Source organism: Peromyscus eremicus, unplaced genomic scaffold, assembly GCF_949786415.1.
Source record: "Peromyscus eremicus unplaced genomic scaffold, PerEre_H2_v1 PerEre#2#unplaced_178, whole genome shotgun sequence".
Classification (NCBI taxonomy): domain Eukaryota; kingdom Metazoa; phylum Chordata; class Mammalia; order Rodentia; family Cricetidae; genus Peromyscus; species Peromyscus eremicus.
Window position 1 is genome coordinate 9527 of NW_026734415.1, and position 144179 is coordinate 153705.

Here is a 144179-nt window from a genome sequence, read left to right on the forward strand (position 1 = left end):
GTGCCTCCCACCTTGCCTGTGGAGAGTCCCGGACTAGGAGGGAAGCGTGGGTCTAGGCCCGAACTCGGGAACATCTTCCCTTTCCAATGGACGAGACAGCTTGGGCAGGGCCCTCTGGCCAGAAAGTCTGTCTTCACCGGATGGAGCACCCGGTGCTTGAGCAAGGAGGGCCGGTCGGCCGCAGAGTCCAGCAGGCGGACGCACAGCCAAGCCAGAGCCTACAAGACCAGAGGCCCAAACATGCAGACACTCGTGCGCTCATCGGCACCCAGACACAAACCCCAAGCCTAGCCACACAAACATAAAGAGGCAAGGATGTCCATTGCAAGTTGGAACATGGGTCTCTTGGGCGCTCAGCTCCGTGGACGGTGGGGGTAGTGGCAGGTCACCGGGGCAGAATTCTCTTAGTGCCACCTGGCCACCGGGCCACCCGGCCACGCACCCACCCAACGCTGCCTCCATCAAGGAAGAGCCAAGGGTCTTCTCGCGGCTGGACCGGACCGGCCATTGTGCTGTGGGACGGATGGCCTCTCAAACCACAGCACGGACCCCTCTGCTCTGGGGGACCGGCTTCCGCCATAGAGAATTCCGCCCCCGCCGCCGCCGCCGCCGGCTTAGTGGGACAGCAGCGCCTGACCCCTGACTTCCTCTTGCCCTGGGACCACGAGGTTCCAGGTCGGGCCCATCTTGGACCTGGGTGCTCTGCTCGGCCACCACCCTACTGACTCCTACTGGCCCGCGCCCAGGCCTTGGCCTCTGGGTCGGGCTCGGGAGGCAACCAACTGTGGCTCTCTGGCATCCCATCCCACAGGCGACAGGTGCAGCCACACCCACCAACCAGCATGTTCCAGCCCTCAAGGGCACCACTTCTTTTGGATTCACACTCATGCACGCACTAGCGCAGCACCCAAACAGTCGCGCCTCCACATACATGGTCGCCCACAGGGAAACACACCCAGGTAAGAGTTCTCTCCCACAAAGACAGACCGTCAGGCGTGCTTTTACGAGCCAGTTTTGGGTTCGCACAAACACGCGGTAGTGGGACCCCAGACACTCCCATACAATCACAGTAGAGCCCTCCCCCAAAGAAAGAAACATGCAGTGATACAGGAATGACTGTACACAGGCACACATGCTCACAGTTCGGCCCGCACGAACACTTGCACACTCATGGGAACCTACTCACCTATGCACACACCTAAAGATAACTCACTCAGGGAGGCAGGCAGGCAGACTGGCAGGTTGGCCCGTCAGCACACACCGCCCTTCCATTGACTCGCTTCGCCACAACCACCAGCATGTCCCAGCCCTGGAGTCCACCACTGCATGTGGATTCCCTCTCATCTAAGTTCACACACTAGGCCAAGACTCATGAGGAGTGGTTTCTGGAGCCAGAATGAAGATGCACCAGATTGGGGGTTGTTGATTGTCTGACACTTGCATCATCTTTGATTTCTTAGTATGGAAGGTGATCCTCAGGAAATACAGGCAGTGAGTCTTCGGGGCATCTGTGACTCATATTTGGAGTTGTGTTAGTATTATTTTAAAATGTGTGAAATTTTATAGGTCACATCTAGATTATTGACTCATGAGGATACGTAGTGCTTGATTCTGAGTACTCCTGAGCGTAGTTCTGAATGCTGATTACTTTAAGGGGAGTTCTGGATTCCCGTAAAGGAGAGAAATGATCCTGTGTCTCAATAGTCCAGGTTATGTCACTGAATTCTGAGTACTCTTTAGGGGCCTGTGGATTTTATTAAACTGCTGCTACGGATGTGTTCCTAGTGCTTGATGCTGAGTACTCCAGAGGTCGGTGCTACATGTTGAGTACTCCAGTATGTGGTGCTGAGTTTGGAATACTCCTAAGGGGCCTTACTGTTGCCCTTTTACGTCCTGGAGGGTCATGTGATCACTTCTTTGTTGTCTCCTCAATCCTGCTCTCAGTTTGGTCTGCTCCCTACTTGGAATGGGCCAGAGGCTTTGTGATGCCCCTGAGTGATGTCACTCCAGCCTTGAACCTGCCATGTGCAGGAGGACTGGAACTCTGGTCTCCTCACAGTCCCAAATATTGATTGGTGGGGTGGGAACTAGGTGGGTGGGCCAATAGGAGGGTTGTTGGAGTGTCTTAAGGGATAATTGACAAGAGGGCTGTGGGATTGTCCTGAAGATGATTGACAGGCGGGCTGTGGGCATGTCCTGAGGGATGATTGACAGGCGGGCTGTGGGCATGTCCTGAGGGATGATTGACAGGAGTGCTGTGGACATGTCCTGAGGGATGATTGACAGGAGGGCTGTGGGCATGTCATGAGGGATGAATGACAGGAGGGCTGTGGGCATGTCCTGAGGGATGATTGACAGGAGGGCTGTGGGCATGTCCTGAGGGATGATTGACAGGAGGGCTGTGGGCATGTCCTGAGGGATGATTGACAGGAGGGCTGTGGGCATGTCCTGTGGGATGATTGACAGGAGGGCTGTGGGCATGTCCTGAGGGATGATTGACAGGGGGTGTGGGCGGGAAATAATGGATGACTGACACCATGGACACTCACCTTGGCTGTGACACTATCACAGTGCCCAAGGTCACGCCAGGGTCACAAGGTCATATAGGCATCGCTGTCCATCATGAAAGTGACCCCGCCCACAGACACCAGGTCTCCGCCCCTCAAGCCCTCCCGTGGAAGGCCAGGAAACCCAGCATCCTTGTCCCATTCAGGCTCTTCTCCCTTCCTGTGATGCTCCAGGACCAGTGCCTCCTCTGTGGGGTCACAGACTTCTGGCTTTGCCATCAGGGTCACATGCTGTGTGTCACTGATCCACTCCTTGGAATGCAAAAGATCGTGGCATTAGGGGCGGGGCCACAATGACACCTGTTTGCCCAGGAAGGAGAAGTAGGGAGAGAGTGAAGGAAGTTGGGAAATGGGATGGAAGATCATAGGAGTAACCGGAAGCGGGGTTGGTAAGGAGTGAAGGATCATGGGAGGCTGGGTTGGCGATCACCTGGAAGTCCCCACCGTGCTTCTCAAACAGCCCGGGGAAGCTGCCCTTGGGGTCGGGCACACATGGCATCACCATATTCCTGAACCTGAAAGGGCAGGGGCAGGAGTTGGGGGGGGGGGGCAGGGTTGACGTCACACAGGGTGGCCTTGAAGTTCTCTCACTGGCAGACACTGTATGGCGCGTAACCCAGACAGGTCAGGGAGGGGAAACTGAGGCCGAGTGATGACCATGGGTCACACCCAGGGGGGATTGTGGGTCTGCATGTGGCCCCGCCCTCCACCACGTGACCATGCGCCCTTCCCCGGCCCTGCGCCCTGACCTCCGCAGCCTCCACAGAGACAGCAGCAGCAGCAGCGAAGTCAGCAGGGTCAGGAGGCTGCATGCAACCAGCAGCTTCGGGAAAGCCGGGGCAGGAGGCTCCTGGCAAGACTCTGGGGTTGGGGGAGAGGGGTCACATGACCCACGAGGAGAGTCATGTTTCCGGGTCATGGCAGCGGCCAGATGTCAATCATCTACTGCCTGTCAGTCACCTGCTCCTGGGACTCTGACCCTCCCGCGAAGTCACCTGTGCGCCTTGCAGCTTGCCAGTGTGTCACGGGGGTCCAGTCGCTTGGGTGTGTCTCATGGCCGTACGTGGATTCCTCTGTGGTGACCCGGGCCCGGAAGTCGTAGCAGCGCTGGTGGTCGACTCCGGCCACTGTGACATTACATGTGTTCTCGGAAGAGGTCTGTGGACGGGTCATGTGATGGTGCTGTGACTCAGTCTCCCTCACAGACTGTCCCCAGGACAGATGGCTCAGGAGAGCACCTGTCCCGGAAACAGGACCCGACCTGGAAGTAGGGGTGGAGGGGTCAGGACCTCGGGGTCAGGACCTCGGGGTCAGGACCTCGGGGTCAGGACCTCGGGGTGGGTCACATGAATGAGCATGGAGGCGGGACTATGAGAATGGGATGTGACTAAGAGAGTGATTGATGGTGACTGACAGATGGGCGGGTGAATGACAGAGGGGTACTGATCGATGGACGGATGATTGACAGGACGCAGCATGAGCAATAGATATGCGGGTGATTGACGGATTGACAGGTGACTGACTAATGATTGACAGAGGACTCCCGAGCATGCTGGGATCCCGGTGATGTCACGCACCTCCCAGGTGGGGTCCCTGGCTCCTCGGTGCTGGACCTCGTAGACTAGGTCGCTGTAGGGAAGGTCTGGACACGTGACCTGGACGGAGTCCTCCAGCCAATGGAAGGTCATGTTCCCTGGGGGACGGGGCTTCACTGGGGAGGGGGATGGCTGTCAGTCACTGATGGATGGAGGCGTCGGAGCGGATGCTGGGAGACCCGCTGGGTCATGACCATTGTTTGACCCTGCATGACCCTAGGCACCTAGAGACCCCTGTGTGACCCCTATGCACCTCTGTGACCCTGTGTGACTCGGAGGGACCTGCATGACCCTTGCATGACCCCTATGCCCACGTGACCCCTATATAACCTCCAACTCAACCATGGGACCCTGTGACCCCCGTACTAACCCATGTGACCCAAGCATGACCCCAAGTTGCCAGGCGACCCCTGTGTGACCCCTATCCACCTCCACACTCCACGCCCCCTGCCACATCTGGGTCCTGATGTCACTTCCATGGAGGCCCTGTCCACACATCTGGTACTCACGGTAGGCTGTGGCCAGTCGCTTCCGGTTGTAGACCAACACCTCACCCTTCCGGATGTGGATCTCCAATCGTGCTCGGCGGGCGGGGAAGATGCACCCGGAAGTGATTCCCGCTGACAGGACATATCGGGGGCAGCTCCGCAGGGGATCAAGGTTGTAGCTGTGGGAGTAGGGCATCATGGGAAGAGAGTGGGAGACCATGGGAGGGGAGGGGATGGTTATGGGAGGGGAGCAGGGTATCATGGGAAGAGAGCATCATGGGAGGAACAGAGCATCATGCCAGAGAGCAGAGCATCATGGGAGGCAGCCACTCACCGGAATGCTAAGCTCAGGTTGGCCCCCACATGGTAGGCGGGATCCCACGTGACCTCCATGGTGTCCAGGTTGAAACAGATGATGCTGACCCGGAAGTCATCACCTGGGGAGCATGTGACCAGTGACGCCAGAGGCCACATAGCATCCAGCACTCTATCCACTGAGTTACCAGTGTAGGGAGAAAGGGCCAGCTAAAGAAACCCACCGTGGCCCTGAACCCAGAGCCAGTGAGAGAAGCACACCCTGAACCCAGAGCCAGTGAGAGAAACACACCCTGAACCCAGAGCCAGTGAGAGAAGCACACCCTGAACCCAGAGCCAGTGAGAGAAGCACACCCTGAACCCAGATCCAGTGAGAAACACACCCTGAACCCAGATCCAGTGAGAGAAGCACACCCTGAACCCAGAGCCAGTGAGAGAAGCACACCCTGAACCCAGAGCCAGTGAGAGAAACACACCCTGAACCCAGAGCCAGTGAGAGAAGCACACCCTAAACCCAGAGCCAGTGAGAGAAGCATACCCTGAACCCAGATCCAGTGAGAGAAACACACTCTAAACCCAGAGCCAGTGAGAGAAGCACACCCTAAACCCAGAGCCAGTGAGAGAAGCACACCCTGAACCCAGATCCAGTGAGAAACACACCCTGAACCCAGATCCAGTGAGAGAAGCACACCCTGAACCCAGATCCAGTGAGAAACACACCCTGAACCCAGAGCCAGTGAGAGAAGCACACCCCGAACCCAGATCCAGTGAGAAACACACCCTGAACCCAGAGCCAGTGAGAGAAGCACACCCTGAACCCAGAGCCAGTGAGAGAAGCACACCCTGAACCCAGATCCAGTGAGAAACACACCCTGAACCCAGATCCAGTGAGAGAAGCACACCCTGAACCCAGATCCAGTGAGAAACACACCCTGAACCCAGAGCCAGTGAGAGAAGCACACCCCGAACCCAGATCCAGTGAGAAACACACCCTGAACCCAGAGCCAGTGAGAGAAGCACACCCTGAACCCAGAGCCAGTGAGAGAAGCACACCCTGAACCCAGATCCAGTGAGAAACACACCCTGAACCCAGATCCAGTGAGAGAAGCACACCCTGAACCCAGATCCAGTGAGAAACACTCCCTGAACCCAGAGCCAGTGAGAAACACACCCTGAACCCAGATCCAGTGAGAGAAGCACACCCTGAACCCAGATCCAGTGAGAGAAACACACCCTGAACCCAGATCCAGTGAGAAACACACCCTGAACCCAGAGCCAGTGAGAAACACACCCTGAACCCAGAGCCAGTGAGAGAAGCACACCCTGAACCCAGATCTAGTGAGAGAAGCACACCCTGAACCCAGAGCCAGTGAGAGAAGCACACCCTGAACCCAGAGCCAGTGAGAGAAGCACACCCTGAACCCAGAGCCAGTGAGAGAAACACACCCTGAACCCAGATCCAGTGAGAGAAGCACACCCTGAACCCAGAGCCAGTGAGAGAAGCACACCCTGAACCCAGAGCCAGTGAGAGAAGCACACCCTGAACCCAGAGCCAGTGAGAGAAGCACACCCTGAACCCAGAGCCGGTTTCTCTCACTTTTCCTGCTCAGTCCTGCTCAGTCCCCCTAAGGGACGCCTCCCGCAGAGCCGAGGAGGCCCTCCATTTCTGCAGGCTTCCCCTTGAGCAGACTGGGAAGTCCTTCAGGGGTGGAGCAAAGCTCCAGGAGAGGAGCGGGGTTGCCACATCCTGCCGGGGTACCTCTCCTCCAGAGCCGGAACACCCACTGAGTCCCCAGCACTCTGCCCACTGTGCACTCAGCACTCTGCTGGCCGACTCACAAGCACTTGCCCTTCCTCTGTCAACTCAACACCACTCGCCTGTCACTCTGAGGCCCCTGGGGGGCGGGACCTCCCGTGTCCGGAAACCTCTGACCTTTTACTGTGGAGTTTCCAGGAATCTATCTGTTATCGAAATCTGTGACGGGTGAGAGAGGTACTGAGCAATACAGCCCGGAAAGTACTGAGCCCCGGGAGTACTGAGCCCTGGCAGTACTGTGCCCCAGGATGACTTAACCCACAGTGTACCGAGCCCCCGCAGGACTGAGTCGGGAGAGTAGTGAGCCGGGGAGAGGACTGAACCCCGAGAGTAGTGAGCCCCAGGAGGACTGAGCGCCGAGAGTAGTCAGTCAGGCCCAGGAGGACTAAGTCCCGAGAGTAGTCAGCCCGGAGAGTACTCAGCCGCAGGAGGACTGAGCCCCGAGAGTACTGAGCCCCAGGATAACCCAGCACCCGAGTGACCCAGCGAGAAGAAAGGACCGTCGGCCACGCAAGAGCAAGCGCGGAACCCCCCACACTCCCGCCCCCGTCACGTGACCCCGGGCCCACCTACCATTCCCACCCCGAACCCCCGCAGCCGGAACCGGATCCGGCCGGTTTCTCGGGGAAATGCCCGAGGGGGCGGGGCCCGGCGGTGACATCAGCCGCCAGGGCGGAAGCTGACTTGTGACCAGGAGACTGAGAACGCGCGGCTCCGCCCATGTCGGGGTGAGTGACGGGACCACGTGGTCTCGGGGGCGGGTTCTGGGCCGCGTCAAGTGCTAAAAGCACTCTGCCCGCAGAACTATGGTCTAATCAACCGAGCTATGAGCACTCTGCCTGCAGAACTGTGGTCTAATCAACCCAGCTATAAGCACTCTGCCCGCAGAACTATGGTCTAATCAACTGAGCTATAAGCACTCAGCCCGCAGAACTATGGTCTAATCAACCGAGCTATGAGCACTCTGCCCGCAGAACTATGGTCTAATCAACCCAGCTATAAGCACTCTGCCCGCAGAACTATGGTCTAATCAACTGAGCTATAAGCGCTCAGCCCGCAGAACTATGGTCTAATCAACCGAGCTATGAGCACTCTGCCCGCAGAACTATGGTCTAATCAACTGAGCTATAAGCACTCAGCCCGCAGAACTATGGTCTAATCAACCGAGCTATGAGCACTCTGCCTGCAGAACTGTGGTCTAATCAACCGAGCTATGAGCACTCTGCCCGCAGAACTGTGGTCTAATCAACCGAGCTATAAGCACTCAGCCCGCAGAACTGTGGTCTAATCAATAAGCACTCTGCCCGCTGAACTATGGTCTAATCAATAAGCACTCTGCCCGCTGAACTATGGTCTAATCAACCGAGCTATAAGCACCCTGCCAACTCATCCGCAGGCACCTTATACTGACCGCAGCACCCACAGTATGTACTGAGCTGCAAACACAGTATGTACTGAGCTTCAAGCACCCTATGTACTGAGCTGCAGGCACCCTATGTACTGAGCCACAAGCACCCTACCGAAGCCCACCTTCCGACAGGCATTAACATATGGGCATATGCAGATGAACTATTATCCCAGCGCCGTTGACAGGTGACATCGCCAGCGCCCTCCGCGACCCCCGCGATCCCCGGGGGTCACCACGTGAGTTTGCCGCCAACCACGTGACCCCGGCGCCCCCTTCCCGCTGGACCTCCCACCCCCGGCTCACCCGCGCTCTCCTCCCACGAGGTCCGTGGGAGCTGCAGCAGGAGGATGACCGCGATGGACCAGGTCGGGACGCCCATGGCGGCGGGTCGGACGGACGGACACGGGGACGCACGGACGGACGGACACCCGGTCGCGCGCGTCTGCCCCGAACCCCGGGGCTTCTTCTCATTTGGGGAAGTCGCGGCGGCGGCGGCGGAGGCGGCGGAAGCTGCGCTGACTGAGGAGCTGATGGGCGATAACGGACTGACTAATCGATCGCCGCGCGATAACCGCGGCGGGGGCTGGGGAGGGGAGGGGGAGGACGGACCGACGGACGGACGGACGGACGGACGGACACGGCAAGGCGGGAGTCCCCGGGTGCCCACACGCTCGCCGTGGGAACCGACTCCGGCCTGAGCCGGTCCGAGACGGCCCAGCGGCGGCTGCGTGGACGCGGCCCGGCCCCTCCCCCCCGCGCCCGGGCGGGGTGGGGGGAGGGGGGCGAGGGGGATTTCGGAAAAAAGGGGAAGTGGGGAGAAGGGGAAGGAGCGTGTTCCTCCTCCAGAGGAAGGGCGGGAGCGGGGGCGGACGGTCGGGTGCTCGCGACTCCGCGAGTGGATGCTCGTGACACAGTTGGTAGGGTGCTCGTGACACAGTTGGTGGGGTGCTTGTGACACAGTTGGTGGCACGGTGAGTGCTGGTGACTGGTTTTATGCAGTGCTTGTGGCTCAGCTGAGGTGCTTGTGGCTCAGTTGGTGAGTGCTTGTGACTTTTTGAGTGGGTACTTGTAACTTGCTGACTGTGGTGCCTGTCAAGCTCAGTCACTGGGGTGCTTAGGGCTGAGTGACAGGGGTGCTGGTTGCTCAGTGGATACAGAAATGACAGATTGATGGTCGGCAGACAGAGGGTATGCGGGTGTGTCCTGAGGGATGATTGGCGGAGTGGGTGGAGGGGCGGGGCCAGTAGTCGAGCCTGTGGGTGAGCCAGACTCAGTGATGATGTCACTAATGTTGGCTTGTCTGGACCCCAGAGCATCATGGGACCTCATGACGTCACAAGTCTAAGCAGACGGGGAGCAAAGGATTTTGGGAGGGAGGAATCCTGATGTCTCCAAGAACCCAAATGGCCCTGTGGACGGCGCTGGACTGAGGGATGGCGTCATCGGAAGTGTTCATGCCCCCAACCCAGAACATGATGGGACCTCATGATGTCACCAGGTGTCTGTGAGGGGGAGCCTGAACGTCATGGGAGGGGTCTGGGCCGGAAGTGGGGTGACTTAGGAAGTGCCATGTGACTGACAGCTGGCACAGGGCATTCTGGGGGATAGGATAACAGTGCAGCACATTTCCCATTGCTGCAGGTGTCACTTCCGCCCTGTCCGTGATTGACAGCCGTTGTTCCTATAGCGTCATCACAGGCTGGTGGACCAGGAGGTCAATCATCTGGACTTGGGCGATGGACGGCAGGTGGTTGATTGACAGATGTTGGCTCCACGATTTCCAGCACTGCGCCTTCTGGTCTGGATTGTGCCACGTGATGCGTCCTGTGTTGTGCACGTGAGTGGGGCCCTCAGGGACACGGGTCAGCACCCCACTTCCGGGTCACAGGTCAACATGTCCCCGTCTTTGACACCCGCAAAGCATCATGGGATGCAGTGATGGAGGCCTTGATGGTCAGACACACCCCTGAACCAGAAGTGGCCAAAAGGACCCTATTCCGTTTCTGTGGTGGGAGCTGGGTGGTGATGACATCACTGGCAGTGGCCTTGGACCTCCCAGAGGATGTCGGGAACTCATTACATCACGGGATGTCTGCGGGGGGTGCGAGGGAAACATCATGGGGGGAGATGGGGCACATGTTGAGGGCACATGACAGCCAGAAACCTGGAAGTTACCTCCAAGCCCGCCTCCCTGAGTAAGGGGCGGGACCTGGGCAGAGGGAGTGGGGGCTCATGGGATGCAGCTGGCCTGGTGGGCGTGGCTAGTATAGTCAGGACAGCTGTGATGGACACCGCCCCGCCCACTTTGTCATGAGGCTCTGGGGTCAGGTTCTCCAGGCATCACTTGTCTGGTGCCACTAGTCCCTCCCTCCCATGATGCTTCACTTTCACCCTGGTAGAGACCCCATGGTGTCCTGATGCTGTTGTCACACTCTGACGTTGGCACATGGTCACCAGTGACGTCATCACTTCCCACAGTCAGCACCCCTGAGTGTCACACTGCGTGCTCTGAACATAATCCTGTAAATGTCACACTGCGTGCCCCTGAACGTCACACTGTGCTCCCCTGAATGTCATACTCTGTGCCCCTGAACGTCACACTGCGTGTCCCTGAACGTCACACTGTGCTCCCCTGAACGTCACACTGTGCTCCCCTGAATGTCACACTGCTTGCCCCTGAATGTCACACTGTGTGCCCCTGAATGTCATACTCTGTGCCCCTGAACGTCACACTGCGTGCCCCTGAACGTCACACTGTGCTCCCCTGAATGTCACACTGTGCTCCCCTGAATGTCACACTGTGTGCCCCTGGAGTCCCACTGTGAGTCCCTGGAGCCCCACTGCGTGCCCCTGGAGCCCCACTGCGTTCCTTGGAGCCCCACTGCGTGCCCCTGGAGCCCCACTGTGTACTCCCTCCCCCCACCAATCCTTGATCAATAGTCTATCAACAAACACCGGGCCCCGCCCACCTTTCCCAGGAATCCCAACAGCTGGCTTCTGCCTATATCCTGGATCCAGGTGTCAATCACCCCACGAGGGCAGGGCCCAGGGCTCCTGCTGTCAGTCATTCAGCCTGTCAATCACCGCGCCTGTTCCTTCCCCTCTAGGTTTCCCAACCTGCAGATGAGGAAGCTGGGAGGGAGTCGGGACAGACTGAAAGACAGACAGCCGTACGGAGGTCCCTGCGGGCCTCCCGCCTCTCTCCCCACGGCTCAGGGCTGCTCACCCTTGAGCCTGGGCCGGAGCACCTGGAGCAGGCCATCATTGTGGGCAATCCCCTGCCGTCAGTGTGGGTAAGTCCACTTCCTCCAGGCTTCCCGTGCTGAATTGGGGCGTGGTCTGTGTAGACTAGGGTTAAGGTGGGGGTCCTGGCGTGGTGACCGGAAGTGACCCTGATGGGATTTCCGGTGGGTCTGGGGTCTGCTTCTCAAGGTCATCCTGGGGATGGGGAGGGGATGGTGCCTGGTGACATCAGGAGGGGGGGTTGCATTAACATCACCCCTGTGATCCCAACCCTAGGGTCACGGGTGGGGGGGGTGCTGGGGGGGCGGCGGAGGGGGGGAGCCGCAGGGGCATCTAGAATCTCCCAGTGGGCTACTGAGGAGGGGACATGCTGACCTACTGTGTGCACTGGCTGGAAGTGACCTCCATCCCCAGGTTATGGGTTCAAAAACAGAAAAAGAAAAGGCAGAAGGTCTGGCTGGAGAGATCAGAGGTTAAGAGCACTGACTGCTCTTTCAGAGGTCCTGAGTTCAATTCCCAGCAACTACATGTTGCTCACAACCATCTGTAATGAGATCTGATACCATCTTCTGGCTTGCAGGCTACATGGAGGCAGAAAACTGTATATATTATAAATAAATAAATCTCTTTTAAAAAGTCAAAGACCCCAGTGGCTGCGGTCAAGGGGCAGGGGCCGTGAGACCGGAAGTGGGGAGACAGGGACCTCCCTCCCCGTCACACACACCCCCACCTCCTCCAGATTGAAAGTGGCCCCGCCCCTGGGGCACTGTGGGTTGATATCCAGCTGGGAAGATCATGGACTCCGATCCTAGAATGCTTCCAGTTTACTGCATGGGGGATAGGGGTTGGCGACGAGCTTCCTGGGCCTCCCCCCATCCCCTTCATGGAGAGTCAGTGCCTTCCTGGGTCTCCCTAACTAATTAGAAGTCCCAGGACCTCTCAGCCGCCGCCTTCAGGGAAGAGAGATAGATGATGGATCCTGGGAGTTGGGGAGGGGGAGGGCGGGGTAATAGGGGAGAAGTGGGCGGGGTCCAGATGATGCAGAAAATGAAAAAATAAAATAAAATAAATCTGGAGATGCTGGGCATGGTGGCGCACGCCTGTAATCCCAGCACTCGGGAGGCAGAGGCAGGAGGATCTCTGTGAGTTCAAGGGCAGCCTGGTCTAAAGAGTGAGTTCCAGGAAAGGCGCAAAGCTACAGAGAAACTCTGTCTCGAAAAACCAAAACAAACAAACAAACAAAAAAATCAAATCTGGAGACCTGAGGGTGTTGGATGAGCGTTCCCAGCATGCACTGGGGTGCTGTTGGATATTTGTTTGCCCACCAGGATCTTTGCATATGGGAGGCTCTTCGGCTGCCTCCGCAGCCCCCCCATCATTCGCTGTACATTTCAGAAAAAAAAAAATTTCCATGAGTCACCCACTGCAGGGAGCCCGAGGCAGAAAAGAGGAAGTCTGTCCTGACAGGGAGGAGGGAGCGAGTGGGGGCACAGTCAGACTGCAACCCACGGGACCCAGGGGATGATACAAAATTCCCGGCCTGAGACATCCGGGCTGAGGAAGCTGAGGCAGGAGGATGCCTAAGAGTGTGTGTACACATTCAGACCATAAGTGCAAAGACATCCCCCCCCACAATAAATAAGTAAACAGTAATGGTAAATAAATGACATTCCTGGCCCGTGACGTCGGGGCTGAGGGAGCTGAGGCAGGAGGATGGCTGGGAGTGCGGGGGCGGGGGAGATGCAGGGGGGGAGAGAGCGATGAGGAGGAAATCCCTGTAACCAGGGTGTGCGTGCATAGTGGGTCCAGGTCAGGGGACTTCATGCCACAACACAGCAGCGGCAAGGGGCGGGTCCAATGATGTCCACTCCCCCTTCTGGGTGACTGACAGATAACTTCACAGACACGCCCGCTCATCCACCTGACTGACAGATGAAGTCACAGACAAACCCGGCCATGCCATGTGACTTACAGACACTCCCCATCCTCTGTGGCAGGATGACATCACCTGAGTGACAGATGACATCACAGACACACCTGCCCATCCCATGTAACTCACGGGATGACGTCAGATACACCCACACACCAGACTTGACTGATGGGATGACACCACAGGCACCTGACTTACAGGATGTTGCCACGGAAATGCCTTCTGTCTCTCCACAGCCATGCCTATGCCGTGTGTGGCCTTACTGTGCCAGGCCCTACTGTGTGCTGCTCTGCTTCAGGCTTCCGGATCCAAGGCACAGGAGCTTCCAGGTGAGTGTGCGATCCCAGATGTCCCTGGTTCCCCCCCACACACACACCTAGTGTGGTTCCTCGGTGACTCAGTTTCCCCATGACACATCAACACACGTGAGGAGACATCAACAAATGCCTGTCCACACTGAAATGATTGACAGGTCTAGACAGGAAGTGGGGATCCTCTATTCCTCTTCCCCATTATACATGATGACATCACTGCATCCTCCGGCATTTCCTGGGATCCTGGCAGCCAGAGAGGGGCTATGTTGGAACAATGCTAGAAGTGATGTCACTTATCCCTTGGGGGGGGCAAAGTCACAGGTGGGCAGGGCAGGTCAGAGGTCGCCTTACATACTCCAGCACTGACTCGCTGGGGAGCCTCGATGCTGAACGTGACCTTTGACCCCGGGACCTGGACCCTGACCTGGAGCTGCGGAGGGCACGTCACCGTGAAGTCATGCACTGCAACTTACACCAAGAGTAACGGGAGACTGGGGCGCCTGAAGATACTGGTCTGTGGTTGGGGGGCAGGGTCTGCTGGGGGTCGGGATCAGGGGCAGGGGTGGGGCCGGCATCAGGGGTCTTCTGATGATGTCACATCCCCCGCCCATCTCCCCCAGGACCCTGTGTGCCGCTGCCAATTCAAACCCCTGACCCTTCACCTTGGGGTCACGCTGGAGGTCAACGCCACTGTTAATCACATGCCTGTGCATGAGAAGCTGAGATACGTCAACAGAGGTGGGGGGAGGAGGAAGGGGTACGGGGTTGGGGTGGCAGGGCCTGGTGCTTGTCAGTCATCATGGGGCCCAGGGGTGGGACGTGATGCCTGTCAATCATAATGACTTTCCATCATGGCATTGGTCACCATATCCTCATAACTCTCAGGGTGCTGAGGGCTGAGTGGACACAAGTGCTGAGCTCTGTTACTCTGTGCCAGTCCCACCCACAGTGGAAGTAGTTGCTGGTGATTTGGTTAAGGGAGGCCAAACCTGAGAGACAGACAGGGAAAGATGATAGGACAATCGATAGATGGATATGTAATCAACTAATAGATGATCTGTAGATGATCAATAGACAGGTGATAGTCGAATGACTGACAGGGAGCAGGAGACAGGAAGTGACATCTGAGAACAGGTGATAGACCCGGTGTGGATTGGTCAGACTGGATGGCTGACATGTGTGCTGACATCACCACACCCCTGAGGGAAAGATGTCTAGGTTGATGATGAACTTGCGGGGTAATGATGACATTTAAGGTTGAAAATCCACTTCCGGGTTCATGATGGACTTCCAGGTTGATGACAGCCTGTCAGATAAATGTTGAACTTCCAGGTTGATAGTGATTTCTAGGCTATGTAAAGCTGTATTGGGATTTTCCCAGGGGCCTGCCCTGAGAAAATCCTTCCCAGAGTCCTGGAGAAGATGCTATGTCAGGCGTGAGGTTATCTGAGGGAAAAGAATATGTGTAAACCAGTTTCTTACATCCATTTACTTTATTTCTCTATAACAAACTTTTGTCTACACAGCTTCAGTTCTGTCCTGACACTCAGTTCCTCTTTGTCCCTTCTTTTTCTGTCCTCTCATAGCCCTAGTAATAACTAAGCTCTTATGCTCTCGATCTCATCTTCGTCCTCTGTTTCTTCGTCCTCCATCTATCCTTCCTCTCCTACTCTCCTGATCTGATTCAAATCCACCTACAGTCTGCAAAACTTTTCCTTGCTCCCTACTCCTCCACCCAAGCCAGTCTGCCTTACCATCTACAGAAACTGCCTTCCTCTCTTCTCTCTGGCCAGACCAGGAATTCTGCTTCAGTCTTTACTGCAGCTGGTTATGCAAAAAACTCTTTTGTCTTCAGTCAGTAACTCTGGCATGCTACTAGCCCTGAAGGAAAGGGATGGTCTGAGCTTCATTTGCACAAGAAACAAAGCTATGCATCTACAGTGTACTTGTCTCCAAGGCTCCATAGGGGTGTTACCTAGTAGAGCAGCAGTAGGTCTGAGAAGCTTCTACTGTTTACCATAGGGCCTAGTAGTATATGAGCACACAAAAAATTCATAGCAGAAGACAGGTGATTATTAAAAGCTGAATAACACCAAATATTCCCTGATAAATGGCTTCCCTCTAGAAAGTTTCCTTGACCTTTCTAGGTATAGTTTTAATATACAGCTGAATCTCTATAATACATTCTTGTGGCCCACAGCAACCCTGATGTCACTTCTTTCCTTATGCAGGTGCAGAGGGGTCGGCAGCACAGAACCTCACATGCTTCATCCACGATGCGCGTGTAATGACGTGTACCTGGGGGGTGGGGCCCGCGGCACCTAGGGACATCCAGTACTTCCTGCACATTCGGAACACCACGTGAGCACCAATGTCAAAGCATGCTGATGGGCGGGAAGAGGGGGCATGGCCTGGGGTCCAGGCTGACTATTATGGGCTGTCCCCCAAAGGGGTCACATGCTGATGGCATGCCCTGCCTACCTGGGTGATCATGTGCACACGGGCTGCCGCCTGGAGGATCTGACTCTGCTGACACAACATGTGCACATGACTGTGACTGGATCCAGCCGGATGTGTGACATCATGTTCTATGACATCACGCTGAACACCAAGCTCATAGGTGTGTGATGTCAGGGTGACAGTATGAGGGGACTAGACACAGGGTTGAGTGACAGATGTGAGGGGGAGGGACATAGGAGTGATTGACAGCAGAGTGTGAGGGGGCGGGACATGGCAGTGGGTGGGTGGATGAATGACAGGAGAGTGTAAGGGGGCAGCAGGACATGGTGTGGGAGCCCACAACTGACTCAGTTTCCCAGTTTGAATCTGAAGTCTATTCTGAGTCAAACTGGAAAACTGAGTCAGTTGTGGGCTCCCACAACATGGGGATGAGTGACAGGTGTGTTTGGTAGGGACTCGAGGTACGTGACAGATGTGAGGGGGCGGGACATGGGTGACTGACAGGTGTGAGGGGGTGGATCACGGGTGCGAGTGACAGTTGTGAGAGGACAGGAAACAGGTGTGAGTGACAGGTGTGTGTGGGGAGATGGGGATGAATGACAGGTGTGTGGGGAAGGGACAGGTGTGAGTGACAGGTGTGAGTGACAGGTGTGAAGGGGCGGATCACAGGCATGAGTGACAGGTGTGAGTGACAGGTGTGAAGGGGCGGACCACAGGCGTGAGTGACAGTTGTGAGGAGGCGGATATCGGGCGTGAGTGACAGGTGTGTGTGGGGGAGATGGGGATGAATGACAGGTGTGTGGGGAAGGGACAGGTGTGAGTGACAGGTGTGAAGGGGCGGATATCGGGCGTGAGTGACAGGTGATCACAGAAGCCTGCCTGTAAATGTCATGTTACTTCCAGTAGGCGGGACATGTTCCTGTCACTCATTCCTGATCCCTGCCCTCCCCTCAGAGCGTCTCAGCCCCCCGTGGAACATCTCCGTGGCCTGTAACTCCTCCCACTGCGTGGTCACATGGTCCCAGCCACAGACATGGAGTCACATGAGTTTCTTGGACTTCCGGTATGAGGTGGACATCCAGAGACAGGTGTGCACCCTGGGGCATCCTAGGAAATGGGGCAAGGGGCTTCCCCGCCCCCTCTCCAGTCTGGGAACCCACTTCCAGTTCCGATTTCTCCTAGAACGCAGAACCCGGAAGTGCCAACCCTAAGGTGAGATGACCACCACGACCCCTGCCTGCCGACCCCTCACTTGTGGGCGGGGTCACCCGCAGGACCACCCTCCTCCCCCCATCCTCCACAGGTGTGCATCTCCAGTGAGGCGGAAAACAGATACGAGTTCCCGAGTCCCGAGCCCAGGCTGGGTCACGTGGTCAGCGTGCGTGCTGGTGACGTGCGCAGCGATCGCTGGAGCGCGTGGAGCCCTGGCTTGGCCTTCGGTGAGGGAGCGTGTGTCCACCTTCCAGACCCTCTGTGATTCAGGCTCCTGGACTTCTGAGACATTGCCCTTTGTCCCATGGCCATTTCCGGTCTAAGCCCCTCCCTCCCACAGGCTCTGAGGACCGTGGGGTCCCCATGCTGCACGTGTACCTGACAGTTGTGACTGTGACCCTACTGTGCGCCTTGGGCCTCGGGCTGGCATGTAAGAGGTAAACAGAGGCCAGGGCATGACCATGATGGAGCCTGTGGACATGTGACTGGTGATGGATGGGTGAGGGGGCGGGTCTAAGGGGCATGAGTGATGGGTGAGACTCCCAGCATGCACTGCTTGCTCCTGCCTGACCTTAAAGTTCCAAGTCAAAATGGCTGCCACCACCCCTGACCTCTGACCCCTGACTCCACAGGTTCGTCAGGATCCAGAAACTTTTCCCCAAGATCCCGGAAATCAAGGACAAAATCACCGATGATGACAGAGTCAACCCGGAGGTCAGAGGTTACGCCTGTGGGGGCTGGGGGGTGGGGGGAGGCTGGACCTCCTGTCAGTCATCTGTTGGGACTGGCCCACAGCCATGCCCACTTGGAAAACCCCTGAGTTCCCTGCCTGCTGAACTCAGGATGACCCCCAGTGACCCCAGTTGACCCCCAATGAACCCCTGTTGACTTCCTCTGACTCCCACTGACTCTGGTTAACCCCAGTTGACCCTGCTAACCCCTATGAACCCGGTTGACCCCTGCTGACCACAGTTAACCCGTGCTAACCCTTGTTGATCCTGCTGATCCTGGTTGACCCCTGCTGACTCCAGTTGACCCCAGCTGACCCCTTTTAACCTCTCTAACTCGATTTGACCCCAACTGATCTCCACAACCCCAGTTGACCACCCATGACCCCAGTTGACTCCCTGACCCCGCTTGACCCCCCTGACCCTAGTTGACTCCCCTGACCCTGGGTGACCCACAGTGACCCTGGTTGACCCCAGATGACTGCCCCTGACCCCCTTTACCCTGGTTGACCCCAGCTGACTACCCCTGACCCCCTTTACACTGGTTGACCCCCTGACCCGGCTGACCCCTAACCCCACCCTCTGCTCCCCCCAGACCCTCAGGAAGGACTTATTGCTGCAGACCGAGGAGGCCAACTAGGCTATGACGTCAACAGGAAGTTCTGCCCACACTGCAGGAACACGTGGGCAGCTCGACCACACCCGGAAGTAGTTTTGAATCTAAAGCTGTTTTTCTTTCTTGTTTGTGGTTTTTTTTTAATTAAATCAGAAATTAATGTCAGCATGACGTCACTGTCACGTGTCCGGCCTGGGGCCTGTGTGGGGCAGTACCAGGAAACGTCACAGTTGGGGTGGGAGGGACTGACCAGGATGTCATGTGCGCAACATGAGGGTATCTTTTGTGATGTCACCATGTCAGTCACATGGGGTGGGATTGTCTATGACATCACCTGGGGTGGGCATGTCTGTGATGTCATCCTATCAGTCACCTATGGTAGGCGTGTCTATGAGGTCATCTGTCACCTGGGTGTGGGTGTGTCTGTGACATCATACACTCACATGATTCCAAGAGAGACGGGGATGACTCAGATCTCACAGGCCAGGCAAGCTGGACTCCCAGGGGCATCCCAGGAAGGGTCCCTGAGGGTCATGTGACCCACTCTGACTGGCTAGGGGCTTGATTGACAGCAGAAAGGGGAAGCTGAGGCCATGGGCGGCAGGTGATTGACAGGTGGCTCTGGACTTCTGGTCTGGACCAGTAAGGCCGGATGTGACGGACTGTGGGGCACCAGGCCTGTTGGACCCTGGGACAGACAGACGGATGGACTAACTGAGCTTGGCGGGCCATGTGGGACCAGTGCGTCTCGCCTCCTCCCAGAATTCCCCCCGCCAGGTCAGATCCACTAGGGAGGCCTCTGGTTCCTGGGTCAGGGGTCAGCCATGATGTGGGCTCTGCCTCTGGCGTGCTCAGGTCAGCCCTGTCCTGCATGATTCTGACCATCATGCACCACACCAGAGCCCTGAACTAACAGCTTGCACAGTCCTCCAGGAAGGGGGAGATGGAGGTCAGTGTTTGTTGACTGGCTCATGGTGAGAGTGGGCGCGAGCCGAGGCTAGACTCTGGTGTGAAGGGCAGACCTGGGGGTGTGTCCAGTGCGTTCGGACATTGTCCCGCCTTCAAGGCGATGATGGACAGGGGAAGTTTCTGGTCTTGTCAGTGGAAGCGATCCGATGTCAGTCAGTGGCAGGCTGGAGGCTGAGGTCATACTGAGGGACCGGAATTGCAGGTGTGGGCCTGTCTTCAGGACATTGATTGACAGGCACAGCGGCAGTCAATCTAGTTCTCCACCCACTGGCTGGAAGTTGTCAGTCCTGGGAGGAGGAAGCGATTGGGTGTCAGTCAATGAATACCAAGATGGTGGCCAGGAGGCTGACCTCACACTGTGGACCGGAAATTGCAGACGCGGTATTGCCCTTTGCGAAGCTGACCCTTGGTGCCAGGAGGAAGCCTCTCATATGGAATGCCGTTGCTGACATCATGGGGCAGAAGTACTACATCATCACTCTGGAGAAACTGCGCCCCTTCGTGGAGCCCCTGGTGAGGAGGAGGGAAGGTGCAGGGAGAAGGGGCCAGTGAGAGAAACCCACCGTGGCCCTGAACCCAGATCCAGTGAGAGAAACCCACCGTGGCCCTGAACCCAGATCCAGTGAGAGAAACGCACCGTGGCCCTGAACCCAGATCCAGTGAGAGAAACGCACCGTGGCCCTGAACCCAGATCCAGTGAGAGAAACACACCGTGGCCCTGAACCCAGATCCAGTGAGAGAAGCACACCCTGAACCCAGAGCCAGTGAGAGAAACACACCCTGAACCCAGAGCCAGTGAGAGAAGCACACCCTGAACCCAGAGCCAGTGAGAGAAGCACACCCTGAACCCAGAGCCAGTGAGAGAAACACACCCTGAACCCAGAGCCAGTGAGAGAAGCACACCCTGAACCCAGAGCCAGTGAGAGAAGCACACCCTGAACCCAGATCCAGTGAGAAACACACCCTGAACCCAGATCCAGTGAGAGAAACACACCCTGAACCCAGAGCCAGTGAGAGAAGCACACCCTGAACCCAGATCCAGTGAGAGAAGCACACCCTGAACCCAGAGCCAGTGAGAGAAACACACCCTGAACCCAGAGCCAGTGAGAGAAACACACCCTGAACCCAGAGCCAGTGAGAGAAGCACACCCTGAACCCAGAGCCAGTGAGAGAAGCACACCCTGAACCCAGAGCCAGTGAGAGAAGCACACCCTGAACCCAGAGCCAGTGAGAGAAGCACACCCTGAACCCAGAGCCAGTGAGAGAAGCACACCCTGAACCCAGAGCCATCTCTGCCTCTGACCAAGGACACCAACCAATCCCCGAGCAGGGAAGCTAACCAATCCCCGAGCAGGGAAGCTAACCAATCCCCGAGCAGGAACCCTGCTCCCTGGAGAAGCTCCGCCTCTAAGAAGCCCGGGATAAGCCCGTCTGCCTGTCCAGATGTGGGCTGCGCTTTCCCACCCTGGCAGGGGCCGCCGCTCGCCTGGGTGAAGATCTTCATTCACCTGTGCAGCGGAGCAGACCACAAGAACCTTGCTGAGGCGTCCCTTAGGGGGGCTGAGCAGGACTGAGCAGGAAAAGCAGCACTTTCCCGCAGAGCCGAGGAGGCCCTCCATTTCTGCAGGCTTCCCCTTGAGCAGACTGAAGCTGAGGAAGAGAAGCCGCCGCAGAGCTGGGCTGGGAAGTCCTTCAGGGGTGGAGCAAAGCTCCAGGAGAGGAGCGGGATTGCCACATCCTGTGGGAGCCCGTTCCCTCGTTCCCTCGGTCACCCGGCTGCAGGTGTCACCTGGCTCCAGACAGCCGGGGTACCTCTCCTCCAGAGCGGGAACACGGGCAGAAGGGCAGGTGAGGGGCAGGGCACAGAGAACACTTCTGGGTCACTTGACTGTGGCTGAACTGGAAGCAGGGGAGGAAAGATTAAGATTCCAGTTGTCAATCCACCCTCGGGACACGCCCACAGCCTTCCTGTCAGTCATCGCTCAGGACACGCCCATAGCCTTTCTGTCAATCATCCCTCAGGACAAGCCTATAGCCTTCCTGTCAGTCATCGCTCAGGACACGCCCACAGCTTTCCTGTCAATCACTCAGGACATACCCACAGCCTCTATCAATCATCGCTCAGAACACGCCCACAGTACCTGTCAATCATCGCTCAGGACACGCTCACAGCCTTCCTGTCAATCCACCCTCAGGACACGCCCACAGCTTTCCTGTCAATCACTCAGGACATACCCACAGCCCCTATCAATCATCGCTCAGAACACGCCCAGAAAAATAGCTACTCAGCATCTAGCACTCTCCCCACTACATCCAGCACTCTCCGCACTGAGTCATCAGTACTCTACCCACTGAGCAGCGAGCACTCAGTTGCCTCCGGTGCAGCAACCTGGATTTTCCCCCTCTCCCTGCACCTCCCCCACCCCGGTCACTTCCCCAGCTCCGTCGCCCACCCCACCCTCCTCCTCTTATTATTTTTTTTCATTTTTTTCCTCCCTTTCTTCTTTTCCGAGTCGTTATTTTTATTCTTCATTTCAGGAGCGCTCCCCACGTAGCCCTCACTTTCGGTCCGCCCCGGGGACTGTGAGGACATTCCCCCTCCCCATCCCTCCCATCCACGCGGGCCCCCTTCACTCTACCCACAATCCTCTGCGCCTCCTTTTCTTCTTTAACTTCGGGGAGAAACTGAGTCTATTATTTGGGGTTGGGGGAGATGCAGATGATGCCAGTCGCAGGGAGGTAACTATCTACATAGGTCAGGCTTGCGGGGGAGGCTCCCAGCATGCTCTGGCGCCTTGCCCAAGTTTCAGGTGGGATGTTGAGGGGGTTTTTGCTTGGTTGCTCGGGTTCGTCCGCAGTCGGCGCGCGACCCCTGCCGCTCACTGGAGGGTTTGCACCCGGCCCTGATTCTGTCTGAGGCTAGGGAGTTAGGGGGTGGGGGTGGGAAATGTGGGTGCTTTGCTTGGTACTATCAGTGGGGTGAGTGCTGAGTGCTTAGTACTCACTACAGTGTTTAGTGTTTAGCAGAAAGACCGTGGCAGTGGGTGCTGAGTGCTTAGTGCTTATTTACAAAGATCGTGGCAGTGGTGATGGGACATGGAGAGAGTTGGCCTGGGGTGTGACTTGGTGTTTCTAATGACGTCACTGTGTCAAACATGTGGGTCTTCGATGTAGAAAAGGGGCTATGAGTGCTTGGCTTGGTACTATCAGCGGGTGGATGCTGAGTACTTAGTACTTAGTAGGAAGACCTTGGGAGTGGCTCGCATAGAATGATGGATGGGTGAAGGTGAGAATTGGCCTGGGGCGGGCCGAGCTGTCTCTAGTGATGTAATTGCATAAATCACGTGGGTCTGAGACATACGAAAGGGGCTGTGGATGCTGAGTTTAGTACTCATTACAGTGTTCAGTACTTAGCAGAAAGACCATGGCAGTGTGTGCTGAGTGCTCAGTGCTTATTTACAAAGGCCTTGTCAGTGGATCACATAGGATGATGGGAGATGGTAAGGGTGAGAGGTGACTTGGGGTGGGACTTGGTGTCTCATGACGTCATTACGTCAATCTCATGGGTCTAGGACCTAGGGCAGGGGCTGTGGGTGCTTGGCTCCTTACTATCAGCGGGGTTGGTGCTGAGTGCTTAGTGATTAGTGGGAAGACCGTGGCATGTGCTGAGTAGTTAGTACAAAGACCATGGCGGTGCTGAGTGCTTAGTACAAAGGCTATGGCAGTGGTTGCTGGGTGCTTACTGTTGTACCCAGAGTCTCCCAAAGACCACTAAGAGACCAAATCCGATGCAAAAGCAAAGAGTCTTTGTATTTCGAGTTAACCCGGGGCCCAAGGAGCAAGGGGGCGGGGTACTTACAGGGGGTAAAGCAAGAGGGGTACTTACAGGGGGTAAAGCAAGAGACGGCATGGGAACAGACTCGGGATTGGTTTATTCGAGTGTCAATCATGTTAGTGACGTTTAATTGGCTGGGTCAGTTGGGGGTCACAGTTACCATTCTAGGGCAGGCCTGGATAAGTCCCACGCGGGGCTGCCCAGCAGTACTGACTGTGGGGCTGCTCAGTGACTGTCTCCCTGTCCCTGCTGGCAGGGGCATCAGTGATTGTCTTTTGTTCCTGGCCCTCCCAGAAACTGCTTGCTCAAGTCTCAGGAACCTGGAATTGAGGCCTGATCTCCGAGAGAAGACTGAGCAGCCTGTTATGGCGTCTGCCTGGTCCTTACACTTTCTACTCAGTAGAAAGACTGTGGCAGTGCCACGCATAGGGTGATGGGAGATGAAGGTGAGAGGTGGCGGGGTGTGACTTGGTGTCTCTCATGACGTCAGTTATTCTGTCAATCACATGGGTCTGGGACATAGGGCAGGGGCTGCGGGTGCTTGACTTGGTACTATCAGCAGCTGGGTGGGTGCTGAGTGCTTACTACTTAGTACATGGAGTACAGCAGTGCAGCAGAAAGGACAATGGGAGACTGTAGGGCTGAGTGGTCTGTGGTGACATCATGCTGTCAATCACATCTGGCAGTTCTTTGTTCTAGGGGGTTGGAATGGGTTCCACGGAAATTAGAACTTGGAACTTGGGTCTCTGCGCTCAGCTTGTGCACAGCGGGGGCAGAGGCGCCAGGATTCTCTTGGGCTACCTATCCTTAGTCCCACCGGGCCACCGGGCCTCCCACCTTGCCTGTGGATTGTCCCGTCCTTTGGAGAGTCCGGGACTAGGAGGGAAGCGTGGGTCTAGGCCCGAACTCGGCAACGTCTTCCCTTTCCAATGGACGAGACAGCTTGGGCAGGGACCTGCGGCCAGAAAGTCTGTCTGTCTTCACCGGATGGAGCACCCGGTGCTTGAGCAAGGAGGGCCGGCTGGCTGGCCGCAGAGTCCAGCAGGCGGACGCACAGCCAAGCCAGAGCCTACAAGACCAGAGGCCCAAACATGCAGACACTCGTGCACACATCCGCACCCAGACACAAACCCCAAGCCTAGCCACACAAACATAAACGGGCAAGGATGTCCAGCGCAAATTGGAACATGAGTCTCTTGGGCGCTCAGCTCCGTGGACGGTGGGGGTAGAGGCAGGTCACCGGGGCAGAATTCTCTTAGTGCCACCCGGCCACCCGGCCACGCACCCACCCGACGCTGCCTCCATCAAGGAAGAGCCAAGGGTCTTCTCGCGGCTGGACCGGACCGGACTGTGTGCGGTGGGACGGATGGCCTCTCAAACCACAGCAGGGACCCCTCCGCTCTGGGTGACAGGCTTCTAGTACCCTTGCCAGAGACCAGGCCTTAGTTTTGGTTTCCTGGAGCTGAGCAAGCTGTTCTCAGGAAAACCACAACCCAGGGACAAGCTATCAGCAGGTGCCCCACAGCTCTGCTAGCTAAAAATAGCTTTTCCTACCCTGCTGCTGGAAAGTTCCTAACCACTAAAGCCACCTACCACCAATCCTACAACAACTGGTAAAATTTTTGTTTAAACCCACCAATCAGCCCCCAGACTAATCTCTCCTCCCTGGAATTCCCCTAACCCTGCTTAAAAGGGGCCAGTGAGCTTCACTTTGTCAGATGGTTACGTCTAACCATGTTGGTAATTTTTTTTTTAAAGATTTATTTATTTATTACGTATACAGCATGTATGACTGCACGCCAGATCTCGTTACAGATGGTTGTGAGCCACCATGTGGTTGCTGGGAATCAAACTCAGGACCTCTGGAAGAACAGTCAGTGCTCTTAACCTCTGAGCCATCTCTCCAGCCCCCAATTTTTTTTTTCTTCAACATAGGGTTTCTCTGTGTAGCTTTGGAGCCTGTCCTGGATCTCACTCTGTAGACCAGGCTAGTCTTGAACTCACAGAGATCCACCTGCCTCTGCCTCCCAAGTGCTGAGACTAAAGGTGTGCGCTACCACTGCCCGGCTCATTTTGTTTGTTTTTGTTTTATTCTATTAATGTGTAGCCCAGGCTGGCCTCAAACTCACAATCCTCCAGCCTCCACCTCCTTCAGCCAATCCTACAAGCATGTGCCATCACCACTGGTGGTAATTTTTAATAAATGTTCTTGTTGATTGCATATGTGACTGGTGGTCTTTTATGGGACTTCTCGTGGACCCTAACAGAGGACAACCTGGGCTGCATACAGCAATACCACATTTGGAAGGAAGGAAGGAAGGAAGGAAGGAAGGAAGGAAGGAAGGAAGGAAGGAAGTCATTGACTAGCTTTTCCAAGGCACTTGGCAAAGGATAAACTAACAAACCCATATTTTGAAATATGATAAAGATATTCCCCAAAGGACACAGAGGAAACAAGTGGAAGATCAGACTAAAAACACTACTGTATTTCATGACTGGATTACAGAGGACACAAACCTTGAGAAGAGCAGACAAATGTACATGCCATGACACCACACCAGGCTGTCAGCTTGAAGTGGGGAAAAAGAACCACATGAATATCTGTAAACTCAAAATTCAGAGCTGTCCTTAGGAGGTTACAGCCAACCCCTACTCCGAGAGTGAGGAGTTACACATCTACCTGCACAGCATTAGAATTATCACACTCAGAAAACGATTCAATACAAAGGCCACTTAATGTGCTACATTTTATTTTTAAGACAAAAACATTCTTCAAAGGCAGAATGCAATAAGAAAAAAAATTCCCCAGAGAACCTACATTTTTTGAAAGGGGAATAAAACCACTGTCTCCTGATAGTTCATTCTATCTGGCATCTTAGCAGTCTAGAGAGAACAGAAGGGCACCACCTTGGCCAGGCTGCACTGCTGGCCTTGTCCTCCAAGAATTAGTAACTCCAAGAACTCGGTGTAGAACTAAGTATGCTCCTCCTTGCTGCCAAAAGCCTTCAGTATTTGAAGAAGGAAAACAATGTGAGCATTCTCTCTTTGATGTTGTTCCTCCTTTTAAAATTGAAGATTTTTAAGTAAAAGATTGCTACTAATCTTAAACATACTCTAAGAAGAGGAGTGCATTTATAGAAGAGAATTGTGGGACTGGGGATTGCTAGAGGTTTATCTGAATGGCAAAGAGCTTGTCTGACACTCAGAATGAGGTCTAGTGTTCAGTCTGGGGCTGTGCATATGTGTGCCCATGTACATATCAATAAGATCAAAAGAATTATCCAAGTTAGTAACATAACTTTAGCAAATCCAGTAATTACAAAAATGGCTATTAAATTTTAGAATATTAAGATGAATACTTAAATTTGTGAAATATTTATTATAAATTGAAACTTGCATTCTTAGCTGGCCATCATAACCTATTCTTGTCAGTTCAGGTGGCCTCATTTCTGCTTCCTCCCCAGATTTTCCCCAGTTGCTTAATCAGACAAGCCTGCCACACAAGGGTTGAGAGTCTATAAAAGCCAGAGAAGCCACTTCAGCACCAAGGGACACTGTTCTTCTGACTCACATTTGTCTTCTCTTTTACTTTATTCATTCCCATAAAACATCATTAGTGAAACCAATATGTGGCAATCCTTGGGCTAAGCTAAGGACAAGATATGTGACAGAAACCAAGACACACATGTCTAAGACTTCACAGATCTCAGTCTACTAGGAAAGTGTTATGGTTTAGATACTAAGCATCTCCCAGTTACAGTCAGTGTTCAAGGCTTCATCCCAGGCTGATTCAGCTATTGAGAGAGAATGGGACCATGGGGATGCATCTTCTGGTTATTACAAAGCTTAAGCATCTATTAGGAAGTGGAGCCTATATCTAGGAAGGATACTGGAAATGTACATTTGAAAAGTCTATTGTTTCCCTTATAGCTTATCACTCTGACAGAAGCCATAAGATACCAAACCAAGTTAACACTGCTAGTAAGCAAGGACTTCTAAGTCTCTAATAACCTCTAAATTGCTCTCATATCATCCAGCAGGTGAGATAATAGTAAGATAATAGTATTCCCAGATTTCAGATAATGAAAAACTGATCAATGTAGCCTAGAATAATATATTTTTGAAACAAGAAAAATATTTTTAGGTAACTAGTATATTCTTACAAAAAGTAATAGTGTTTAACTAGAAAGTGTTAGACACAGAGATTGATTTCCAGAATCAAATAAATGAATAATTAAAATAGACAAAAGTAAATAGGAAGGGAAAATGAGATTCATTTAACTTTTCTGTAGCACTAAGCAGTCCAGCACAGAGCAACACATGTTCAGGAAGACATCACCATATGCCCTCCACATACTCCACCCTGTTGAAGCAGCCTGTTGTACAAATCTTAAATGATCTTATAATAAAAACCTGGAGCCAGATGTTGGGGTAAATGCTGAAAGATCAGAGAGACAAAGGAACAAGCCACTGCCACGTCTCACCTCACCAACTCCATGAATCCTCTGACTGAAATCCTCTTGAGTCCTCACCCGAAAGGCTCCACTGAAAAAGCCTGGAGTTCCTGTCTCCTCACGCCTTATATACCTTTCTCCGCCCAGCCATTAAAGGCATGTGTGCTTCCCAGTACTGGGATTAAAGGTTTGTGCCACCCACCACTGCCTGGCCTCTATGTCTAATCTAGGGGCTTGTTCTGTTCTCTGATCCTCAGGCAAATTTTATTTTGGTACACAATACATCACCACATTCCAAGAGGAATGAGGCTCTCACCCACTGCCTCCACCCACCCCCACCCCAGGGATGGGGGTGTATGCTGGCGTGTGTGCCTGTCTGCCTGCCTGAGTGTGTGTGTGTATGTGTGTGTGTGTGTGTGTATGTATGTGAGTAGGCCCATTGTGGGTACGCATGTGTTCGGATTAAAGGCGTGCACCACTAAGGTGGCCTCACTTGGCTACTTTTCATCACCAGCTTTTTATTGTAGTTTTCATAAACTTTGGTTTATGGCTCAAAGATTAAGTTACTATTTTACTCATTGCTTTCCTTAAATTAGTTTGTTAACATTTAAAAATACACATTTCTGGGGGCTGGAGAGATGGCTCAGTGGTTAAGAGCTCTGACTGCTCTTCCAGAGGTCCTGAGTTCAATTCCCAGCAACCACATGGTGGCTCACAACCATCTGTAATGAGATCTGGTGCCCTCTTCTGGCTTGCAAGGACACATGCAGGCATAACACTGTATATATAATAAATAAATCTTAAAAAAAGTACACATTTCTAAGCTGGGTGGTGGTGACACGTACCTTTAATCTCAGTACTTGGGAGGCAGAGGCAGCAGGTGGATCTCTGTGAGTTCAAGGCCAGCCTGGTTTATAGAGCTAGTTCCAGGACAGTTGTCCAATCTCTGAAAAATGGGAAAGTGCAGGGATTTTCTCAAGTCCTGGCTAGAGTAGTCTGTGAGGCTGGATCATCAACTAGCCACCTCAAAATTGTCCTAAGCTGTTTGTAGTCCAAAGTCAATCTTTAGGTGGTGTTGTCAGCTTAGTGGCATTATCACAGTCCATGTGGAATCATCATCGTGGGACCCCACTTCCTTTTGGAGACTTCAGAGATTATTGTGAGAAAAGTTTATTCTTCACCATAGAAAATTTAAACATTTTAAATGTCATATGCATCATATTTCAAAGAGGTTAAAGGATCAATATTTGTTATGTACATTCAGAGTATGAAAACTTAATTCCTAGGTACTGGATAAAGACTCAACCCTGAAATCATGTGCAGGAAGCTAGATGAAGCTTTTTTCTTGAATTAGTTAGTACTCTATATGACCATTAATGTCATAATAAGTTTAATATATATAAATCTTATAAATTTTGATATAAAATTCATACCTTAAGAAAAGTTTTAAATAATCCAAATAAAACCAAAGGATCATGAGATTAGTAGCAATAGAATAGTCTCTTAATTTTGGTTTTTCTTTTGTCCCATATCAGGTGGCTCTTCTGACATGATACAGAGATTTTGCATTTTCCTTTAACAAGCATTCTTGGGTTTAGAGAAGGAGAGAGACACTCCAACTCCAAAGCCAGCTTTAATTTTCAATTGAACTGGAATTATAGAAAACATTTGCATTATGTGTCTGTAGAGAACAGCAGAAACAAACATTTGGGAAGATTTATGAAATTTTATCCTATATTGGAGATGTGATATACTAATAGGCCTATTTACTTTTTCTCTTGGGACATCTTTTTCTGGATGATTTGTCCTTTTTCTTCAGATGTCTCATTTGTCCAGTGTTCTTCAGATTCCTTAGCCTTCATTCTCTTGAAAAGACAAAAAATAAACCCTTCCTCAACCCTAACTTAGCAGAGGTTCCCTTTTGGCAAGTTATATCTGATCAAATGAGAAGCATTTGTTAGTCTTGAAGTTAATTTAAGTTGAATGGTCATGCTGGTTGATGAACTATCATCTCTACTAACTAAGAGGTCTTTCTTGTTCAAATTGAACCTTTTTCAATTTTGATGGTATCCATAGTTTTTCTTCTCTGGAAGAAACAAAGCAAAACCTTGTCCCCAACATAACACATATCCTGGTTTCCATTCTGAGGTCAGCACATCTTTAAAGTATACCAGTTGATTTAATTCCATGTTTTTTTTTTTCTATTTCCAATGTTTCTCTGCAGCTGTTGTTCCTTTCTCATTAGCATTGAAAAAATTCAAAGTTAATAAAGAATTATGTGATCTCTTTCTTGGGGTCTTTATTACCCCTTTCTGTTTATTTAGCATATCCTTTAGAGCTCAGTTTGGTCTTTCTATAACTGCTTGCCTTGTAGGCTTGTGTGGTATACCTGTAATATGCTTTATATTGTAATAAGCAAAAAAAAAAAACTGTTTCATTTTACTAGAGACATATGCTGGAGCATTGTCAGTCTTAATTTGTACAGGTATTCCCATGAGGGCCATAACTTCTAGCAAATATGTGATTACAGAATCAGCCTTTTCAGAACTCAAAGCAGTTGTCCATTGAAATCATGAATAGGTATCAATGGTTCGGTGTACATATTTTAATTTTCCAAATTCTGCAAAATGAAACATATTCATCTGCCAGATTTCATTCCTTTGAGTACCCTTTGGATTACTTCCTGCAGGTAGTGGAGTTTGGTTGTATAAAGAACAAGTAGAACATTTCCTTATCATTTCCTTGGCTTGTTGCTAAGAGATGTAAAAAATCCTTTCTCAAACCCTTGTTATTGACATGGTGTTTTTTATGAAACTCTGAGGCCTCCAGCACATTTTCTATCAATAATTGAGCAATTTTATCATTATCTTGTGCTAGAGGACCTGGCAGACCCATATGGGATCAGATGTGTATTATATATAAAGGACGATACCTATTCCTGATTATTCTTGTAACTGAATAAATAACAAAATTATTTGTGACTCATCAGGAATAAATTCAGCAGTTTTAATGTATAAAATAACTTTTTCTGCACATTGAGAGTCAGTAACTATGTTAAGAGGTTCTGTAAAATCCACTAATACCATCAGAGTAGCATATAATTCTGACTTTTGGACAGAATCAGAAGGGCTTTGAGCCACTTTGCTTAAATTTCCTGATTTATGACCTACCTTTCCTGATTTGTTTACATCAGTGTAAAATGGAGGGGCTCCAGAAATTGGTGTTCCCCATACAATATAGGAAAAAAATCCAGTTAGTTCTCTTTATAAATTGAGTTCTCTTGCTTTTAGGATATTTGTTGTTAAACTCTCCAGAAAATTACTGCAAGCTCATTGTCAAGGTTCACTTTCTGCTCATAGTCTGTCTCTTTCATCACCAGTAAAAGGTACTACAATTTCTGCTCTGCCTATTCCTCCTAATTAATGAAGTCTCAGTTTAAAATCAAATCAGAACTCTTTCCCACACATGTCTTTAATTTCTTACTCTATGTGGTAGAAATATCCATTTAATATAATATCTTCTCTCTGCATTAAAATCACTGTAGGGGAATGCATAGAGGATAATATAATCAGAATGCAGTTAAGCTCTGGATCCACATGATCCACATGTGCATCCTGTAATTTCTTTTCCATCAAAGCCAATACTCTCTCAGTTTTAGCTGATAATTCTCTTGGTCACCATTTAAGGTTCAAACCAAATTACTCAGTTCATGATTTTCTACCCCAATACTGGGCTGTAGATTGGAGGAAAGTCACAATCTTTAGGAGTCCACAATTGATCTCTCCTAATTTGCACTTTTTGGGATCTAATTTTTTGTAGACCTTTTTTGTATCCTAAATAATTCATAGAATCTCCTCTTTGTATTTTTTCAGGAGCAATATATGATCCCCAACAAGGCAAAATTTTCTTTACTTCTTCAAACATTCTTCTAAAGTATCTACATTTGAATCAGCTAGTAAGATGTCATCCATGTAATGGTAAACTATAGATTGAGAAAATTGTTTACAAATCATTTCCAATGGCTGACTTACAAAATATTGACACAGAGTGGGGCTATTTACCATTCCCTGTAGGAGAACCTTCCTTAATATCTCTCTTAACAGGCCAAGAATTATTATAAGTAGAAACCATGAAGGCAAATTTTTCTCTGTGTTTTCCTTGTAAAGGTATAGTGAAGAAACAGTCTTTTAAATCAATAACTGTAAGAGTCCACACTTTAGATAACAGAAAAGGCAAAGGAATTCCAGACTGTAGAGACCCCATTGACTGAACTCTTTGTTAACAACTCTTAGATCTGTTACTATTCTCCATTTTCCAAATTTTTTTTAATAACAAATATAGGAGAATTTTGAGGGCTGGTTGATTCTTCAGTATGCTGAGAATTTAACTGGTCCTGGCCTAGCTGTTATGAGACCTGCAGTTTCTCTGATGTTAAAGGCCATTGCTGAACCCATACCAGCTTGTCTGTTAACCATTTTAAAGGCAGGGCTGTTGGTGCCTGTGGAACATTAGCAGCTGTTGTGCCCTGTTCTTGTACAACCTGAATGGTCGGTGACTGTTCTTTATAATAACTTCTAATATTTTTTAGAAACATACATTAGTTTATGGTTTGTTTCTGAGATTGGAGGATTGTTAATCTGAGTATTCTGTTGCTATAACAAATTATGTCTCCATAAATTCATTGCAATGTTAGCCACATATGGCTTTAATTTATCTCTCTGTCCTTCTTGCCCTATACATTCAACCCATCTCATGCTCTGTTTTACCTGAGATAATGTTCCAATCCCTTAAAACTTAACATTTACTTCCTGAAGAGGCCAATTTGGATGCCAAGATTCTGGTGCAATTATTGTTACACTGCACTTATGTCTACAAGACCTACAATGACAACATCATTTATTCATATTTTTAATTTTGGTCTTTGTTCATTTATAGAAGTCTGTCAAAATATGGCTTTATGGTTTCTTCTGAATTTTTTGTTCTCTGTTTTATGGCTGTCACATCTACTCTATAAAAGAGTTTCCTGGTGCTGTAGTGTGCGATATTCCAAGCTTGAAACTTACATACTTTTGGGTCACATTGTTGAATAAGTTTAGAAATATGGAAGGTCCTTATCATCTACCTAATATACATGAATAGTTATGATTGTACTTGCATACATGTGGTCACTTATGGATGGGATACTAGGATTTGGACGTATTAATCTGTTTTTTTTATGTATGTGTCATAGAAAAATTCCACCATCAGTCATTTTTAATTTAATGCTTATGATTAGAAGTTAATGTTGGGGGTGGGGTGGGGATATAGCTCAGTAAATAAAGTGCTTCCCTAATCTACAAAAAGTTCAGGGTTTAATATCCAATTTCATATAAACCTGATTAGATCATGCATACTTGCAGTCCCAGTAACTCAGAATGTAGAGACAGTAGATCAGTTCTCAGTTATATAACAAGCTTGAGGCAAGCCTAGGATACTTGACATTTTGTCTCAAAATCAAAAACAAACTGTCAACCAAAATGAATTCAGTATTATGTCATCACTAAAATTATTTGTACCAAAATAATTTATTACAGAGAACAGTCGGTCAAGGAAGTGAGTTAAGAGATTACTATTACATTATTTTTAGAACACTATGAACAATCTACATAATTCTTGAAGAAAACATATATCTAACTTTCTCTGTATTTATATATGTTTATAAAATTTTATTTTATTTTATTTTTGGTTTTTCGAGACAGGGTTTCTCTGTGTAGCTTTGGTGCCTGTCCTGGATCTCACTCTGTAGATCAGGCTGGCCTTGAACTCACAGAGATCCACCTGGCTCTGCCTCCCGAGTTCTGGGATTAAAGGCATGTACCACCACCGCCTGGCTAATGTGCTTCTTTTTAATACAATTTTATTTTATTTTTGGTTTTTTGAGACAGGGTTTCTCTGTGTAGCTTTGGTGCCTGTCCTGGATCTCACTCTGTAGTCCAGGCTGGCCTCAAACTCACAGAGATCTGCCTGGCTCTGCCTCCCGAGTTCTGGGATTAAAGGGTGCACCACTACCACCTGGCTGTTTATAAAATTTTATGTGTCATAAATTTCTTGATGATGTAGGTAAAACTATTTTTCTTATTAAAAAAAAGAAAAACAGTCACAGGGTGAGAAATCAGTAAAGCACTTGCCTTATAATCATGGGGTCTTGGGATTGATTGCTGATTCCATGACAAACCTGGGCATGGTGATGTGCACTGGTAATACCAGCACCAGGGGCATGGAGAGCAGAGGATTGCTTTTGGCTCACTAACCAGCCAGCCTAGCTTGATTGATGAGGCCGCTGGCAAATGTGAGGCACATGAGGTTGTCCTTTGGTGCCACCCACTAAGATCCTGAAGGAATGATACTTTATTTTTCTGGCCAGAGACCTGTATGGAAGAAGCTTACCGTAGTATTTTTAGTGATTTGCATTAGCTCTCCTGTTCTCTGTGCAAGGAGGAAAAGCCAGTTGTGTGAATGTGATTGAAATCTAGATCATGGTACAGATAAGAGTGGAAACTATACATCACAATAAAAATGAATTGTCTAATAATTTAGTAAAATATAATTGAAGAACATATATATATACAGTATTCTATCTGAAAGTATGCCTGCATACCAGAAGAGGGCACCAGATCTCATTAGGTGGTTGTGAGCCACCATGTGGTTGCTGGGAATTGAACTCAGGACCTCTGGAAGAGCAGTCGAAGAACATATTTTAAAGTTGGGAAATTATATACTCGTTTCAGCAAATAAAGACTTCATTTGTAAATAGGGTACAATTGAAGCTACGAGATGAAATGTTTGGAGAACTTGTGAAGTATGAATCATCATTTTGACACCAATACTCTTGTTAAAGTTGGAAAAGGGATAAATTTATGAGATGCATTGATTGTTTTGTTTGTAATGTAACTGTTGTATTCTTTTTTAAATTTTTCATTATTTTATTTATTTTGGTTTTTTGAAACAGGGCAGCTAGTGCTGTCCTGGAACTCACTTTGTAGACCAAGCTGTTCTTGAACTCACAGAGATCCACCTACTTCTACCTCCCATTATATTCTTTTGAAAGATATTTTTTATATAAGCCTGTGTAATAGTTACAAATAAAGCAGAATAAGTGCTTAGATGATAGATACTGCAGGGAGCATCAAAAGACAGAGATGAATCAAAGGGGTTGATAGGAAAAACGTTTTTTTTTTTTTTTTTTTTGAAAATATCCCTATCCATAAGACTGGCCTTTTAGGTTCACAAATAGATATGTTCTGATTTATTTTGCCTCTGCCTCCTGAGTGCTGGGATTAAAGGTGCGATGTAATTATGTTTTAATTAAAAATTCATTTGATGAAGATGCTGTCTTTTCTCCAGTATATATTTTTGGCATCTTTGTCAAATATCAAGTGGCTTGCTGCAGGCCACAGAAATATGAAGTAGGAATTCAGTTGACTATGACAAAGCTAATACCTGGAAGAAGCCAAGGGCCTTTCCACTTGGTGATATTGGCAGAATATTAGCTGTTTCCTGCTATGAATTTCATGTGTGATATTATAGCTTTCCCATTTGCTTCTAAGAACTTCTAGCTGTGTGGTTGATCATTCATCAGGCACAGTTTTTCCCTATACAATTAAGGTATTTGGATAACTTGCCCCAACTGTGTTGACAACAGTTACACAGGCAAGACTTCTTTTTTTCTAGGCTTTTGTTTCCCCTTTTTAGTATTAGACTCAGATGCCTGCCTTCTGTAATCATCTTGCTTAGCAAGTATCCAGGGCCAGGGCCATCTCCAGACAAAAGCATTTTTTCTGAGATAGCTCTCAAACATCCAAGGACAAACTGCAAATAGGTAAGCATCCAGACCCCCTGCTAGTCTCCTTAAAATAAGGTGAATATCCATAAGGAGACAACTGCCAAGGCCAGGCAGATGTTAGGTACAAAGCCTTGTTTCTTGTGCAAATTAAGCTTAAACCTTCCTTTCTCCCATAGCCCAAGTGGTATCTCTAGACTTCCCCTTTAACAGTGATCTCAGACCAAAAGGGCTTTTACATACCAGGTACATCAAGCTGTGACACAGGCTGCCTAGTTTTTGCCCCCTCCCCGCCCCTGCCAGAAAATGGTACAGCCGAGATTAGGCTGAGACAGATACGGCTCCAAAGGAAAAAAAAAAAAAAGCAGTTTTATTTTACCCATGACTTAGTGACATAAAACTCCTAACACTTTACCTAACCACTTCTAAGAATATAGTTTGAGCACATACACTTCCCTTTTTGATCTATTAACTGATTTTAGCCCTTAGTTGACCCCACCTCCTTTAATCACTCCCCTTTTGGGGTTACAAATGATAGTTGACAATTACTGCTCTTTGTGTAGACCTTATCACCTCCTTTTTGACCCTGTAAGAATTCAAGCCTGTGTCACCTTGTCTTGGGCAGAGAATTGCTGCTTGTACGGGTATGTAACTGGAAACCTCAGAGGCTTGAGGAGGGACTAGATTAAGAACTAGAAGAATGAGATGGAAGATGAGGAAGAGCTAGATGGAAAAGAATGAGATGGGAAAGAACAAGATGAGAAAGAACTAGATGGGAGAATTAAGGCAGAACTTAGAACAGCAGAAAAGAGGAGCGGGAAATCAGACAAAGGAGCTAAGCATGGAGAACAGAAAAGAAGCTATGTAGAGAGAGAACTGACTCAGAAAAATAGAGTGAATGGACTAAAGAGTTTCGTATACATAGATTTGAGTATCCCTCAGATTAATTAATTTGCTGCTGGTAGCTGCTTTTCTTTTGGAACTCTGGGAAAAGACTATATATAGAGGGGCTGGACCCCAGTAGTCTTTCTTAGTGGCTGTAGTACAACTACTCATGTTTGGCTTTCTATTTTTTTTTTAAATTTTTATTTTTATTTTGCAATACAATTCAATTCTACATATCAGCCACGGATTCCCTTGTTCTCCCTCCTCCGGCCCCCCTCACCTTCCCCCCAGCCCACCCCCCATTCCCACCTCCTCTAGGGCAAAGCCTCCCCCACGGACTGAGATCAACCTGGTAGACTCAGTCCAGGTAGGTCCAGTCCCCTCCTCCCAGGCCGAGCCAAGCGATCCTGCATAGGCCCCAGGTTTCAAACAGTCGACTCATGCAATGAGCACAGGACCTGGTCCCACTGCCTAGATGCCTCCCAAACAGATCAAGCCAATCAACTGTCTCACCCATTCAGAGGGCCTGATCCAGTTGGTGACCCCTCAGCGATTGGTTCATAGTTCATGTGTTTCCATTTGTTTGGCTATTTGTCTGTACTTTATTCAACCTTGGTCTCAACAATTCTCACTCATATAAACCCTCCTCATTCTCGCTAATTGGACTCCCAGAGATCCACCCGGGGCCTAGCCATGGATCTCTGCATCCAGATCCCTCAGTAGTTGGATGGGGTTTCTAGCACGACAATTAGGGTATTTGGCCATCCCATCACCAGAGTAGGTCAGTTCGGGCTGTATCTTGATCTACATGAACAGCCTGGCTTTCTATTTTATTCCATTAGTCTCCATGTCTGTTTTTGTGCCACTACCTCATAACAGAGCATTTCATGGGTGTCCCAGCTGTATCCCTCCTTGGACTTCTGGTTTTTGCACTCTGTTGCTCAGGCCTGCCTCCTACTTCTGTATATATGATTATTACAGTTTATGAGCAAAGGTAGTAGACTCCTGAGATAGCCTTTGAAGTTGCCCAGAAGTGGCTGTCATATGTCCTGAGAGAAAGACCTCATCTTGGTGACTTTCCCCTTTTCATTACTTGTATCTGTTTTTGAAGGTGGAAGTTTGTCAAAGATCTGTTTCCAGAAGTGCTTCTAAAGAAGCACAGAAGACAGATAAGATTTCCTCAAAGGGATGTGAGTGTATCAGACCTGGGGTTATTAAACTCTGGACTAAAGAAATACTGGACAGATTGCTACTCCTTACTTACACTCTGTATACCTGGCATACCTGGCAGTTACGGTGCTTCTCTGGTCTGAACATTAAAGAGTATCTTGATCTACAAGGAAGAGCATAGCATAAGGTTGACATTCAACCTAGGGTTGTGATTTCAGTTCTGTTGCTCTGTAACTCAACATTATAATGGCCACAAAATCCATAGAAAAATACATTCCAATCATGAAGTGAGCTTGTTTTATTTAAAAGATTAGCACTTGATACAGCAAGACACTATCTGGAGCTGTTTGTTGACGGGGTTACATGTTGTGGGAGTCAATGGGTGTGTGTTTGTCTTTACAAAACTGTGATGGGAAAACACAGGGTTGGGTTCAAGGGGAAGCAGAATCTCCTGCTCTGGGATGAATATGCTGATGTTGAACATGCGATGAATTACTTTCACATCTCTCTGAGTGGTGCCAACACCTGTGTCACAGAGTGGCATCTCAGCATTATAAATGTATTAAGTTCCCAGGCAGAGCAACTTAGTGGGGAAAGAATTCATTTGAGTTCACAGGCCCAGGTTATAGTCCATTTTGCAGAAGTCAAGTAGGAACTCAGCTAGTCACACTGCAAACACAGTTAAGGGCAGAGAGAAACAAATGTACCCATGCTTCCTACTTGCCTCTTCCTATACTCGATTCTTCACTTACACAATCAAGGCCCCAATGAAATGATTCTGCCCATTTTAGGATGAGTCTTTGCATCTCAATTAACAGACTATAAAATCCTACTCAGACATGCTCAAAGTCAATCTGACCTAAGTAATTCCTCATTGAGGGCCCTTCTTTCCAGGTGACTCTAGTTTGTGTCAGTCTGATAACAAAAACTAACAAGCACACTTCCTCAGCATCATTGCCAGGCTTTGAACATATTTGTGTCTTGCATCTACAGCCTTGGTTCTCAACCTGTGGTTCACTACTCTTTTTTTTTGGGGGGGGGGTTGCACATCAGATATCCTACATATCATATATTTACATTATGATTCATAACAGTAGCAAAATTAAAGGCATGAAGTAGCAACAAAACAACATTATGGTTAGGGGTCATCACAACATGAAGAACTATATTAAAGTGTAATAATAGCATTAAGAAGGTTCTGAACCACTGATCCAGGATCTCTAGTGGGGTCCTAGGCTGAACGCTCCTAAACATGAAAGGACTTGCAAAGGAATTTCCTAAATGTCTTTGCCAATAAGGAAACTCATATTGTGTGTGGCAGAAATCCAGCTTTCTGTCCATCTTTACTACCCAGTAAGAACAGACAGTTCTGAAGTATTCAGTACAACAGACATCACCCCACTTCACACAGGCTGATAACAGATTTTAGTCACACCGTGAACTCCTCTGGCCACACCACTCCCCCATGGGTACTTGTTTCTAGGCTGTGCAGTCTTCTTCCTCTGGCACAAACACTTCCTGGATGATTGCTCTTTCCTTTCTAAACCCAACAGAATCCATGTATTTATTTTTAAGAGCAATAATGAGGAGCCTTTTCTTTATTGTATCACATCGTCCTCTTTTCTTCATCTTCTAGGGCGCAGATGGAGCCAGGCTCTGAGAGGACTCGAGTGCACCTGTGCAAAGAGATTTGGTGAGCCGGACAATGAAGACTTCCCAGTTTTCATGGCGAGACTCCATGAGAAAACTCTGGGTACAAGAGGCAGAAGTAAAGTCCAAAGGGGAAATTTAGAACAAAAAGCCTGGTGAATAATATTAAGAGATTCCCTTGAAAAAAATTCCTGGAGGAAAAACTCAGGAACAAAAGGCTGGCATAAACACCAGGAGAAAAGTCCTTGTGAAATATCCACAAAGTGTGAAAAGCTGAGTGCAATGGTTGAAGGATAAAGGATAATGATTTACCCAGAGGAAATTGTCAGAATTGTAAAATCTCTTTCTCCACATAATCAACCCACATGTAAAATCAATCAGATTTAAAAAGAAATTAAAAGACATTGAGCATGAAGATAAGTAGCAATAATGGGGAAATGGCCTCAGTGCCTTCATAGGGCTGGAACTTAAGGCAAGAATGTCTCCCATGCTTTCCTGGGTGGTGCATGAATGAGGATGCCCTGGTTTACAGAACAATTCCCAACACACCAATAGTTACACTGGGAACCTTGGCAAGAAACCTTAAGGAAGAAAAGCATTTCCAATGGGGGTTTTGATCTGGTTCAGCTGTTCCCATACATCGTTGGAGGTGCTGTCCTTGGAGGCAGATTGAGTGTGGCTGTTGAGCTTCCGCGGCTTCTGTACACACCAGAACAAGGCTGTCACCAAGCAATAGACCCAAGCCACTGTTACAACAGAGCTCAGCAGTGGAACCAGGAAATCTGTAAGATAGGCAAAAGACCAATGAACTAAAAAAGAAGAGTTACCACCATGGGAACAGAAGAATGCCAACAGTGGTTCACCTATATTCGGTGCCTAAGAGGGGCACTGTGGGGACAAGTCCCTTTTCACAACTGCAGCTACATTTTGTCATTTTACAGCTTGGTAAGCTATGGCTGAGATGCTGGACTTTTAAGACAGTTGTCTCCCGAGGCACCAGGCAGACATGGTCTCTCCCAACTCCACATGATAGGGGTTGTTTCTGGTCCCAGAGAGTCTGGCTCAGGATCAGGGACAATTTCAGAGTCTCTTTCTTAAGCAAAGTTAAAGAACACAGCTATGCAAGTTTAAAGTTATACTACCCAATATAGAAGCCATAGGCCAATGTACTTTTTTTTTTAAATGAACTACACACACACACATACACACACACACACACACACACACACACACACACACACACGTGTCAAGCACTAGTGACATGCTAAATGCTAGTGGTCAACACCCAGCTATGGCTACCATAACTCATGCAAACCCAAACTTCCCCACTGCTACAGAGTGCCACTGACAGTGCCCCTCAGAGCAATTCTTTTTGTCACAAACTTGGCCACCTCTGAAGTGGAATGACAAATGGACTTCCCATTCTCTCCCTTGGGCTACTCATACATGTGGGTCTCCCAACTGGCAGCCTGACAGGTTAGTGCTGTGAGCCATAAAAATATGAAGAAGGAATTCAGCTGATGATGGCAAAGCTAATACCTGGAAGAGCCAAGGGCCCCTCCAGAGGATAAAGCCAAAACTCAAGGAGTATTGGTGATATTGGCTTTTGAATATATTAGCTGTTTCCTGCAGTGAATTTCTTGTGTGCTATTGTAGCTTTCCCATTTGATTATTTTCTAAGAACTTCTAACAGTGTGGTTGATCATTCATTGGGCACAACTTCCCCTATACAATTGGACCATTTGGATAACTTCCCCCAACTGTGTTGACAACAGTCACATAGTCAAGACCCCCTTTTTTTTTTTCAGGCTTTTGTTCTCTTTTTTAGACTTAGACTCAGAAGCCTGCTTTTCTGTAATTATCTTCATTAGCAAGTATCTGGCCAGGGTTATCTCTGCACAAAAGTATTTTATCTGATATACTTCTCAAACATCCAAGGACAGACTGCAGATATATAATCATTCAGACTACTTGCTAGTCTCCTGAAATAAGGTAAATATCTTTACTGAGACAACTACCAAGGCCAGGTGGATGTTAGATACATAGCTTTGTATCTTGTGCAAGTTAAGCTTAAACTTTTTTTTCCCATAGCCCAAGTAGTAGTCCTAAGTTCTAAAGGTTACCCCTTTAGAACTCATGAAATTTAGATCAACAGATGTGGAGCCTGCACGGGACTGGACTAGACCCTCTGCATAGTGAGACAGTTGTGTTCCTTGATGTGCTTAAAGGGCCCCTGGTAGTAGGATCAGAATCCATCTCTGGTGCATGAGCTGGCTTTTTGGAGCCCATTACCTATGATGGGACAACTTGCACAGCCTTGAGGCAGGGAGAGGGGCTTGGACCTGCCTCTACTAAATGTACCTCCCCATGGGAGGCCTTACCATCTTGTAGGAGGGAATTGGGGGTGGGTTGGGAGGGGGAGGCTGGAGGGGTAGGAGGAAGGAAGAGGGGGATCTTTGATTGGTATGTAAAATGAATAAAAAAATTTTCTTAATAAAAAAATTTTATTAAACTCTTAAAAAAAAGATTCCCCCTTTAACTATTAACTCAGAACAAAAGAGATTTTTATATACCAGGTATATCAAGCTGTGTGAAGGCTATCTAGCTACTGAGTACACTTTCCCCAACCTGCTAGCACAGCAGAGATAAGCTGAGACAGATACAGCTCCAAAGGAAAAAAAGGCAGTTTTATTTTACTCATGACTTATAGTAACATAAAACTCCTAACATTTTGCCTAACCACTTCTTTTTTTTTTTTTTTTTTTTCCGAGACAGGGTTTCTCTGTGTAGCTTTGCGCCTTTCCTGGAACTCACTTGGTAGCCCAGGCTGGCCTCGAACTCACAGAGATCCACCTGGCTCTGCCTCCCAAGTGCTGGGATTAAAGGCGTGCGCCACCACCGCCCGGCCCACTTCTTTTTTAAAAAATTTTTTTTTTTATTAATTTTTTTTAGATTTACTTATTTATTATGTATACAGAAGAGGGCACCAGATCTCATCATAGATGGTTGTGAGCCACCATGTGGTTGCTGGGAATTGAACTCAGGACCTCTGGAAGAGCAGTCAGTGCTCTTAACCACTGAGCCATCTCTCCAGCCCGCCTAACCACTTCTAAGAATATTGTTTGAACACATAAATTCCCTTTTTTGATCTCTTAGCCGACTTTACTCTTTAGCTGACTTCACCTCCTTTAATTACTCCCCTTTTGGGTTGTAAATGAAGCTGACAATCACTGCTCTTTGTGTGGCTCTTATCACCTCTCTTTATGACCCTGAAAACCTTGCATTGCATTGTCAAAGTATTACTGCTTGTAAGTGTGTATATATACCTCCACAGCACTGGTACAATTTGACTTAGAAGAATAAAGTGAGTGGACTAAAGAGCTCAGTTTACTTAGATTCATTGGATATCCCTCAGATTAATTCTTCACCACTGGTAGCATCTCTTCTGGAACTCTGGGAAACGGCTGTAAGGGGCTACATCTCTATAGTCTTCATTAGGTTAGTTCCATATGTTCTTGCTTTCCTAAGTGATCAGATAAAGCAAGTCTTCCTCCTCACCATAACCACTATTCAAGGGGAGGTGGCGGGAGATGGTCTAGAGACAGACAGGTCCAGGGGAAGGGAGATACCTTCACAGGGGTCGTGCGAGAATGGTCTTTCAGGTGTGAGCAGTTCTTGCCCTCATAGTCCTCAGGGCACTTGCAGAAGTAGTCACTGGCACGATTATAGCATTGGGCACCATTCTGGCAAGGGTTGGGCTCGCAGTAATCAATGTCCAGCTGTCAAGGGACAGAAGTACAAAGGAGAGGGTCAAAGGAAAGCAAGGGTGTCATCATCACGTTTCTGAGCAGTAAACAACTGACCCCTCCAACCACTTCTACTTGGAGACACCCTACACCCAACAGATAACACTTAGGGCCCACCATCTCCCAGGAAATCATTAAATCACAGGGCAGAGGGACAGAGCAGAAACGGGGCTATGTAATACACCTCAAAGTCAAGCAAACAGGCCACAGTCATCAAGAAGAACCTCATTCATCAATGCCCAATTCTACCAGCAGAAATTCCCTAGTCAGCAGCGTGCTAGAGGATGTCAGAGGCCTAAGCACTAGGGTGGGGAGGAGGCAAGGAACAATGGGGAGGGGACAAGGGAGGGTGGTGGAGAAAAGATTTCAACGTTAAAGCTTGGTGATCTGAAGTTTTTGCCTCCACTTACCTGACAGAGGTTTCCAGAGGAACCAGCAGGACACAGACACTGGAATCTGTTGATATCATTCTGACAGAGAAACCATTTCAAGCAGGGGTTGCCAGCACATTCATCGGTGTCTCTTTCACAGTGATTGCCTGCATAGCCAGGTGGACAAATACAGCGATAGCCATTAACCAAATCCTGGAAAAGGAGAAGGGGTGAGAAACACATGGGCATTTTTCTATGTATTTACAAATACAGAACATCAGTGGTTTATCAAGGCTGCTGTGGCTCTGGCAATTCGCTGACATGGCCACATGCTTAGCTCTGTCATGGACTAGCAGTTCTGAATTCATGCCTTTAAATGGCTCACAGGAGTCTAGGGTTGGTGAGGGACTCGGCTTTTCACCTGTCTTTTTAATCCTACAGGGACAAGGCTCTCCTAGTGTGAAACCTCAGTAAACTCCCCCCCCCACACACACTCTATCCCCTACAGACAAAAAGAAGCTTAAACCAGGATTCCTAAGTGTCGATCAGCTACAGGGACTTTAAAAAGCACAGAGTCAGGATATTCGACCAAAAGACTAAAAAAGGGAGGCGGGTTGTGGAAAATAAATTATATGGTCTGTGCCTTTAAGAACTAGCCTCAGAAAGAAAGGGGAGCGCTCCTTCCAACCTCCCTGCTGCTCGTGAGAGATTTGGAATGAGCCTCCCTGCCGAGGCTTGTAAACTTAGACTACACCTTGCTTTTGCATTCTGTATCTAAAGTCTCTGGTGGCTTCTTTGGGGACGCGATCTGGGCATAACACAGGCCAGTTTGGGCTATAGAGATCCTGTCTCAAAACCAAATGGGATGGGAATATGGTGGCACACGCCTTTAATCTCAGCACTGGAAATAAAAGACCCAGACACAGTTTCCCCAGAAACCCAAAAGAGCTGAGGAAAGAGATATCTTAAAAATGAGTCAGTTCCCCCTTCCTGGAGAGGGTAAAGACAGGTGTTTTCAAAAGAACAAAGTCAGGATGTCTTTGGTAACCGATTAACTATGAGATGCCCCTCTCCAGAGATAACATGACCAGACCCCGGAGATGAGTTGCAAAGCTCCTGACAGGGCAAACAGATAAGGTAAAATAAGACAAAGTCCAGGCCTGGAAAAAACTGGACCAATTAAGGATGGACCCATACTAACCCCCTCACCTCTAAGAAATTTTATGGGTTTTGCCTATAAAAACTAACTTCCCAAGAAAGAGTAATTCCTCCCTGCCTCACTGCCAGTGAGTTGAGTTCCCTGTCATGACTTGTAGCAGAAATAAACCTTGCTTTTGCATTCTGGTACGCTCATCCTTGGTGGCCTCTCTGGGGGTCATGATCTGGGCACAACACTAGTATCACATAAATCTTAAGATTGTTTCCATTTAAGCAATGATTTATGTACCCAACAAGAGATGTTGTTCTGACACTGGTTATGGCCATCATTGATATCTAAAAAAATAAACAAGCCATCACATTAAAGAGGCACGTGACATTCAATCAGGCTTCCCTGTGCTTCCAGTGAGATAAAGTTATTACATTGGGTGGGGACCCTCCCACATCCTCCCTGACAAGGGAGTGGAACTTCACATCATTGTTTTAATCACCTTATCAGATATGCCCAATTTTAACAGCTAATGAAAGGGAAAAATCAGTAGCCATCTTGAGAGATGCTTCCCCCTCTCCTCCTCCAAAGGTATTTGCTGAGCAGCAGTTTTAGAAGTGATCAGAAGTTGAACTTAAGGCTGGGACAATAAATCTATGTATCCTGGACTTGGCAAAACAAGATATGGAGAGTAATGGACTCGACTGACCAGAAGTTGAACTCAGAGAAGAGTAGGACTGGAACAATAAATCTGAATGTGTATATCCTGGGTTCAACAAAAGCAGAACATAGGACCTGCTGTGTCGGATGCTGGATGGCAGGCCGAGTTTGCTTGTTTTGCTATTAAAAACCTCTGTGTGCTTGCATCGAATATCGGCTCTGTGGTGGTCTTGCTTGGGGGACTTGCGACCTGGGCACAACACTAACAAGCCAGATAAATTGCATGTTTTCCTTGCTGTGCTAACCTGGCCACTCCTTCTCCAAAAACAATCCCTTTCCACTATAATATAAGGTTTTCCTTCTATTCAGCCAGAGAGTGCCTAAACAGCTCACACAAAACAGTGGACTCCATCCCCAGCACCACAAAGTGAGAGAAACAGAAGTCTCAGAAATGGAGCAGGGGGGTGAACAAAGAAGAGCCACCATCATCCAAGTTTCACAAAAATCAAAACAGACACAAAGTCACTCATTTATGTCATAATTCTGACCCACCCAGCCAGGAAGGCCATCACAGTAGTAGCTGGCAATCAGATTCTTACAGGATCTGGCATTTATACAAGGTTTGGTCTCGCATTCATTTGCATCTGAAAAGAAGCAAGGGTGAACACTGACAAAGGATTTTGCCCCCCTTTCCCTCTAGTCCCCTTGAAAAGAAACACCATAGAGTTGGTCTGAAATATGAGACATTTTAACAAGCTAGCTAAATAAGAAAGAGTAGGTGTCCTCAAGCTACCACTTCCCAGCTCCAAATTTTATTTTTAAAGTATTTTTTAGAATTTCCTACCATATATTTTTGATCATATTCACCTCTACCCCCAAATCCTCCAAAATCCAACCCCGCTTCCCTACCCACCCAATTTTGTATCTTAAAAAAAAAAAAAAGAATGAAACAAACAAAAACCAATTTGATTTTCAGACAAAGTGTACAGAAAATGAAGGCAAAGGGGTCCCGCCCAGCTTGGGCCACTTAGGGTCCTGAGTCACCCTCAGGGCAGGAACACTGGTGTTTGTCAGGCCAATGTTGCTACAAGTTCCCCGGTTGAGGCAAGGCTGATGAGTCTGCAGTAACTCAGATCTGCCCAAAGACTCCATAATTATGAAAAAAGAAAAAACTGCTAACTGGTTCCAGTTCTAGGCCATGCCTGTTTTAAAAATATGGCTTATCCCCAAATAAACCAATCAACCCACAACACTGAGGGTAAATTCAAACAGTCCTCATAAGAGCCCCTGCAAAACATTAACTAGGGCCAGGGCTGTAGCTGTAGTAGAGCACTAGCATTCACAAGACCCTGGGTTTAGCTCCAGCAACACCAAAGAAATAGAAGTGGTCTTAGTGTTGTTCTACTGAATAACCTGTCCCCCCAACCCCTGCCAAATCCTCATGCCACCCCAAGGCTCCTCAGTGGTCATACCTTTGTCACAGAGCTGTCCACCCCAGTTGGTCTCACAGAGGCACCGCCAGGGTTCATTGCACGTGCCGTGGACACGTCCTGGGCGCGGGATGCACTTATCACAGCACAGGCCCTGCCAACCATATTGGCACCTGCAGACAGACAGCATAACCCACCCTTAGCCTTCTGAGCAGCCAGGGATGTGCATAGTTAAATACACAGCTGTTTCTGTTTTGATAGGAAGGACAGGATGGCAGACTTCTCAGACTTGCAGGGAGTTCTGTATGAACACTTTCACAGTTGGGACAAAGTTTGTCCTCTTAGCCTCCACTGACAAGAGGAGAGTTGTCTGGGGAGGGGTCAACATGGGGGGCCCTCCACAAAGCCATTCTCTTCTCAGGCTCCCAGGAATGAACTAAGGGGTAGGGACCGGCATAAATCAATCCCAGGTCCTAGTTAGGACAGACCATACAAGGGGAAGGAGCTTCTGGCGACCACAGCCATACAACTCTGCAATGCTGCATGTGAAGCCCTACTCCACCCTCTGTATAACCTCAGTGCACAGAACTCAATGAGACAAGAGGGTGGCAGGGAAGCCCCTCACTGGTTCTGTACAGTCAATCGGGAAAGGAGAGCGACCACATTACAAAGACCTCGGTCTCTACACCCATCTCTGTAGGAAGGAAAGCGGAGCAAGAGTGCTGGGAATCAATTCCTTAGATAATTCATGACCCACTACCCCGGCCAGGCATGCTGATTTATGGTTATTTCTCACTTTAGAAAATAAAAGGGGGGGAGAGAAAGGGGCCAGCTGAATTTATCTAGTTCTGGGGGAGTTGAGTTTCCCTTCTAAGTACTTTGTTTCACAGACTCCTTTGAGGTCAGATGGAACTTTTGATGCCCAAACAAAAAACATAAACATAATCCTTCACAAGAGGGCAAGGTCTCACACCACTCTGCCCTCAAGTTTCAAGCCCTCTGCGACTTGAACCTCCCTCTCAGAATCAATCTGACAAAGGGGCTGGGGAAAGGCAGGGGCCAGCAAGCTGCCTGAGAACAGCAGGAAGATGGAGCAAATGTAGGTCCTGCAGGATCAGCCTAGAGCAGAGCCTGAGGAAATGCAGGGTCAGATCCAACTCCCTATAAGCTTCAGCTGTGACTCTAGAGAAGAAAAACAAACAACAAAACAAAACAAAACAAAAACACCCCCCTGGTGGTCCTCCCTCCACAACCAGAAGGAGTGGCTTTCAATTCCAGAGAGCTGGGGGCAAAGAGCAAATCCTGGCCATGGGAAAATGATAGAAATCTAGCTGTTAGCTAATCTCCCAGGCTGAGAAGCCACTGAACCCTTGAGAAACACCGACAGCCACTAGAATGTGGGGCTTAAAGTTAATCAGACACAGGCTTCTGGTGTCTGTAAACTAGACCGTCAGTTGAATGGCAAATGACTGCTTAAAAGACTGATGTAAGAACAGAGTATGTCATTTGGTGGGGATAATTTCCTTCAGAAGCAGATACCCAAGTTAATGGGAGGCAGGAGGGTGGGGAGCCATTCTGGCAGATTACTATTCTTGGCTTAGAAGACGTAAGGGAACTGATGGGGCCAGAGCAATACTGTCTTCTCTTAATGTCCCAAGTGAAGGATGGTTATGTTTCTTCAGTTTGCCTAATAAAACCAAGCAGTTCAGGGCTGGAGAGATGGCTCAGAGGTTAAGAGCATAGGCTACTCTTCCAGAGGTCTTGAGTTCAATTCCCTGTAACCACATACTGGCTCACAACCATCTCTAATAAGATCTGGTGCCCTCTTCTGGCATGCAGGCATACATGGAGGCAGAATGTTGTATACATAGTAAATAAATCTTAAAAAACAAACAAACAAAAAACCAAGCAGAACAGCTGAAGACGCAATCCAACTTTCTAATTAATGAGGTTCAAATACTAAGCATAAAAAAAGCAACCACAGGAGTCCATGACTTCAAATGAAAACAAATAAAAATCCTGACCCTAATGGAGACAGCTACCAAGCTATCTCAGTGTAATAATAGATGATTAGCATTCTCATGAGAAAATGACTTTCCTGAGATGAAGATTCATAATTAAGTTTGATATTATTGGCAGGCTGGTACTAACCCAGCCTGTACACTCAGGAAGGGGCAACCCAAGTCTACTTGGGCTCAACAAAACCAGTGAGGTTTTCAGACCCAATCTGAACTTCCTTAGCTGGAAGGTCCTGTTTTGATATTTTTTTTTTTTTTTTTTTTTTTTGGTTTTTCGAGACAGGGTTTCTCTGTGTAGCTTTGTGCCTCTCCTGGAACTCACTTGGTAGCCCAGGCTGGCCTCGAACTCACAGAGATCCGCCTGGCTCTGCCTCCTGAGTGCTGGGATTAAAGGCGTGCGCCACCACCGCCCGGCTTTGATATTCTTTCAAGGCAGAGAGAAGGAACTGGGCTACAAGACTATGCAATTGGGCATGTGGGAAAGTTGCACCTTAAATAGATAAGGGCATTGGTGCATGTCTGGACAGGAAGTGAGAGGTGAGGCTTGGAAAGAGAAAGGGCTCAATTCTGGAAATGAAGCCTGTTGTTCTGGCTCGGAGGGACCTCCCCTGTCCAGCAGTGTGTTTATTCTGATGACAATTGACCTCTCTGATACTCATCTGAGCTGGGAGCAGGCTCCAAGGCCCTAGTGTAACTGGCACTCTTACTTTCTCCAGAACAGCCTTCATTAGCAGAGTCACTGTAGGTGGCTTTCTGTTTGGTCTTGGACAAAGATGCGGTTAGATGACACAGTCAACTGCAACCAGGCACGTCTGTAGTGGGCAAATCCTGTTCAGGCTTCCTGCAAACCAGCTTTCAGAAAGCAGGAAGAAACAACTCCAGGACAGCATGCTCTTAGTTTACTAGCTGCCTTGAATCTTTCGTCAGCCCTCCCATGGCTCAAGAAGAGAACACAGGCTGCAGTTAAGAGTCATCGAGGTTAAGCCTACAGGAGACCAGCCAGTTAAAGCAGCAGCCCTAGTGTTCACTGAGGGAGAAATCAATCAGTATGGTTGTTAAATGCACACTCCTAGGCCCAACTAAGTGCTGGGAAGTCAGTGACAGTTGAGTTGCACCAGCAACCTACACTCCCAACAGTTCCCTTTTAATTCTATAGTTTAGGACAATACAACTCACTAGGGTCTACCACAGACCCTCAAAAATAAAAAATAAAAAATTTCAGTAAGAGCACCAGTAAAAGCACTCATGTGCCTTTTGACTGTTGAAAAACTGTACTTGGCTCAGGTCAGAACAGCCTTCTAGAAGGGTCCACTTAGTGTCTCACTGGATTTGCTAATTCTTTTTTTTAATATATAATTTATTTAACTTTATTTAATGTGCATTGGTGTGAAGATGTCAGATCCCAGGGAACTGGAGTTACAGACAGTTGTGAGCTGCCATGTGGGTGCTGGGAATTGAACCTGGGTCCTCTGGAAGAGTAGTCAGTGCTCTTAACTGCTGAGCCATCTCTCCAGCCCCAGATTTACTAATTCTTTAAGGCTCAGGGAGAAAAAAGCATGAGGCCAGTCAAAATGCTACAAACACCAAAGATATTTCCTGAAACAAGGCCCTTCCAAATTGGCCTAATTTACATTTCAAAAGGCCCCCAAAACCAGCATCAGAAGGGGAAACAGGCAGGCAAGGTTCCCAAAACTGGCATCGGAAGGGGAAACAGGCATGCCAGGTTTCTGTTTGGCTCCAATATTGTCCCAGAGCATAAAGAACAGACTTCAAAGGCCAGCAGCAAAGTCTACATTCATCAGACTCAACTGAGCAGATTCCAGCAAAGTCATGAACCTCTCATCATGGGCCCAGCTCCCGCCTGCAAAGGGGCCAGGAGATTGTACTAATCCCATTCTAAAGAATGCTGGACTTTCGCCTATAGGTGGGAAAAGTGGGGGAGGGTGACAAAAGAAAAGCCATGGTGGAGGAGACACAAAGAAACAAAGCTACATCCCAGTCCAGTCCATTAGCACTTAAGAAAGATCACAAACATATCTTATCAATTACAGAACAGTTAATACATGAAGATGCCAGTTATGCCTGTTAAGTTTTTTTGGTTTGGTTTTTTTTTTTTCACTAAAGGAAAAGTGTGCATTCCATCAGATAGCTGGTATGATTTAATAACCTTTGGATATGCCTATTTTGTTTTTTTCCCCCTAATTATTTATCCTCCAAAGAAAAAGAGGCACATTCATAATGAAGTCAGTCTCTATGTTGCATCAAAGAGGAAAAAAAGAAAAAAGGAAGAAATTGCTTTAGATCTATTGGTCATTTACCTGCAGTCACCTGGGAGCTTGCAAAAACCATGCTTGGGATTTTACAGCTATAAGCAGCCCTGTTGGCATACAGCTGTAAAAAACACAAAGTTTCATTAGTACACAACACTGCATATACCTTGCAGGCCACTGTCATGGGAATGGCCTAGTACATAAGATTGGGGACCCAAATAACAAATCCAGGTTTAAACTTCAAGGCCATGTTAGCAGATCTTCAAAATACAGAACTGTTTGGGAACAAAATGAAGATACATGATGGGGGAATCCCGAATCATGTCTATTCCTTGAGCCTTGCCTGGACCATGTTCCCCTCACCAAGAAACAGATAAGGACATCCTTCCTTCCCTACTCAAACACCATCCTACCACAGTATCTTCAGGTGAGCCTCCCATCAAATGCCTGGTTTCAACATTATCATGGGGCTAAAGAACAAGGCAGGCTAATCTTGTAGCCAAGTAGTCTCACAAAGCAATCTATACTTGCTCATAAGACAGACAGAAAGAAATCAAGTAGACATTTAGGAAAAAACAAAACAAAACACTGACATTACAGAACTTACATAATTGCTTTTCAATTTTAAAATACAATTATTTAAAATAGCCAGAGAAATTCCTGCTGTCATCAATTCCATCCTTTAAAAAACCTACTGTCATATTAGCTACTGAAGAAAGGAATACTGCTCAAGAGACCACATGCCCTCTCATGCCCCATCCCTTACAATTTAAAGATAAATAAAGGAGTTTATCTAGGGCTGGAGAGATGGCTCAAAGGTTAAGAACACTGGCTGTTCTTCCAGAGGTCCTGAGTTCAATTCCCAGCAACCACATGGTGGCTCACAGCCATCTGTAATGAGATCTGGTGCCCTCTTCTGACCTGCAGGCATACATGTAGGCAGAACACTGTATACATAATAAAATAAATCTTTAAAAAAAAAAAAAAAAGGAGTTTATCTAATTATTGTGCAAATCAGCAAGGCATATTATATGTCCATGAGGGGATTAGCGTATGAGCTGGGATCCCCAACTCTATTGCTAGGAACCAGAATTATTAATTTTAGTAGTATAAGGGACAAAAGACAGTAGGGACTCAAAAAGCGTTGCCTCCTTTGATGGGTTCAGTTATAAGGAATATGAAAGTACAAGGTAACCACCTCCCCCCTTTAATGCTACAACCTCAAAGATGCCCAGTGAAACTTGCTGCAGTGACACATGAGCTCAGGGTAGTTACTCCTCATGGCACTGTCTGTTCCTGTTTGACATCGGGCTCCTCAGAAGCAGAGTCTGAGGAGATGTGGTAACAGGAGAAAGAAATGGGGAGGCAGATGAGGCTGGAGGAGCAGATGAGCAAGGATGTGGTCTCAGCTGGGATCTGACTTCAGCGAGATCCCAGGGGAACCTCTGGAGTGTGAATCTTACTCCACAGTGTTAAAGCAAGGGGCTGGCCTTTGTAACACCCTCTCCCTGTGTCAGTCACTTAGTAACTGTTCGCTGCAGGGATGGGGAAGAGTGGCTCCTGCTTGGCCAAGGACAGCTCTGGAGAAGGAGCAGCTGTGAGCTGTTAGGAGCCAACAGTCACAGCAGCTGGGGATGGGAACACCAGTTGGTAAAGGGGATCTGGACAGGGCACCAACAGACTCTTCTACACATCTTCATGCTTTGGTCCAAGATAACAGTAACATCCCACCCTGCTACCTGACTGCTGTCAGGTGAGAACCTGGCACCAAAAGTGACAGCCAATAGCATTTGTCAATCCCCCCAGCTGCATGTACACATACCTTTGTTACACTCAGGACCCATCCAGTCTTCCTGGCAGGTTTTTGTTGCCATTCTGGTCACAGGCATAGTGTCTAAAGAGTCATCTGTAGGCCGACAGAACTTATTGCAATGGAAGTCATAGCAGTGGTTATCACAGGTCACTTGGATCTGATACTCAAAATGGGCAATCTGCGTATTTTGTTTCAGTGTCTGCCATTGCGAGTTGGGGTTTATCATGCTGAGTGAGAGGCCTTTTCAATTATACTATTAGGTTCTAGAGGCCAAAAAAAAAAAAAAAAAAAAAGAAAAAAAGAAAAAAAAGAAACTCATTAACATTCCCATTAGTATTTTCTGCTCTGAGCATTCAGACTAGAAACAAACACACACAGTACAAAAATCAGACAGTTAAGGAAAAAAGCTGTACCCTCTTCCTTGTATGCCAATTCATCACTTAAACTCATTGCCAGGTGCTTCATATATTTTCTTGCCTGGAAATACCATTAAATCAATGCACCTTATCCCTGATCTATAGACACTCAAGTCATTAAGAGTTAGCTTGTTGCTATTCAAAGCTGCAACAAGCATGTTGAATACATCCACCCATGAATGTGGGGCCAGCAGCAAGAAAAATTCCAAGAACGTTAGTGCAGATTCAGAGTACGCATACAAACAACACACTCCATCCACAGATGATTCCCCAACTACCTGCCAGCAAATCCTTGCAGGTCTGCCTTCCAGCAGCATAAAGAGCTACACAAGCCACAGTACCATAGTCTGATCTCTGTCACTAGATAAAATGGTATCTGTTTTAACTAGCCTTCAGCAACAGTGACCGTTTGTATTTGTTCCTGTGTTCTGTGTTATTTGCCAATGTTCCTAACATATTGCTGGCCACACTAATTTGCAAAAGCTCCTAAATGTTATAGAAGGCTGCTCCTTGTGAAATGTTACTTTTAAATAAATTTTACTGTTCCAGATGAGGTTAGTGATCTTTATTTTCATTTTACTTTCAAGTTTCGCTTGGAAAAGCCCTATTCTCTTCACTGAAAGCCAAGGGGTAGATTGCAATATATGAAAAACAAACAAAAAATTCATAAGCTCTTTCAAGCTGGCATTTCATTAGCAGCACCAAAAACCTTTCACTTTTCTCATAAGCCTGAGCTGGTAGATGTGAGAGTAATTCAGCCTAGAGACAGGTAGATAGAGGCATCATCCTATTTGTGCCTGTTTTAAGTCAGGCTCCTTAAAAATGCCTGCTAGGCAAAGAAAATGTCTAGAGTCCAAGCAGTTCACAGAAGAAATAAGACCAGGCCTCTACACTGAGGTACCTGCAATCTGCTCTAAGCAAAAGACAGGTACTAAAATAGCTCCAGACCCCAGGAGCAAGAAGTGCAGAAGGATGTGAGCAGACAACAAGGCTCTAAGTCAGCACTCAGCTTGGTGCTATGTTTGTTTTCTTAAACCTGCCAGTCATCACCTTGTCAAAATCAAGGCCACCTTGGACAGGCAACTTAGGACCTACTTGCAATGCCTTTGTGATTCTTGCACACCCACACCACTGTTTTTCTAGGCCTTAGGCCTGTGCTCCTTGACAAAGCTAGACAAGCCCTACAGGTGTCCAGGGGAAGAACTCTTGGGTGGCTCCATACACAACCAACACAGTCCCAGCCAGTCTGGATTGTGATGTGGGCAGGAAAGGCCATAAACAAGCCCATGTACCTTCAGGCTTACATCCAGCAACACATAGAACCACGTGCAAGCAACACTGTACTTGAGTTTTTGCAAATATACACAGCCAAAGAATGGCAAAAATGCCTCTCCATTAACTGCCTGTTCGTTTTGCAAGTTCAGTTAAGAAATGTAGTGGGCTATGGTACCGCATGATTATAAGAGCTTAATAAAGAAATTGTTAAACACAGTAGCTATGTCACAAAGGTGTCTTAGCTTCTCTCAGGCTGAGATTAACAATCATTCAGACCAGAGGTCAGGACCATCCTGAGGGTGCTGAATGGTGTAGAACTCTGTGTAGTTCAGAGCACTTTCTACCTTGTTTCAGGAAATGCTGTGAAGATCACAACTTCAGCATCCTCAGCAGGGCTAACAAAGCTATGGAAACAACTTCACACCCACTGAGGCAAGAGGCTGCAGTATATGTGGCATGCTCTATGCTGTATGGGTTATGCAGCTTGGGTTTACTGCATGATGATTTTACATGCCACCTGACTCAGCTCTCCTCTCCCATTAGCTTGGGCCACTAAGTATCAGTACCAGGGCAGCTCACCTGGGCTAGTTCTAGCCTCAGGACTGGAAAGGAATGTTAGCACACATCTTGGTACATTTCAATGGCATAAAGATGCATCATGAAGCACACGCACACATCCTTGTACACCAAAAAGAAAGGAGGGAACATAAAAAACACAACTCAAGGACCAACCAGAAAACCTAGACAGTAGCCTTAGCTGAGAAGACTAAGCTATATGGAAAACCTGGCCTCAAGGATTTCTGGTTATGCTTACCTATCCATCAATCAATTAAACATCACCATATACTGAAATCATTTGCTCATGTAAAAAAAGAGAAACTTGGAACTTTATATGCTACAGTCCTGATTTATATCAGAAATGGAAGACTGAGGGTGGGAGCCAGTCTTGGAACTTCAGAAGCACCTGAGGTTAATCTGGATTAGGCTCTGTTCATTAGGGTTCATTGCAGAGCTGATGCGAAATGGAATTCTGTCCCCAAGCCCAGGGATCTGCCTATAACTTACATCCAAAGCCAGGATGTTTGCAATTTGATGAACTACCAAAAAAACCAGCCCATACCATTGGGCTCCCTGGCATCTTCAAATGCTTTGGAGGGGCAGGGGGTAAAGAAAACAAGGAGCCAAATATCCCAGGAAGAACAAACAGCACACATAAAGGTCCTGAGACAAGAAGGAAATGTGATACACTCAAGGATAAAAATGGATAAAGAATGCCTAAGATACAGACACAGTAGACATGATGTGTTAAGACAAGCTATGAGGAAAAGGAAGAAAAGGCACACCAAGATAGGACCCAAAGCTATGGGAAGCCATTAAACAGCTGACCATCAAATGTTATACTCAGGAAAAATAAAGGTGGAACAAGAATGGAGAAGATATTGGAAGTTGACCAGAGCCAAGAAGGACAGACTTGAAGCTGTGAAGGATAGGTATACTGGGAACCTACAGCTCTGAAGAGAAAAGCACCCTGATTGTTGGAAGCCAGGCTATATGTGCAGCTGTGAAAGGAAGGTACCTTCGATTCCTAAAGCTGTGAGGAGAAAGGAATACTGACTATTGGGAGGTCAGGCCATACCTGTGTTCCAGTGTGGGATGGTCCCCCTTCAGGATGTGGCAACCCTGCTCCACTCTGTTATGAGAGCTTCCCAGCAGAGATATCCATTTCTTCTCAGCTCCAGACAAAGTTGGTAATTCTCTACTTCACTCTACTAAGGGGGAAACCCTTGCAGAAATGAGACAGTCTGCTCCCGCTCTGGTGACAAGTTGCTACTTCTGCCCCATTCCCATAATGGAGTTTCCCAGCAGAAGTGTCCATTGCTTCTCTGCTCCACTCCAATAAGGAGTTCTCAGAAGAGATTCTGCTCAGCTCTGGTAAAAGAAGGTCTTCACCTAAAACTCATTCAAGAGATTTATCTGGGAGTGAAAAATCCAGGAGAGTGGATGCCTCTGTCAGAGAGGAAAAAAGAGCAGCTCCAAACTGAACAGGCAGAGGGTCTTACATGGGACTTCCTAGGGGCTTAGCTTTTCCTAGGATAAGGTTTTCGGGGTGGGAATTGGTCAATTTTCAATCCCCGAGCTTGAATTAGCTCGGAGATTGGCCAGATTTCATGCTTAGTGATTGGTTGGTTTGTGCTCAAGGATGGTTGGTTTTCCTGATCAGGAATTCGTTGGTTTCATGCTCAGTTGTTTAGGGCTAGAGTGTGTTCTTTTGGCTCTGATTTCAGGGCCAAAGTGTGTGTCTTTCACTGGCTCTGGTTTCAGGATCAGGGTGCATTTCTTTGGCTGGCCTTTTACTGTACATGTAGGGCTTCATAAAGTGATAAATTTATTTTTTCCATGAGTTTGCAGGGAAAAACAACGTAAAAATAGATAAAATAAAAATTGAACAGATTGTTGATACTGCCAATTTTTTCTACAGAATAAATCTTTGTGTAACTGAATGCAAGTGTGTTGGACAAAGACATTACCAGATACTTTATAATAATAACCCCTCAGTATTTTTTTTACAGGTACTCAAAGACTATTTTAATATGTAGAGGCTTTAACAGATAGATTGTACACAAAAAGTTTTATTCCTGTATAAAGTACAAAACTTTATCACAATGGCTATTTTTAGGGTTTCTCTGCAGTATGAATTTTCCCATGATTTCGAAGACTACGGCTGCGTTTAAAGGCTTTCCCACACTGATTACATTCATAAGGTTTCTCTCCAGTATGTATTCTTTTATGCATTTGAAGATTACCATGTTGTGTAAAAGTTTTACCACATTGATCACATTCATAGGGTTTCTCTCCAGTATGTGTTCTTTCATGCATTTGAAGAGCACTGTGGAGTGCAAAAGCTTTACCACATTGTTTACAATCATAGGGTTTCTCTCCTGTATGTGTTCTTTTATGTATTTGAAGATTACCATGATGTAAAAAGGCTTTACCACAATGATGACATTCATAGGGTTTCTCTCCAGTATGTGTTCTTTTATGCAAGTGAAGATGACTCTGACGTGCAAAGGCTTTACCACATTGATCACATTCATAAGGTTTCTCTCCTGTATGTATTCTTGTATGCATTTGAAGAGCACTGTGATGAGCAAAGGCTTTACCACATTGATTACATTCATAGGGTTTCTCTCCAGTATGTATTCTTTCATGCCTTTGAAAAGCACTTTGAAAAGCAAAGGCTTTACCACAATGATTACATACATAAGGTTTCTCTCCAGTATGTGTTCTTTTATGCATTTGAAGACTGCCATATTGGGCATAGGCTTTACCACATTGTTTACATTCATAGGGTTTCTCTCCAGTATGTGTTCTTTTATGTATTCGGAGAATACTGCGATGTGCAAAAGCTTTATCACATTGGTCACATACATAGGGCTTCTCTCCAGTATGAGTTGTTTTATGAGTTTGGAGATTACTGTGATGTACAAATGCTTTACCACATTGATTACACTCATAGGGTTTCTCTCCAGTATGTGTTCTTTTATGCATTTGAAGATTACTGTAACTTGCAAAGGCTTTATCACATTGGTCACATTCATAAGGTTTCTCTCCAGTATGTGTTCTTGTATGCATTTGAAGAGCATTGTGATGAGCAAAGGCTTTACCACATTGATTACATTCATAGGGCTTCTCTCCAGTATGTGTTCTTTTATGTATTTGGAGAATACTTTGATGAGCAAAGGTTTTACCACATTGGTCACATTCATAAGGTTTCTCTCCAGTATGTGTTCTTTTATGCATTTGGAGATTGCTATGATGTACAAAGGCTTTGCCACAATGATTACATTCATATGGTTTCTCTCCAGTATGTGTTCTTTTATGCATTTGAAGATTACTATGACGTACAAAGGATTTACCACATTGATTACACTCATAGGGTTTTTCTCCAGTATGTGTTCTTTTATGAATTTGAAGATGACTGTCATATGCAAAGGCTTTACCACATTGATTACATTCATAGGGTTTCTCTCCAGTATGTGTTCTTGTATGCATTTGAAGATTACTGTGACTTGCGTAGGCCTTACCACATTGATTACATTCATAGGGTTTCTCTCCAGTATGTGTTCTTTTATGCCTTTGAAGAGCACTGTCATAAGCAAATGCTTTACCACATTGATTACATTCATAGGGTTTCTCTCCAGTATGTGTTCTTTCATGTCTTTGAAGATGACTGTCATATGCAAAGGCTTTAACACATTGAGTATATACAGAAGGTTTCTCTGCGTTATGGCTTCTTTCATGTCTGCAATGATAATGGGCACATGTAAAAGCTTTACCACATTCGATACAATGTTGAATACAATGTTGAATTGTTGCATCTAAATTAATTTTACAATTTGGTCCAGTTGTAAAGAGGAATCAGATCTTAAGGTTTTAATCACTGTGTTAACACTCATGTTGTTCCCCTTCATTAAGATTTTTTTTTAATGTTTGAAGATACCTGTGATTGTAAGATCCTTTATTATGGGGTTCACATTTACAGAATCTTTTTCTATATGAGATTTTTCACATATCTGAAGAGAACTGCATTTATAAATTTTACTATACTATGGGTCAGACTATATTTACTAAGTTAACTAGGACAAACATAAGTCTTTACACAATCCTGGTACCCATAGGGCTTTCTGCAGTGTGAGTTTGTTGATGTACTAACAATGAAGCTGAAAAACCAATTACTTGTATACTTGAATCAAATTCAACAAGTATACTCAACATGGGGACTGCACCATATCTTCTAATTGTGCTGAGAGAGAGGTATGTTACATCTGTCTATATCCCTATGCTCATAAAGCTTGTATCCAGAGTGACATATGATATACCTAGTAAAGAAAGAATAAAAACTAAAAGGTTTCCACATTGAATTCACAGTTTGACTTTCTGTTTTTCATAGACACGTGGTATAATGATTAAGGTTCCTCCACAACAACTACCCCTTGACTCTTCACTGTAACTGCCCTTCTCACAGTCACTTATCACAGTCACAATAAGGATATGAGTAACACTAGCTTTACTATGGACCATTTGTTTATTAGAAGGTTTTGGAGCATATAATTATCACCTCCTCAATGTGCATACCTTTTGTATTATGAGTGCTATGAAACTAAATAGATTGACAGTTCTGCAGCATAGCTCTCATGCAGCTATGATTCAAATGGTGGTATCTGTTAAGGCATTGTTTGCTTGTCTTCTTTCCTAAAAGAATGCCTTGCAAATGCAATTCACCTACCTGAAATTGAGGTATAAGGTTTTGTGAGAATTTAATAATCATCAATGCACATTAAGCTGTGCTTATTTACACTGTTGCTTTTGTTTAAAACTTCAGGACACATTACAATTTCTTCAGAGGTACATTTCTCTTAGCTTGCAGGTGATAATTACCTTTCATGTCTTCTAGAACTTTGACAATGTTCTTCAATATTATGGTCTTCCCAACTGTATCCTAAAATATAGTACCAGAAAATGTATGATATATTATTGAAAATTGTGCAAAATTTAAGTTACTATCATCAGTGAACCTTAGAATCATGCCTGATTTATTCACCTCACTCTTCTTTCTCAATCAAATTTGTCTCCTTACTTGAAAACTTGAAGAAAATTCCCTCTTACCTATGGTAGTGAGGTTCCTGTAGGTCTCCAGCATCACATCTTTGTAGAGATTCTTCTGGGAACGATCCAGCAAAGTCCATTCTTCCCAAGTGAAGCCGACATGCACATCATCATAGGTCACTGCATTCTAAAATATCCGATACATGTGTACAACAGAAGGCATGACATTAACAACAATGTAAATATATACTTCTTTGACAGTATAGTCATATAACTCTGGCACTCCCCACACTGATTCCATGACATAGATACTATAATGTAATCAGCAAGTCACTTTAAAAGGAAACTGAATAGGAGGTTCACCTCTGTCATTTTTGTACCCTGGAAATAGGATATCATCTTGCAAGAGAAATGCCATTAAAAAACATACAGAAACAAGTAAAGAGATCAACAGTACAGAGTACACATGAGAAAAATTGTATGAACAATTACTAAATAAAAAAAAATAAGATGGACAAGTGTATTGGTTCATACCCTTAAACCTTGCACTTAGAAGTCAAAGGCAGGTATATCTGCCTTGGAGTTGAATGCCAGCATAGTCTATGCAGTCAGTTCCAGAACAGCCAGAAGTACATATTAAGACCCTGTTTCTCATGCAAAAAATCAAACAAACAAAAAAAGATAGAAAGAACTCAGAGGTTTTTAGTGACATTTCTGCAAAAAGTTATGTATTCACTCCAGTTCTATATTCATCTTCCAGAAAACTGAAATGCCCCAATTTAAAGTGTAACATCAATAATATTTTACTAAAAGGAACTGCATGTTGAACAGTTACAAATGGACAGATAAAAACATTAGCAATATAAATGTTGATCATAATCAACATGGGGCAGGAGTTGGCTCAATAGTAAAGAGCTCTTGCTGGTCTGGCATCTAGGTGGGGTCAATTGCCAGTACTTACTCAGGGGATCACAACTATCTATATTCCAAGTTCCAGGTTTCTGAGACCATCTTTTGATCACTGTGAGGACCAGGTCCCCATGTGGTTCATATCCATGTATACGGGTAAAATACTCAATTTCATTTAAAAGAAAAAGAAAGAAACACACAATAGGCAGGAAGAAGATGATATACTTGCAATCCAATAACTCAGAAGGCTCAGGCAGTATTAATGTCATGAATACATGACATCCTGGAAAACAGAATGACACTATCTGCCAAATTTTAAAATTCAAAATATGAGTGAAGCTCAGTACAACAGCATATGTTTGCCATGGGAAAAAATTTACATTCCAGGCCCATCACAGAATAATACAAAAACAAAAAAGAAGGAATGTTGGCCACCTTTAATCCCAGTACTTGGGAGTCAGAGTCAAGGGGATCTCTGAGTTTGAGGCCAGCCTGGTGTACAGAGCTACTTTCAGGATAGCCTAGGCTACAGAGACAATCCTTGTCTTCAAAAACAAACAAACAAATTTAAAAAAAATCAGACTAGCAAACTGGTTTAGCACTGAATAGCAATTTCAATAGCAATTCTAAATTATGTGAGTTAGGGAAGGAGTCTATAATGGTGGTGAAGGCAGAAGAAGGAAGCTGGGTGATTAGTTTCAACCACTACACAGTAGACACAAAGAACAGGAAATAGGCTGAGGACATGGAGACTCATATCACATCCACAATGACAAATGTCATTCAGAAAGTGTTCTCTTACTAAAGGTTTCAGAAGCAATCAAAAGAAAGTCACCAAAGAGAGACACATGTTCAAATACATCATATTATCTGGGAGGTTTTACATTCAATGAACTACATTCAGATCCAGGTCACTATAGGATAATGGTTATCCATGAAGAAAAAGCATTTAGTCACGTCAATAATCCTCACAGTCTGCAACAATCCCTACTTGGTGATATTGCATTTGTGCTCTAACAAATAAAGCTTGCCTCGAGATCAGAGGGCAAAGCTAGCCACTAGTTAACCATAGACTACAGGCAGTGGTGGCATACACCTTTAATCCCAACAATTGGGAGGAGGAAGCAAGAAGATCAGTCTAAAAGAGAAACAGACCAAGGTAGTGGAGGCTCACACCTTTGATCTCAGCACTTAGGATCTCTTGCCTTTGATCCCAGTACTTGAGAGGCACAGGCCTTTAATTCCAGCACTAGGGAGGTGAAGACCAGAAGTGATATGGCTGGGCAGAAAGAGGAATATAAGGTGGGAAGAGATAGGAGCTCAGCCCACTTTCAGACTGAAGAGTTGCTGAGGTAAGAAGTGGCTGTGGCTTGCTCCTTTTTCCCTCTGATCTTTCAGCATTTACCCCCTATATCTGACTCTGGGTTTTTATTATTAAGAACTGCTGTGGGATGTATGGCAAATGTGTTGCTAATTAATCAATAAAACACTGATTGGCCGTTGGCTAGGCAGGAAGTATAGGCAGGGCAAGGAGGAGAATAAAGCTGGGAAGTGGAAGGCTGAGTCAGAGAGACACTGCCAGCTGCCACGATGAGAAACAGCTTGTGAAGATGCCGGTAAGCCACGAGCCATGTGGCAAGGTATAGATTAAAGGAAATGGATTAATTTAAGCTATAAGAACAGTTAGCAAGAAGCCTGCCACGGCCATACAGTTTGAAAGCAACATAAGTCTCTGTGTTTACTTGGTCGGGTCTGAGAGGCTGTGGGACTGGCAGGTGAAAGAGATTTGCCCTGACTGTGGGCCAGGCAGGAAAACTCCAGCTACAAAGAACAATTAGAATTTGAGCTACATGTGACACCCAATGTGGGGCACAAATGCAGGAAAAAGTTGCTTGCTTGTGGCTTTGCAGCCACTGGCACAGGCTGGAGCTACAGGTACCTGGAGTCACTAATCCCCAGGCTGTTTTTCTTTCTTTTCCACAAGCTTGTGAGTGAGTTGGAATTTTTCTGTTGTAGCCTATTTGCAGCAAACTCCATAGACTTTTGGGCTCCAAAAACTGCAAGAGTTAACCACATTCACACATTCCCCCATGCAGACAGCTGGATCTTTGGCTTCCCTCTCCCAGTAGATTGTGGGGTTTCCCTGGACACCCTCATCAAGCTGCTGCCACACTAGGTAGCTGCCTTGAAAAACTGCTTGGGCTTCTATTGTACTACACAGAGCAGTCAACCTCATATCTTCACTGTCATCATTGGAAGATTTGGTGAGACAATTGGGAATTCTTAAAGGAAGGAATTAGTTAAGGGTATTTTCCCCACATTAAAAATTGGGAAACTCTATTACAATGGAGGGAGTTAGGTCTCTGTATAATACTTGACAGTTTCAAAATGGAGCAATTAAATGAGAGGATAATTAATTTAGGTGAGATTTATGTAATGTCAATTATAAATATCTGTTTTATATTTTTGTTATCACTAAAAAAGTTGGTTAATATGAGTGCCAAGATACAAGTTTTAGAAAAACTTATTAAAACAGATCACAGAGATATTAGGACCCAGACAAGAGGAATTTAAAGAAGAACCAAGCTCAGGATGGCATTATAAGGTTAGAGAGGAACAGCCTGAAGTTTTCAAATAGCCAACCTTTATTTATCCAGTAATCTTATAGGGACTGCCAAATGATAGACATCCCCAAGGCTGTGTAAGAGCTGAATGGATTCCTGTACAAATATTAGATTTAAGGAGATTCAAGGAAGTGATAGTCTCATATGGCATGAATTCATCTTTTGTGAAACAGATGTTAAACTCATGGTCAACTAGTAACAGAATTATTCCTCAAGACTGGGGAGACTTGTTACAGTAGTCTTGAAGCTTGGTCCTCAATTACAATGGAGTACCTGGTGGAAAGATGAGGCTAAGACCATTATGAAGTAGGGCTAGAGGTATGGCAATCTCCTAAGGCCAATTTCTTGGAGAGGGAGATTATACTAATATAGAAAGGTAATTTCTGTATAATGACCACACACTAGCTTTATGCCAAGCAGCAGACTTGAATGCTTAGGACAGAATTGAAGTAGAAAAGAAAACTGAGTCATTGACGAAACTTATACAGGGCTCGAAAGAAACCTTGACTAATTTCTTACAAAGACTGACTTCAGTAGTAAATAGAATGATACCAAATTAAGAAGCTAGACAAATAATAATTGAATCTCTTGCTTTTGAAAATATTAATGTACAATGCAAAAGGGTAATTAGGCTGTTAAAGGCAAGATCAACACCCTTGGAGGAATGAATCTAAGATATAATCAACATTGTTTGTTTGTTTTGTTTGTTTTTTGAGATAGGGTTTCTCTATGTAGTTTTGGTGCCTGTCCTGGAATTCACTCTATAGACCAGGCTGGCCTCGAACTCAGAGATCTGCCTGCCTCTGCCTCCCGAGTGCTGTGATGTGTGTGCCACCACTGCCCAATACAATCAATATTGAATCTCATAACCATGATGATGCTTGGACAGGAGAGGTGATTTCAAGATGTTTGAAGAAAAATCAAAATGTTTTGTGTTTCAATTGTGGTAAACAAGGTCACCTAAAAAAGGATTGTAAACAGGGCATTCCTAGAAACAATGTTTTTTTCTAAGAATGATCCAAACAGAACACCTCTCCCTTCTGAAGTATGCAGAAGGTGTGGCAAAGCAGACATTGAATCAATGAATGTAGAACCACAAATGATAGAAAGGCAACCCTCTGCCCATGGCAAACATCTGCAAGAGGCCCCATGACAAATTTGGTTAAGTCATTTCCTGTCATCACAGAGGAAATTCCTTCCCAGAGCAATTAAAGAACCTAATGCCTATTGTAAAAAACCATACAGTTCTGGATAATAGAAGAGCTTTAGAAGATGAAGCAAAAATTTCAAGAGAAACCATAAATCAAAGCTGATAAAGGTTAGATTTGAACAAGAAAGACCTTTTGATTAGAAGAGGTGATAGTTCATCAATCAGCATGACCATTCAATCTAAACTAACATAAAACTAACAAATGCTTTTCATTTGATCAGATATAACTTGCCAAAAGGGAAACTCCCCAAAGTTAGGGTTGGGGAGGGTTTTGTTTTTGTCTTTCTAGGAAAATAAAAACAACCATCTTGAGGAACTTAAAGACCTTCGGACAAATAAGCATCCAAAGAAGAAGTGTGAACTACTTGAAAAAAATTACCAAGAAAAGGAATAATCTGACCTAATATAATCTCTGGTCTCCAAAAAGATGATAAGGCCACACTACTATGATTCCACCAGGACTATGATAATTCCACTAAATTAACAAACACTACCCAAAGATTGACTTTGGACTACAAACTTCTCAAGACAATTTCAAAGTGACTAGCTGAGATGATCCAGTCTCACAGACTACTCTAGGCAGGACTTGAGATGAGTCCTACACTTTCCCATTACAAAGAGACTGGACAACAAGTGATACAACCATCTCTTCCAGAACTCGACAATTAATCCAAATTTTTCTTTTCAGGGTCCCCTAAAGATGCTATCACCCTCAGACAGCAGGAAGTAAATTTAAGAACATGACACCCATGTTCCCAGGAGGTAGGGTGAGTGATTTTTGGTTGTTCAATGGGTTATGGATATTTGTCATTGTTTAGGGTAGTTGGTTACAAGTTGTATTGGTAATGGTAAGGAAAGAAGCTGAACAAAGTAGATTAGATTCAGGGTTCTACTTTGAAAAAAAAAAGAAAGGAAGGAAGAAAGAAATGGGGATATGGATATGATAGGGGAAAAGGGTAGATTATTGAATCTACTCTAAAAAAAGATATAGATATGATAACTGAAACTATCTTTTCATTTTCACTTATTTCTGAACTACTTGTCTTTTTTTTCATTGTAGACCTGAATGAGTAATCACTAATGACCATCCAACAAATTCAATATTCCATTTAAGAAATTTTTAATTCTGCCTTACTAAATTTCCAGGCATAGGCAGAATAAGAAAGATTTTGGAGCCAAAACATTACACAAATGACCTCTAGCTCAATTTTTTTATGGAGTCTATCTATTTTTGACTGAAATCCTATGATCCCAATGTCTACTTCCAGCCATTACTCTCAACATCCCTATCTTCCTGGTCCTACAAGAATAGTCAATTAAGTTCTGTGTACAAGTTTCTATGGTTTTTGCCACCTAAAGTCTTGATATCTTCTACATTCTTCCAAAAGACAACATTCCCTGGTTTGACCTAGCAACAAAATCACTTTTGGTATCCCATTTTTGTTCTAATTTGCTTCTCTGTTGCTGTGATTGAATCCATTAACCAAAAGATTCTTAGGTAAAAAAACAGGATTATTTGGCTGATTCTGTCAAGTTAAAGTCCACTATTTTGGAAGGCTGGGATAGAAACTCAAGCTGGCAACTGAAGGCAAAATCCATGAGCAAAGATTGTTTCCTGGTGTTCTCTCTTGCCTAGTTACCATCTCATGCTCAGATAGCTCCCTTTTTCATCCCAGGCCCACTTTCTTAGGGGTATTGCTACCCTCAGTGGAGGAGCCTTCCCACATCAATCATCAATCAATACAATATCTTATAGACATAGGAGTTTTGGGCTATTATGAATAAAGCCACTAAGAACATAGTTGAGCAAGTGTCCTTGTGGTAGGATGGAGGATTGTCTTTTGGGTATATGTTCAAGAATGGTATAGCTGGGTCTTGAGGTAGATTGATACCTAATTTTCTGACAATTCCATATTGATGTCCACATGGCTATACAAGTTTGCACTTGCAACAGCAATAATGGATCCCTTTGCTCCATGTCCTTGACAGCATTATTTGTCACTTGTGTTATTGATCTTAACCATTCTGACAGGTGTAAGGTGATATCTCAAAATAGTTTTGATATGCATTTCCCTGATGGCTAAGGATGTTCAACATTTCTTCAAGTGTTTCTTAGTCATTTTAGATTCCTCTACTGAGAATTCTGTTTAGAGGTATACCCCACTATAAATGGATTACTTGGTTTGTTGTTATCTAGTTTCTTGAGTTCTCATCATCCTGAGTGAGGCAACCCAAAGCACATAGACAAACATGGTGTGTACTCACTTATAGGTAAGTGGATATTAGCAGTTAAGTAAAGTACAATCACAATAATCACAGCTAATCACAGTACAATCCATAGATGCAGAGAGGCTAAGTAACAAGAATGGCTCTAGGGGAGATGCATGGATCTTCCTGAGAAGAGGAAGTAGAATTTGTGGCCACACTGGAGGCAGGTGGGGATGGGAACTGGAGGGATCAGGTGAGTAAGGAAGGGACAGAGGGGGTGAATACAGGGAGAGATGACTGGAATAGGGGACCTTTAAGAGTAGGATATGGAAACAGTGAAGTGCAAACTTCCGGGAACCTATAAGGGTGACACTAGTGAGGACTCCTAGTAATCGAGAGTATGGAAGCTGAACCAGCCATTTTCTGTAAGGCTCCCAGTGATGGGACTAGGATACCAAGCCAGCCACAAAACATTAGACTCACACTTTTCCTGCCTGTAAGTTATGCTAGGGCAATGGTGGTTCAGAGCTTCTGTATTGGACAATCAATGACTGATCTAACTTGAAGCCTAAGTTGTGAGAAGAAGCCCATGCCTGACACTGCCTGGATGGCTAGGAACTGGAACTTGGATGGATCAGAGAACCAAGGTAGAACCAAATACTGCTCACCCAGAAAAAAATCAATAAAATGATTCATAACTAATACTCTGATATAGTCATATATTGGTACCTAGCCCAAGTGCCATCAGAGAGACTTCTTCCAGCAGTTGATGGGAGCACATGCAGAGATCCCTATACAAACATTAGCTTGAGCTCTAGGAATCCTGTGGAAGGATGGGGTGAGGATTGTAGAAGCCAGGGGCGTTGAGCAAACCAGGAGAACATGGCCCACAGAATCAACTAAGCAGGTCTCATCGAAGCTCAGAGAAACTGAAGTGGCAATCATGGAGCCTGCATGGCTTTGTGCCAGGTCTGCATACATGCTATGGTTGTTTAGCTTGGGGTATTTGTGAGACTCCTAACTATAGGAGTTGAGGTGTCTCTGACTTTTGCCTGCTCTTGAGACACTTTTCTTCCTATTGGGCTACCTTGTCCAGCCTTGATATGAGAGTTTGTGCCTAGTCTTAGTGCACCTTGTTATGATGTGTTTGATATCCCTGGAAGGCCTTCTCTTTTCTGAAGGGAAAGAGAGTAGCAGTGGATCTGGGGAAATGTGGATTGGGGGGGCTGGAAGGAGTAGAGGAAGGGGAGATGGCAATCAGGATGTATTTTATGAGAGAAGAATACAAGGAAAAAAGAAAAAAATGAAAATGCAGTTAGTCTAACTTCAATAATCCTCATAATCTGTAACAGTCCAAACAGTGCAAATGCCCAAAGTCTCTTCTGACAATCAAGACAATCTCTTGGCTGTCACATCTTGTAAAATCAAGAAACAAATTAAGGATTTCCACCATACAATGGCACAGGATATATTCCCATTCAGAAAAAGAGAAATATGGTTGTGTTTCAGCTCCAAACTCAGGCAGACATCCCCTGCTCAGGTGCATGTCACACCAGCCCATGAACAGTAAGGCAGGCCACCAGTCCATGAAATTTCCACTCTCCCTACATTCCCACAGACACAATCCCCATGAACCCTACAGCTGTCACCTCCAAAGCCTTATCTTCTCCCCCTAATCAGATGGCTATCATCTGCTCAAGTTCAGGCCACACCAGCCAGAAGAATAGGTAAGCAAACTGAGGCAAAGACTCCCTGCTGGACCAGAGGTCATGCCAGCCATCAGAAATCCATGTATGCTACTCACCTGTCAAACTCCTCCATTCTTTTAATAATCCCCCAACATGATCCCTAATCCTACTTCCCTCCTCACCTCTGTGTTGCAGCCTCCAACTTGGGTAGAGACCTCTTGCTCAAACAAAGGATACCTGTCAGAGACCAAACATGGACCATGGAAAAGTACTAGCTAAGCCAGAGAATAAGCCCCTACCCTAAACCAAAGATAAGGAACAGGTCAGGCAGGTCAGGTAGCATAGCAACAGAACAATGGGCCCTGACCAGTGACCTTACCACCTAGCAGCCTCACGACTTGCATGTAGCCCTTCACCTGCACGTCCCCCTTCACCTGCACATACGGCACGTCATGCACCCCTTCCCTCCTTCCCTCCTTCCCTCCCCCTCCCATGCTATATAAGCCTTGCTGAGGAGAATAAAATTTGCAGCTTGATCAGAACACACTGTCTTGCTGTCTTCTCTCGTGTCTCCCCCATCCCTCTCATTCTCTCCCACAGGTGGGTCACCCCCATTGACACCCCGCTGGCCGGGGCAGATACCCATCTGCCAGAAGTCCATGTAGGCTACCTGCCCACAGATCTTCTCTACTCTCTCAGTGTGTCCTCAACACTATCCCCAAGCTCTCTCCCCACTTCCCTTTTTTCAGCCCCAAACTTGGGCAGATATTCCCTGCTGGGAAAGGCCACACCTACTGCAAGATTTCCAGCCCTCAACTTGCAGTGAAAAGCCATATTCAACCATAGGCCACACAGAGCAGAAGACCAGAGAGCAAATAGAAATCAGAGAACAAAACACTCATCCAAGAAAGATAAACTGAGAAATTGGCACCTAGACCCACAATCACTTCAAAACAAGATATGTGGACACCAGGATAAGAACACAATCAACAACAGCCAGACCAATGTCCCTATCAGATTCCAGCTATCCTACTACAGCAAGCCCAGAATTTTCCAACATAGTTGAATCACAATTAAGAGACCTTAAGACCAACTTTATAAAGATAATAGAAGTCCTTAAAAAGGAAGTGAATGAATCACTTAAAAAAATCAGCGAAAGGAAAAATGAAATATTGGAGAAAATGAATAAATCCCTTAAAGAAAGCCCCCCCCAAAAAAAAAACATGTGAGGGAAATGAATAAATCTGTTCAAGACCTGAAAATGTAAAGAGAAACAATTAAAAAATGCAAACTGAAGGAATTATGGAAAAGAAAATCTACATAATCAAGCAAGACCTACAGAGGTAACCTTCACCAAAAGAATACCAGACATGGAACAGACAATTTTAGGCTTTGAAGATATGATAAAAGAAATGGATATATTGACCAAAGAAAATGTTAAATCTAAAAATTTCCTGAAATTTAAACATCCAGGCAATCTGGGACACTGTGAAAAGATCAAACCTAAGAATAATAGGAATAGAAGGAGAAGAATCTCAGCTCAAAGGCCCAGAAAATATTTGAAAAAAAAAAAGATATTTGAAAATTTAAAGTTAATTTAAATAAAATTTAACTTAAAGAAAGACACAGGAGAACACAGTCCACAGAATCAACTAAGAAGGGCTCATAGGAGCTCATAGAGTCTGAAACAGTAATCACAGAGCCTGCAGGGGTCTGCACCAGACTCTCTGCATATAGGTTATGGTGTTGTAGCTTGGTGTTTTTGTGGGTCTTTTAAGAGTAGGATGGGGGTGTCTCTCACTCTTTTGCCTGCTCTTGGAACCCTTTTTCTCCTACTAGGTGGCTTTGTCCAGCCTTGATATGAGGGTTTGTGCCTAGTCTTATTGTAACTTGTTATGCAGGGTTTTGTTGATATCCCTAGGATATCTGCTCTAGTCTGAAGGGAAATAGAGAAGGAGTGGATCTGGTGACAAGGGGAACAGTGGAGAGAACTGGGAGGAGTGTAAGAAGAGGAAACTGCAGTCACAATATATTGAATGAGAGAAGATTAAATTTTGAAAAAAGAAAGAAAGGAATGTGGACACAGTGAAGGAAGACTGGACCAAGGCAAGACTAAAACTTAGCAGAGCAAAACAACAAATCCTGTAGCTCTGTCTCCAACAGGTGGGGCTTCATTCTCAAGGGGCACAGATAACTCTATCCCTGAAAATGTCCATACATGTCTCTCCTTTCCTACTTCCATCCCCTGTATGCAGCTCTCCATGGTAGATGTCTCATAGCACCTTTTTAAAATTTAATTCACCAGGAGATACTAAGAGCAGTCATTACAAAGTGAGTTTATCCCTTTTTTGAGTCTGGTAGCAAGGTGAACTGTGTCTAGACTTAGTACCAGCTCTAAGAGAGTGAGGCCCGTGAATTTTACAGAGAACTGAGAAGGCAGCTGAAGCCTTGGTTACTGCTGTTGAACTGTCAAGTGACATCAGAGATCTGAGAAGGAGAAATTTTACCTGAGTTAGTGATTGAACGTGACAGAGACTTACTTGCTGACTATGTAGACAGCACCTCAGGGTCCGCCATGGTCATTGAGGGCAGAGGACTCAGGGCAACAACATCAATCTTTGGCTGCCAGACCTAGATCTGCCAGGCCTCAGAAGATCTGACAGTCATGGTGTAGGAGCTTGTGGGGAAGACCAGTCTACCTTGTCTAGGCAAAAGTGAGGCAATGGATTCCCCAGAGTCCTGTTGTCTATGATCTGAAGAAGGCCCTGTCAGCAGTGGAGGCAAAAGGGAGTATTTGAGGTAATAGGAAGGTTTTTTTGTTTTGTTTTTGTTTTTTGTTTTGTTTTTCAAGACAGGGTTTCTCTGTGTAGCTTTGGAGGCTGTCCTTGAACTCACTTTGTAGACCAGGTAGGCCTTGAACTCACAGAGATCCACCCGACTTTGCCTCCCCCGAGTGCTGGGATTAAAGGAATGCACCACCACCACCCAGCTAATAGGCAGGTTTTTTTTTTTAGTGGCTGGTGCTTCCACTCTGGAGCAAGTTCTGGGTGGAAGTTCTTCTGTGCCCATCCATCTTCTTTGGAGGAAATAAAGGTGCTGCCAGGAGCCAGCATGTCTCTCTATCATAAAAAGCTTTTTAATTAAACATTTTAAATGCCATATTCTGCAGATCTCTGAGCATTTGAGGACTGTCTATTAGTTATGAAAGACTATCAGCTTATGCTTCCTAACCAACTTCAATATGTTAGCAGCTTTCATAAGACCAAGAAAAGGGGCTTGTGAGTTGGGGTCTGGCCCAACAGTGGGAAAGGAACCCTCTCATCTCAGGGAACCAGAAACTCCATTATAAAATATGTATCTTACTTATCAAATATGTTATTTAGCAAACCTAGGCCATCATTTATTTAAATCCTCCAGAAGCTTGGTGTTGAATACTTGGCAAAGACATAGGTGTAAATCTCTGAGTTAGCTTTTGTTAATCTGAATAGATCTTTATAATATTTAAATTCTATTATCATATAGAGTATATTATAAACCAGAGTTGAATCAAATACAGTTTACATTTCTATCATCATACAAAAAGTTCATACCAATCCAAAATATTTGAGGCTTGCTGTTATTTCACAGTTGCAGTTTTGTCACATTTGTGAACTTAATGCAAACACCTGAGATGCAGGTGGTCCTAGGCTACCCCTATAACAAGGTTCAAAAGAAGCAAGATTATTAAGGGGCTGGTAAGGCAGGTACCAAGGTGGTTTCCTTGTTGCCACTGCTTTTCTTTGTCATGGAGTTTCTAATGACCCCTGAGCAGTACATAAAAATAGAAGTGCTCTCCTAAGGCCTTGCATTGGCCCCTTGTTGAAGAAATGATAACCAGAGGAACCAATTGAGCAAATCTTAGGTCAAGGCCCCTTCTCTCCTGGAAAACTATTTAAGCTAGAGAGAGGAGAACAATTCCTCTAAATGTGTAACAGATTGTTCTAGGGCAGTGACATCTGCATCTACTGTCATTTTTTAAGGTCCTGTAGTTCTGATCTTTGAGTACAGCCAGATCATAATCCTGAATGATTTGTGTAGAAATAATAATTTCTTAAGGCCATATAATACGTCTTTGGTTCTGCATAAAGAAGGTCAAGTGTCTTATCTTATTGCAGAACCATTTTAGTTAACAAATTTATCAATTGACAGCTGCAGGTCCAGTTTCCTAGTATGTCAATGGGCAATATAGGTAGACATTTTATCCCCTATACCAGGTAGTTTCTCTTTGACTTACCCCTTTTAGCCTGTTTTGGGGGAAGGGACAATGTACTCACGCCTATAGACACTTTAAGGTGAAATGGGGCATAGATGGTCAGGACCCAACAAGACTGAAAGGCTAGTCAAAGGTAAGGAGGGAATTTAGGCAATGGGGCATCTGTCAGAAGCATGTGATTATATGACCCAGCTGAATCAACATGGAACAATCACATTGGCTAGGCTAGTATACATCAGCCTTTAGCAAGTCCAGAGCTTCTGGTTGTTTGGAGCAGATTGCAGTTAACAACTGATCCTTGGATATGTCTGTTAGCAAACAGGATGGTGGACTAGTCTCATTTGAAACTGATAAAATAATATGACTCTTAAATCCAGAAAACAGCTTTCCCTACAAGGAACACAACCTGTTCTCAGGGGCCTAAAAGAACACAGACTGGGACTGCAGGAAACTTTATTCCTTATTTGTATTTGATTGGACCTTCCTGGTATATTGTTACTGTTACAGAAAAGTAGTAATAGCTTCCCTTAACATAAACACACATGTCTCCATACTTCCATAGGACTGAAAATGTATCCTGCATTTAAGTAATCTGCAATCAAAAATCCTAACTTTCAACTGAAGAAGGGGAAATGTCCATGCCAATGAGCTACATTTGTTAGCAGATTTCACATTTGCTGCAATACACAATCATTAATTTAGACATATATTAGGGGAGAAAATAACTGCAAGAAAAATTATATTTTACTGGGCACACACCTGTAATCCCAGCTCTTGGAATGCAGAAGGATTATCCCAAATGTGAGACCAGCCTGGTTTACATAGATGAATTCCAGAAAAGCTACCCAGCAAATTAGCTCAAATATATCAATTAATTCAATAATTAAAATTTTATAAACAGGGTAAAGCTAATTTAGCTAAAATATTTTTTAGGCTTTGTGACAAAAAAGAAAGACACTTCCTTACACTCAGTCTCAATACTGTCCAGAAGAAAAGCCTAAGTCTTTATTCAAAGATAGGATACATGAAACAAAAAAGCCTTAAAAATGAAGAAATGAAGTCATCTAACAGCACAATTATCCTACTTCAAGAAAACCCACAGAAGTAAAAATTAATATAAAAAAAAGTTAAGCAATGGGATTGATCTATTTACTGAAATCACACCAAAGAAAAAAAATTTTTAAAACCTCAGACAAGTATTTCTAAGGAAGGAAGCAGCTCAGTGGTAGAACTTCTGCCTGGCATGATGCCTGCCTGAGTTTCACACAAAACATGAAAATTATCTAGAATAATGGAGAATCTAAGATATGCAAAAAAAAAAAAAAACATAATTGTAAAAGCAAATAAACTTTTCAGAAGGAAAGCTGAGTGATAATCATTATTTAGAACTAATTTGTATAGACTTGGGCCAAAAATGGGCAAAAAGAAAACAGAAATCACACAGGTCTGCATGACAAACAAGATTATTCCTCCACTCTGAATCAAACCCTGCAGGATGAACAAAGGAGCAATATTTTCACATTTTACTTGTTTAATCATCAGGCTGGACAGTGGCTTGTGTGGGGGTAAGAGCATCAAGACAAGGCCATCCTCAGGTGAATTTAGAATTCAAGGCCACCCTGGACTACTAAAGACCACTTTGCAAAACAAGTTAAGTCTGGCCTGAAATTTTTGGCCACATATGTTATTCTACTTTTGCAAAGCAAAACCAACACTGGTATTTAGTGGTCATATAAGAAAGATTTTAGCCATATGTGGTGGCACATACTTTATTCCCAGGGCTCCAGAGTCAGAGACAAGCAGATCTCTGAGCTTGTAGACAACCTGCTCTGCTCAGCAACTCCAGGCCCACCAAGGATACATATTGAAACTGTTTCAAAGAACCCAAATCCAAGGTCAGGCATGCTAGTGTAAACCTTCATTCCCAGCACTTGGGAATCAGAGGCAGGAGGATGCCTGTGAGTTCAAAGCCAGCCTGGTCTACACAGCAAGTTCCAGGACAGCCAGGGCTACATAGAAAGAATGTGTCAAAAAAACCAAAACAAAGTCTTATATCATTACATCAAAATTTTAAAGTTCTTTATTACTTAACCCTCAAGGGTCTTTAAAATTTGAGTGTCTCCAACAGGCACAGCCTTTTATGTTGATGAAGATTCAAAATGATTCTTCTAAACCATTAATAAATGCAAAAATATTTTATGCATCCTCTCCTCATAGTAGCCAAAGTATTTCAAGTATCACACTTTGCAAATATTTCTCTTATGGCTACCAGAACAGACTAGTTCTATGAGGTCAGAACTTTTCAGAACATGACGTTATGTCATACAAATAAAGAATAACAAATTGAACAAAAAATTCAGTCCTGTGTAAATTTATTCACCACATATATCCTAAGTGTTCTTTAAATACTAATACTGTTTTTGAACATTCCTTTGTGGATGTATGTGTTTGTGTGTGTATTTGTGTGTGTGGCGTGTGTGTCTGGGTATGTATTATGTGTATGTGTTTGTATGATGTGTGTCTTTATGTTTGCATTTTGTGTTTGTGTGCATGTTGGTGTTTGTGTGTGTTTGAGTGTATTTGTGTGTGTGGTGTGTGTGTTTATGTGTGTGAAATGTGTGCATTTGTGTGTATGTTGTGTATTTGCACATATGTGTATGTGAGAGAGAGGTGTGTGTGTGTGTGTGTGTGTGTGTGTGTGTGTCTGTTTGATGTGTGAGTGCAGGTATATGCTATACGTCATGTGTACTGGCCAATGGAAAACTTACAGGACTTGGCTCTTCCTACCATGGGTTCCCAGGAACAAGCTTATTGTGCTTGTACAACAACATGCTTTGACCTGGTGAGTCATCTCAAGTTCTCACAAATACATGTAAATAAACTTTATAAAATAATTGCTGGCACCTAAAGTCAGTGTAAATATACTGTCTTGTGTGATTGTTTTTCAAATATACAAGAACTAACTCGAGTTTACTATTGAACCATCCTAGGTCAACTTCATTAATTGGGGAGATTTTAGTGCTTAAAATAATTTTATCTAAAGCAACAGTGGCTACAGTTACCCAAATTCACTATATCCACTTGTCTATGCAGTTGCTAACACCAGCTTGAAACTTCTTAAGTGCTGAACATTAGCTAGATACCTTCGCCACAGGACAAAGTTAGCAATTTAAGATGCATACAAATTATAACACCATACATTGGTATAGGAAAGTGATAGGGAAGTCCTTAAAATTTAAAAAATACAGAATACCTATAGGAGCAAATAATCCCTCTAGTGTGAAGATTCCACATGATGCCAAGCTGAGAGTTCCTCCTTCTGTGAAACTCTCTAGACCTGCAGACTACAAATACCTACATTAAACGAGTTTTACTTAAAATCCCATTTTCTAGGCTCCATCTCCTAACTGCTATGCCTCAGAGTAACTCAGATGGCGTTGAGTAAGCTGCAGTGAGCTCTTCTTGGAATCCTGACAAGCAGCCAAGTTTAGTTGCCATTAGTCCACACATGTTGAGTTTTTGTTTTTAAATCTTCCATATCAACCCCCGCAAAAGGGTGAATGGCTCAATGGATGTGATCAAATGCCCTCAGTCTCTGCAGCCTCAGTTATATAGCTCTCATTGGTGGAACCACTTTCCTTCCTAACTCTAAAAGAGGCAGTACACCTAGGCTCTTTGGATACAACTTGGATGCTATGAAAATGACTCTATAGAGGACTCCTAGGAATGGGGGATGAGGAGCCTGAACAGCTTTCTCTAACCAGGCAAGGCTTTCAGTATTGGGACTAGGACACCAACCCAGCCATGAAACCTTCAACCTACAATTAGTCCTACTTGCAAGATGCTGCATTATTGGTGACTCAAAACTTGTAGGAGTGGACAACCAATGACTGGTCTAACTTTGGGCCCATTCCATGTGAAAGAGCCCAAGCCAAACACTGATTGGATATCCAAGAACCTGAAGCTCAATAGTCCAGAGATCTAGAATAGAACCAAACAAGACTGAAAAAAAAGTCAATGAAAGGATTCCTAATGATATTCTGCTATACTCATAGAATGGTAGCTAGCCCAATTGTGTTCAGACAAGCTTAATCCAGAAACTGATAGGAGCAGATGCAGAGACCCACAGCCAAACACCAGGAAACCCTGCAGATAAGAGAGAGGAAGAATTGTGGCATCCAGAGGGATGTAGGGAGAACACAGCCCACAGAATCAAATAACCAGGTGTCCTAGGTACTCACACAGACTGAAGCAGCAATCATGGATCCTGTAGGGGTCTGTGCTTGGTCCTTTGCATATATGTTGTGAGTACATACCTTGGTGTTTTTTTAGAACTCCTAAAAGTAGGAGTGTGTGTAGGGGGGTGTCTGCCTCATTTATCTGCTCTTGGTACCCTTGTCCTTACATTGGGTTGCCTTATTCAGCCTTGATATGATGGTTTGTGCCTAGTCTTATTGTAACTTGTTATAGCACGTATACAGGCTAGTTTTGTGTGTCTACTTGACACCAAGCTAGAGACATCAGAGAGGAGGAAGCCTCACTTGATGAAATGCCTCCATAAAATCTATTAGTGAGGCATTTTCTCAATTACTGATCAATGGAGGAGGGTCCAGCCCACCGAGAGTGGTGCTATCCCTGTGCTAGTAGTCCTGGGTTCTGTAAGAAGGGAAGCTGGGCAGGTCATCTGAAGCAAGTCAATAAGCAGCACTCCTCCATGGCACTGGCATCTGCTCCTGCTTCCGGGATCCTGCCCTGTTGCTTCCCTGACTTCCTTTAATAGTCAACATCAATCTGGAAGTGGAATCCAAATAAACCCTTTCCTCCCCATCTTGCTTTTTGGTCATGGTGTCTCATCACAACAACAGAAACCCTAACTAAGATATCATGTCTAGTTGACATCTGAGAGACCTCCTGTTTTCTAAAGGGAAATGGAAGAAGTAGGGGGTGGGTGGGAGAGAGGTGGAGGGCTGAGAGGAGTGGAGTGAGGAGACACTGCAGTTGGGATGAGAGAAGATTAAATGAAAAATAAATCAAAGAGGAATGTGGACAAGTGAGGGAAGATTGGACCCAGGAAAGACTAAAACTTAACAGGGCAAATGCCAAATCCTGTGACTCTGTCTCAGACAAATGGGGCTTCATTTTCCATGGGCATAAATGGCTCTAGGCCTGCAAATTCCCATCTCTCTCTCTCTCTCTCTCTCTCTCTCTCTCTCTCTCTTGCTACTTCCAATCCCTTATGCAGCTTTCCATGGTAGATGTCTCAGAGCTTGGGTATATCAACATCCTGTGGTCTCAAATTCAACCCACCTTCATCTTTACCACTTTAGGAAATGAACTCTCACACTCTCCTCACTGAGGCTCTGAGTCTGTCAAACATAGATGGGTACAATAGTGATGAACTGACCACAGAAGAGGAATCCATGACCTTTAAATGTTGCATCTTTCTTGCTTCCAGAATCAGTACAACATGTGTGATCCCGCCAAGTTTTGATGGACCCTGCCAAACGTGGACCACAGTTGCGGCGGCAGATTCTGTATGAAGTTGCTTCCTGGGACTAGGAATCACTTTGTTTACTCCTTCCATAAATTAAAGGCTCAGCTGGATAGAGTCTTAGCCTTGGGGCACAGTCCTGGGTCTCCTTCTCTTTAATGGTATTAAACTCCTTGACAATTCCTGACTCTTTTCTACCTCTTGACTGTCATATGAACCTACCTACTGCTGTTTTTCTCTACAAAACAGATTTTTCATTTCTTTCTAAGTCCACTTGTTCTTCACTGTAGATCTGAATGAGTCATCAATAATAACCATCAAACACAAGCAATATTTTGTCTAAGAAATCAGCCTGTTACTTATTCACTTTCTCGGGACACCTGGAGAATAAGAAAAATTTGGAGCCAAAATATCATACAAATTGGGGGAGGAGTGGGGCAAAAACAGTTTGACCACACAGCTGCCATGACAGGCTTGGAGACCCAGACACAGCTTCTGTGACAGGCTTACTGGCAGGCAACAACCAGATCCAGGAGAAGCCATGAGCTGACCCCGCCCAGGGAGGGCCTACATCTAAGGGGAAATTCCCGATAGTCCAAACATTCCCAGCACCCTAGACAATGTCAGCCAATCAGGGTCCTGAACCTTGGAAATCCTCTCACCCCAACCTCTGCTATGATAAAAAACCCCACCCTGCCCATGCTTGGGGCTCTCTGCTCTCACCCCCGCTTTGGGACAGAGTCTAAGCTCCAAGCTTGAAATTAAAGGCTCTTTGCTTTTACATATGGAATTCAGTCTCTGTGGTGGTTTTTGGGAGGTCCCCATGATCCGGGCATAAAACCAGGCTTTGGTTAGTGAGACCACAGCAAAATGAGGCTGTAACTATTTTACTGACAGCAATAAGATTTTTTTATGCCTTTATCAGAAACAGAAGATAATGGCAATTTTCCAGGATAATTACAATTGTAGTTGCCATGACACAGGACGTTTGCAAGTTGTATAGGGTACCCAGGATTAATGTTTAAGACCAATTGTCCTATTAAGCTTCTATGCTTCCTTGACTACTAATGGATCATACAGAGAAACACAAAGCAGCCTGAATGCTTCACTGCCTGGGTGGGTGCATCAGTCTCTCAGGAACTGGAAGGTGCATTGTGCCCCAGGAGCCATGGACTCTCACCTGAAAAACCTATGACACATGTCTTTCAAGGCAGGTAGGCCAGGCCAACTCTATGGTTCCCTGTGTTGCTCACTAAAATCCTATGACCTTGAGCTCCACTGTCTGCCATTATCTCAACATTCCAATCCTCCAGGTCCTACCAGAACCGCTGATTAAGTTCTGTGCACAGCTTCCTATGGCTTTTGCCATCTAAAGTCCTAATATTTTCAATATTCCTCCAAAGTCAGCATTCCCAGGTCCTTTGTAGCAACAAAATCATATTTGAGGTACCATTTTTTGTTCCAACTTTCTTCTCTGCTGTTGTCATTAAATTCTCTAACCAAAACTCACCCAGGTAATGAACAGGTTTATTTGGTTGATACACCTAGGTCAGTCCTTCCTTGTGCAAGCTAAGGATAGAAACTCAAGCTAAGAACTGAAGGCAAAACATGGGGAAACATTGTTTCCTGGCTTTCTCTCTTACTTAGTCACTTTCTCATGTTCAGCTAGCTATCTTTTTTGTTTGTATGTTTGTTTGTTTTTCAAGACAGGGTTTCTCTGTGTAGCTTTGGAGCCTGTCCTGGAACTCACTCTTGTAGCCCAGGCTGGCCTCCAACTCACAGAGATCCGCCTGCCTCTGTCTCCTGAGTGCTGGGATTAAAGGCATGAGCCACCGCCGCCCGGCTCAGCTAGTTATCTTATCCAGCCCAGGCCCACTTGCTTAGAGTCACTGCCAACTCAGGGCAAGAGTCTTCCCACACCAATCATAATCAACACTGATTATGATCTCAGATACTGAAACCTGATATTCTGATTTGGCATGCTCTCAATTGATGCTCCCTCAGATGACCCTAGGCTATGTCATGTTGAGGGCTAAGACTAATTAGGAAAAGGAGGCAATAATATACAAGACAGTTTTAAAGATCTAAAGCCCATGTATTAATCATATCAATCACTTAAGCAGCAAAAACCAAAACACAAAAGATAGCAACAACTAAAAAACATAGATATGCCAGGAAATGGGAAAAGGCAAGTCTCTGAGATCAAGAAGAGAAAATGAAAACTGTCTCTCCACAGAAAGTTCCCAAACCAACAAAAACTCAAGGAACTCATAACAAGAAATTTCATAAATACAAAATTGGTGAAGGTCTATCATTTTCCAGAAAATAAACAATACAATTTGATTACAATGAATAAAATCAACACCATAGATGGCACTACTAAGAAAACAAGATACAAAGAAAGACCTACAAATATATATTATGGTCCCTTAAATAAGAACTACAAGATTCTAATCAAAATCAAACTCCAAGAAATCACTAGCCACCATTCTTCCTATGCACTCAGTTCTCTCCTTTGCCAATCATAGAAAATTGGTTGGGCAGGGAAGGTGTTCCACCAAAATTGGAGAGATTCGCTTGAAGCATTCTGATGTTTTAATTTTATAGAAAATAGTTCTGACTACTAAAAGGATCTCATTCTCTTATGATAAAGAAAAAGATGCCTGTTTGGATCACTTGCACATCATTTTGATTTCTGTGGTATGTGATTGCCTGTAAGTCTGCACCAGAATGAGGAAATCAAAACTTTTTAATATAAAATGCAAGATAACCAATTTTTTAAAGAATCAGTATGCGCCTAAAGCAACTTGTTTTGCTTTAATTGCTTTATAAGTCATGAGCACTTGTGAAAACAAGTTTATTACTATTTTGTGTGTATGTTTGTGCAAGAGAGAGGATGTCTTCTATATGTATATAAGTGTCATATAAAAAGAGAGGGTGTCAGATCAACTGGATCTTGAATAGTAGATAGTTTATGAGCCTCCCAACTTGAGTGTTGGTATCTGAACTCAGGTCACCCCAAGAAGAATATGTGCCAAGCCACCTGCCCAGACACATAGTACTCTTTATCCCATAAACTAAAAGTCCATCACAGATTAACAAGAAGAATATCAAAACCTAAATAAATAAAGAAGTAAATAAATGATCCTTGGGAACACGATGCATCAATATAGGATGCTGTGCACGGTATATTTGCACCATAAAGTGAATACGCTCCAATGACAATGCCAAACAATTTATAACAGAAAAGCTGATTACAAAGCTACACTCACAGTAGAAACACTCAGAATGCCCAATGGGATTATGAAAAAATAGTACACAGATAGACAACAATAGGACTTCTATACTTACCACAAAGCTACACAAATCAAGAATGTGTACAATGTTTGTCAAAGAACAGAGGGGATGGAGAGAAAAAGCCAAGAACAAAGGCAGGAAAATTGACAACTTTTAATCAAAAAAACAAAGGAAACTCATCCAGGAAACGTGTAATCTTGACAAATGTTACCCATCTCCCTATGAGTCTAAGTGTATAGAATTAAATAAACACAGACTTCACAACTTCCACAATATTAACTCAAAGTAACCCTCAGTTGTTGTGTTTCTGACCTCCAGCTACCGGTATTTCTTCCAAAGACAGAAGCCCCATGCTCTAATGCTTTCTGTAAATGGAGGTAATCTCCTGCTATGGCTTCTTGTGGTTTCAGGTAAACACAGCCCCACTGATGCCCAATCCCAAAACAACACAGAAAAATAATTTAAAATCTGCTTCCTGACACATGGATCATGGCACAAGATGTAGAATCTGCCCTATCCACCTGCCCAACACCATGGACACAGAAATCTCTGCAGATCAGAAACTCCCTTTGTCCCCTGGAACTGAACTTCACTGAATCACACCATGGTGGCTGGTGGTAGCAGAACATTAAAAGTATTCTAATCATGTATTGCTGAAGGATGATTCACATCACCTCTTTCAACCACTTCCTAAACTATTTGTAACATTTAGGAGACAAATCTGAATGTGGAATGCAATATTCAGAACTTCTAGGAACCAGACCTTCACTTTTTCCAATTTCTTTTCCTACCAAACAACACAAGCAATGCTTGTGTGTGCACACTGGATAGTGATATCACAAGCATCACATCCTCCAATGCCAAAGTTAAACAGCCACTCCATCCCCAGGAAATCCCACACAGGGAGGCTCAGAGGAAAAGGACCAATGCTCAGGTCATCACAAGGACCAACAGAACCACAGACTGACTCATGGTCCATTCAAGTCCCAGCAGAAATGACAGCACAGCAGACCTGCTCTGAATACCCCATACTCACCATGACATTGCTTGTGATCTTCCTTACAACTCCCTACAGCAGAAGCAGAGAAGAATCCTGGAAAGAACCTGCAAACTAGTACTGCTATTGCGAAGCCTTATCAGAGTCCTTCATTAGCTATGGCCACCCAGCTGGGTCTCAGAACGGATGAGCAGAGATCAAATGACTCAGGCAGCACAAGTGTTCCCAGCGCTACACTTCCAGCCCAGGAAACAGAGCCCTAGACTGGAAAGTTTGTATTTTAGTAGACATTCCTCCACTCTCCCAGAGCACTTTCTGTTCCTCCTCCAAGGCACAGGGTCCTTTATGTGCACATTCCATTACACACTCAATGTCCAGTGCAGCCAATCCTTTGCTGCTTAGTTGGGAAGTCCTGCAGCCAAACAGGTCACATTCAAACAGTGACCATTGATAAAGCAAAAAAGAGGCCATAAATAAGAAAACAAATGAAGTGTCAATGTAGGGCGTGGAGGCAACAAGGAGACTCTGGGTGTGATGTAGTTTTTCTCTTAAATAGTTATTCTGAAAAGTTCAAACACTCTTCTGGGCCATATGCTCCAGAGGCTAGGAATGTATATGAGAGCACTCCAAGGATGACTCACATCTTTCCCTTTAGCCTGTACATCTTACACCAGGAAAATAACAGTCCTGTTAGGCAGGGCCACAACATTTTACAAAGATCCTCTATTTTGGTTGAACTAGTATAACTGCAGGAATTTAGTTACATGATAAGGTCACTCCTGTGCCCAGATTCTTAATTGCTATGGTCTGTGGATGTCAAGAAATGGCCAGTCAGGACATTTATTGATGTCTAAAATTGATTACCTGACTCCATATTGCTAAAATCAACTACTGCCAAAGCAGGAAAGCTCTCACCCTCCTTCCTGCATTCCTTCTCTGTGCTGTGACTACATCAGCCTCAGAGTTGGTCAGGGAACTCAACTCTTGCACAGGTCCTTCTTCATTTGTAACTCCCCAGTAAGTCAGAGACATTGGAGGACACTCATTCCCTGGTCTCTTATCCTTCTCACTGACCAGTCAAGGCCCAGCCTGGAAGAAGTTGCAGGACTGCCTTCCCAGCACGGGGCAGCAGAGGCAGGATTAGGTATTCAAAGTAATTCTTAACTTCATAGCTCCAGGCAAGCCTGGGCTACAGGACATATTGCTCTAAACAGAAATAAATAAATCAGTAGCACTTGGGAAAAAAGGAATGACATTCTTAATGATCAAAAAACATTGCAGAACAGAAATAGAGATAAGATCAATAATGCACATAAAGAAAATGTTAAAAAAAATACCAATAAATGGCATTTAAAAATGATAAAAATAATATATTTTCAAGATTAAATGACATAGCTCTATGGACTTTGAAAAAGAGTAGGCCCTTTCTTAATAGAGGGAAGACCATTAATAAGAGACTGATTGATCTTCCCTGTAAGTACATGTTAGCTGCTGACATCTGTAACCTGACAAACACAGTTACATACAGTGGCCTGTTTCTCAAAGCTCTCAGTTGACTTAAACTATGTGAATCAGGACTGGATGTATCTGCACAGGAGAGTCTCCTAACGAAAATTATTGATAGTTACCTCAAGGTAACTATCTCAAATTGCACACCCACCAATCTGGTCTGTCTTTATTCACATGACATGAAACAATACATTCTGGAAAATTGCAAATTAACTCCTCCTGCCACAATCAGGACCTTTTTCATAATGATGACTCCAGCAGCTGATTGCCTACCCTGTTTCCTCCTGCAGTGTACACAATAAACTATTTCTCCTAATCTGGTCTGAATGCAGAAGCCACGCTCCACATGGAAATTCTTTTCCTATAACTGAAATGGACAGTTGACTACATGACTCAAATGGATAATTTTAAAACTTTGAGGTGGTAGTCATTTAATTTAAGAATTTTGGAGGTGTAATATAGGACAACAAGGTCACTGTCCTGGAGTGCAACAGTCTGAAATCAAGTCTACCTGGGTCAATAGAAGGGAGCTTGTCTCAGAAACATTTTGCTAAAGGCTGGAAAAGAAGCTGCTCTGGAAATACTTTGTCTTCCCAGGGAGAAATCACTCCACACATATAGGAGATTAATAAAGAAAAGTTTCTTTAATGATAGCATACTTCTATCTCTGTCTGCTCACAGAGGAGCCAGCCTGGACAGACTCTGCATTCCACTTATGCTGTCATCCTTAAGGTTCTTTTAGGATCATGCCCCAGGCTACACTTTGAACAACTTATATAGGGACAGGAGACTGCAAGTCTGAACACTTACGCAGATGGGAGACTTACACAGCAAAGATATTATCAGAATTACTTCTGAAGTACACCAGTGACCTGATACAGCAGGTCATTCTTCAGTGACAGGGTCCTGAGGTGAAAGTGCCAGGGAATGAGAAAAACAGGAAAAGTAGAAGGTAGAAAAGATAAGAGCTGGGGTGGGGAGGTCTTGCACAAGCTATGTCTCATGCCAAGTAAGCTACTTAAGAACAATAGCATCATGTATATACTTCCAGGGGGAAATGGAAGGAACTTCTATGAAGTCAGCAGAAACTGTCATACAAGGGGACAAATTCAGGAGGAGTCTAATCATATAATACTGCACAAGGGGACACAGTATCTTAAGGACATTACTGACTCAGCCTACAGTGGCCCTGGGACTGACAACCACAGCTCCATGTGGTGGGAAGAGTTGGGTTCTCAGGATCTGAAGGAACCCCTCCTCAAAGGCCCTGGCCCCAGACCACTACCAGCTCTATATTCCTGGTTTTAGAGAAGAAGCTCTGTTTTGTTCTCAATATATCAAGGCCTTAGGCCAAGCTCCCATGGACTAGGCCCCAGGCTGTTAATCCCTCTCCCAAGAATGTTCTTCCTCCCTGTCTGAGGGCCTAAATGAAAGCCTTGCTTGACCAGGCCAGTCTTTAACACACCAGGGTTTTACTTTTCCAATAGTTGTCACCTGGTGTCATACTGCTCATCTCTCAGAACTAAGCTTTTCTCGAGAAAAGTGGAACTTGAAGGCCCACCAGGCCTTAAGGGAGGTTGTGACCCTGTAATGCCGCCTTGAGCAGCTTGTTAGAGGCCTGTTCTTTGATACAGTGGCTGGTTGGATCTAGTGGCTGGTTGTCAGTCAGGGGTGTCTCCTTTGTGACTGTTTGGAGCCCAATGTCTGGACAATCCTGGTCAAAAAAATATGTAGCCTAACATCCTTATCGCTACCAGGCCTGGTTAGCACAGACTCATCTTTGGGGTTTTGTAGAGGCACTGCTCCCTTAGCTACATTCTACATTGTGAAACTATCTACCAAGATTTGTAAAACATTTATATCACCCATTCTACTCTTCTACATCACAGCTAAGTAGAGGAGTGCTACCCAACACAAGCCATGCCTTTCACAACCTCCACAAAATTAACTGTAAATGATCTTACAGGTAAAGGTTAAATGCAAAGTGCTGAACGTCTAGAAGATACTGGAGAAAGTAGGCCTCTCTAAGTTTGGCACCCTGCCTGCCATGGATGCACCAAAAGCATGGTGTTATTGACTACAAATACGTTTCTACACACAGCTCCCTGCTCCCAATGCTCTGAAAAGACGCAGCTCACAGATCAAAGTTATTCTGAGGCCTGTGCATCCAGGGAGTTGCAGGAACCATGTGGGAATGCAAAGGACAGGGAATCTGGCTGCAGATTCCTACACAGCCCCAAGGAGGACCGGCCAAACTGCCTCCTGCACCTCCCCATCTGCTCATCCTCATCTGGGGACAGCAGCTCCTCACTCACCATGTCGTGGCTTCCCAGTTCGCCCATTGCACTCTCACAATTTCCCGCAGCAGCACTCACAGCACAGCACACAAAGGCACTGGCATCAGCTCCTCGGCAAAGCCAAGCCCTCCGACTCCCGGAAGGGCCCTGCACCACTCTGACTGGCAGTTTGGCTTGGAGAACCTGATTGGCTAGTGAGGCCTGAGTGACAAGAGCACCTAATTAGGGTTACAGTGTGCTTAAAGACACAGCACAATGGTTTCTGACCTGGCCTTCCACTCCAGACCCAGACCTTTTCCAGGCTGCAGAGATATGCATTTCAATAGCACTTGCTCTGGCTCCTACAGCTGCGGTCTTCCTGCACTCCATAGGCACTTCCCCTTCTTCCTCCCGGACACAACGTGACTAATTTGCACAGCCATTTGCTCAATGTGGAGTGGAGTGATTCCCCATCCCACAGGTGAAGGGTGCCCAGAATATTCACAATTTTAAAGAGAGATTTAAGGACACAAAAGGAGATGTTTGTTCGGTGGCTTCACGCTGAGGTGAGGTGAACTGAAGGTCCTTTACCTGTTAGTCACAGGCACTTCAGAGAACAAGGAGAGATATGCAGGGACCAGATAAAAACACATGATGATAGATTTGTCTCCCACCAGAAGGCTGAATGGTGTCTCCATTGCTGTCCAAGTTTTCTTCCAGAATTCAGGGCAAAGTCTTGACAAATGAATAATAATAAAAAGAGTAGTCTTCAGGGTAAGTTGAATAGTTAGAGAATAATGGAGCTAGGAAGAATGTCTTTATGAGAACTATTGTTAGCCAGCACTTCTTCAGTGGGCAAGTGAAAAAAAATAAGGTTGCATTATTTCAGGTTGTCTTCATGAGCAGAACCGGTAAAACTCAATCTCTCCATGTGTGTAGAAAGTGGATTTATTAGACTGTCTCCCAAGCCGTGGTCCAGCCAGTCCAACAATGGCTGTCTACCAATGGAACGTTGAAGACTCCAGTAGTTGTTCAGCCCATGAGGCTGGATGTCTCGGCTGGTCTTCAGTATACACCAAAATTCCATAGTGTAGGCTCTAATGCCGATAAAGGAATGAACTTGGTAGCCAGGGATAGGGCAAGCAGGCAAAGAGAGAGAGCTTTATTCTTCAATACCCTTTATATATGTAGGTGGCTACCAGAAGGTGTGATTCAGATAAAGGTGGATCTTATTCTTGGTTTGAAGGATTTTTGCTGTTTTTGAGACAGGGATAATCTGTGTAGCCCTGAAACAGATTCTGTAGACCAGGCTGACTTCAAACTTAGAAAAGTTGACTGCCTCTGTCTCCTTCTGAGTGCTGGGGTTAAAGCTGAGCACCGCCACCAAGATGCTGAAGGTGGATTTCATCACCTCAAATGATCCAGATTGAAGATGGGTCTTTAAGTTCAAAACCTTTAAGAAAATTCCCTGATAGGTGTACCAAGACTTTGAGTTTTAGTCATTCCAGAGGTAATCAGTTTGACTGAATAGCCATTACAACATCTAGACAGAGAACTGAGAAAGATTTCTTACCTGCAGGAGGGAAGGAGAGCATGGGAGTCATTTCCAAAGCAGTGCTTTTCCTAAACAAAGGAAGCATGGGGACTTACTTAGGGAATCTGGACACGTTCATGGAGAGTTCTGCCTATTCCTAAGCATGCTCAGTTATCAAATCTACTTCTAAACACGATCACAATGGAAAACCAGGACATTTAGGGACATTCTTAGCTAAAAGTCATGGAGGTACATAAAATTTATAAAAATAATGGAAAGAAATGCCTCTGGTATGTTCATCTTGTACCACAAGATCCTAGCTGAAAATTTTGTAAATGACACTATGAAAGTAGATTGCTTTGGAGCCTATGTTACATGTCTGTGGGGCATTTACCCTCCAACCCCACAGTTCCCCAGAGTTTTCTTGAGTGTGGGCAGCAGGAAATATTAGATAGAAGGATTTATATTGTGGAGAGAAACAGATAGAAAATAAAGGAGAGCCTTGAGAGGGCCTGGAACCTTTTCCAAGGGCCCCAACTGTCTCTGCCCCAGGGGCAAGGGGTGGAGCACCAGGTGTCTGACCCTGACTAGGCTGCCTTGTACAGGAAACATAATCAAGAACAGAAAATTTGGATTGGAAAATACTTGAGTAGTTAAGAGTACCGAAGAATCTTCCAGAGCACTCAGCTTCCATTCTCAGTACATATGGAAGCTCACTACTATCTGTAACTCCAGTTCCAGGGGTCCTGACATCATCTTCTGGCCTCCCTAGTCATCAGGAATGAATGGGGTACAAAGACATGCACACAGGGAAAAAAGCCATACACATAAAATAATGACTGAAATTAGATTTGTTTTTTAAATGTTTTTTTTTCTTAATTTTTTTTTATTTATTTATTATGTATACAGTGCACATATCCCTGCAGGCCAGAAGAGGGCACCAGATCTCATTACAGATGGTTGTGAGCCACCATGTGGTTGCTGGGAATTGAACTCAGGACCTTTGGAAGAGCAAGCAGTGCTCTTAACCTCTGAGCCATGTCTCCAGCCCTAGATTTGTTTTTTTTGTTTGTTTGTTTGTTTGTTTTTTTGTTTTGTTTTGTTTTTCAAGACAGGGTTTCTCTGTTTTGGGCCTTTCCTGGAACTCACTTGGTAGTCCAGGCTGGCCTCGAACTCACAGATTTCCGCCTGCCTCTGCCTCCCGAGTGCTGGGATTAAAGGTGTGCGCCACCACCGCCCAGCCTAGATTTGTTTTTTAAAAAAGCCACACCAACAAAAACCATAAGAAGAGATGACTTGCACCATAAAACTTATTTTTCAAACTGTGTGTGGTGGTGAACTCTTTTAATACAGAACTCCAGACACAGAGGCAGGAAGATAACTGGAGTTTTAAAGCATGTGCTACATAGACAACATCAACACACACATACACCATCCACACAATGTTAAAAAAATTGAATAATAAAGAGCACAGGAGGTTTGGGATATCTCTTAATTTCCAGGCAATCTCCATGAATTCAAGCTGCTTAGCCTGCATAGTGAGTATGAGATTAACACATGTCTAAATAACATACAATAACACACACACACACACACACACACACACACACACACACACACACACATATATATATATATATATTTATTTGAATATAATTTTGCTTTGTTGTTTCAGACAGGATCTCATTAGAAAGCTCCAGCTGACCTGGAACTCCTTATGTATAGTTTAATGAACAGTATATACATTGAATCTTATAAAACAAATTCTGGTAAATATTTCATTCTGTAGCGTTGGCTCATTACTCAAAGCATGACAGTTTTCTATACAAGAGGGAGTTTCCAAGCAATTTTTACTTCATATTTACTTATATTTGAATAGAACTGGAAATGGGGGAAATTTTACACTGTTTACATGCCTATAGGTTATTTTCCTTCATCTGATCATTGTATGAAATCAGTAACAATCTTTTCTTGAACTCTTTCTGTTTTAGAAACATTTTAACTTGTTTGTTTGTAAACTATGTTGTTTGGACTTCTTGTGTTAATGCTTTATAAAAAGATCCTGTCTCAAACAACAAAGCAAATTATACTAATATATGTGTCTGTTTGTGTGTGTGTGTGTTACTGTGTGTTATTTAGACATGTCTTACTTTCATACTCACTCTGTAGGCTAAGCAGGTGTGAATTCATGGAGATTGCCTGGCTCTGCTACTATGCTCCAATATGTTAATTACTGAGAATGATTTCACAGGGAACAAGGGCTGGCAGCTGAAATGACTTTAAGAGATGTTGTCCCAAACCTCCTGTGCTCTTTATTATTCAATTTTTTTAACATTGTGTGGATGGTGTATGTGTGTGTTGATGTTGTCTATGTAGCACATGCTTTAAAACTCCAGTTATCTTCCTGCCTCTGTGTCTGGAGTTCTGTATTAAAAGAGTTCACCACCACACAGTTTGAAAAATAAGTTTTATGGTGCAAGTCATCTCTTCTTATGGTTTTTGTTGGTGTGGCTTTAAAAAAAAATCTAATTTCAGTCATTATGTGTATGGCTTTTTTTTTTCCTGTGTGCATGTTTTTGTACCCCATTCATTCCTGATGACTAGGAAGGCCAGAAGATGGTGTCAGAACCCCTGGAACTGGAGTTACAGATAGTAGTGAGCTTCCATATGTACTGAGAATGGAAGCTGAGTGCTCTGGAAGATTCTTCGGTACTCTTAACTACTCAAGTATTTTCCAATCCAAATTTTCTGTTCTTGATTATGTTTCCTGTACAAGGCAGCCTAGTCAGGGTCAGACACCTGGTGCTGATTAAAAAGTGAATTCTCCTTCAGGTGAGAGAATTACCCTCAGGCAGGGATGAGCTCCCTAAGTCCAACATGGTCAGACTTAAACCAAAAACATACAAATAACAAAAATGGACTCAGCAGGTGTACTCATATATTTCAGTGTACTTACTCATACATACTTAACAAGGAGGAAGTTGGAAGGGAAGTATGTGGAAAGAAATGGAGGGAGAAGAAAAAGGGGAAATTGATGTAATATGTTTTAAGAAAAAATTTAATAAAAAAAAAAAAGAGGGGCTAGAGAGATGGCTTAGCAGTTAAGAGCACTGGGTTTTGTTACAGAGGATCCAGGTTCCGTTCCCAGAACCTACATGGTAGTTAACTGTGAAGGCCTAGACTTAACTTTACAGGCTCAGGAATGTTGCCATGACAACTTGAATGAATACACAGCAGTATTCTTCTGCAGACATCCTGTCTGCAGTTTATGGCCCTTGGAGATATCTAGATAACCCTGATGAGCAATCCAGTAATCCTGTTCAGTGGGTTGTGGTTCCCCACCAAAAGTCTAACCCACTGATTTCAAATGTGGTTTGGCACCCAAAATCTAGACCAATAGTTTCAAAAAATCACCTTGCCCCATATCCCTCCTACCCAGTCCTAGATTGCCAATTCCCAGCTTGTGGTTTTTTCCCTGTAAAAACTCTCTACCTGGGCCACCACCACATTTCCTTCCCTCCGCTGTGCAGTGGCCAGGGTAAACATGAATAAAAGGACCCTTATGTGCTTGTATCAGAAACCGGCTCCTTGGTGGTCTTTGGGGGTTTTGGGAAATGGGTACAACTGCAGAAGCAGTCAACTTCTCTAAGTTTGAGGCCAGGCTGGTCTACAGAATGAGTTTCAAGGCTACCCAGAAAAACCCTCTTTCAAAAACTGCAAAAATCCTTCAAACCAAGAATAAGATCCACCTTTATCTGAATCACACCTTCTGGTAGCCACCTACATATATAAAGGGTATTGAAGAATAAAGCTCTCTCTCTTTGCCTGCTTGCCCTATCCCTGGCTACCAAGTTCATTCCTTTATCGGCATTAGAGCCTACACTATGGAATTTTGGTGTATACTGAAGACCAGCCGAGACATCCAGCCTCATGGGCTGAACAACTACTGGAGTCTTCAACGTTCCATTGGTAGACAGCCATTGTTGGACTGGCTGGACCACGGCTTGGGAGACAGTCTAATAAATCCACTTTCTACACACATGGAGAGATTGAGTTTTACCGGTTCTGCTCATGAAGACAACCTGAAATAATGCAACCTTTTTTTTTTTTTTCACTTGCCCACTGAAGAAGTGCTGGCTAACAATAGTTCTCATAAAGACATTCTTCCTAGCTCCATTATTCTCTAACTATTCAACTTACCCTGAAGACTACTCTTTCTATTATTATTCATTTGTCAAGACTTTGCCCTGAATTCTGGAAGAAAACTTGGACAGCAATGGAGACACCATTCAGCCTTCTGGTGGGAGACAAATCTATCATCATGTGTTTTTATCTGGTCCCTGCATATCTCTCCTTGTTCTCTGAAGTGCCTGTGACTAACAGGTAAAGGACCTTCAGTTCACCTCACCTCAGCGTGAAGCCACCGAACAAACATCTCCTTTTGTGTCCTTAAATCTCTCTTTAAAATTGTGAATATTCTGGGCACCCTTCACCTGTGGGATGGGGGGAATCACTCCACTCCACACTGAGCAAATGGCTGTGCAAATTAGTCACGCTAAGTGCCTATGGAGTGCTGGAAGACCGCAGGGTCAGGAATTGGAGCCAGAGCAAGTGCTATTGAAATGCATATCTCTGCAGCCTGGAAAAGGTCTGGGTCTGGGGTGGAAGGCCAGGTCAGAAACCATTGTGCTGTGTCTTTAAGCACACTGTAACCCTAAGGGAGGTGATCTTGTCACTCAGGTGTCCCTAGCCAATCAGAGCCCCCAGGCCAAACGACCAGTCAGAGTGGTGCGGGGCCTTTCCTGGAGCCAGGGTTGTGGGCTTGGCTTAGCAGAGGAGCTGGCGCCAGTGTCTTCAGGTGCTGTGCTGTGAGTGCTGCTGCTGGGAGCTGTGAGGGGCCATGGACAAGCGAGGAACCTATGCCATGGTAAGCAAGGGGTTGCTGTCCCCAGATGGGGAAGAGCAGATAGGAAGGTTCAAGAGCCAGTGTGGTGGGTCCTCCCCAGGGCTGAGTTGAAATCTGCAGCCAGATTGCCTGTTCTGTAAGTTTCCATGGGGTCCCTGCAACTCCCTGAACCCTGGCACAGGCCTTGGAATAACTTTGCTCTGTGGGCTGCCTCTTTTCAGAACATTGGGAACAGGGAGCTGTGTGTAGAAACATGTTAGTAGCCAACAACACCATGCTTTTGGTGCCTCCATGGCAGGCAGGTTTCCAAACTTAGAGAGGCCTACTTTCTCCAGTATCTTCTAGACCTTCAGGACTTTGCACTTTAACCTTTACCGGTTAGATCATTTACAGTTAATTTTGTGGAGGTAGTAAAAGGCATCTCTTGTGTTGGGTAGCACTCCTCTACTTAGCTGTGATGTAGAAGAGTAGAATTGGTGATATTAAGCAAATCCTTTTCCTGTAACTGCAATAGACACATCACTACATGACTCTACATGACTCAAATGGAGAACTTTAAAACTCTGAGGTGGTAGACATTTAATTTAAGAATTTTGGAGGTGTAATATAGGACAACAAGATCATTGCCCTGGAGTGCAACAGTCTGAAATCAAGTGGAGACTTACTTGGCATGAGACATAGCTTGTGCAAGACCTCCCCACCCCAGCTTTTATCTTTTCAATTGGTGATTGCTTAGTAGGTTGTAAGTCTGAAAAAGTAGAATTTAGCTAAGGGAGGATTGCCTCTAAAACTTAGATAAGTCTATACTAACAAGGCCTGGTAGAGATAGAATGCTATGATACATATTTTTTCACCAGGATTGTCCAGACATTTGGCTCCAAACAGTCACAAAGGAGACACCCCTGACTGACAACCAGCCACTAGATCCAACCAGCCACTGTATCAAAGAACAGGCCTCTAACAAGCTGCTCAAGGCGGCATTACAGGGTCACAACCTCCCTTAGGCCTGGTGGGCCTTCAAGTTCCACTTTTCTCGAGAAAAGCATAGCTCTGAGAGATGAGCAGTATGACACCAGGTGACAACTATTGGAAAAGTAAAACCCTGGTGTGTTAAAGACTGGCCTGGTCAAGCAAGGCTTTCATTTAGGCCCTCAGACAGGGAGGAAGAACATTCTTGGGAGAGGGATTAACAGCCTGGGGCCTAGTCTATGGGAGCTTGGCCTAAGGCCTTGATATATTGAGAACAAAACAGAGCTTCTTCTCTAAAACCAGGAATATAGAGCTGGTAGTGGTCTGGGGCCAGGGCCTTTGAGGAGGGGTTCCTTCAGATCCTGAGAACCCAACTCTTCCCACCACATGGAGCTGTGGTTGTCAGTCCCAGGGCCACTGTAGGCTGAGTCAGTAATGTCCTTAAGATACTGTGTCCCCTTGTGCAGTATTATATGATTAGACTCCTCCTGAATTTGTCCCCTTGTATGACAGTTTCTGCTGACTTCATAGAAGTTCCTTCCATTTCCCCCTGGAAGTATATACATGATGCTATTGTTCTTAAGTAGCTTACTTGGCATGAGACATAGCTTGTGCAAGACCTCCCCACCCCAGCTCTTATCTTTTCTACCTTCTACTTTTCCTGTTTTTCTCATTCCCTGGCACTTTCACCTCAGGACCCTGTCACTGAAGAATGACCTGCTGTATCAGGTCACTGGTGTACTTCAGAAGTAATTCTGATAATATCTTTGCTGTGTAAGTCTCCCATCTGCATAAGTGTTCAGACTTGCAGTCTCCTGTCCCTATATAAGTTGTTCAAAGTGTAGCCTGGGGCATGATCCTAAAAGAACCTTAAGGATGACAGCGTAAGTGGAATGCAGAGTCTGTCCAGGCTGGCTCCTCTGTGAGCATTAGACAGAGATAGAAGCATGCTATCATTAACGAAACTTTTCTTTATTAATTTACTAAATGTGTGGAGTGATTTCTCCCTGGGAAGACATAGTATTTTCAGAGCAGCTTCATTTCCTGCCTTTAACAAAATGTTTCTGAGACAAGCTCCCTTCTATTGACTCAGGTAGACTTGATTTCAGACTGTTGCACTCCAGGGCAATGATCTTGTTGTCCTATATTACACCTCCAAAATTCTTAAATTAAATGACTACCACCTCAGAGTTTTAAAGTTATCCATTTGAGTCATGTAGAGTCATGTAGTGATGTGTCTATTGCAGTTACAGGAAAAGGATTTGCATGTGGTTCATGGCTTCTGCCTTCAGACCAGATTAGGAGGAATAGTTTATTGTGTACATTGCAGGGGGAAACAGGGTAGGCAGTCAGCTGCTGGAGTCACCATTATGAAAAAAGTCCTGATTGTGGCAGGAGGAATTAATTCATAATTTCCCAGCAGCATGTATTAATTCATGTGAAGTGAATGAAGACAGACCAGATTGGTGGGTGTACAATTTGAGAAAGTTACCTTGAGGTAGTGAATATTGAATCTGCATTAGGAGACTCTTCTGTGCAGATATGTTCAGTCCTGATTCACACAAATAAGTCAGCTTAGAGACTTGAGAAATAGACCATTGTCTGTAACTCTGTGTGTCAGGTTACAGATCTCAGCAGCCAACATGTACTTACAGGGAAGATCAATCAGTCTCTTATTAATGGTCTTCCCTCTATTAAGAAAGAGCCTATTCTTTTTCAAAGTCAATACAGGTAAATTTTTTAATCTTGAAAATATATTATTTTTATCATTTTAAAATGCCATTTATTGGTATTTTTTTTAACATTTTCTTAATTATGTGAATTATTGCTCTTATCTCTATTTGTTTCTGTTCTCCAATGTTTCTTGATCATTAAGAATGTCATTCCTTTTTTCTCAAGTGCTATTGATTTATTTACTTCTGTTTAGAGCAATATGTCTGTAGCCCAGGCTTGCCTGGAGCTGAGTTGAGAATTACTCTGAATACCTAATCCTGCCTCTGCTGCCCTGTGCTGGGAAGGCAGTCCTGCAACTTCTTCCAGGCTGGGCCTTGACTGGTCAGTGAGAAGGATAAGAGACCAGGGAATGAGTGTCCTCCAATGTCTCTGACTTACTGGGGAGTTACAAATGAAGAAGGACCTGTGCAAGAGTTGAGTTCCCTGACCAACTCTGAGGCTGATGTAGTCACAGCACAGAGAAGGAATGCAGGAAGGAGGGTGAGAGCTTTCCTGCTTTGGCAGTAGTTGATTTTAGCGAGATGGAGTCAGGTAATCAAACAGGCCATTTCTTGAGGTTCACAGAGTCCAGTCAAGAATCTGGGTAAAGGACTGACCTTATCAGGTAATCAAATTCCTGCAGTTACACTAGTTGAACCAAAATAGAGGATCTTTGTAAAACGTTGTGGCCCTGCCTAACAGGACAATTATTTTCCAGGTTTAAGATGTACAGCTGAGAAAAAAGGTGTGAGTGATCCCTGGAGTGCTCTCATACAAATCCCTAGTCTCTGCAGCATATGGCCCTAGTAGAGCCTGTTTCAATTTTTCAAATAATTATTTGAGATAAAAACTACATCACATCCAGAGTCTCTTTGTTGCCTCCACGCCCTACCATGACCCATCATTGTTTTCTAATTTATGGCCCCTTTTTTGTTTTAACAACAGTCACTGTTTGAATGTGACCTATGTTTGGATGCAAGACATCCTAGCTAAGAAGCAAGAGTTGGTCTCCAGGAGAGTGGAGGAATGTCTACTAAAACACAAACTTTCCAGACTAGGGTTCTGTTTACTGGGCTGGAAGTGTAGAGCTCGGAACACTTGTGCTGCCTGCGTATTTGATCTCTGCTCACCTACTAGGGGAGCTGCTAATATTCTGAGGCCCAGCTGGGTGGCCATAGCTAATGAAGGACTCTGATAAGGCTTCGCAATAGCAGTACTAGCTTGCAGGTCTTTTCCAGGATTCTTCTCTGCTTCTGCTGTAGGGAGTTGTAAGGAAGATCACAAGCAATGTCATGGTGAGTATGGGGTGTTCAGAGCAGTTCTGCTGTGCTGTCATTTCTGCTGGGACTTGAATGGACCATGAGTCAGTCTGTGGTTCTGATGGTCCATGTGATGACCTGGGCAGTGGTCCTTTTCCTCTGACTCTCCCTGTGTGAGATTTCCTGGGGATGGAGTGGCTGTTTAACTTTGGCATTGGAGGATGTGATGCTTGTGATATCACTATCCAGTGTGCACACACAAGCATTGCTTGTGTTGTTTGGTAGGAAAAGAAATTGGAAAAAGTGAAGGTCTGGTTCCTAGAAGTTCTGAATATTGCATTCCACATTCAGATTTGTCTCCTAAATGTTACAAATAGCTTAGAAAGTGGTTGAAAGAGGTGATGTGGATCATCCTTCAGCAATACATGATTAGAATACTTTTAATGTTCTGCTACCACCAGCCACCATGGTGTGATTCAGTGAAGTTCAGTTCCGGGGGACAAAGGGAGTTTCTGATCTGCAGAGATTTCTCAGGTGTCCATGGTGTTGGGCAGGTGGATAGGGCAGATTCCACATCTTGTGCCATGATCCATGTGTCAGGAAGCAGATTTTAAATTATTTTTCTGTGTTGTTTTGGGATTGGGCATCAGTGGGGCTGTGTTTACCTGAAACCACAAGGAGCCATAAGGGGCTGCAGAGATCACTTCCATTTACAGAAAGCATTAGAGCATGGGGCTTCTGTCTTTGGAAGAAATACCAGTAGCTTGAGGGTCAGAAACATAACAGTTTAAGGGTCACATTGAGTTAATTTTTTGGAAGTTGTGAAATCTGTGTTTATTTAATTTCTATACAGATAGAATCATAGGTAGCTGGGTAACATTGGTCAAGATCACACTTTTCCTGGCACAGTTTGTCTCCCATCCAGTAGTCTCCCCATTCTCTCTACCTCCATTTCTCCTTGCAGCCTGCTCTCTCCTGTCCCCATCCCCACCCACCCCTAGTCTATCCAGAAAATCTATTCTGTTTCCTCTTTCCAGGAAGATCCATGTGTCTCCCCATGGAGCCCTCCTTGTTAATTAGCCTTTCTGGGTCTGTGGATTGTAGCATGAATATCCTTTACTTTACAGCTAATATCCACTTAGAAGTGAGTTAATAGTATGTTTGTCTTTTTGGGTCTCAGTTAACTCACTGAGAATGAATTTTTTTTTCTAGTTCCATCCATTTGTCTTCAAGTTTTATGATGTCCTTGTTTTAATAACTGAGTAACACTCCATTGTATCAATATACCACATTTTCTTTATCCATTCTTTGGATGAGGGACATCTATGCTGTTTCCAGTTTCTGGGTATTAAGAATAAAGCTGCAATGAACATAGTTGAGCTTGTGTCCCTGGGGTAGGATGAAGCATCCTTTAGCTATATGCCCAAGAGTGGTATATTGTCATCTTGAGGTAGATCTGCTCCCAATTTTATGAGGAACTGCCATTTTGATTTCCTTAGTTGCAGTACAGGTTTGTAAATATTATTTCCCATACAGGAACCAGAGTGCTGTAGTTAAAATGTTGTTCAACTCAGGCCATTCTGAGGTTGAAGAGTTTTTCAGTGACTTGAAATTCTTAGGCCTTCTCTTACTATCCTGAATAGAATTTTAATTTTGTTGTTTTGTTATCTAGCCCAGGCTGGTCACCAATTCATGGCAGTTTTCCTCCCAACTTCTGAGTGCTGTGGATATATGCCATATAGTCCTCTGGGTAGTTGAATGTTAGTGACATATCTGAAAGACTATGTTCACCTCTTCTTGTAGAATTAGAAAGCAAAGTGTTTCAGCCAATGAGAGCTTTATAACCAAGGCTGCAGAGACTGAGAGCATTTGTTCACATCCATTGTGCCAACACACATTTGTGGGTGTTGATGTGGAGGATTTAAAAACATCTCAACAAGTGTGGAGTAATGGTATCCAAATTTGGCTGCTTATCAGGATTGTAGTAAGAAGAGCTCACTACAGCTACTCAACACCATCTGAGTTACTCTGAGGCATTGCAGTTAGGAGAGGGAGCTGAGAAAATGGGATTTTAAGTAAAACTAGTTAAATGCAGCTCTAGAGAGTTTCACTGAAGGAGGAACTCTCAACTTGATATGTGGAATATTCACACTAGAGGGATTATTTGCTCCTATATGTATTCTGTATTTTTTAAAGTTTAAGGACTTCTCTGTCATCAGCCTATACCAATGGATGGTATTATAATTTGTATGCATCTTAAATTGACAACTTTGTCCTGTGTGTGGCAAAGACATCTACCTAATGTTTTGCACTTAAGATGTTTCAAACTTGATGGACGGTGGTGGTGCATGCCTTTAATCCCAGCACTCGGGTGACAGGCAGAGGCAGGTGGATCTCTGTGAGTACAGAGACCAGCCTGGTCTATAAAGTGAGTTCCAGGACAGACTCCAAAGCTACACAGGTAAACCCTGTCTTAAAAAAATGAAAAAATAAAAAATAAAAAAAGAAGTTTCAAACTGGTGTTAGTAACTACATAGTCAAGCGATATAGTGAATATGATACTTGTAGCCACTGTTGCTTTTGATAAAACTATTTTAAGCACTAAAATCTCCCAACTCATGAGGTTAACCTAGGATGGTTCAGTAGTAAACTTGATTTTATTCTTGTATGTTTGAAAAACAATTACTGAAGACAGTTTATTTTCACTGATTTTAGGTGTCAGCAATTATTTTATAAAGTTTATTTATATGTATTTGTGAGATCTTGAGATGACTCATCAGATCCAAGCATGTTGCTGTACAAGCACAATAAGCTTGTTCCTGGGAACCCATGGTAGGAAGAACCAAGTCCTGAAAGTTTTCCATTGGTCAGTATACATGAGTTATAGCATGTACCTGCACTTACACATCAAACAGATACACTCACCTCTCTCTCACAACCAACACACACATTCACAAATAGACACATAACATACACACAAATGCACGCACACATCACACACATAAGCACATATACCACACACACAAATGTGCACACACACACTCAAACACAAACATACACAAACACAAATACAAACAAATATAAAGACACACACACAAACATAAATATACACACTGTACACATACCCAGGCACACACACACCACACACACAAATTTACACACAAACATACACCCATATACACCTACAAAGAAGCTTTTAAAAACAATACTAGTAGTTAACAAACATTTAGGATGTGTGGTGAATAAATTTATACAGGATTGAATTTTTTGTTCAATTTGTTATTCTTTATTTGTATGCCATAGCAGCATGTTCTGAAAAGCTCTGACCTCATAGAACTAGTCTGTTCTGGTAGTCATAATAGTTACATCTGCACAGTATGTTATCTGGAATACTTTGGCTACTATGAAGAGAGGATGCATGAAATACTTTTGCATTTAATATTAGTGGTTTAGAAAAATCATTTTGTTTCTTCATCAATATCATAAAAGGCTGTGCCTGTTGGAGACACTCAAATTATAAAGACTCTTGTGGGTTAACTACTCAACAACTTTAATATTTAGATGTAATGATATAAGACATTGCTTTGACTTTGACATATTCTTTCTATGTAGCCCTGGCTGTCCTGGAACTTGCTATGTAGACCAGGCTCTCCTTGACCTCACAGGCAGATCCTCCTGTCTCTGATTCCCAAGTGCTAGAATGAAGGCTTACACCAGCATGCCTGACCTTGGTTCTAGGTTCTTTGAAACAGTCTCAATATGTATCCTTGGTGGGCCTGGAGTTGCTGAGTAGAGCAGGCTGGCTACAAGCTCAGAGATCTGCTTGCCTTTGACTCTGGAGCCCTGGGAATAAAGTATGTGCCACCACATATGGCTAAGATCTTTCTTATGTGACCATTAAATGCCAGTGTTGGTTTTGCTTTGCAGAAGTTGAATAACATATGTGGCCAAAATTTCAGGCCAGACTTAACTTGTTTTGCAAAGTGGTTTTTAGTAGTCCAGGGTGGCCTTGAATTCTATAGTCACCTGAGGATGGCCTTGTCTTGATACTCTTACCCCCACACAAGCCACTGTCCAGCCTATGATTAAACAAGTAAAATGTGAAAATGTTGCTTCTTTGTTCATCCTGCAGGGTTTGATTCAGAGTGGAGGAATAATCTTGTTTGTCATGCAGACCTATGTGATTTCTGTTTACTTTTTGCCAGTTTTTGGCCCAAGTCTATACAAATTAGTTCTAAATCATGATTATCACTCAGCTTTCCTTCTGAAAAGTTTATTTGCTTTTACAATTATGAATTTTTTTTGTATATCTTAGATTCTCCATTATTCTAGATAGTTTTCATGTTTTGTGTGAAACTCAGGCAGGCATCATGCCAGGCAGAAATTCTACCACTGAGCTGCTTCCTTCCTTAGAAATACTTGTCTGAGATTTGAAAATATTTTTTCTTTGGTGTGATTTCAGTAAATAGATCAATCCCATTGCTTAACTTTTTTTTTTATATTAATTTTTACTTCTGTGGGTTTTCTTGAAGTAGGATAATTGTGCTGTTAGATGACTTTATTTCTTCATTTTTAAGGATTTTTTGTTTTATGTATCCTATCTTTGAATAAAGACTTAGGCTTTTCTTTTGGACAGTATTGAGACTGAGTGTAAGGAAGTGTCTTTTTTTTTTTGTCACAAAGTCTATAAAATATTTGAGCTAAATTACCTTTACCCTGTTTTTAAAATTTTAATTATTGAATTAATTGATATATTTGAGCTAATTTGCTGGACAGCTTTTCTGGAATTCATCTATGTAAACCAGGCTGGTCTGACGCTTGGGATAATCCTGCTACATTCCAAGAGCTGGGATTACAGGTGTGTGCCCAGTAAAATATAATTTGTCTTGCAGTTATTTTCTCTCCTAATATATGTCTAAATTAATGATTGTGTATTGCAGCAAATGTGAAATCTTCTAACAGATGTAGCTCTTGCTTGCAAGTATACAATCATTGCGATGGACATTTACCCTTCTTCAGTTGAAAGTATGGATTTTTTGTATTTTTGAATATGGATTACTTAAACGCAGGATACATCTTCAGTCCTATGGAAGTATGGAGACATGTGGGTTTATGTTAAGGGAAGCTATTATTACTTTTCTGTAGCAGTAACAATGTACCAGGAAGATCCAGACAAATCCAAAAAAGGAATAAAGTTTCCTGCAGTCCCAATCTGTGTTCTTTTAGGCCCCTGAGAACAGGTTGTGCTCCTTGTAAGGAAAGCTGTTTAAGAAGCATTCATTTACTTTATGGGTGCTAGGATAGTATATCATGTTGCAGTTGCTTTTCTTCTACCTAGGCTCATCACTGACCACAATCATGTTGAGAAATTCAGTGTTATTGACTCAGAATACTTGTGTTTTTGTTTGTTAGCCCTACATTGGCCACCCTTCATTATTTGAGGATTTGGTACATGAATAGAATGTAGCTTGATGAAATCCACCCCTTCTTTCCTCCACTTCTGTCCCCCTGCCTCCTTTTGTTTCCTCTTCTCTACTTCCTGGGTTCATTTTAGACTCACTGAGTTCACTCAGTGCTTGGGGAGGAGAGGGTTTATTTGGCATTCAGGTCCAGTTCACAGCCATCATGCAGGCAAGTCAGGCAGGAACTGAAGGTAGAGGCCGAGAGGAGGGATCTGAAATAGAGACCTGGCCGAACGCTGCTTACTGGCTTGTTCTTCCTGGCTTCTTCAGTTTTCTTTCTTTTTTCCTTTCCTTTCCTTTCCTTTTGTAATTGAAAATAGAGTTCCATGCAATATATTTTAATTATGATTACCCTTCCCCAACCCCTGCCTGATCTTCCTCTCTCATCCAAATCCACACCCCTTCTTTCTCCCTCTCATTAGAAAACAAACAGGCATCCAAATATTCTGTTTGCTTTCTTAAGTATTTAATTACCACCTGCCCAGGAATAGTACAGCTCCACAGTGTGCTGGTCCCTCCCTCATAAATCTTAATAAGAAACCTCCCTAGAGTTGAAGTTCCTCTTCCCAAATATCCCTAGCTTATGTCATGTTGAGGAAAATCCAACCAGGACAAGGACCATGAGTTTAGAGCCAGCATGGCCTGTGTAGTGAGACCTTGCCTGAAAATAAAATCAAACACCTTAATAAAATACACACAAAAAAATAAAGAAATAAATACTGAATTCTAATAATTAGTCTATCTTTTAGCATTACTCTTTTCAAATAATTTGATTCTCTTCCAAGTCTTTGGAAGATTTGGTTACAAAAGCACCTTGTATTTTTGTCTTTTCTTAAGTTTGGCTTTTAAGCAATTTGATAATTTTGTTCAAATATATAAAACGGAAATTTTGGGTGTGGGTAGGACCTGCTCTAGGGACAAGCTTCCCAAGTGCTGGGAGCAAAGCCATTAGACTCCTATTGCTATTAAAGGTATTAAAGTTGGGAGCCTCCCAAGTGCTGGGATTAAAGGTGTGAGCCTCCCAAGTGCTGGGATTAAAAGTCTGAGGCACCACTGCCTGGCCTCTATGGTTAACTCGTGGCTAGCTCCATCCTGTGATCTTCCGGCAAGTTTTATTTGACAGAACACACACACAAAAAATATCACACAACAGGTGTGACCTGCTCCAGGTATCAAACGCTATGATCTTTATTCTCCAGCAAATCTCAGGATGACACTTGAGGAAGGACACCCAAAGCTGTCCTCTGGTCCCCTCATGAACATAGTACCCCATACACACATGTGCACCTTCATATGAATACACATGCAAAATAAAAAGAAAAATTAAAGATCAGGAACAGTGAGAGGGGAAAATGTCTAGGAGTGTAGACATAACCAACCTAATTATTAAATAAGAAACACAGAACCAATGCAAAGAAGAAAGCCAAGAGGTCAGAGCTAAGAGCTAAAACCTTACCCTTCCTCCTGCAGTGGTCCTACCTCTCCGAACTCACTACCCCTGTGTTAATGTCTTTATATAGTGTTCCTGTTCTGCCTTCTCATTGGTTGTAAACCCAACCACATGACCGCCTCGTCACGGCCTGTCTGTATAGGCCTCCAGGTTTTCCTTGCTTGGTATTGAGATTAAAGGCATGTGTGTCCAATAATGGCTGTATCCCTGAACACACAGAGACTTACCCAGCTCTGCATACCAAGTGCTGGGATTACAAGTGTACGCCACCACTGCCCTGCTTTCCTATGGCTTGCTAATAGCTCTGACCCCCGGGCAACTTTATTTATTAACATACAAATAACATTTTAATACAAATAAAATATCACCATATAGGAGTTTATTTAGTATGAGAGAATTTTGTTGCTACAAGGCCAAGTTGAATTTTGGAACTTAAGTGGGAACTGATTGAAGTCTTAGAGAGGCATAGTATTCAGAAGAGCCATTTAAGTTAAGAGCATTAATAGGAATGATTAAGTGTAAATTAGTGGAGCAGAAGTCAGTTAGCAGCAATGTCTATAGGGTACCCCAAAGTGTCCTATCATTAGGGGAATGAAAGAACAAAATCACACCACTTGTGCCATTGATGCAAACACATATGTTGAATGTTCTACTGTTCACATACACACAGATTCCACAGTGCTTTTGTGGAGGCCAGAGGACAAGTATAGAGAATTTATTTCCTTCTGACATTTGAGTCTTGTGGATTAGACTAGTCTTTAGCCTTGGTTGCAATTGCCTTTATTGTCTGAGGCAGCTCCTTAGCTCTCCTATGGTTTTATTACTTTTATTTATTTGTGAGGATAATTTGCATATGTGCTAAGGATCTGACTCAGATGGTCTTGCCTGTCTATTTTTAATGCATTAAGCATACATAGGTTTGCACTGCCATCCTAGGACTTAATGCAGCCCAGCATAACTTTTATTCAGTTCCACAGTATATAACCATGTAGATTGCCTCTGGGTTTTATTATTTGTGTACTCATATACAGGTGATCATGTGTCCATACAGATATCCTAAATGTTTTCAGATTCAAGCTGTTTTAAAATCATTATTGATGACATAATTTTTCTGTTTTTGTCATCTCTAATCACATTGTGCTATGGGTCATTGTGTAAATACTTAAACATTTTTCAAGAGAATGATTTCAATTTCTGCATGTTAATTGAAGCAGCAATGTTTGTTTCTGGTATGGAGTAACATTAAGTAACATTTGCTTCTCACTTTGCTCATCAAATCTAAGATCTCATTTTACATGCATTTTAATGATTGGTCATTAAATACTTAGACAATTTTGCTGTACATGTACATAAAATATATAATATGTAATTTATAAAATATATAAATAGCAATTTTTTATTTTTACCTTATAAGACTCTTGAGCTACTATTTTTAGATATGTTTTGTTGCTGCTTTCAAATTTTATGATGAAATGCAAGAAAATTATAAAACAGTAATAACGCAGTGATATTAATATCAAAGTATATACCTTTATACTTATATTTATATATTTTAGCAGAGTATATACCTAGATCATCAGGGTGAAAACTGACTATCATAACTAAGAATAAAATACAATTCTGGATTTTAGTCTGCCTTTGAGGCTATTTAGAGGAACGGTGGTAGAATATTTTGATAGATAATAAAATGTCTACACCAGCATGCTTCATAGGTCCATTTGCTTGGAATATTTTTTCCCTCAGGTAAAGTCTGTCCTTTTTGTTGTGGTGTGTTTCTTGTATGTGGTAGAAGCATCAACCCTGTTTTCACATCCCTTTTTATTCTGTGTCTTCTCATTGGGTAATTGAGACCATTGTAGTGGTCTTTGCTCTGCCCAAGACCTTGGGCTGTATGGCTCAAAGGAGACAGTGCTCCCTGCACTTATACGTGACCTCTTATAAGGAGTTGGAGAAGGGTCACATGCTCCTTCTTCCTGCTCCTGCCTGTGAGGTGGGTTTGCTCCCAGTCAGATCATAGGATGACTTCTTCTGTCTATTCTGTTTCTGTAATTGTGAGAGCATTTTCTCAATTTATTACTCAGTAAATTCTGTTACCCATTTAATAGACTTGTGGATTGATTGTAATAGACCATTTATATTGAAAGGTACCAATTACCAATGATTGTTGATTCCTGTTATGTTGTTGTTTGTTTGTTTGTGTGTGTGTGTGTGTGTGTGTGTGTGTGTGTGTGTGTGTGTGTGTGAGAGAGAGAGAGAGAGAGAGAGAGAGAGAGAGAGAGAGAGAGAGAGAGTTTCCCTTTGACTTTGCTGGTGTGAGATTCTTTCTTTCCTTTGTTTCCCTGGGTGTAGTTACCCTCTGTGGGTTGGAGTTTTCCTTCTGAGAAGCACCTTCTGTAGGGCTGAATTTGTAGTTAGATATTGTTTAAATTTGATTTATTGTGGAATGTCTTAGCTTCTCCATCTTCTATGTCTTGGCTGGCATCTGTGGTCTCTTAGAGACTGCAGCACATGTGTCCAGGCCCTTCTGGCTTTTAGAATCTCCACTGAGAAATCAAGTGTAATTCTAGTGGGTCTGCCTTTATGAGTCTCTTGGTGTTTTTCTCTAAAAGCTTTTATTTTCTTTCTTTGTTCTGTATGTTTAGTATTTATTTTATCATGCTGTGAGGGGACTTTTTGTCTGGTTTAATCTCTTTGGTATTCTGTATGCTTCTTTTACTTTGATAGGCCTCTCCTTCTTTAGGTTAGGGGCATTTTCTTCTATAATTTTTTTGAGAATATTCTCTGTGCCTTTGACCTGAGTTTCTTCTTTTTCCTCTGTTCTTTCTTATTCTTATTTTTGTTCTTTTGTAATATTCTAGATTTCCTGGGTGTTTTGTGTCAGGAATTTCTTCAGATTTAACCTTTTCTTTGACCGATGTTCCCATTTCTTCTGTCTTGTCTTCAGAGCCTGAGATCCTCTCTTCCATCTCTTGCATTCTGTTGGTGAAGCTTGCCTCTGTAGTTTCTGTTTGAGTCCTAAACTTTTAATTGCCAGAGTTCCTCAGTTTGTGTTTTCTTTCATGCTTCTCTTTCCATTTTCAGGTCTTGAACTGTTTTATTCATTTCCTTCAAGTGTTTGTTTCCTTTCTCTTGGCTTTATTTGAAGGATTTATTCATTTCCCCTATGGTTGGTTTGTGTTTTCCTGGCTTTCTTTAGGGGATTTATTCATTTCCTCTTTAAGGACCTCTATCATCTTCATATAGCTGGGCTCTAATGGATGCATAAAGCCTTGGCTGTTATTGATTATGTTCCTGTGCTGTCCTCTAGGCATCTGGGTTCAGGATGATTATAGGTCTGGGTTTGTCCTTATTGGGTATGTGTATGTTCCTTGGTTTCTGTTTCATCTCTGGATCTTGAGATAGTGTGATGACTGTGTGTCACCTGATTTATTGGCCTGCTCTGCTGGTGTGTTCACAGGGAATACCTGCTGGTGTTGGTGGCTGGGATGCAGCAATGAGTGTGGGGAGAGAGATTTAGAGAGGATGGTCTGTGGGATCCACAGGATATGTGGACAGGGAAGGGGCCGGGAGGCTTCAGCTGGTGATCTGTTCCAGCACTAGAGACAAGTCTCTGGGGATTGGGTCTGGGAGAAGAGAGCACACCTCTGCCTTTTATGTTCTTCCTACCACATCTTCCACAATGACCCCTGAGACTTAGGAGGGGATTGAGCTATATCTGTTGCTTTAAGACTGAGCATTCCCCAGTTGTTTATTCTCTGCACCTTGACCAGATATGTATCACCATGTCAACCATAGTCTACTTTTAATTAGAAGCACTTAAGTTGAGGGATGTGAGGGCCATTCAGCTGTGAATATAACGGCAAGTTATTTTAAGTGAGTTTAATTCTATGTCCACTTAGTAGCATAATAGTAATACATTCTTCCCTAAGGCTTGTGACTTGTCTATTTTTAGGTTCTTAGTCTGATAATGGTGCCAGGTATGTGTTTCATGCTGTGGAGAGGGACTCAGATACAGTCAGGAGGTCATTGCTTTCTCCCATGATATTCGTGTTACTGTTGCACCAGTGGGCAGGTCTTGCCAGGTCAGTCATTACTGTAGCTTGAAGTGTTTGTAGTTTGGCATGGTGATGATTACTTGTCTCTTCCAGTAACTTGTATAACACCTTCCAGCACTATGAAAGCAAACCAGTAGGGATAAAGCTTCTGTTTCTTTACCCCTTTGATTTTGCCATGTTCTATGACTCAAACATATGGTGTCTTTAGTAATAAAAGTCTTACCATCAAGTTCTGTAGGATAATCAAGAGCAATTTGATGTAATGTTGGAGGAGTCTTTGGGACCTAATTGCCAAGAACTCCAAAAGAAGTAACTCATACTTGGCACAGAGTTTTTATTTGTCACCCTCTGGGGTCTAGTAGGGGCATGGTTGCTCTGTTTCAGAGCAACTCCATTTTAATTCTCCCTCTCTTTCCTCGCTCTTAACATCCCTTTCTGTGTGTGTGTTTGTGTGTCTCTGCATGTTTTTCCTTTATAAGAGTTGCCACAGTCATGGTGTCTCTTCACAGCAATAGAAACCCAAACTAAGGCATGCTACAGGCTGCAGAAATATATTATAAGAACTCAGCTGGTTATGGCAAAGCTACTACCCGAAGGGATCAAGGAATTCCTTAAGAGGAAGACAAATTCCAGTGAGCATTTGGTGTTATTTGGTTGTTATATATCAGCTGTCTTCTGTTATGAAAATCATGTGTGCCATCATAGCTTTCGCAACTGATTTTTTTTCCTAAGACTTGCTTACAGTGTGAACTGATCACTATTTGGACATATACGTTCGAGGTATTTGGAGAAGAACCTCAGGAAAGACTTCCTTCCCTCAGGCCCATTTGTTCTTTTCCTTTTAGTGCTGGAATGAGATATTTCCCTTTGCCACATTCAAGGACTAACAGGAATAACAGTCCAAACCACCACATAATAAGTCTCCTGAATTAAGGTAAATTCCACATGGAGACACAGCCTAGTTCAGGTGAACCTTAAGTAATAGCTCTGCACAATTTAGCGTGGACCCTCCTTTTCTTACAGCCTTATTAACTTTATAGACCTCTCACTTACCTCTCCACTTCTAGGAATATTTAGATAATCTTCTGAGCTGACAGCTATGCACAGCCAGAAGCCCAGTTCAAGCCTCCCTGAAATTATTGTCATTAGCAGCATCCAGCCAGGTCTATCCCCAGACAGAGGAAAGTACCCTATCAGAGATACTTCTGTACTCTATAAGAACAGACTTAAGTGTCCAGACTGTTTGAGAAGGCCTGGCAGATGTGCTAATTAAGCTTAACTTTCTCCTTTCTAAAGTCTTATCTCTAGTTTTAGATCCACCCTTAACAATTAACTCAGAACTAAAGGGTTCCAACTTACAGGTACATCTAGCTGTGATGGAAGTTGCCTAGCCAAGTTGCCTAGAGACCTATCGCACTTGCCAGAAATGGCAGGAGCAGAGATAGCTTGGAGAGATAAGGATCAAAGGGATAAAAGGGCAGTTTTATTTTCAGAGAAGGGCTAGACAAAGAAGAGAAAACAGAATGGAAGGACTAGATGGGTAAGAACTAGAGAGGAACGTACTGAGATGGGAAAGAACTAGATTGAAGGGTTAGAAGAGAGTACTAGAGGAACGAGATGGAAGATGAGGAAGAGCCAGATGGGGAAGAAGAAGATGAGAAAGAAGGAGATGAGAAAGGAGCTAAGATGGGAAAGAACTAGATGGATGAGAACCTAGATGGGGCGGAACTAAGATGAAGGAATTAAGATAGAACTTAGAGGGGACAGCAGAGAGAAATCAGGCAAGAAAGAAGCTAGGCATGAGAGCAGAATAGAAGCTGTGTAGAGAGAGAACTGACTCAGAAAAATAAAGTGTATGGACTAAGGAGTTTTGTGTCTATAGACTCATTTCTTTAAATCAAAGATTAAATTATCAGTTGGTTGTAGATTCTTCCCAGACCCTGGGAGGGGATTATTGAGGGGCTGAACCCTAATAGTCCACATTAAAGGCAGTGCATGATTCATTACCCATTAGAATGAGAAACACTGCTAACTTTTCTTTTGATACAATCATATTATGCTTAGGCTTGCGGAGCTGCCCACCATGTGGTATTCATAGAAAACCTAGTAATCCGGTATAGTCATTCTTTATTTCATGTAACATACAATGACAGCTATTTAACTCAGTGTGTTGATAGCACAATAAATAATACTATACTTGTGAACCAACAGCCTCATTTTGTTTATTGATCTCATTATAATAAAAAAAAAGTGTAGCCTTCCAAAAATTCCATTACAATAATTGGAAAATTTCCAACTATTGAGTTACTGGTAGCTGGAATATTTACTTTAATAAGCACTGTTTCAGCTTGGAATCTTAGCATTAAAACAAAGTATGCAAACATCTCAATTTACAAAAAAACAAGTTAAAATGTTTTTAAATTTAGCAAAAGTCCAAGAAAAAAATTGATATTGATTTCATAGAATGATGGGATGGAGAAAAACAACCTAGGAACATAAAGATTGTGAAATTTCTCCCACTTCCAGTTCTCTTGAATTATAAGTAAATATAAAGAAAATTGCTTGGAAGCTCCCTCTTGTATAGAAAACTGCCATGCTTTGAATAATGTGCCAATGGTATAGAATGAAATGTTTAATGGAATTTGATTTAAAATATTCAATATATAATTATCCATTAAATTATACATTGTGAGTTCTAGGCCACCTTGACCTTTCTAATGAGATCTTTCTTCAAACAACAATGCAAAATTATATTCAATTATATTTATGAGTTTGTGTGTGTGTGTGTGTGTGTGTGTGTGTGTGTCTTTACAGCACAAGCTTTCCTCAAACTGATAGTAGACTTCCTGCCTGTCTTAGTGTCTCTATTATAGACTTGACACCCATTTCTGAGTCCAGTGGGCTCTTCTGAACTATTTAGTGAGACTTAAGATGGTCAGACAAAAATAGCAGTTCTGTGGAAAGGTGAAAGAGTCAGAGACACAGCTTCATGCTGTGTTGTAGGTAACTTGTTGTTTATAGTGTTGTTAAGCTGGGATTCTTCAATGCACTTTGGAAAAGGATTTCAGGAAGAGTCAATATGTCAAAATCAGAATTTTATTTTGAGACAGGGTCTCTCTGTCCTTTGACTCAGAATGTAGATGAGGTTGGCCCTAAATACCCAGAATTCTGCCTGTCTCTACCTCCCAATTATTGGAATAAAAGGTGTGTGCCACATTATCCAACTTGCAATTTTATTACTTACTTACTTGAGGCTGTTTGTATATGTGTGTTCATTTATGTGCGGAAAGGTGTGCATGTGTGTCATGGTATGGGTGTAGAAGTCAGAGTGCAGCTTTAGGTGTTGGTCCTTTCCCTTCATCGTGTTTGAGACAGGGTCTTCAGTTTGCTATTACATGTCCATAGGCTTTCAGGATTTCTCCTGTCTGCCTTTTTTTTAATCTTGCCTTAAAAGCATTGGATTATAGGCATTCACTGTCGCAACTGGCTTTATAATGCAGAAGTAAAGGGATAGTTGCAAGGTGAGTATATTATCTGTTAAACCATTTTCTAAGTCCTAAAGTTTATTAAGTAGAGATTCTTGGAGTGAGTTTGTTTTGAGACAGACTCTCTTTATAACTCTGTTTGGCCTTGAACTCATTATGTAGTAGATAGGCTAGACCTGGAACTTGCAGAGATCCATCTGCCTTTGGCTTACTTCGCCACACCTGACTAAAAAGAGATGTTTATCATAGACTTAGCACAGATATTAGTAGAAAGAAAGGACTTTGGGGATATGTGGTCTTGTGAGGGAGAGCCACAATTAAGAATTGATGCAAAGCCATGTTATAGTTTTGGTGACTTTGTAAGTTCCATTTCAATGGATTCTTAGGGAGTCTCTCTCTCTCTTTCTCTCTCTCTCTCTCTCTCTCTCTCTCTCTCTCTCTCTTTCTCTTTCTCCTCTTTGGTATCAGTTAGCCATAGAGGCCAGGCAGTGGTGGCACACATGTTTAATCCCAGCACTTGGGATCTCATGCCTTTGCTCTGAGTACTTGGGAGGCACACACACCTCTAACCCCGTTACTAGGGAGGTTGAGACAGGAAGTGATATGGCTTGGTGGAGTAAGGAATGTAAAGCAGGAGTAGTCCTTTCAGCTGAGGAGTTGGAGAGGTTAGAGGTGGCTGTGGCTTGTTCCTTTGTCTGTCTAATCTTTCGGCATTTACCCCAATTTGTGACTCTGGGTTTTTCTTAAGACCAACTAGGATCTGTGTAACATTTGGTGTTCAAATTTTGGTGTAGAAATTCATGTAAAAGCCACTTGCCTGTGGCTTTTCAGCTGCTGGCTCAGGCTGGAACTACTGGTTGCTGTAGTCACTACCATGCCAGCTAGATTTTCCTTTTCTTCCCCAAGCCCTCTTAGGGAGTCTGGAATTTTCTCTGTTTTAGCTTTTCTGTAGCAGACTCCACAATGTTTTGGCCTCCAAAAATCACAGGATTTAGCCGCTTTCTTTCATGCCCATGTGCAGATGGCTGGCTCTGGGTTTTTCTCTCCCAGTACATGGTGGGCTTTACCTAGACCCTATCCTTGGACTGCTACCACACCATCATCTGAATCATTATTGTCAGCAGATTTAGTGAGACAACTGGAAATCCTTAAATGGAGGAATTAGTTAAGAGAGAGTTTTTTTCCCATTAAAAAATGGGAAACATTATTACAATGGAGAGAGTTAGGTATCTGTTTGATAATATTCTGGATGGTTTGAAAATGTGACCATTAAATGACAGGATATTTAATTTAGATGGGATTTATGTAATGTCAACTATTAATATTATTTGCTGGATCACTTTTGTTTTATCATTAAAAAAGTTGGTTAATACGAGTGCCAAGATAAAACTTTTAGGTAACCTTGATAAAACAGATCATAGAGATATTCATACCCAGACAGAGTAATTTAAAGGAGAACCAATCTCAGCACTGCATTATAAAGTTAGAGAGAAACAGCCTAAAGTTTTCAAACAGTCAACCTTAATTTATGCAGTAACCTACAGGAACTGCCAAATGATACATATTCTCCAGACTGTGTAAGAGCTGAATGAACTTCTGTACAAATGTTAGATTTGAGGAGATTCAAGGAAGTGATAGTCTCATATGGCATGCCTTCACCTTTCTGCAGAAGATATTAAACTCATGGTCAACTTGTAATAGAATTATCCCTCAAGACTAGAGACATTTGGTTATATCATTTTTGAAGCTGGTCCTCCATTATAATTGAGGACCTGGTGGAACAACAAAGTAGGAATAGAATTATGAAAATCTCCCAAGATCAACTTTTTGGAGAGGAAGATTATGCTAATGTAGAAAGGCAATCTCTATATGATAACCAAACCTGGCTTTATGCTGTGCAGCATCCGTGGATGCTTGGGACAGAATTGAAGAAGTAGGAAAGAAAACTGATTCATTTACTAAAGTCATACAGGGCCCAAAAGAAACCTTCATTGATTTCTTACAAAGATTGACTTTAGCAGTAAATAGAATGATACCAAATTCAGAAAAGCTAGACAAATGATAATCGAATCTCTGGCTTTTGAAAATGCTAATTCACAATGAAAAAGGGCAATTGTAACATTAAAGGCAAGGTCAGCACCCTTAGAGGAATGGATCCGAGATACAATCAATATTGAATCTCATAGTCATGCTTGGATAGGAGAGGTGATTTCCAGAAGCCTGAATAAAAGTCAAAATGTCAAATGTTTCAATTGTGGTAAATAAGGTCACCTAAAAATGCCTTGTAAACAGGGTGTTCCTAGAAACAATGTTTTTTTTTCTGAGAATAAACCCAAAAGAATGTCCCTCCCTTTTGGAGTATGCAGACCATGAGGCAAAGGCATGCATTGGACTAATGAATGTAGATCAACAAATTGTAGCCAGAAGTTTCTCTGGTCCCTCTCAGCCCCACAGTCCTGCATCCACTTATAAAATAGTCACTTAGAGGCTTATATTAAACTGATAAGAACAGATACTACACTTGATCTTAGCCAAAAGGCCGAGAAGTGATAGAGGCTTATATTAATTGTAAACTTTATGGCTTAAGTTTCTTGCTAGCTAGCTCTATCATCTTAAATTAACCCATTATTATTAATCTATGTTTTGCCACATGGGTGCAGTGTTACCAGTCTGCTGGCATGTTGCCCTTGAGCAGCGGGTTGGCATTTCTCCAGCCTCTGCCTTCCTTTTTCCAGTCTCTTTCTTGGATTACCTGCTTAGCTATAACCTGACTCCCCATAGGCCAGAGCAGCTTCTTTATTAATCAGTCATAGCAACACATATTCACAGCAAACAGAAAGACCATCCCAAGGCATTTTTCCTTTTCTGTCTAATCAAAAAGGAAAGTATTAACTTCAGCATTGTAAAATTACAAAAATAGAGCAGTTACCAAGCAAAAATTACAGTTACAATATCTAGTACATTTGTATTTGGCAAAATTAAAGAAAATACTCTATCATCTATCTTATTTATGAGTCTAACATTTCATATCTAATTTATCTTTTATCATAACAAAGGAAAATTATAATTATATTTAGTCTTCAATTACATCAAGGACTCCAGAAGGATATAATATTACTTAAGTAAACAGGAAATACGTTGCAAGCAACCTCCAAAATTCTGGAAATGACAGAGACAGCTGGCTGCCTAAACAGTCTCCCAAAGTTCCTCTGCAATTCTGGGGCATCCATCATCAGCCTATAGGTCTAGAATCTCTCAGTCACTTCTCCCGCTGTGTCGTGTAGAATGCCTGTCAGTCTCTGTGAAGCAGGAACCTGAAGGACCATCTCATCTTGTTTTGGCGAAATGTACTGGTCATTTTTACATGGATCCTGCATGTCCAGTCAATACAACATTTTGTCACGCCATCCAGGCAAGAACAGTTTCTTGCCCAAATGGCTAACTTTTGCCATAAGGAAAGCAAACTCCATATGGAGTTTCTTCAATGCCCATCATCATCTTTAAAGTAAATCAGTGCTGACAGGGCTAGACGTGTCTCACTATCCAGGAAAGCCTAAATTTTTAAAACACTTTGAATGCTATATTCTGTAGGTCTTTAAAGTATTTGAAGATTACCTACCTAATTGAAATTTATATATGTATTCCTAGGAAACTTAAATAACATTATTTTAAGTGTGATTATCATAGATGACTAATTGTTAAACTGTATTCCTTAATTATACATTACAATTTTAAATGAGTTGCATAAACATAATATCTTAAACAAGAGTAGAAATATATATACTATAACAAAATTAACTTTAAATTTGTATCAATAAACTAAAATCCATAGCAATCTAAAACATTTTAAACAAGTTGTTGCTCTTTAAAAGTGGATTCAATAATCTACTCTTTTATTCTATCATATCTCTGTCATATTCCCTTTTTTTTTCTTTTAGAAAGAGATTGACTGTGACCAATAACAATTTGTAACCAACCCATAAATAATGACAAACATCCATAATCCATTTTTTTTGGAGTGTGGGGGTAGTTATCTAGGCTACTTCCTGCTGATTTAGGGCACTGGTAGTCTTATGGAGACACAAGGAAAATTTTAGGATTATGGTCAAGTCCTGACTAGAGTAGTCTGTGAGGCAGTATTCTCTGAGTCAGTTGCCTTGAAACTGTTCTGGATATTGGATCATCTGCAGACCTCTCAGGGGGTCTTCCTTGATGGGATCATATTAATCTGGAAGGAATCCACAAGTTCTCATCTTCTGTGGAAGCAAAAGCAGAACCTCTTTTCCAAAGCAACATATCCTGAGTCATGATTTTTGAAGTCAAGCTACCTTTAAAATATACGTATTGGTGAACTGTGTAGCCTTTATGATCAAATGTTTTTCTGAAGTTTAAAAATCCTAAAGACAACATAATCCAGAGTCTCTGTGTGATTTCCATCTTTATGGCTTATTTTTATATTACTTTTACTGTCTCTTTAAAGACTTTATTCTTTAAAATTATCTATTTCTTTATATAAATGTCTATCCTCCTTTTCCTCTCTCTTCCAAGCCTATGTACATTTTTACACATAATATAAACCATTTAGAGGTTTTATTCCATCCTAATCTGTCTTTGGTGTATCTATAATCCTTTTCTGATCATTGCAGACTGCTGCATGGCTAAGATTAAAGTAGAAGCCCTGGCTGCTGACTCAGCCCACTTCGGTTTTTCAACATGACGGAGTTACTCAGGAGACTCATACTTACCTTGCTAATTCTGGGGTCTATGCTGCCTTTAGGTAGCATGCACATGACCCATGAACCCCTTTTGTCTATATGAGTTAAAGGCTAAATCCATCATGTATTGTGCTACGCCATTTGAAGACACCTCTGTGTACCAAATGGGGAAATCTGCCATGCTGCACTCAAGCCCAAGTGCTGTGGCATCTTGCGGCCTGCATGAGACATAAAGTAGGAAGCTGGTTTTGGCTCCGTTTTAGAATCTCTTATTATGTTCTCTTAGGTTTTAGGTGGAAACTTGAGCCGACACGTTGGGTAGCAAAATGTATCTGGAAGTTTCTCTAGTCCCACCAGGCCTGTGCACCCACAACTGTATACAAAATAATCACTCAGAGGCTTATATTAATTATAAACTGTATGGCCAATGGCTTAAGTTTCTTGCTAGCTAGATCTAGCATCTTAAATTAACCCATTTCTAGTAATCTGTTTTGCCTCATGGCTATGGTGTTACCAGTCTGCTGGCATGGTGCTCCTTGGAGACGAGCTGGTGTCTCTCCTGTCTCTGCCTTTCTTCTTCCTCTCTCTGTCTTGGAGTTCCTTTCTAGTAATAATGTGACTTGCCATTGGCCAGAGCAGCTTCTTTATTAACCAATCATAGCAAAACATATTCACAGCATATGGGAAGATCATCTCAAGAAACAGACAAGGTAGCCCTTTGCGGTTGGGAAATGCCTTGGGGGGGCCTCTCACAGGCCTCTATATCAAATTTGGTTTAGTCATTTCCTGTTATTATGGAGGAAGCTCCTTCCCAGAGCAATTAAAGAACCTAATGTGATCTCTGAGATCTCCAAAAAGGTGATGGGACCCAACAATGATAAATTCAGTTGGAATATGATAATGGACAACCACCATTCAAAGATTGTCTTTGGAATACAAACTGCTCAGGACAGTTTTGAGATGGCTAGCTGAGATGATCCAGCCTCTCAGACTACTCTAGCCAGGACTTGACACAAGCCCTGCACTTTCCCATTATGCAGAGACTGGACAACAAATGATATAGCTTCCTCTCCCGGGACTTAACAATTAACCTAAAATTTTCTTTTCATGATCCCCTAAAGATGTCATCACCCCTAGACAGCAGAAAGTTAATATAAAAACATTATGTCCACATTCCCAAGAGGTGGGGTAGATGTTTTTTGGTCATTGAATGGGTTATGGATATTTGTCATTGTTTAGAGTTGTTGGTTAAAAGTTGTATTGGTAATGGTCAGGAAAAAAGCTGAACAAAGGTGATTAGATTCAGGGTTCTAGTTTGAAGAAAAAGAAAGGAAGAAAGGAAGAAAGAAAGAAAGAAAGAAAGAAAGAAAGAAAGAAATGCCCTCCAATTTCTCTGCTTTTCTGTGGTGATCATGTTCAGAAGTGGATTTCCTAACTGAACATGCTTAGGAAGAAGAACTCTCCATGAACATGTCCAGACTTCCTAAATAAAATCCCCATGCTTCCTTTGTTTAGGAACAACATTGCTTTGGAAATAACTCCCATGCTTTCCTTGACTCCTGCAGGCAAGAAATCTTTCTCATTTCTTCTGTCTTGGTTGTTGTGATGGCTGTTCTTGGTACCCATACTGACTACCTCTGGAATTAACTAACACACAAAGAATAGGATATGCCTTTGAGGGATTTTACTTAATTAAATGTTTTGAAATGGGAAGACCCTTCATTAATCTGGAACTTTTGAGGTAATAAGATCCACCTTTTAATCTAGGTCAAACCTTCAGGTAGCAACCTGCATACATAAAGAATATTGAAGAAGTAAGTTCTTTCTCTTTGCCTGCTTACCCTTGCTTTGGCTAGGAAGACCATTCCTTTACTCTGTTTAGATCCCAGTTCTTTGGAATTCTGGTATATGCTGAAGACCATCTCAGACATCTGGGCTCATTGATTGAAACACTATAGAATTCTTCAACTTTCCATGTTGAAGAATTCAGCCAATGTTGGACTAGCTGAACTACAGACTGTGAGACATTTTAATAAATCTTCTTTCTAACATGGATTTATTCTACCAGTTCCGTTCAAACAGAGAACCTTGACTAATACAGTTGTGTCTTCTTTTTTTCCAACCGCCCACTGAGGAAGTTGTGTTACCTACCAATAATGTTCATAAAGGCATTCTTCCTTGCTCCATTTCCTTGTTCTCTCAGTATTCGACCAATTGTGAAGACTATACTTTTTATCATTGTTAAATTGGCAAGAGATTGAAATCAATTTCAGAAGAAAACTCTTAAACAATGGAGCCATCATCCAGCCTTCTGTTGGCAGAAATACCTATCATTCATCTTGGTTGTCATCTGGCTCCTGGTTTTTTTTCCTGGTTGTCTGAAGTCCCTGTGACAACCAGATAAAAAGTACTTTTAGTTCATCTGACCTTAGCTTGAAGCCACAGAACAAACATCTCCTTTCTTGTCCTAAAATTTCTATTCAGTTGTCAAATTTTGGGCACCTTTTGACCTGTGGGATAGGGAATAACTACTCCACATTGTGTAATGGGCTTTACTAACTAGACACATTGTGTACAGGAGGAAGATAGCATGGTCAGCCTCTAGAGCCAGGGGCTAGTGCTATTGAAATGATTATCTCCGTAGATCTGGGGTGGAAAGCCCAGACAGGAACCATTGTGCAGTGCATTTAAGCACACTGTAACCTTAGTGGAGTAACTTTTGACACTCAGTCCTCACTGGCTAGTCAGTGCCTCCATTCTGACCTGCCAGTGAGATGTGTTACAGGGCTCTTCCTGGGGCTAGGATGATGGCTTGGCTATGTATGATAGTGTGCTCCTGTGATTTTGTGTGCTGTTCTGTGAGTGCTGCTGCAGGGAGCTGAGTGGGGAGCATAGACAATTTGAGATCCCTTGACATGGTGAGCAAGAGGTTGTCCCCAGATGGGGAGGAGTGGATCGTGAGCCTAGGGAGCCAGTGTGGTGGTCCTCCCTGGTATTTGTTGGGAACCTGCTGCCAGATTCAGTATCCTGTGAAGTCCCATGTGGTCCTTGAAACTCCTTGGACCCAGATGTCTGCCTCTGAAAAACTTCACTTCTTGAGCTGTCTCTGTGCAGAGCTTTTGGAGCAAGGATCTGTGTGTAGAAATGTCTTTATAGTCAAGGTCAACAAGCTTTGGTATATCCATGGAAGCAAGTCACTAAATTCAGAGATGTCTAGTTTCTCTAGTATCTTCTAGAAGTTCTGCACTTCATATTTAACTTTTGGGTGAGAGGTGCATTTGTATTTGATTTTGTGGATGTTTTAAATGGCATCTCTTATGTTGAGTAGCACTCCACTACTTAGCTCTGATTAGAAGAGTAGAATTGTTGATATAAGGGGTTTACCAATGCTTAGGAGATAGTAAGTCAGATAATGTAGAATTTAACTAAGGGAGGGTTGCTTCTATAATGTTCCAAGTATAAGTATATGCCATCCAGGCCTGTTAATTACTAGGATGCTAGGATACACATTTGTTCACCAGGACTGGCCAGACATTCCTCCAAACCTTGACACAGGAGACCACCCTGATTCACAACCAACCATTAGGCCCATCCCCCTATCAAAGAACAGGCCTGAACAACCTGCTCAAGGGAGGATGACAGGGTCACAACCAACATTCAGGCCAGGTGTGCCACTAAGGTCCAGTTTTCTTCTTAAGAATAGCATAGTTCTGACATATGGGAAAGGTGACAACTATTTGAAAAAGAAAGCGGTGTTATATTGAGTGTTGGCTTGATCATCCAGACTTTCCCTTTAGGTCCTCACACAATGGGAAGGAACATGCTTGGCAGAGCCAAAAACGGCCTGAGACCTAGGCCTTGGGAGCTATCCCTAAGGGCCTGGTGTTTTAGGAGTGAAAAAGAGCTCTTTGTCTAAACACAGGAATATATTTGAAAGAGCTGGTTGTAGCCAAATTTCTATGTGGTCTTGTTAAATAAAAAACACAGAGCCAAATATAGGGGTAAAAGCTTTAGAGATCAGGGAAATAGTGATAGCCACCAACCTTACCTCTCCATCTCTGCATCTACCAAAATACAAGCTACTTTCTATCTAACCTGCACCTTTATTGCCTTGCTTTTCTGCTCTCTCATTGGGTCCTAGCCCAGCTACCTCACTTCCTTGCCACTGCCTGTCTGTACAGAACTCCAGGTCTCTAAGGTTGGTACTGGGATTAAATGTGTATGTCCCCACACTTGGCTGTTTCCTAGTGTTTCCTTGAACTCACAGAGACCCTCCCTGCCACTTGATCAGATTAAAGGCATGTGCTACCACTGCCTGACTTCTATGTTCACTTAAAAATGGCTGGCCTTTCCCCCTTTGGTCTCCAGTCATGCTTTATGTATTAACATACAAATAAAATATCACCACATTTCAGCACAAATAAAATATCACCATAGCTGGTAATGGTGTGGGCCCAGGGCTTTATGGTGGGGCTTGCTTCAAATCCTGAGAACCCAATTCTTCTACCACATGGGGCTCTGGCTTGACTCATGCTAAGTAATTAAGAATTGTATTGAAGACCTAATCCTGCTTCTGCAGCCTAGTGTTGGGAAGACATTCCAGCAACTCCTTCTAGGCTGTGCCTTGACTGGTCAGTGAGAAGGAATAGTGGACCAGTTAATGAGTGTCCACAAGTCTCTCTGGCCTTTAGGGGGGACTTAAAACTGAAGAGGGGCGTTCAGTTTGCAAGAATTCAGTTCACTGACTGACTGTGAAGCTGGTGTACTGACAGTACAGAAAGGGAGGGGCAGGAAGGAAGGTGAGAGCTTTCCTGCTTCAACAGTAATTGAGATTAGCAATGTGGAGTCTGGTAATCAAGTTTAGATGATCCATAAATGTCCTGACTGGCCACTTCTTAGTGCCCATAGACCAGAACAGTCAAGAATCTGAATAAAGGACTGAATTTATCATTAAATCAAATTACTGTAGTTATACTAGTACAACCAAAATAGGTCTGCATAAAATGATGTGGTTCTGCCTAACACAACTGTTATTTTTCTGGTTTAAGATGTGTAGCCTCTGATTAAAAAAAAAAAAAAGATATGAGTAATCCTTGGTTTGCTTTCATATAAATCCCTAGTCTCTGGAACACATGGCCAAAAATTCTGTTTTAACTTTTCAAAATAATTCTTTGAGATTATAACTACACCATGTCTATAGTCTCTTTCCTTCCTTCAAGTCCTGTTATTGACCACTTACAGTTTTCTATTTCATGGCCTGTTTTTCTTTAACAACAGTTGCACAGTAACAACAGTTACTGTTTGAATGTGACCTGTTTTTGGCTGCAGGACTTCCCAGCTATGAAGCAAAAGGTCGGCTGCACTGGAAATCAGTGTGTAATGGAATTTGTACACAAACAACTGTGTGCCTTGGAAAAGGGACAGGAAGCGCTCTAGGAGACTGGAAGCATTTCTACTAAAATACAAATTTCAAAGATTAGGGCCCTGTCTGCCCCTAGGGTGGAAGGGCAAAGGTGGGCAAACCACAGCTGTCTGTGTCATTTGATCTTGGATCACCCAGTAGGGGTGCTGCTACAGTCCTTGAGGGAGACCAGTTCCCTCCTATTACCCCAGGATACTCCTGAGCAGGGAGAAATGAGGAATCTGTAGATAGAGTGATAGAGAGAGAAACAGATAGAAAATATAGGATAGCTTAGGGAGAGCCTGGGTCTCAACCCACCAGCCCCTTCTCTCTCTAGTAAAGGGCTTTTTAAAGGTATTCGAAGAGGTATGGCAAAAGATCTCCCCCAGCCCAGCCAAATGTAGACCAACCCATTCACCTGGTGACTTTGCACATGATCCAGCCATCCCCTAATGCCCTTCTGTGTAAAGCAAGCTCAACTATAACTAGAAAAGCTTTGTGGGCTTTCACAAATCCTGAGTCCCAGCTGGGTGACCTTAGCTAATGTGGGACCCTGAGAAGGCATAGCAACTAGGAGTACCAGTGGGAGATAGCTTGCAGATTCTTTCCAGGATTCTCCTCTGGCTCTGTTGTAGGGAGCTGTGAGGTAGACCACAAACCATGCTATGGTGAGTGTGGGGACAACTGGACCCTAGAAGAAGAGAAGCAGTTCTGCTGAGGTATCAGAGCTGCTGTCACTTAGATGTATCATGTGGTTTTGTTGGTCCATGTTGTGACCGGGGCTGTGGCCCTTCTCCTCTGAATCTTCCTGAGTAGATTCCCTGAAAAGTTGGAGAATCTGCTGCCCTGGCTATGCGAGGATGTGATGCTTTTAATATGTGTGTCCAATGTGCACACACAGGCATTGCTTTTAGTGGGAAGTGGGAAGACAGATTAGAAAAATGAAGTTATGGTTTCTAGAAGTTCTGAACTTTCAGGTTTGTCTTATGAATGTTACAAATAACTTAGAAACTGGTAAAAGCAAATGATGGGGATTATCCTTCAGCAATAAATGATTAGAATATTTTTAATTTCTGATACCAGGCTTGACCTGATTCAGGGAAGTTCCATTTCAGGGGAGAAAGAAATTTCTGAGCTGTAGGGATATTTCAGGTTTGCATGTTGTTGAGCAGGTGTATAGGGCAGATTTCACATCATGTGCCATAACCCATGTGGCAGTATATAGGCATTAAATTATTCTTCCACACTGTTTTATGATTGAGCATCATGGGGCTGGGTTTGCCTGAACTGCAGGGGACCATGAGAGTTTGCAGAACCATGGTAGGATACCTCCATTTGCCAAGAAAGCTCTAGAGCATGGGGCCTGATGTTGGTTGTTTTTAATTTTCTCTTTTGGCTCTTTTGGAGACTTACCATTCAGCTCTCAAATAAATAACACTTGGGGCTTATTTTTACTTATAAATCTCTGGCCTTAGCTTGTTTCTAGTCAGTTTTTCTTAAATTATCTCATCTTACTTTTTTGCCTCTGAGCTTTTTCCCTTTCTTACTTCTGTAATCTTACTTTTACTCTTATTCTGTGGCTGCCTGTGTGGCTGAGTGGCTGGCCCCTGTTTTCTTGCTCCTTGGTCTTGCACCTTTTTTCTCCTGCTATTTATTCTCTCTGCCTGCCAGCCCTTTGATGGTTTTTAGCGGTGCTCTTACCCTACGAGGAAAAGTCATGAAACATGACAGAATCCACTAACAAGAAATTTATTAAGACAAGGAAAAAGGGATAGATGTGATCAGGCCTGCTGAAAGGACATGTGTGGGAGAAGGGGTTGGGGGGCATGGGACTTGCCTTTTTAAGGACCACCCCGCACATGTGCACACAGGCCCACGTGGCTACACCACACATGCACATAGATCATGTGGTCATGCCACATGCAATTACGTGACCATGCAGCACATGAGTTACGTAGGACATATGACCTGGAAATGACTAAGTGTCCCACTGGGGCATGCATGACCATGGGGGCATGGCTGGAATTCCTATTATCCCGGACTTTTTGTTTTTATAAAAGATGGCGAATGAGTGGGTATGGGGCGTCATTTCTCCTGAAAACTGCTTCCAGCTGACTTGATGGGCATCGCTTGGCTCTTGGGGGGATAGGGAAGGGGGCTTCTGAAGTAGACAGGTCTCCTGGGATGATGGGCTGTCGTCTGCTGCCCTGGAGTTGTCCATCTTCTCTGGCTTGGAACTCTTGCTGACAGGATACTAGTGAGACAGACAAAGCTTAGAAAAAAAGAATCATTATTATTTTTATTTTCTTTGGAGTGTTCCCAGACCAGGGAAGTTTGGATTTGGCACTTAACTGAAGTAGATATGACCAGTCCAGATGGATTTAAGCTAGTTTCTGGAGCTTGGGAAAAATTTTGACCATATTAAGAAGCTGCCATGAGAAAATGAGTGACCATTGTAGTGTTTAGTACTCTGCTTAATTTTTACCTGAGATAAGCTTTATTAGAGGTGGAATATTTAAGGCACCCGTTCCCTTTATTAGTTTAGCATTCAGGAAACACAGGTGACCAATTGCTGAGAGCATTCAACAGTGATAGACTGTTACATTAGAGTCTGTTTTTGCAGAGCCCAGACACTTTTGGGTCTGGGGGTGTAGATACCTTTTGATTATTACTGTTTTTTTCCTTACCACCTGGATATGTCTGATGGTCCTTTTACCCCTGGCTCTGTGGTGGCCCTATGACAACTAGCTGAGTGGTTAATTAGGAAAGGAAGAGCTTATGGGGTGATACCTCATTCCTCTGGAATTGGTGACAAGGCAGTGGATCCTGATGTCCTCTGGAGCTTGAGAGAGCAGGGCCCTGTCTGTGTCACTGTATATGAAGAGAAATTTTTCTGGGATGGAGGTGAGATAAAAGGTTTCATATGAGACAGGTGGACCCAGTGAGGAAAGCTCTCGAGTTTAGCAGCTGTGGGGTTTACAAGAATTACCTTGAAGGGTCCCTGCCATTTAGGGGAAAGGGATGAAGTGTGCTGGCCTGGAGGGGAAAGAAGAACCTGATCCCCAATGTGGATTGGGGGTGGGCAAGGACTGCTTGAGGTAAGGAATGGTCTGTGAAGTTCCATAGGATAGACCTTAGGTGACATGGCAGGGGAGTTAACAGGCTATCTGGAACGGCTGAAGGGTTGGATAGAAGACCTGGTGTTAGAACTGGCCTTCCATACATTAGTTCAAATGGAGAAATTGAAAGAGGCTTTTTAGGAAGAGCCCTGAGCCTGAAAAGACCTAGAGGCAATAATCTTATCCAGTCAAGGTGAAGTCCCTGTGACATCTTAGTCAGAATAGATTTTAAAGGTCAATTGGTGTGCTCCACCTTTCCTGAGGACTGAGGATGCTATGGGATAAGAAAATGTCAAGGAATGTTAAGAGCCTTAGCTAGTGTCTCGGAAATCTGAGAGGTGAACTTTGGACCATTGTCAGACTGAAGGGAGGCAGGAATCCCAAAATGAGGAATAATTTCTCATAGAAGGAGATCTGCAACTGTCTGAGCCCACTTATTAGAAACAGGGTATGCCTCCAGCCTATTTGAAAATGAGTCCACCATCACGAGGAGTTATTTAATTTTCTTGACAGTGGGCATATGGGTAAAATCAAGCTGCTAGTCAGTCCCTAGAAGGGAACCTCTAGCTTGGTGGGTGGGAAAAGTTTGACTTTTGTACTTGGTTTTGGGATCTGTTTTTTGGCAAATCTCACAAGAGGCAGTAGTAGTTCTTAAGAACTGTAGGTCCTCAGAGGTGGGCTGCAGGTGGGCTTTTACGAATTGAGATAGAGCAAGACTTTTAGGGTGAAAGAGGTGGTGTAGATAGGATAGAATTTGCCTAGTGTCAGGGGTTCCCTGTGTGGGTGTGTCTTGCACTGTATGGATTCCCTGCAGTGGGTGGGGTGAGACTTGGCTCTGGAGGGCCACTGTCCTGGCTGCCTGGTCAGCCCAGTTATTTCCCTTAGAGATGATAGAGCTATTGTTCTGATGAGACTGGCAGTGGATAATTCCTATAGCCTTGGGGATGTGGGAAGCCTTTAGCATGGCCATTATTTGGCCTGAGTTAGATATGGATCCCCCTTTTGCTGTGAGGAGGCCACACTCCCTCCGAATAGCATCATGGGACAGGAGGATGTGAAAAGCATATTTGGAGCCTGTGTAAACATTTAGGGATTGTCCCTGTGCCAATTGGAAAGCATGGGTGAGAGCTATCAGCTCAGCCTGTTGGTTAGTGGTGTATGTGGGTAATGCCTGTGCTTCTATTACCTCAGTATCTGACACTATGGCGTAGCCAGCTTTGTGGGTCCCCTCATTTAAAAAGGAGCTGCCATCTGTGTACCAGGTATAAGTAGCCTGAGGCAGTGTGCCCTCCTGTATGTGTGAAGGTTGAGGTAACAGTTCCTCCAAGGTTTCAGTGCAGGAATGAGGAGAATAGTTAGCATTAGGTTGAGGGAGGAGGCTTGAAATATTAAGGGTATTAAGGGGTGGACAGGTCTGGAAATTAAGTGTGCCATCTTCTAGTAATGCCACCTGGAGAGAAAGAACCCAGCAGGGAGGTAAAGTTTGTAAGCCTTTATAAGTTAAGAGATGGGACAGATTATGGTGAGAGAAGACAGTAATAGGTGACCCAAAGGTTTAGTTTCTTTGATTCTCTAATAAGGAGCTCTGCAGCTGCTAAGACACGGATGCAAGGTGCCCAGCCCTGACTGGTAAGGTCTAGCTTCTTTGACAGATAGGCTACAGGTGCAAAGGAGGGTCCCAGCTGATGCCCTAGAGTTCCAAGGGCAAATCCCTCCTTCTCTGCTACATAGAAGGAGAAGAGACAGATTAGATCTGGGAGGTGAAGTGCTGGGGCCTGGAAAAGAGCCTGTTGGGGCTTCTGGAAAGGTTTAGTAATGGAGTGAAGGAGGAGCTCATGTGGGGAACCCTGAGCTGCCTCATATAAGGGGCGAGCAAGGAGAGAAAAAGGTTGAACCCAAGACCGTAGGAAACCAGCTATTCCTAGGAAAGTCAGGATCTCCTGTTTAGTAGAAGGGACTGCAAGAGACTGGATTAGATGCTTTCTATCTCCAGTAATAGCCTTGTGGGTTGGAGTAGTGGTTAGACCCAAATAGGCGACCTGGGGTGTAGATAGCTGAACTTTAGAAGGGGATACCCTATAACCTTGGCTGGATAAGAAATTTAGGAGGGCAGAGTGGTTAGTTTGGCTAACTTGTAAGAAAGGGCTGCAGAGCAGAATGTCATCTACATACTGTATAAGTTAAGAACCAGACAGAGACAGAGAGAGCAGGTCAGAGGCCAGAGCCTGACCAAATAGGTGTGGACTGTCCCTGAATCCCTGTGGCAGAACAGTCTATGTCAACTGTGTGGATAGATTAGTGTCAGGGTCAGTCCAGGTGAAAGATATTTTGAGATTGAGGACTGAGAGGAATAGAAAAGAAGGCATCCTTGATGTTTAGAATTGAGAAGTGAGAGATTCCTGAAGGGACTGTGGACAGGAGAGTACAAGGGTTAGGCACTCCTGGATGGAGAGGGATCACTGCAGAATTAATGAGCCAGAGGTCTTGAACCAGGCGGTAGGTTCCATTAGACTTTTTAACTGCAAGTATGGGAGTGTTAAAAGGTAAAGAGGTTGGGCAGAACAGCTTTTTCCTGAGAAGGTCAGAAATGATAGGCTTAAGTCCTCTTAGGCTCTGGAGTGAAAGGGTACTGAGCTTGGGTAATTTATCTGGTAGGGTCCTATAACTGGACAGTAATAGGCAGAAGGTGCCTAGTGATAGAAGGGTTCTGGATGTCCCAGACTTTTGGGCCTACCTGAGAGGCTGGCAAGGGAAAAGAACTGTTAGAGTCAAGAGTGAGTGGCTAGGAGAAGAAGAAGAGGTGCTGCTGGCGAGTTTGAAGTGAGGCGAATGTGGGGAGCGAAAGAAATGGATGCTCCTACCTTAGCTAGAAGATCCCTTCCCATTAGAGATACAGGGCAGGTTGGCACCACTAAGAATGTGTGCATAAGAGGGATGCCTCCGAAAATACAATTCAGTGGTGGGGTCTGATGAGGTAAGTAAGGCTCTCCCCCCACCCTGACAATAGGGAGACAAGAAGGAGAAGTAGAGCCCCAGTACTCCCTCAGGACAGAGTAGGTAGCTCCGGTGTCCAGAAGAAAGGAGAAGGGTTGCCCGGATATTATTGCTACCCTGGGTTCCCTGTATGAGATGGGAGTGGCCGGGGTGGAACCTGGGCAGTGTCAGTTTTGCTGAAAGCTGAGCCTAGGAAGTCAGCCGGAGGGTGGTCCTGATCTGGCATTCTCATGCTGCTAGGTGCATTAGGACAGGCAGCTGACCAGTAGCCCTTTTGTCAGCATTTTGGGCACAGCCCTACTGTTGCCCCCAGTGGGGTGGTGGTGCAAGCCCAGGCCCAATGGCTGTCTTTGCTGCACTTGAAACAGGGACCTTGCGGCTTTGGGGAGCCGGTCGGACAGCATGTGCCAGCATCTGACAGAGGTGGACAAGCTTAGGAATCTTTAAGCAAGACATTAAGCTGAGAGGTTTTAAAGCTTCCAAAAGGCATCCTAGGGGAGAGGTGGGACTGATGGGATTACAAGCCTTATTCCCCATGTCTGCAGCAGAGAGGGAAAACAAACAAACAAACAAAAGTGTAATCCCAAGCCAAGGCCCCAGGTGTCCCTAAGGCCAAGGATGGATCTGTACCAGGCACAGGCCACCAGACATCTCATCAGATGTAAGGTCAGGGCCTAAGGCATGTGAAGGCAAGGACTCCGTCTGACAGCATTTAGTGCTTTGTCAAGCCAGAACAATGTGTTGGCCTTACACAGCCTGAAGATGCACCCGAAGAAAGGGTTCTGACCGAGAGAATTATATCTCAAAACTGCAGATGTGGGAGATGGCTAGAAATTTTAGCCTGCAATAGGAACCGACCATAGCCAGTGATGACCATGGTCAGGGTTAACCCCAGTCTCAGGGACACCAGTGGGGCACTGGACACTCAACAGTCATCACCACAGATCCAGGAGACTGTTTACGCTGACTGAAAAGTGGGGGACTCACCAATCAAAGTAGCTGGTGGTGTGTACAGGATCCGGCGGCCAGGCAAATGGACAGTGGGCTGTCGTAGATGGAGCAGACTCCCCTGGTACAGGTTCCCAGGCGCAAAGCGCTGGGAGTGCCTGTTGTGCATGGCACAAATGATGGTCTTTAGTGGCATTCTTACCCTAAAAGGAAAAGCCACAAAACACAACAGAATCCACTAACAAGAGTTTTATTAAGACAAGGAGAAAGGGATAGATGTGATCAGGCTTGCTGAAAGGACACATGTGGAAGAAGGGGGTAGGGGGGCATGGGACCTGCCTTTTTAAGGGCCACCCCACATATGTGCACACAGGCCCATGTGGCTACTCCATGCATGTCCATACATCATGTGGTCACACAGTGCATGATTATGTGACCATGCAGCACATCCTTTTAGTTGGAAGTTTTCCATTGTTGTGGCTGGCTAGTGATCAGGACAAATCTCTCCCACTTGGATCCCCCAAGTAAACACACAGAAGCTTATATTAGTTATAACTGATCGGCCATTAGCTCAGGCTTATTACTGACTAGCTCTTACACTTAAGTTAACCCATAATTCTTATCTGTATTTAACCATGTTGCTTAGTACCTTTTCTCATTTCTGCCTTGTCATCTTGCTTCCTCGGTATCTGCTGGCAACTCCTGACTCAGCCCTTCCTCTTCCCAGAATTCTCCTTATCTGCTCACCCTGCCTATATTTTCTGCCTGGCTACTGGCCAATCAGTGTTTTATTTATCAACCAATCAGAGCAACACATATTCTCAGCATACAGAATGACATCCCTCAGCACTTCTCCTTTTCTGTCTAGTCAAAAAGGAAGGTTTTAACTTTAACATAGTAAAATTATATATAACAAACTGTTATCAAGCAAACATTAGTTATAATATCTAGTCTATTTGTATTTGGCAAAATTAAAGAAAATATTTTATCTATCCTATATTTGTGAATCTAAAGTTTAATATCTAATTTATCTTTTATCATGACTAAGGAAAAGTATAATTATAACTATCTAGTGTTCAACTACATCAAAGACCCCAGAAGGCTATAATATTACCTAAGTAAACAGTAAATGCATTGTAAGGAACTTTCAAAATTCTGGAAATGATAGAGACAGCTGCCTGCCTGGACAGTCATCTAAAGTTCCTCAGTAACATTGGGCCATCCATCTTCAGTTAATAGGCCTAGAGTTTTTTAGTCACTTCTCCCTGTATCCTGTAAAATACTTAGCAGTTCCCTTTGCAAAGCAGGAACCTGAAAAACCATTTTGCCTTGCAAAGTTCAGTGGTCACTTTCCTATGGGTCCTGCATGTCCAGATGATACAACATATGCAATTTATCTTCTTCTTGGCAAAAATCACCATTTGGGCAAGAAACTGTTCTTGCCTGGACTGCTTTACAAAATTGCATATGGAGTATCTTCAACATTCATCTTCCTTTTTGAAGTAAATTGGTGCTATTAGGAACAGATGTGTCTCACTGTCCAGAAAGTCTTAAGTTTTTAAAGCATCTTAAGTGCCATATTCTGCAGGTCTTAAAGTGTTTGAAGATTACCTACCTAATTGAAATATATCTATGTATACCTAGAAAACTTAACTAACATGACTATAAATTTGATTATTATGCATGACTAATTATTAATCTGTATTTATTAATTATATGTTACAATTTCAGATGAGGTGCCCAAACATAATATCTTAAACAAGAGTAGAAATATATATAGAATAATAAAATTAACTTTAAATTTGTATCAATAAACTAAAATCCATAGCAATGTAAAACATTTTAAACAAGTTTTTGCTCCTTAAAAGTAGATTAAATAATCTACCCTTTCATGCTATCATATCTATATCCTATCTCCATTTTTTCTTTAGAAAGATATTGACTATGAACAATAACAATTTGTAACCAACAACCTAAACAAAGACAAACATCCATAATCCAGTTTTTGGGAATGTGGACCTAGGTTTTTAGGTTACTCTCTGCTGATAGGGGGCACTGGTAGTCTTATAGGGATCCTGAGAAAATTTGAGATAATGGTCAAGTCCTGGGAACACTGGCTATAACCTTTGTTGATAGATACCATTTGTTAAGGTTCAAGAGGTCTGGCTTGATCAAATCTGATCCATCTTAACCTGGAACAAATCCATAGCCTCTTGCTTCCAGTGGAAACAACAGCAGAGCCTCCTTTCTATAGAAAAATATCCTTAGATCCAAATTTTGAAGTCAAGATACCTTTAAAATATACATATTGGTTTAACTCATCAGCCTTTATAATCAAATGTCTTTCTCTGATTAAAAATCCCAAAGACAGTATCCAGATTCTTGGTACAATTTTCATCCTTATGTGGCTTAACTTCTATATTTTTCTTATTGTGTCTTTAAAGACTTTACTTTTAAAAACTTTTAAATGTATGAATATATTCCTTTTTCTCTCTTTCAAGCCTACGCATATTTTTACATATAATGCAAACCATTTGAAGGCTTAGTGCATCTGAGTCTGCCTTATTGTGAATCTATTGATTTAAACTACAGTGGCTAGTACTGAAGCAGAAGCCTTGGCTGATGACTCCACCCACTTCAGCTTCCCAATATGGTGGTGGTATATTTACCACCAGCTCTGGAAGCCATGCACACCACCAACTCTTGGAAGCAATGGGTCTATCAAAGAAGTGTGTAGCCCAGAAACCATTTTTTATTTGTCTGTACTAGCCAAAGCTAAATCCACCAGGCAGCATACTGTGTGGCTTGGAGATGCCTCTGTGTACTCCAGCAGGAATCTGCCATGATGCAGGTCAAGCCCATATGCAGCTGCAAACCTGCCATACTATAGCTCATGGCTTGCCTGAGAAACACAACTAGGAAGCTGGTTTTAGCTCCATTTTAGAATCTATTTTTTTTAAAGCTTTCTCAGGTTTTAGGTGGAAACTCTTGCCCCATGTTGGGCAGCCAAATGTAATTGGAAGTTTTTCTGTGTCCCAGTTGGTTGGCAGTCAGGACAAATCTCTCCCACTCCCATCCCCCAAGTAAATACACAGAGGCTTATATTAATTATTACTGTTCAGCCATTAGCTCAGGCTTATTATTGACTCTTACAATTGTTCACAGCATAAAGAATGACATCCCACAGCACATGTCTGTATCATTAAACAAATGTTCCACAGCAGAAACAAATATGTCAGATCTTAAAATAATATTATATGACTGGAGCCTCCTGCCTTTTTTTTTTGTTTTTATATTATTGTGTGGTGTGCCTGGACTGTAGGTTTTTGTCCATGTCAAGCACATGCTGTTGTACTGAGCTTCAGTCATATCTGTAATTTTAGAATTTGGCAGCAGCTACCATTCTGTTTTTCAGGATGGAATGTAATCATGATATTAATACTGCCAAAGACTTATGAGTCATTGGGTTGCAATGAAAATGTATATTTCAGCTGAATACATGGATATGTACCACATGGGTATCTGGTCCTCACAGTGATCAAAAGATGGTCTCAGAAACCCTGCACTTGGAATACTGGAGAGTTGAGATCCCCCAAGTAAGTACTGGCAATTGAGCCCACCTCAATCAAGACCAGCAAGAGCTCTTTACTACTGAGCCATCTCTTCTGCCCTGTGTTGAATATTTATGATTAACATTTATGTTGTTAATGTGTTCATCTCTCTATTTAACTGTTTAAACATTCAGTGCCTTTTACTACATCTTATTGATGCTATAGTTTAAATTGGGGTACTTCAGGTTTCTGGAAGATGAATACAGAACTCTTTGTAGAAATATCAGTAAAAACCTCTGAGTTCATTCTATCTTTTTTTTTGTTTTGTGTGACTCTTTTTTTGCATAGGATACAGGGTCTTAATATATACTTCAGGCTGTCCTGGAACTGATTGCATAGACTAATCTGGCATTCAACTCCAAGGCAGATTTATCTATGTCTGTCTTCTGAGTGCAGGGGTTATATGTGTGAGCCAATAGACCCAGCTTGTTCAACTTATTTTTCTATTTTTGTAGTTAGCAATTGTTCCTACAATTGCTCTCATATGTGCTCTGTACTGTAGATCTGTTTATTATTCTTTTTGATATAGGTTATCAAGATGATATCCTATTCACAGGATATAGAAATGACAGAGGTGAACCTCCTATTCAGTTTCCTTCTAAAGTAACTTGATGATTACATTATAATGTCTATATCATGAGATCAGTGTGGGGAGCACCAGAATTATATGACTATACTGTCAAAGAAGTATACATTTACAATGTTGTCAGTATCATCCTTTCTGTTATCCACATGTATCGGATATTTCAGAATGCAGTGACCTATAATGATGTACATGTCAACTTCACTTGGGAAGAGTGGGCTTTGCTGGATCGTTCTCAGAAGAATCTCTACAAAGATGTGATGCTGGAGACCTATAGGAACCTCACTACCATAGGTAAGAGGGCATTTTCTTCAAGTTTTCAAATAAGGAGACAACTGTTCCTTGGTTTTTGATGCTCTTCTGTAATTTGATTGAGAAAGAAGAATGAGTTGAATAATTCAGGCATGGTTCTGAGGTTCACTGAAGATAATAACTTCAATTTTGCACAATTTTCAACAATATAACATACATTTTCTGGTACTATGTTTTAGGATACAGTTGGGAAGACCATAATATTGAAGAACATTTTCAGAGTTCTAGAAGACATGAAAGGTAATTATCATGTACCAGCTGATACAAATGTGCACCTGAAGAAATTTTAATGTGTCCTGGAAGTTTTAAACAAAAACAACAGTATAAATAAGCTTCATGTGTATTGATGTGTATTAAATTCTCTCTAAACAATATACCTCAATTTCAGGTAGGTGAATTGCATTTGCAAGGCATTCTTTTAAGAAAGAAGGCAAGGAAGCAATGCCTTAACAGATATCACTATTTGAATCATAGCTCCATGAGAGCTATGCTGTAGAACTGTCAATCTATTTATTTCATAACACTCATATTACAAGAAGTATACACATTGAAGAGGTGATAAGTATATCTCTAAAACATTTTAATAAGCAAATAGTCCACAGTAAAGTTAGTGTTACTCATATATTTGTTGTGACTGGGCTAAGTTCAGTGAGATTAGCAGTTAGAGTGAAGAGTCCAAGGGAATTTTTTTTGTGGAGAAACCTTAATCAGTGCACTACAAGTCTATGAGGAACAGAAAGTCAAACTGTTCATTCGATGGGGAAATTTTTTATTTGTTATTCTTCCTTTACTAATATATCATATGTCCCTCTGAATACAAGCTATATAAGTATAGGGATATGGAGAAATATAACATACCTCTGTCTCAGAATAATTAGAAGATATGTAGCAGTACCCATGTTGAGTATACTTGTTGAATTTGATTCAAGTATACAAGTAATTCATTTTACAGCTTCATTGTTAATATATCAACAAACTCAAAATTCAGAAAAGCCCTGTGAGTACTATGACTCTGTAAATCCTTCTGTTTGTCCAGTTCACTTTGCAAATGTAGTATGACTTAAAGTATAATAAAATTCATAAATGCAATAAGGGTGGTAAAGCTCTGAGTTTTTCTGTTTTCTTCAAATTGTTGAGAACTTTCATATAGAAAAAAAATTCTGTGAATGTGCAACATATAATAAAGGATCTTACCATCACAGACATCTTCAAAGATGAAAAACAATCCTTAATGAAGGGGAACAACATAAGTGTAAACATGGTGATAAATCCTTAGTCTTTACAACTGGACCAAATTGAAATATGAATTCATATATATAAAGAGATTCAACCATGTATTGAGTTTTGTAAAGCTTTAACATATGCCAATTCTCTTTGCAGGCACAAAAGAAGTAATACTGGAGAGAATTCTTCTGTATATACTCAGTGTGTTAAAGCTTTTGTACATGACAGTCATATTCAAAGGCATGAAAGAACACATACTAGAGAGAGACACTATGAAAGTAATAAGTGTGGTAAAGCCTTTGCACATAACAGTAAGCTTCAAAGGCATACAAGAACACATACTGGAGAGAAACCCTATGAATGCAATCTTTGTGGTAAAGCCTTTCCATGTCATAATGCTCTTCGAAGGCATGGAAGAACACATACTAGAGAGAAACCCTATGAATGTAATCAGTGTGGTAAAGCCTTTGCTTGTAACAGTACTCTTCAAATACATGCAAGAACACATACTGGAGAGAAACCCTATGAATGTAATCAATGTGGTAAAGCCTTTGCCCAACGCACTCATCTTCAAGTGCACAAAAGAACACATACTGGAGAGAAACCCTATGAATGTAATCAATGTGGTAAAGCCTTTGCTCGTAACAGTGTTCTTCAACTACATAAAAGAACACATACTGGAGAGAAACCCTATGAATGTAATCAATGTGGTAAAGCCTTTGCCCGACGCACTCATCTTCAAGTGCACAAAAGAACACATACTGGAGAGAAACCCTATGAATGTATTGAATGTGGTAAAGCCTTTGCAAAACAAGATGCTCTTCAAATGCATAAAAGAACACATACTGGAGAGAAACCCTATGAATGTAATCAGTGTGGAAAAGCCTTTGCTTGTAACAGTAACCTTCAACTACATAAAAGAACACATACTGGAGAGAAACCTTATAAGTGTAATCAGTGTGATAAAGCTTTTGCTCGTAACAGCGATCTTCAAATGCATAAAAGAACACATTCTGGAGAGAAACTCTATAAATGTAATCAATGCAATAAAGCCTATGCAGAACACAGTCATCTCCAAGATCATAGAAGAACACATACTCAAGAGAAACCCTATGAAAGTATTCAATGTTGTAAAACCTTTGCAAAACAAGGTGTTCTTCAAATACATAAAAAAACACATTCTGGAGATAAACCATATGAATGTAATCAATGTAGTAAAGCCTTTGCACGACACACTCATCTTCAAGTGCACAAAAGAACACATACTGGAGAGAAACCCTATGAATGTATTGAATGTGGTAAAGCCTTTGCAAAACAAGATGCTCTTCAAATGCATAAAAGAACACATACTGGAGAGAAACCCTATGAATGTAATCAGTGTGGTAAAGCCTTTACACGACGCACTCATCTTCAAGTGCACAAAAGAACACATACTGGAGAGAAACCCTATGAATGTAATCAATGTGGTAAAGCCTTTACACGACGCACTCATCTTCAAGTGCACAAAAGAACACATACTGGAGAGAAACCCTATGAATGTAATCAATGTGGTAAAGCCTTTACACGACGCACTCATCTTCAAGTGCACAAAAGAACACATACTGGAGAGAAACCCTATGAATGTATTGAATGTGGTAAAGCCTTTGCAAAACAAGATGCTCTTCAAATGCATAAAAGAATACATACTGGAGAGAAACCCTATGAATGTAATCAGTGTGGTAAAGCCTTTGCTTCTAACAGTAACCTTCAACTACATAAAAGAACACATACTGGAGAGAAACCTTATAAGTGTAATCAGTGTGATAAAGCCTTTGCTCGTAACAGTGTTCTTCAAATACATAAAAGAACACATTCTGGAGAGAAGCCCTATGAATGTAATCAGTGTGGTAAAGCCTTTGAATATATCAGTAATCTTCAAAATCATGAAAAAAAGTCACACTGCAGAGAAACCCTAAAAATATAGACAATGTGGTAATGTTCTACACTTTACGCAGGAGTAAAACTTTGTGTGCAATCAATATTTTAAAGCCTTTGTGTATTACAATAGTCCTTGAGTATCTTTAAAAATACTGAGGGCTTATTACTACAAAGTATTCGGTAAGATCTTTATCCAACACACTTGTACTCAGTTACACATGAGTCTTTATTCTGTAGGAAAAATTTGACAGTGTTAGCAATCTATTAGAGCTTTATGATGTCCTTTTTTATATTGTTTTCCCCTGCAAACTCCTAGGAAAAAAAGTCAATTTAGGAATTTATGAAGCCCTATGTGTTGGGTAAACAGGCCAGCCAAAGATAACCATGTGAGCCTGAAAGCAGAGCCAGTGAAAACATACACTTTGGCCTGAACCCCAAGCCAAAGAAACACACTGTATGTCTGACCAAATGAGCACAAAATCCAGCCAATCTCTGAGCTTAGCCAATCTCAGGGATTGAAATCTGATCAATTTCCACCCTTAGAATCTTCTCTCTGTAAAAATTCAGCCCCTAAGAAGCCTCATAAATGCCCTGTGCCCGTTCAGTTGGCAGCTGCCCTTTTCTACTCTGCCAGAGGCAGCCACTCTCCTGGATTCCTCCCTCCTAAATAGTTTTGGCTGAAGACCTTTCACCAGAGCAGAGCAGTATCTCTGCCGGGAATCTCCCTAATGGAACAGAGCAGAGAAGCAATGGACATCTCTGATGAGAAACTCCTAGTGTAGTGGAACAGTGAAACAAGGGACACTTCTTCTGGGAAACTAGATTAGGGGAGCAGAGCAGACATGGCAACTTTTCACCAGAGCCAGAGCAGACTGCTATATTTCTGCAAGAGTTCCCCATTAGTTGAGTGAGGCAGAGAAGTTGAGGGCTGACAAGAAATGGACAACTCTGCTGGCAAACTCCCTAGTGGAGCAGAGCAGTGAAGCAGTAGACACCTGTGTTGAGAAACTCCCTTAGGGTAGTGGAGCAGAGCAGCAATTGGCATGTCTCCTGGGCATCTCTCTTAGCAGAGTGAAGCAGAGCACAAGTGTAATGGTTCTTTCTCAAAGAAGAGCAGTATTGCTGCATCATGTAAGGAGATCATCCCCCACCAGAACACACTACAGTTATAGGCTGACTTCCCACCAATCAGTATTTCTTTTTCCTCACAGCTGTAGGTATCCATAACACTTCCCCTTCACAGTTGTAGGTATAGCCTGACTTGTGACAGTCAGAGTATCTTTGTCTTCAGAGCTGTATCCAGGATATTTTCCCTCTACAGCTTCAGGTGTAGCCTGACTTCCCAACACTCAGGATACCTTTCTCCACACAGTTGTAGATATCCAGGGTTGTTATTATTCACAGTTGTAGGTACAGCCTGACTTCCAACAGTCATGGCACCTTTCTCTCCAGAGTTTCAGTTCTTGTACTATAAATTTAAGTGATAATGTAACCCTTTTAGATTTTATACTTTCACTAATTACATGAAATAATTAATCCAGATATGTGAATTTGGATCAGTTACTTTTTGTGTTGTGATATAATGTCTCTGTCAACTTATAAAAGAATTAAATTTGTCTCTTGGTTCCAGAGGGATACAGGATGACTGTGAAAGTGGCATGGCAACAGATGTCAGACATGACAGCTAAAACAGGAGTCTAAGAACTCACATTTTTTAACCTGCAGCATGAAGCAGAGAGTGGGAACTGGAAATAGTCTGTGGACCTAAATTCTCAAAGCCTATGCTCAGTGACATATTTCCCTCAGCAGGGTAGCATATCTGAAATCTTCCCAAATGGTACCACCAACTTAGAAGGGTTGATTTCTCTGACTTCAAGTTTACATGTTTGTTTTCTGTTACATGATCAATTCATGATGTCAAAAAATTCTATAAGTCATCTATTAAATGCCTCAACACCTGTTTTACAGGAATGAATGCTAGAAGAGAAAAACTTTTATCAGTGAAAAATTGTTTAAAGAGTTATTTTAATTTTAATTATGTGATATGATTGTGTGTTTGTGTTGTTATGTGAATATGCATGCTGGTTCCTGAGAATGTTAGACCCTTGGATCTCTTTTAGGATGAATTACAGGAAGTTGTCAACAATCAGAACTTGGTCCTGTGAATGAACTTTTCTTAACTGTCCAGCCTTGTCTCTAGCTCTGTAAATATTTTAAAGCCTATTTATATAATTTTGAAATCAGGAAATAGGGACAAACTCATACAAAAGAAAAACCCTAGTCATAGCAATAAAATTTACTTTGTAACAAATATTTATAGTGCATGTATAATGTGGTTATGGGTTTGTAGTCCATGACAGATATGTGAAGACCAGAAGAAAGCTTTGTGTTGTCTACTTTTCATCCTTTTAATATGGTGATCAAGGTCAGATTTCTAGCCTTGCACACCACAGACCTTTCCAACTGAGCTATCTCACTGGTGCTCAAATAAGATTAGTAGAAATATTACATGAGTAAACTATTGCCTTCTTTTCAGATTATAAACATAATTTCATACAAGGATAGAAGAACATAGGACAATTTGAATACTAAATTCTCTTTGCATAGGAATACATATACATACATATATATAAAACCATTCATTTTAAATGTGTTTATTCTGAAGACTAAGCATTTGTTCATAATCCTCTTTCAGAACCGTAATTGAATGCCAGATAATTGCCTCATTCAGTAAAGTTCATTGCTGCTAATCCTGATGACCTGAGTTCTATCTCTAGGTGATGCATATTACTTCTACAAATCTCTTATTTCTACACTTGGGCAGTGGCATATGCACATTCCCACATCAGCAAATACATAAATAATTTTAAAAGCCATATAAGTGCCATTGAGGCTACTTGCAGCCAAATGGCTCCCAGGTTTCATTTAGAACTCACATAGGGAAAGTAGATCATAGACACCTGTAAGCTGTCCTCTCAGTGCTGCATACACACCATGGCACAGGTGTGCACACAAACACAATTCAAATCTTTTTAAAAGGATGAAATTTAAAAAGTGAAGAGAATAACCCAATTATTGAGAACTTCTAAAGTTATTTGCCCATTTAAATTATAGAATTTGAAGAATTAGGACTGGTCATCTAAACAACGATGGTCCCTTTTTAATCTTCTTTTGTCCTTTCATTCTCAAGTTCAAAGATAGGTGATTTAAAAATACATTTCTCAGCTGCACTTCAAGGAGCAGAACTTTAATCCCAGCACTTGGAGACTATGTTGGGCTAATCTTTCTGAGTTTTATGCCAGCTTGGTCCCCATAGTAAATTCCAGGGCAGCCATGTCTGTGTGGATATATCCTGTCTCATGAATATTCCAAAAATAAAGGCACATCTCAAATTATGGAACTTTTCCTAATATTATCTGGCTGGACTCTGACTGGGTTCCACAAAACTTTTTGTTATCTTTACTCACATCAAGAGAAATGTGTTAACATTGAAAATAAGCACTATAGAGAGTCCATTCACAGAGATATAGAAATCCATGGAATGCTTTGACAACTATCTAGAGGGGACTTTCATCACCTTCCAGTGAAAGGAGCAGTGGGACATCTTCATCTTTTGCTTTATAGTGACATTTTTGGGACACGGAAAATTGGATCACTAGTACTGCTTTTCTTGGGTACCCAAGTTTGATTCCTAGTACCCACATCAGATTGGTCAGGATTCCCAGTATTAGCAGGTCCTGGATATCTGGTGCATTCTTCTGGCCTCCTAGGGCACCAGATATGCAAATGGTGAAAAGACAGATATGATGTGATTTCATACTGTAAAAAGGATTTTCTTCATGAGTCTTAAAGAATGAAATATAATTTAGGTGTATAAGTATTGCCAGTGTACCTGTGGTGCCAAGAAGACAGTGTCTGATCCCTGTGACTGGAGGTACAGACAGTTGTGAGCTGTCTTGGGGAACTGGGAATCAAAGTCAGGCCCTGTGGATGAGCAGCCAGTGTTCTAAGTGCTGAGGCTTCTATTCAGCTCCATGAACATGTCATTAATAACACTAAGTTGTGAATGGCTCATCTAAGTTCATCTTTACCTCAGCCCTGATGATCCAGAAGAAATATAAGATTGATAGCATCAGAAAGTAAGTTAGACTTGGTACTTAAAGAATTTTCCAAGCCCAAATCTCCACAAAATGAGGGGAAAGTACAAAAGATGATCAGGACAGAAACTCACAATAAAAGGTTTTGAATGGTGGTTGACCATTTAACCAAAGCCACAAGAGTGGGTTTATCTCCAATTTGGTAAATTGGCAGCAATGGGATTCCAGAAGCTCACATGTCAGGTGTATGCCTGCCTGAATTAATACCTCCTATAAGAGAGAAAAGGAACTTTCAGACATGAAGTCTGACTTGTCTGAATGGGATCATATTCTACTCTCCTGATGCCTGCAAAACCTTCAGTTAAGAGCTCTGAATGGTGGTGACTCTAGATGACATCCAGGTTGTCAGGAGATCTTGAGACTCTAACTGAAGTCACTCTAAGGCTAAGTCAATCAGGCATTTACAATGATCTGTAGAATTGAAAGAATTGTTAGTGAGGGAGCCTTGGGTGTAAAAGCCCTAGGATCAAATGTCCCTGGGCAGTGCATGGGGTGTAGCTGAGGACAAGCTGGCATGAACTACACTCTGTTTCCATTGAGCTGTGGTGAATCAGCCCCCCTCCAGGTCTTCCTCTCTTAGCATTTATGGCAACTCATGTAGGTGTTAGGGACAGTACCCTGCAGCCCCCACTTTGCAGTCCCCACTGAGACCTTAACATACCTCTATGTGTATCCCATCAATCCTTTGTATCTGCCTGCCTCACAAAAATAAGGATATTTGAAAAGACATCTATATCTCTCCCTTTGTCTAACAAATAGTGAAACAGTAGACACCATGAAATTCTAATTTCCCTGGGAAAAGTCTGACTCCTCCTGTTGAGAATGTCTCTACTGAAAAAAGATTTACTCCTTATCTGACCATCTTGCAGGAGAGACTTCAGTTGAGGTTGCAGAAGTGTTTTGTAGATGAGAAAAATTTCACTATATGGCTTAGTTATATTACTTAGTTGTCCATATTACTTGCCGTCATATAAACCTTTTGGGACCCCAAGGATAGATTAGTTATCTTATATCTTCATTCCTGTTGCAAATTAGTCACCCTGAAAATATGTCATGTTTACAATTTGTATTAATGATTTTCTCTTCTCTTTTCTATTGTTTCTTTTTATTTTAAATAATAGTCTCAATATGAATCTCTGGCTGGCCTGCAACTCCTTGTGTAGACTAGGCTCTTCTAGAATGTCAGAGGGATTCTAGTGTACCTGAATTATAGGTGGACACATCACAGACAACTAACTTGGTTCTTTTGGGCGGGGGGCTTTTAATACAGGGATTCCGTCTGTAACCTTGGCTGTCCTGAAACTAGCTCTGTAGAGCAGACTGGCCTTGAATTTACAGAGATCCACTTGTTTCTGCCTCCCAAGTGTCAGGATTAAAGTCCTGTATCCCCATCACCTAGTATAATTTGGTTCTTTTCATTGGCTTAATAAGGGTGAGTGCCTGACCCTGGTTGGTTAGGATAGCCAGGACACAGGCTCTGGTTCTAATTGCAGTAACAGAAGGTAGCTCACATCAAATGCAGCCTTTCTCACTTAAAGTCCACTGTCTTCCAACTATGAGCAATATTCTTTTTCTTTATCCTGAGTCAACTATAATTCATCAAGAGCAGAGTACTGTCCTTATTCTACAGATGGTGAAACCCAGGCACACAGAGATAAGTGGTCTTTGAATATACTTAAGTGTAACTGCTCATCTTACTCATTCCATCATTGTAATGATTCACTAAACGAAGTGGAACCTACCTAATCCTGGTATGGTGACATAGACCTTTAATCATGGTACTTCCAAAGTGGAGGGAGGAATTTCAGGATTTAAAAGTCATCCAAGGTAAGAATGGTCAATGCGCTATGGTCACAGGACCATGTAAACTAGGGGGACTGTGATTGGCTCAGGCCAGTGTCCACAATCTTCCCTGCAGCTCTAGAACATCAGGGCCATGGCAACAGCAAGTGTTATATGAGGTATTTATCATTTAAAGTTTTCTATTGTTGGTAATATTTTCTTGCAAGATAGCCTAGGTCACTTTAGGATCAGACTCATGTTGCTCTATAAAGAGTAAAATTCCCCTGTAATTGGGTGAATTAGCCTCAGGTAGGGATGAGTTTCTGATTTGTGTATCCAAAACAGCCTGTTCAGTCCTGAAAGCATAAACCACAACCAACAGAAATGAACCCAGCAGGTTTTATCTACATATTTGCACCTACTTATTTATTCACAAGGAAGAAATTGGAAGAAAAGATTTGGAAAGGGTGGCAAGAGGACAAGGAAGGGGGAAATTGATGTAATATACTTTAATTAAAATGTATCAAAATAAATTTTAAGTAAAATAAGTGGCTTGAGAGATAGCTTAGCAATTAAGATTACTGGATGTTCTTGCAGAAGACACAGGTTACATTTCCAGAAACCATGGTTGCTAACCATCTCCTGTAATTCCATTTCCAAGGGATCTGAATCCCTCTTCTGGCCTCTGCAGGTACTGCACACAGACATATGCTGGCATACACCCACATACATAAAATAAAGCTTAAAAATGACATTCTGTATAGTAATGTCACAGCCTTGAGACAAAGAGCAGTCATGGCTAGTTAAAATGAACTCTTTTTGGTCCTTCATAGAAGCAGCTGTGTTGTTACTGTGAGCCAGCTTGCTCAGAGGAAAAAGAAGCATTATTTTGAGGTTAGAATAGGTCAGAATATGTGTTTATTTAAGAACATCATTCACAGTGTGGATAGGTTACTTTTCCATTTTTTTGTATTTGTGTTCTATGTCCTTTGTATGTGTGAAGATTGTGGCATTGATACTTCTTTTAATTGTATCTTTTAGATCATACATAATGATCTACTTATCTTTTAAAACATACATTGTGATGTATTTATATTTAGATCATAATGCATACTTAAAAGATAGTTTTGCTCTGTAAATCTCCATCTGCCTAAGTGTCTAGTCTTACCTTCTCCTAAACTTACCTTCTCCTATTTAAATTGTTCAAAGTATAACGTTGGGCCTGAGCCTAAAAGAGTCTTAGGGATGACAGTGTATGTTTTATGCAAAATCTGTGCCAGGTTGGCTCCTCTTTTAACATTAGCCACTTCTGGAAACATGCTGGTATTAAAGAGATTTTTGTTTATTAAACTTTTAAGGGTGGGGGATGATTTCTCCCTGGGAAGACATTAATTCTAGAACAGCAGGATCTTCAGCCTTGTAGAAAAATGTTTCTGAGACAAATTTCTTTCAATGTTGAATCAGGTAGTCTTGTTCCCACTTTTTTGCTCCCCTATTGCTTCCCAATAAGTCCCTTGTTGTGTTTGTGATTCAACCAATAAAATTCTTAGATTAAAGAACTCAACTACCACTGAGTTTTAAAATTACAATTTTGAAATTACAAGTTTGACATGTAGTCAACTGTCCAGCTTAGTAACAGGAAAAGGATTTGTGTGTGTGGAGCATGGCTTCTGCCTTCAAACCAGAATAGGAGAAATAGTTTATTGTGTACACTGTGGGGAGAAGCAGGGTAGGTGAACAGCTGCTGGAGTCACCATCATGAAACAGGACCTGATTGTGGCAGGTCAGAGATTTTGTAATTTCCCAGCATGTACTGATCTATGTCATGTGAAAGA

General features: G+C 43.5%; 4 protein-coding genes, 2 long non-coding RNA genes and 1 pseudogene across 7 annotated transcripts; 2 read left to right on the forward strand and 5 right to left on the reverse strand.

Annotated features, from left to right (window-relative positions):
- Positions 1 to 2173: 2173 nt before the first annotated feature.
- On the reverse strand, positions 2174 to 8781 carry Crlf2 (cytokine receptor like factor 2). Of its 2 annotated transcripts, none has more exons than XM_059252754.1 (8): positions 8493 to 8781; positions 4985 to 5087; positions 4672 to 4829; positions 4145 to 4260; positions 3563 to 3725; positions 3317 to 3428; positions 2998 to 3082; positions 2174 to 2819 (listed from the first exon to the last, which is right to left on the reverse strand). In XM_059252754.1, the coding sequence occupies exons 1-8, from the start codon at positions 8566 to 8568 to the stop codon at positions 2592 to 2594; spliced, it is 1041 nt and encodes a 346-aa protein (XP_059108737.1). In that variant the 5' UTR covers positions 8569 to 8781; the 3' UTR covers positions 2174 to 2591. The 2 variants fall into 2 exon arrangements, with proteins under 2 accessions (XP_059108737.1, XP_059108736.1); XM_059252753.1 differs by having other exon boundaries at positions 4145 to 4278.
- Positions 8782 to 9572: 791 nt separating this feature from the next.
- Positions 9573 to 18819, forward strand: LOC131901645 (granulocyte-macrophage colony-stimulating factor receptor subunit alpha-like). The gene is made up of 14 exons (XM_059252756.1): positions 9573 to 9687; positions 9831 to 10026; positions 11297 to 11482; positions 13599 to 13691; positions 14037 to 14188; positions 14297 to 14414; positions 15908 to 16037; positions 16127 to 16296; positions 17091 to 17224; positions 17319 to 17348; positions 17440 to 17575; positions 17689 to 17785; positions 17981 to 18062; positions 18672 to 18819. Exons 4-14 carry the CDS (start codon positions 13601 to 13603, stop codon positions 18714 to 18716), a joined length of 1185 nt encoding a protein of 394 aa, XP_059108739.1. The 5' UTR covers positions 9573 to 9687; positions 9831 to 10026; positions 11297 to 11482; positions 13599 to 13600; the 3' UTR covers positions 18717 to 18819.
- A 19298-nt stretch (positions 18820 to 38117) lies between these two features.
- On the reverse strand, positions 38118 to 43855 carry LOC131901646 (uncharacterized). Its single transcript, XR_009376821.1, has 3 exons — positions 43691 to 43855; positions 43104 to 43253; positions 38118 to 40256 (listed from the first exon to the last, which is right to left on the reverse strand). It is a non-coding gene; the product is annotated as an uncharacterized LOC131901646 (long non-coding RNA).
- A 3080-nt stretch (positions 43856 to 46935) lies between these two features.
- Positions 46936 to 57215, reverse strand: LOC131901643 (uncharacterized). Its single transcript, XR_009376820.1, has 4 exons — positions 56317 to 57215; positions 52999 to 53252; positions 51225 to 51297; positions 46936 to 47061 (listed from the first exon to the last, which is right to left on the reverse strand). It is a non-coding gene; the product is annotated as an uncharacterized LOC131901643 (long non-coding RNA).
- A 14-nt stretch (positions 57216 to 57229) lies between these two features.
- Positions 57230 to 86894, reverse strand: LOC131901640 (zinc finger protein 431-like). The gene is made up of 4 exons (XM_059252751.1): positions 86788 to 86894; positions 60348 to 60474; positions 60120 to 60180; positions 57230 to 58983 (listed from the first exon to the last, which is right to left on the reverse strand). The coding sequence occupies exons 1-4, from the start codon at positions 86812 to 86814 to the stop codon at positions 57354 to 57356; spliced, it is 1845 nt and encodes a 614-aa protein (XP_059108734.1). The 5' UTR covers positions 86815 to 86894; the 3' UTR covers positions 57230 to 57353.
- Positions 86895 to 113918: 27024 nt separating this feature from the next.
- LOC131901655 (U2 spliceosomal RNA) lies at positions 113919 to 114132 on the reverse strand (annotated as a pseudogene).
- Positions 114133 to 133101: 18969 nt separating this feature from the next.
- On the forward strand, positions 133102 to 136355 carry LOC131901647 (zinc finger protein 431-like; the record flags this gene model as incomplete). Its single annotated transcript, XM_059252757.1, has 5 exons — positions 133102 to 133246; positions 133444 to 133504; positions 134645 to 134742; positions 134995 to 135555; positions 135808 to 136355. Coding segments are annotated over exons 1-5 (1413 nt in total), but the record flags the coding sequence as incomplete, so codon positions are not given.
- Between the last annotated feature and the right edge of the window lie 7824 nt (positions 136356 to 144179).

Excerpts from the sequence above, each read along its gene's own strand:
- Crlf2 (XM_059252753.1), bottom strand. The coding sequence starts at position 8,568 with ATGGGCGTCCCGACCTGGTCCATCGCGGTCATCCTCCTGCTGCAGCTC. Across the intron at positions 4,830-4,984 it reads AACCTGAGCTTAGCATTCCG|CTACAACCTTGATCCCCTGC; the intron begins GTGAGTGGCTGC and ends CTACTCCCACAG. Across the intron at positions 3,726-4,144 it reads CCAGGGACCCCACCTGGGAG|ACCTCTTCCGAGAACACATG; the intron begins GTGCGTGACATC and ends ACCCGTCCACAG.
- LOC131901645 (XM_059252756.1), top strand. The coding sequence starts at position 13,601 with ATGCCTATGCCGTGTGTGGCCTTACTGTGCCAGGCCCTACTGTGTGCT. Across the intron at positions 14,189-14,296 it reads TGGGGCGCCTGAAGATACTG|GACCCTGTGTGCCGCTGCCA; the intron begins GTCTGTGGTTGG and ends CATCTCCCCCAG. Across the intron at positions 18,063-18,671 it reads ATGACAGAGTCAACCCGGAG|ACCCTCAGGAAGGACTTATT; the intron begins GTCAGAGGTTAC and ends TGCTCCCCCCAG.
- LOC131901640 (XM_059252751.1), bottom strand. The coding sequence starts at position 86,814 with ATGGGCGAACTGGGAAGCCACGACATG. Across the intron at positions 60,181-60,347 it reads CAGGAACCTCACTACCATAG|GATACAGTTGGGAAGACCAT; the intron begins GTAAGAGGGAAT and ends ACTATATTTTAG. Across the intron at positions 58,984-60,119 it reads AGTTCTAGAAGACATGAAAG|ACATGAAAGAAGCCATAACG; the intron begins GTAATTATCACC and ends TTATCATTGCAG.